The 140009-nt window shown below is 50.7% G+C and overlaps 4 protein-coding genes across 7 annotated transcripts in view; all 4 read left to right on the top strand.

Annotated features, from left to right (window-relative positions):
• The first annotated feature begins 45636 nt into the window (after positions 1-45636).
• ZNF541 (zinc finger protein 541) lies at positions 45637-81043 on the top strand. Its single transcript, XM_030796994.1, has 15 exons — positions 45637-45995; positions 52006-52246; positions 55517-57350; positions 60523-60581; positions 61137-61296; positions 61594-61767; positions 63018-63342; positions 69166-69229; positions 69821-69963; positions 70349-70452; positions 72424-72499; positions 73036-73124; positions 79739-79879; positions 80076-80251; positions 80353-81043. The coding sequence occupies exons 1-15, from the start codon at positions 45689-45691 to the stop codon at positions 80504-80506; spliced, it is 4047 nt and encodes a 1348-aa protein (XP_030652854.1). The 5' UTR covers positions 45637-45688; the 3' UTR covers positions 80507-81043.
• A 4710-nt stretch (positions 81044-85753) lies between these two features.
• Positions 85754-113439, top strand: NAPA (NSF attachment protein alpha). Its single transcript, XM_030796992.1, has 11 exons — positions 85754-86158; positions 97500-97579; positions 100223-100339; positions 105366-105412; positions 107468-107545; positions 107787-107842; positions 107916-108000; positions 108856-108960; positions 110145-110213; positions 111327-111377; positions 112707-113439. The coding sequence occupies exons 1-11, from the start codon at positions 86061-86063 to the stop codon at positions 112806-112808; spliced, it is 888 nt and encodes a 295-aa protein (XP_030652852.1). The 5' UTR covers positions 85754-86060; the 3' UTR covers positions 112809-113439.
• Positions 113440-116743: 3304 nt separating this feature from the next.
• On the top strand, positions 116744-126194 carry KPTN (kaptin, actin binding protein). Of its 3 annotated transcripts, XM_030796988.1 has the most exons (13): positions 116744-116791; positions 116985-117135; positions 117481-117563; positions 117686-117770; positions 117850-117904; positions 120323-120398; positions 120523-120596; positions 120949-121058; positions 121416-121493; positions 123555-123630; positions 124398-124533; positions 124624-124806; positions 125791-126194. In XM_030796988.1, exons 9-13 carry the CDS (start codon positions 121427-121429, stop codon positions 125917-125919), a joined length of 591 nt encoding a protein of 196 aa, XP_030652848.1. In that variant the 5' UTR covers positions 116744-116791; positions 116985-117135; positions 117481-117563; positions 117686-117770; positions 117850-117904; positions 120323-120398; positions 120523-120596; positions 120949-121058; positions 121416-121426; the 3' UTR covers positions 125920-126194. The 3 variants fall into 3 exon arrangements, with proteins under 3 accessions (XP_030652848.1, XP_030652846.1, XP_030652847.1); XM_030796986.1 differs by lacking the exon at positions 116744-116791 and having other exon boundaries at positions 116796-117135; XM_030796987.1 differs by lacking the exons at positions 116744-116791; positions 117481-117563; positions 117686-117770 and having other exon boundaries at positions 116820-117135.
• Positions 126195-129147: 2953 nt separating this feature from the next.
• SLC8A2 (solute carrier family 8 member A2) overlaps positions 129148-140009 on the top strand; it is a 32225-nt gene continuing 21363 nt past the window's right edge. Inside the window, exons 1-2 of one of the 2 annotated variants that reach the window (XM_030796981.1) lie at positions 129148-129569; positions 134944-135634. In XM_030796981.1, coding sequence (XP_030652841.1) covers positions 134960-135634 — 675 coding nt within the window. In that variant the 5' untranslated portion in view covers positions 129148-129569; positions 134944-134959. Of the gene's footprint in view, positions 129570-134527; positions 135635-140009 lie in introns of those variants that run through there. The other variant, XM_030796983.1, reaches the window with a different exon arrangement.

Below are 140009 nucleotides of genomic sequence, written 5' to 3'. Positions count from 1 at the left end.
TACAGGCAATCATAGTTCACTGCAGCCTCAACCCCTTGGCCTCAAGCAATCCTCCTACCTCCTGGCTAGCTGGGAATAAAGGCATACACCACCACACCTGACTAATTTTTGTATTTTTTGTAGAGACAGGGTTTCACCATGTTGCCCAGACTGGCCTCAAACTCCTGGGCTCCAATGATGCACCTGCCTGGGCCTCCCAACACTTCTTTTTTTTGAGATGGAGTCTTGGTCTGTTGCCAAGGCTGGAGTGCAGTGGCGTGATCTTCGCTCACTGCAACCTGCACCTCCCGGATTCAAGCAATTCTCTGCCTCAGCCTCCCGAGTAGCTGGGATTACAGGCGCCCGCCACCACGCCCAGCTAATTTTTTGTATTTTTAGTAGAGACGGGGTTTCGCCATCTTGGCCAGGCTGGTCTTGAACTCCTGACCTCATGATCCACCCGCCTCGGCCTCCCAAAGTGCTGGGATTACAGGCGTGAGCCACCGTGCCCAGCCAAGGCCTCCCAACACTTCTAAGCCCTTTACATACATTAGCTGATGGAATCTTCACAGCAACCTTGAAGTAGGAACTGTTGTCATCTTCATTTCACAGATGAAGAACTGAGGCACAGAGAAGTTAACTAACTGGCCTAAGTTCTTACATTTCTCTCCGGAAAAGAAAGACGAAGACCAAGAATGGCTGGCGGGGGAGGAAGTGTCCATAGTTGCTGAGAGAGAAAAGAAGGGAAATTAAGATAAACCACTGGACTGGTGAAGGTGGAAATGACGGTTCAGTGAGGTGGTGAGGGCTGAGGTCAGCTTGCAAAAGGTGGTGAGGAAATGGCCAAGAAACACAGGAAAGGATGCTCAAAGTCATCAGTATTAGGGAAATGGAAGTCAAAACCACAATGAGATACCACCTCACACCCACTAGAATCACCACGATCAAAAGAGGAAAAAATAGGCCGGGTGCGGTGGCTCACAGTTGTAATCCCAGCCCTTTGGGAGGCCAAGGTGAATGGATCGCCTGAGGTAAGGAGTTCGAGACCAGCCTGGCCAACATGGTGAAACCCCGTCTCTACTAAAAATAAAAAAATTAGTCGGGTGCGGTGGCAGGCGCCTGTAATCTCAGGGTGAGGCAGGAGAATTGCTGGAACCCAGGAGGCAGAGGTTGCAATGAGCCGAGATCACGCCATTGCACTCCAGCCCAGGCCGACAACAGGAAGACTCCATCTCAAATAAAATAAAATAAAATAAAATTTAAAAAAATGCTTAAGGGTTTTTTAAAAGCAGAGGTGTTGTGTATATATGATTTTAAAAAATTGGTTGGGCTTAGTAACTCATGCCTGTCATCCCAGCACTTTGGATGGCAGAGGCAGGCAGATCATGGGGTCAGGAGTTTGAGACCAGCCTGGCCAACATGGTGAAACCCCTTCTCTGCTAAAAATACAAAAATTAGCTGGGCCTAGTGGCACATGCCTGTAATCCTAGCTACTCGGGAAGCTGAGGCAGGAGAATTGCTTGAACCCGGGAGGTGGAGGTTGCAGTGAGCCGAGATGGAGCCACTGCACTCTAGCCTAGGCGACAGAGCAAGACTCTGTCTCGGGGGGAAAAAAAAAAGGCTGGGTGTGATGGCTCACGCCTGTAATCCCAGCACTTTGGGAGGCCGAGGTGGGTGGATCACCTGAGGTCAGGAGTTGGATACCACCCCGACCCACATGATGAAACCCCATCTCTACTAAAACTACAAAATTAGCCGATCGTGGTGGCACATCCCTGTAATCCCAGCTACTTGGGAGGCTGAGGCAGGAGAATTGCTTGAACCTGGGAGGCGAAGGTTGTGGTGAGCCAAGATCACACCATTGCACTCCAGCCTGGGTAACAAGAGTGAAACTTCATCTCAAAAACAAATAATAATAATTAAATAAATAAAAATAAAAAATAATACAGACCAGGCACGGTGGCTCACACCTATAATCCTAGCACTTTGGGAGGCTGAGACGGGTGGATCACTTGAGATCAGGAGTTCGAGATCAGCCTGGACAACATGGCAAAATCCCGTCTCTACTAAAAATACAAAAAAAAAAAAAAATTAGTTGGGCGTGGCCGGGCATGGTGGCTCACTCCTGTAATCCCAGCACTTTGGGAGGCTGAGGCAGGTGGATCACGAGGTCAGGAGATTGAGACCATACTTGCTAACACAGTGAAACCCTGTCTCTACTAAAAATATAAAACAAAATTAGCCGGGCGTGGTGGCGGGTGCCTGTAGTCCCAGCTACTTGGGAGGCTGAGGCAGGAGAGTGGTGTGAACCCGGGAGGTGGAGCTTGCAGTGAGCCGAGATCACACCACTGCACTCCAGTGTGGGCGACAGAGCAAGACTCCGTCTCAACAACAACAACAAAAAAAAAAAGAGAGAGAAAAAAATTAGCTGGGCGTGGTGGTGTGCGCCTGTAGTCTCAGCTATTGGGGAGGCTGAGGCAGGAGAATCGCTTGAACCTGGGAGGTGAAGGTTGCAATGAGCCGAGATGGCCCCACTGCATTCCAGCCCAGGCGACGGAGTAAGACTCCACCTTAAATAAATAAATTAAATTAAGTAAAATAAAAAATAATACATATGGCAGCAGCGTAGGCAAGAAGAGCCAAAAATGGTTGGTGAGGGGCTGGTGGAAGGCAAGAACCGAGAAGTCTAGGGAGATGGTGGTGGAGTGAGGTTAGGTCAATGCAATGAGTGTTTGTCAGTATGCTCTGTGGCGGTTACTGGGAGACCCTGGGGTCTACCTCGTGGAACTCTCGGGTCTGTGGAGGTTACAGACTTGTCCCTAAAGTGGATGGGGGAGTGATTCCTGGGGCTGTGGGAGCTCAGAGCAGGCACCTGACCCAGCCTGGGGTTTGGGAGGCTTCCTGGAGGAGGAGGAGGATAAAGAGGAATTGTTAGGAAAAGACAGTGCGGGGAATTCTGAGAATAGAGGAATACACAAACAGTTTGTCCGACGACACTCTCACAACACCCTCTGTCGCTAGATATGAGGGGGATCTTCTCCCCCCAGGGGACACTAGCCTGTCCTCTAATTCAATTCACTTCTGACACTATCTACCTGGAGACAGCATCAGATCCCACAGGTTGAAGGCTGAGTCCCACAAGATTGCCCCCCACTTCTTTTTTTTTTTTTGAGACAGAGTCTCGCTCTGTCTCAAAAGAGTAGCCCAGGCTGGAGTGCAATGGCACAATCTCGGCTCACTGCAACTTCTGCCTCCCGGGTTCAAGCGATTCTTCTGCCTCAGTCTCCCAAGTACCTGGGATTACAGGCGCCCACCACCACGACCAAGTCATTTTTGTATTTTTAGTAGAGATGGGGTTTCGCCATGTTGGCCAGGCTGGTCTGGAACTCTTGACCTCAGGTCATCTGCCCGCCTTGGCCTCCCAAAGTGCTGGGATTATAGGCCTGAGCCACCGGGCCCTTTTTTTTTTTTTTTTCTAAGATGGAGTCTCCCTGTGTCACCCAGGCTGGAGTGCAGTGGTGTGATTTCTGCTCACTGCAACCTCCACCTCCGGGGTCCAAGTGATTCTCATGCCTCAGCCTCCCTCCCAAGTAGCTGGGATTACAGGTGCCCACCACCACACCTGGCTAATTTTTTGTATTTTTAGTAGAGACAGAGTTTCACCATTTTGGCCAAGCTGGTCTTGAACTCTGAAGCTCAAATGACCCGTCCCCCTCGGCCTCCCAAAGTGCTGGGATGGGATTACAGGTGTGAGCTGCTGAGCCAGGCATGTTCCCCACTTCCAGTGCCGCTCTCAAGCTCCAGATTGTTAATTTTTTTTTTTTTTTTTTTTTTTGAGATGGAGTTTCGCTCTGTTACCCAGGCTGGAGTGCAGTGGCGCTATCTCGGCTCACTGCAAGCTCCACCTCTTGGGTTCACACCATTCTCCGGCCTCAGCCTCCCAATTAGCTGGGACTACAGGCGCCTGCCACCACACCCGGCTAATTTTTTGTATTTTTAGTAGAGACAGGGTTTCACCATGTTAGCCAGGATGGTCTCGATCTCATGACCTCGTGATCTGCCCGCCTCAGCCTCCCAAAGTGCTGGGATTACAGGCGTGAGCCACTGCGCCTGGCCTGTTTAATCTTTGCTTCTATTTTTTTTTTTTTTTTGAGACGGAATTTTGCTCTTGTTGCCCAAGCTGGAGTGCAATGGTCAGGTCTCAGCTCACCGCAACCTCCTCCTCCCAGATTCAAACGATTCTCCTGTCTCAGCCTCCCGAGTAGCTTGATTTACAGGCACCTGCCTCGACACCCAGCTAATGTTTGTATTTTTAATAGAGACGAGGGTTCACCACGTTAACCAGACTGGTCTCGAACTCCTGACCTCAGGTGATCTGCCCACCTAGGCCTCCTAAAGTGCTGGGATTACAGGTGGAGCCACTGCACCACGCATCTGTTAGGTTTTTATGGAAGCTTCATTATGTAGGTATGGCTGATTCAACACTTGCCTATTGGTGATCCACTCAACCTTCAGCAGCTCCCCTCTCCCCAGAGGTTGGTGGATAGGGCTGAAAGTCCCAACTCGCTAATCCTGCCTTGGTCTTTCTAGTGATCAGCCCCATCCTGAAGCTACCTAGGGGTGGCCAGCCAGCAGTCATCTCGTTAGCATACAAAGACACTTATCACTTTGGTAATTCCAACGATTTTAGGAGTTGTACACCAGAAAACAGGGAAGACCAAACGCATATTTCACAATAACACAGGAACAATGTTGGATTTCTGGGCCCAGAGTAGAGAGGGAAGCTGGGTTTTTTTGTTTTGTTTTGTTTTGTTTTGAGAGACAGTCTCACTCTGTTGCCCAGGCTGGAGTGCGATGGCACGAACTCAGCTCCCTACAGCCTCCACCTCCTGGGTTCAAGTGAGTCTCCTGCCTCAGCCTCCCAAGTAGCTGGGATTGCAGGCATCCACAACCTCGCCTGGCCAATTTTTGTCTTTTTTGTAGGGACAGAGTTTCGCCACGTTGGCCAGGATGGTCTTGAACTCCTGACCTCAAGTGATCCGCATGCCTCGGCCTCCCAAAGTGCTGGGATTACAGGCGTGAGCCACTGCACCCGGCCAAGCCTGGACTTTCTAAAGCACAGATCAACCTTGACACTTTCCAGATTAAAACTCTGCTATGGGCCGGGTGCTTTGGCTAATGCCTGTAATCCCAGCACTTCGGGACGCTGAGGCACGAGGATCACTTGATCCTGGGAGGTGGAGGCTGCAGTGAGCTGTGTTCAGGCCACTGCACTCCAGCCTGGGTGACAGAGCGAGACTGTCTCAAAATAAATAAATAAATAAATATGTAAAAAAATAAAAATAAAATAAAATAAAACCCTCCTGTGCCTCTCCAGTGCCCTTAGGGGGAAAGTCCATACCTAGCAGCTTGGCATTTCTTCGTTCAACACATAATTCCTGGTCACCTGAGCTGAGTCCACCCAGTGAGGGCGGTGCTGGGGACACAGCAGTGACCGAGATAGGCCCAGCCCTGCCCTCTTGGGGCTGACACCCCAGTCAGGGAGACAGACTTTAAACAAATCACTTTAATTACCTATAATAGGTAAAAGCCCCCGTGGCTGCTTTTGAAGTTCAGGCAGAGTTAACCCTGCCACCAGGACCTCCCAATTTCTATTACTCCTGAAGGGCTATTTCAGAATTTTGGCAGTGTGTTGCCTTTACCTTTAATTTGGTCTTTCAACCAACTTTTTTTTTTTCTTCCTTCAGTGGGCTCCCACGAGACTATCTTAGACTCATCCTAATCAACAATAGCCATGAAATCACTGGTATGATGGGCTGTTTACTTTTTTGCTAATGTGCATTAAAATAAATGCATGACCATTAAAACAAGCCACTTGCAAGTCATCTCAAATACTACTTTGGGAACCAGTGACCTAGACTCTGGGGGCTGAGGGAGTCCTTCCTGGAGGAAGTAAATTGTCTGCTAAGACTTATTTTTAATTTTAATTGTATTTATTTATTTATTTTTGAGACAGAGTCTCCCTCTGTTGCCCAGGCTGGAGTGCAGTGGCACGATCTCAGCTCACGGCAACCTCCACCTCCCGGGTTCAAGCGATTCTCCTGCCTCAGCCTCCCGAGTAGCTGGGATTACAGGCACCTGCCACAACGCCCAGCTAATTTTTGTATCGTTAGTAGAGACCATGTTGGCCAGGCTGGTCTCGAACTCCTGACCTCAAGTGAACTGACCACTTTGGCCTCCCAAAGTGCTGAGATTACAGACATGAGCCATCACACCCGGCCTAATTTTAATTTTAATTTTGAGACAGAGTCCCAGTCTGTCACCCAGGCTGGAGTGTAGTGGTATGATCATGGTTCACTGCAGCCTTGACTTCCTGGGCTTAGGTGATCCTCCCACTTCAGCCTCCCGAGTATCTGGGACTACAGACGCGTGCCATCATACCTGGCTAAGTTTTTTGTATGTTTTGTAGAGATGGGGTTTCACCATGTTGCCCAGGCTGGTCTTGAACTCCTGGGCTCAAGCAACCCTCCGGTCTTGGCCTCCTGAAGTGTTGGAATTACAGGTGTGAGCCTCTGCTCCTGGCCAGTCAGCTAAGACTTGTGAGATGAATAGAGTTGTCAGATGAGGGTGGAAGGCAAGAGCAGATGCAAAGGCCCAGCGCTGTGCGGTGGCTCATGCCTGTAATCCCAGCAATTTGGGAGGCCGAGGAGGGAGGATCACCTGAGGTCAGGAGTTTGAGACCAGCCTGGCCAACATGGTGAAGCCCCATCTCCACTAAAAACACAAAATATTAGCCGGGCATGGTAGTGGGTGCCTGTAGTCCCAGCTACTTGGGAGGCTGAGGCAGGAGAAGCACTTTAACCCAGGAGGTAGAAGTTTTGGTGACTGAGATCACACCACTGCACTTCAACCTGGGCAACAGAGCAAGACTCAGTGTCAAAAAAACAAAAAAAAGAAAAATTCTGATATAATTTGCTTACCATAAAACTCCTTATTTATTTATTTATTTTTTGGGGGACAGAGTTTCGCTCTTGTTGCCGAGGCTGGAGTGCAATGGCATGATCTTGGCTCCCCGCAACCTCTGCCTCCCAGGTTCTCGATTCTCCTGCCTCAGCCTCCCGAGTAACTGGGATTCCAGGCATGCACCACCATGCCCGGCTAATTTTGTATTTTTAGTAGAGATGGGGTTTCTCCATGTTGGTCAGGCTGGCCCACCTTGGCCTCCCAAAGTGCTGGGATTACAGACGTGAGCTACCACGCCCAGCCAATTTTTAATTTTTTTAAATAGAGACAGGATCTTGCTATGTTGCCCAGACTGGTCTTGAATTCCTGGGCTCCAGCCGTCTTCCAGCCTCAGCCTCCAAAGTAGCTGGGATTACAAGCACACACCACTGAACCTGGCTCAAAATTCACCATTTTAAAGTGTATAATTCAATGGTTTTTCATATATTCCCAGTGCTGTGCAACCATCATCACTATGTAGCTTCAGAACATCTCAGTATCCCAGCACGAAACCGTGGGCCCATTAGCAGTCGCTTCCTATCTCCTGTCCCCCAGCTCTGGGCAACTATCAATCTACTTTCTTTCTCCATAGATTTGTCTGTTCTGGATATTTCATAAAAATAGTCATACAGTGTGTAGTCCCTTATGACAGGCTTCCTTCAGTTAGCATAATGTTCTCAAGGTTCATCCATTCAAGTAGCAGTACTTTGGCCAGGCGCAGTGGCTCACGCCTGTAATCCCAGCACTTTGGGAGGCCGAGGAGGGCAGATCACCTGAGGTCAGGAGTTCGAGACCAGTCTGACCAACATGGAGAAACACCATCTCTACTACAAATACAAAATTAGCCTGGTGTGGTGGCGCATGCCTGTAATCCCAGCTACTTGGGAGGCTGAGGCAGGAGAATCGCTTGAACCCAGGAGGCGGAAGTTGCAGTGAGCCGAGATGGTGCCATTACACTCCAGCCAGGGCAACGAGGGAAATTCCATCTCAAAAAAAAAAGAAAAAAAAAGTTTCAGTACTTCATTCCTTTTTATGGCTGAATAACATTCCATTGTATGGATAGACCACATTTCATTTATCCATTCACTTGTTGATGGATGATTCTCTCTTTCGGCTGTTGAGAATAGTGTTGTTTTGGCTGTTGCGAATAGTGTTGCTATGGACATTTATGTACAAGTTATTGTTTGAACACCCATTTATTTATTTATTTATATTTATTTTGAGACAGAATCTTGCTCTGTCCCCCAGGCTGGAGTGCAGTGGTGCGATCTCGGCTCATTGCAACCTCCACCTCCTGGGTTCAAGCGATTCTCCTGCCTCAGCCTCACGAGTAGCTGGGATTACAGGCACCTGCCACCACACCTGGCTAATTTTTATTTTTTGTATTTTTAGTACAGACAGGGTTTCACCATGTTGGTCAGCTGGTCTCAAACTCTTGACCTCAACTGATTCGCCAGCCTCAGCCTCCCAAAGTGCTGGGCTTACAGGTGTGAGCCATCACACCCACCCATTACAGGTTTTTTTGTGTCAATATATGTTTTCATTTCTCTTGGATATCTACCTAGGAGTGGAATGAAGGTTTGCTTTGTTGTTGTTTTGTTTTATACCAGCAATAATTTCAAGCTTACAGAAAACTAGCAAGAAAGGTAAGTAGATCTTTCCTGGATTCGCAAGTCAGTAATATTTGGCCACTCTGCTGTATGTTTCTTTTCTGAACATTTGAGAGGCAGTGGAAGACGTCGTGTCCCTTGATCCCTAAATCCTTCAGCATGATGTTACTAAAAACAAAGACATGCTCTTTTAAAAATCCAGAACAAGAATCAAAAACAGGAAATGAAACATTGACACAATAATACAATTGTTTAATCCACAAATTGAAATCTGTTTGTCCCAATAAAGTCCTTTATAGCAATGTTTTCCCCAGCCCAGGATTCGACACAGGATCATGCATTGCGTCAAGTCACATGGCCGAAGGATCGTAGGAAGGAAAAAACTTAATCATCTTTGCCCTTTCCTGGAATCCCTTTGGCTGACATGAGAAGAATAGATCGGAGGGGGAATAAGAGGGCAAGCAGGGAGACCAGGGAGAAAGCTGGTGCTTACAATAGGAAAGAGAAACTTAGGAATCAGAAGGATTTCGGTTCAAGTCTTGGCCCAACTCTTCAGGAACTGTGGCCTTCGGCATGTGACTGAACTTCTTTAAGCCTCAATTACTGCGTCAGAAAAATGGGACTAACTCCTAGGATTGGTGTGAGACCAGGGATGTGCTGAGCACAAACCCTGCCCATCAGTCGGAATCAATTTCCCAACACCATCCCATCCGCCATTTATTCCAGTCAATTACGCAACCCAGGACAGTCCTGAGTTCTTCAGATATGGTTACTTTCTGGATCCTCCCATGAAACAACCTTACAAGTAGGTGTTATCCTCATCCCCACTTTGTTTATTTTTATTTCCATTTCTTTATTTCTTTATTTTGAGACAGAGTTTCCCTCTGTCACCCAGGCTGGAGTGCAGTGGCACGATCTCAGCTCACTGCAACCTCTGTCTCCTGGGTTCAAGCAATGCTCATGCCTTAGCCTCCCAAGTAGCTGGGACTACAGGCACCCACTACCACACTCTGCTAATGTTTGTATTTTTGGTAGAGGTGTGGTTTTTGCCATGCTGGTCTCGAACTCCTGGCCTTAAGAGATCTGCCTGCCTTGGCCTCCCAAAGTGCTGGGATTACAGCGGGAGCCATCATGCCTGGCCTACTTGTGGGTTTTTGTGCCCCACACCACACCATGTTAATGATTATAGCTCTAGTGTATGTTTTGTTACCTGAGAACAAACCTCTCCTTATTGCAAACAGTAAATACATTTATGGCGTGACAACTGTGTGCCAATCACTGTTCTTTTTGTTTTATTTATTTATTTATTTTCAGACACATTCTCACTCTGTCGCCCAGGCTGGAGTGCAGTGGTGTGATCTCAGCTCATGGCAACCTCTGCCTCCCAGGTTCAAATGATTCTCGTGCCTCAGACTCCCAAGTAGCTGGGATTACAGGTGCGCGCCACCACATCTGGCTAATTTTTGTATATTTTAGTAGAGACAGGGTTTCACCATGTTGGCCAGGCTGGTCTCAAACTCCTGACCTCAAGTGATCCAACCATCTCAGCCCCCCCAAAGTGCTGAGATTACAGGCATGAGCCACTGCACCTGGCATATTTATTTTTACTTTTATTTTACAGACACGGTCTCACTTTGTCACCCAGGCTGGAATGTGCAGTGGTTCAATCATAGCTCACTGCAGCCTCAACCTCCTGGGCTCAAGCAATCCTCCTGCATCAGCCTCCTGAGTAGCTGGGACTACAGGCACCTGCCACCATGCCTGGCTAATTTTTTGTATTTTTAGTAGAGATGGGGCTTCACCATGTTGGTCATGCTGGTCTCGAACTCCTGACCTCAGGTGATCCACCCCCGTCAGCCTCCCAAAGTGCTGGGATTATAGGCTGCTACACCCGGCCCCAGCTGGGTCTTTCAAAGCTCTTGGAATACAGGTGTGAGCCATCATGCCTGGCCTATTTTTTTTTTTTTTTTTTTTTTTTATGCAGTTTCTTGCTTTGTCACTCAGGCTAGAGTGCAGTGGCGCAATCATAGCTCACTGCAACCTCAAATTCCTGGGCTCAAGGGATCCTCCCGCCTCAGACTCCTGAGTAGCTAAGACTACAAGCACGCACCGCTATGCCCAGCTAATCATCCCCACTTTATGGAGGAGGAAACTGAGGCACAGAGAGGTAAAGTCACTCTCCTGAGGGCACTCAGCTACTACACAGCAGAACCAGGATTGAAACCCAGGGCCAACCCCCACCCCATAACCTCCACCTCCACCCCTTATGTGTCATTGTCATTGTCGGTCCAGGTGAGAAGTGATGGTGGCCTGCACCAGTGTGGAGGTGTGGGGATGGAAACAAGAGGACTGACCCACAAAAGGGTAGAATGGTGACTGACTGGGAAGAGGAGTGAGAAAGTAGAAGTCCAGGCTGGGTGTGGTGGCTCACGCCTGTAATCTTAGCACTTCAGGAGGCTGATGCAGGCGGATCACTTGAGGTCAGGAGTTGGAGACCACCCTGGCCAACATGGCAAAACCCAGTCTCTACTGAAAATACAAAAATTAGCCAGGTGTGGTGGCACACAGCTGTAATAGCTACCTGGGAGGCTGAGGCAGGAGAATCGCTAGAACCCAAGAGGCAGAGGTTGCAGTGAGCCAAGATCACACCATTGCACTCCAGCCTGGGTGACACGGTGAGACTCTATCTCCAAAAAAACCAAAAACAAAAAAAAAGAACAAGAATGTACCAGCTTCATGAAGAGGCCTCGGGCTTTGCCTATTTCTCTTCTATCTCTTGCTCCTGTGCCTTCGCCATGAGAACATGCCTGGGCCAGCTTGCTGGAGGAATGTGAGAGAAAGGTAGGGAAGAACTGAGTCATCCCAGCTGAAGGCATTCCAAACCAGCCAGTCTCTAGTCAATCCGCCAGAGGACCACAGATGCATGAGTGAGCCCAGCCAAGGTCATCTGAGCCTGGCCCGGGTCACCAGGATAATCTTGAGGACCCAAATACATGTGAGAAAAAAAATATATGGTTGTTATTTTATGCCACTATGTTTTTAGGTGATTTGTTACACAGCTAGAGCTAACTGATAAAAGGGAGATGCTAAGATCAGATATAGAAATATGGCCACCCCAACACCTCATAATTTAGTACTTATTGAATGACAAAGGAAATCCAAAATTATTTCTTTTTCCTTCTCCCCCTCTCCCTTAATTTTCTTTTTTTAATTTTTTTTTTAGAAACAGGGTCTCACTCTTGGCTGGGCACAGTGGCTCATGCCTGTAATCCCAGCACTTTGGGAGGCCAAGGCAGGTGGATTGCTTCAGTTCAGGAGTTCAAGACCAGCCTGGGCAACATGATGAAACCCTGTCTCTACCAAAAATACAAAAAAAAAAAAAAAAATTAGCCAGACATGGTGTCACGAGCCTGTAGTCCCAGCTACTCAGGAGGCCAAGGTGAGAGGATCGCCTGAGCCTGCAAGGCAGAGGTTGCAGTGAGCCGAGATCATGCCACTGCACTCCAGCCTGGGTGACAGAATGAGACCCTGTCTAAAAAAACAAAAACAAAAAAAGAAACAGGGTTTCACTCTGTCACTGAGGCTGGAGTGCAGTGGCATAATCGTGGCTCACTGCATCCTCGAACTCCTGGGCTCAACGGATCCTCCTGCCTCAGCCTCCCAAGTAGCTGGGAGTACAAGCACATGTCACCATGCCTTGCTAACTTTCAAAAAAATTTTAGTAGAGATAAGGTTTTGCTATGTTGCCCAGGCTGGTCAGTCGGCCGGTGGCTGTGGGCTACCAGGTGTAGCCTCCCAGGAGAGGTGGTTTTGCTGAAGGAAACTTGCCTTGGAGGGACAGCTGGGAGCCACTAGCAGCTGGGGGATAGGAGAGTGGGGCTGGGTGGGGATGTTGCCAACAGCGACTTCTTCCTAGGAGGAGAACAGACTTGTGTGGCATCAAGTCAGCTTAGAGGAGGCTGATTTAGGAAGGACAGGGCCAATGAAGACCCCTGCTACCGAGGGTCTCGTAAGAACCTGTCCCCTCCCATATGAGGCCCTTTCAGTCCCCCAACCCCTGGGTTCCATACCCTCCCTCAGTGTTACAGGAAAAACAGGTTCGTATGCCTGCTGTGCAGCAACAGACAAATTGCACAGGGACCGCAGGGTTTGCAGCAGAGAAAGGATCTAATGATTGTGGGGCACTGAGGGAGGAGAGGGAAGCAGACCCTCAATTTATCTTCCTGAGGAGTTTTGGGTTGGGATTTTTGAGGTGATCATGAAGGGCAAAGGACTGGAGAATTGGCCCTGTTGATTGGTCAGGGAAAGGGGTGAAATAATCCCAAACGTGGAAATCACATGCTTTGATGAGTCAGCGTCTCATGGGGTCGCTCAGATCAGCTGGCAGAGTCGTTTCATCAGCATTCAGGACCTGAAGGAATATCTCAAAAAGAAAACTTAACGTTTTATCATGTTTAAATTGTCATTTACAGAGCAGTTGAGGGGAAGTAGAATCTGGTAACAAGGTCTACATGATTTTAGGACAATAGGCACAAAACAATTATGGGGAAACAGGTCAGAGAGCCAGCTGGCCTCACGATTAATGCTGAGTGTGCGGAAGCTGGGCCTCTTTTCTTTTTCTTTCCTTTTCTTTTCTTTCTTTCTTTTTTTTTTTGAGACAGAGTCTCGCTCTGTTGCCCAGGCTGGAGTGCAGTGGCACAATCTTGGCTCACTGCGACCTCTGCCCCCTGGGTTCAAGCAATTCTCCTGCCTCAGCCTCCCGAGTAGCTGGGACTACATGCCACCACGCCAGACTAATTTTTGTACTTTTAGTAGAGATGGGGTTTTACTACATTGGCCAGGCTAATCTCGAACTCCTGACCTCAGGTGATCCTCCCGTCTGGGCCTCCCAAAGTGCTGGGATTACAGGCGTGAGCCACTGAGCCCAGCCAGCTGTGTTTATTTTCATTTCTCCCCATCCTGATTAACTTTATAAAATGTATAGGAGTGGTTTCATCAATGATTGAGATGATCTCCTCCACCATTGGACATGACAAATAGAGCAGTGGTGTGACAGAAGCCATGTAGACTGAGCTGAAGATGGAAGACGGTGTTTTATCTATGTATGTTTTTATTTTTTATTTTTTAATTTTAATTTTAATTTTTACTTTAAGACGGAGTCTTGCTCTCTCGCCCAGGCTGGAGTGCAGTGGCATGATCTTGGCTCACTGCAAGCTCCGCCTCCTGGGTTCAGGCCATTCTCCTGCCTCAGCCTTCTGAGTAGCTGGGACTACAAGTGCCCGCCACCATGCCCGGCTAATTTTTGTATTTTTAGTAGAGATGGGGGTTTCACCGTGTTAGCCAGGATGATCTCGATCTCCTGACCTCGTGATCCGCCCGCCTCGGCCTCCCAAAGTGCTGGGATTACAGGCGTGAGCCACCGCGCCCAGCCGTTTTTTTTGTTTTGTTTTGTTTTTTTGAGACGGAGTCTCACTCTGCCACCCAGGCTGAAGTGCAGTGGCACGATCTCGGCTCACTGCAACCTCTGCCTCCTGGGTTCAAGTAATTATCGTGCCTCAGCTTCCTGAGTACCTGTGATTACAGGTGTGTGCCACCACACCCGGCTAATTTTTGTATTTTGGGTAGAGATGGGATTTCACCATGTTGGCCAGGCTAGTCTCAGACTCCTGAGTCTTGAACTCCTGACCTAAAGTGATCCGCCCACCTCGGCCTCCGAAAATGCTGGGATTACAGGCATGAGCCACCATGCCCGGCCACATCTTTTTTTTTTTGAGACAAGAGTCTCACTCTGTCACCTAGGCTGAAATGTAGTGGTGCGATCTCAGCTCACTGCAACCTTGCAACCTCCACCTCCTGGGTTCAAGCGATTTTCGTGCCACAGCATCCTGAGTAGCTGGAATTACAGGCGCATCCCACCATACCCAGCTAATTTTTGTATTTTTAGTAGAGACGGGGTTTCACCATGCTGGCCAGGCTGGTCTTGAACTCCTGACTTCAGTTCATCCACCCACCTCAGCCTCCCAGAATGCTGGGATTACAGGTATGAGCCATCGTGTCTGGCTCTGTCTGGGTAAATGCTGGGTAATGCTCTGTCTGGGTAAATCCACTGCACCCAGCCTTATTTATGCATGTTTTTACATCCAAAGCAACTGTGGCCAAATAAGATTTTGTCAGAGACTGGCAGGTTTAAATTCACTTATTTTAAAAGTAATATTTGGGAGGCCAAGGTGGGTAGATTGCTTGAGCCCAGGAGTTTGAGATTAGCCTGGGCAACATGGCGAAACCCTGTCTCTACAAAAAACACAAACATTAGCTGGGAATAGTGGTGCATGCCTGTATTCCCAGCTACTCAGGAAGCCGAGTTGGGAGAATCACCAGAACCTGGGGAGGTCAAGGCTGCAGTGAGCTTTGATTGTGCCACTGCACTCCAGCCTGGGCCACAGAGTGAGACCCTGTCTCAAAAAAAATTAAAAAGTATTAATTATTAGCTGGGTGCAGTGGCTCACACGCTTTGGGAGGCTGAGCTGGGGGGATCGCTTGAGCTCAGGAGTTTCAGACCAGCCTGGGTAACAGAGTAAAATGCCATCTCTTAAAAAAAAAAAAAATTATTATTAATTATCTACTGCGTGCCAGGCACTGTTCTAGGCAACAAAACAGACAAAGCCCCTGCCAGCATGGAGCTTACATTCTAGCAGAGAGACTGACGATCAACAAACTACCAAGTATGACGTGATGTCAGGTAGAGATGAGCTTCCCGAAGAAAATAAAGCTGGAGAGAATAGTCAGTGGAAGGGAACCTCCCTCCCAGCAGGGGACAATTGAGCACAGACTGAGGAGGGGAGGGAAGAAGCCGGGTGAATCTTCTGGAAAGAGGGAACAGCATATAGGAACTTGCTCTATTGGTGTGCTTGGAGGAGAGCAAGCCTGAACAGAGAGTGGAGATGGGACCAGAGGGTGGACAGACCAGACTTACAGGATGTGGCGAGGGATGCTGGATTTTATTGTGTGATTTTGTTGTATTTTATTTATTTATTTATTTATTTATGAGACAGAGTCTCTCTCTGTCACCCAGGCTGGAGTGCAGTGGTGCGATCTCGGCTCACTGCAACCTCCACCTCCCCGGTTCAAGCAATTCTCCTGCTTCAGCTTCCCGAGTAGCTGGGATTACAGGCATGCACCAGCACGCCTGGCTAATTTTGTATTTTTAGGAGAGGCAGAGTTTCTCCATGTTGATCAGGCTGGTCTCAAACTCCCAACCTTAGGTGATCTGCCCACCTCGGCCTCCCAAGGTGCTGGGATTACAGGCGTGGGCCACGGTGCCCAGCCTATTGTGTGGATTTTAAAATTCTGTTTTGTTTTTTTAGAGCTGAGGTCTCATTCTGTTGCCCAGGCTGGAGTGCAGTGGTGAGCATAGCTCACTGCACCCTTGAGCTTCTGGGGGTAAAGTAATCATCCCATCTTGGCCTCCTGAGTAGCTGGGACTAAAGGCACACTCCACCACACCCAGCTAATTTTAAAAATTTTTTGTAGAGACTGGGGTCTCACTATGTTGCACAGGCAGGTCTTGAACTCCGAGCCTCAAGTGATCCTCTCACCTCAGCCTCCCAAAGTGTTGGGATTACAGGCGTGAGCCACCGTGCCTAGCCTTGTGACTGTTATTGTTGTTAATTTCTGTACTGCTCTGTAAATTTGACACATTTCATGATAAAACTAAAAGAGTCAACAAGAGATAAGGTAGTAGAGACAGCGAGTATAGACAATTCTTCCTAGAAATTTGGAAAGGAAAAACAGCTGGGAGGAGGTGGAGTGAAGAGAGGGATTTTTTTTTTTTTTTTGAGGTGGAGTTTTGCTCTTGTCACCTAGGCTGGAGTGCAATGTCACGATTTCAGCTCACTGCGACCTCCGCCTCCCGGGTTCAAGTGATTCTCCTGCCTCAGCCTCCCGAGTAGCTGGGATTACAGGCTTGTGCCACCACACTCAGCTAATTTTTGTATTATTAGTAGAGACGGGGTTTCACCATATTAGCCAGGCTGGTCTCGAACTCCTGACCTCAGGTGATCCCAATGGCGCACCACAACCTCCACCTCCTGGGTTGAAGCGATTCTCCTGTCTCAACCTCCCGAGTAACTGGGATTACAGGCGCGCACCATCATACCTGGCTAATTTTGTATTTTTAGTAGAGACAGGGTTTCTCCACGTTGGTCAGGCTTGTCTCAAACTCCCAGCCTTAGGTGATCCGCCAGCCTCAGCCTCCCAAAGTGTTGAGATTACAAGCGTGAGCCACCTCGCCCTCGCCCAGCTTTTTTTTTTTGGAGACAGTCTCACTCTGTCGCCCAGGCTAGAGTGCAATGGCACAATGTCGGCTCACTTCAACCTCCGCCTCCCAGGTTCGAGTGATTCTTGTGTCTCAGCCTCTGGAGTAGCTGGGACTAGAGGTGAGCGAGTGCCACCAGACCTGACTAATTTTTTTTTTTTTTTTTTTAACAGAAACGGGGTTTCACCATGTTGGCCAGGCTGGTCTCAAACTCCCCGCCTCAAGTGATCCACCTGCCTCGGCTTCCCAAAGTGCTGGGATTACAGGTGTGAGCCACTGCAGCCAGCCAAAGAGAGGAATTTTTACAACACTTTTAAATAAGCCCATTTTCAAATACATATAAAAATAAAAGAGTATGATTAACCCCACATGCCGGTCACTGGGCCTCACCAATTATCAACTCATGGCCAATGCTGTTTCATTTCTACCCTCTCTCATTGCCCCCACCCTCACCCCACTAGATAATTTTAAAACACATCCCAGACATCACATCATTTCATGTATATATTATTCATTTCATATCTCCGAAGATAAGGTTTGTTTATAGAAATATAACCACGATCCCGTGATCCATCTAAAAAATGCACCATAATTCTTTCCTGTCATCGAATAGGCAGTCAGAGTTCAGATTTCTCTACTTGTCTGATAATTTAAAAGCAAAACGAAACAAAACATTGATCTGTTCGACTCAGCATCCAAAGTCCTTGGGTTGCATGTGGTTGATTTGTCGCTACAGTCTCTCTTATGTCTCAGTTCCCTCAAGGGAGGAATTCTTTTTAAAAAATGAATGGGAGAGGCAGGGGCATTTGAGGATAGTGATGGGCATGGTTTGGCAGAAGGAGAGAGAGATGATGGATGATATAGGAGAGAGGAAGAGAAAGAGGAGAAGAGGAGGAGGAAATGAGGAGGAGGAGGGAGGAGAAAGAGGGGAGGGGAGGAGGAAGAGGGGGAGGGGAGGAGGAAGGGGGAGGGGAAGAGGAAGAGGAGGAAAGGAGGAGGGGAGGAGGAGGGGAAGGAGGAGAAGGAGGGGGAAGGAGGAGGAGGAGGGGGATGGAGGAGGAGGAGGGGGATGGAGGAGGAGGAGGAAGGAAGTGGAGGGGGAAGGAAGAGGAGGAGGGGGAAGGAGGAGGGGGGGAAGGAAGAGGAGGAGGACATGGGGAGGATGAAGAGGGGAGGAGGAGGAGAGGCAGAGGAAAAGGAGGAGGAGGAAGAGGAGGAGGAGAGGGGGAGGAGGAGGAGAGGAGGAGAAACTTCAGTGGAAGAGGAAAGAGGGAGAGAAGGAGGGAGGTGGAAGGGAAGAAGGAAGGAAGGGAGGGAGGGAGAGAAGGAATGAAGGAAGGAAGGGAGGGAGGGAGAGAAGGAATGAAGGAAGGAAGGAAGGGAGGAAGGAAGGGAGGAAGGAAGGAAGGAAGGAAGGGAGGAAGGAAGGGAGACCCCAATCCTTGAGAGAGGGAATCACAGGGACAGGTGACAAGGGGGTTCCCTTCTGATGGCTTCTATGTGCACAGGGAAGTGTGGGACCTAGTCATGGGCTGGAGGGCAGGAGGGAAATGTAAGCACACCAGAGACACATAGAGAGTGCCCTGCGCCTGTCTGAGGCCTGTGATTTCTCCGATTCAGGTAAAACCCGTTGGGCTGGATGGGTGGTTTCCTTCCTCTGGGCTCAGCTGGCACAGAGAAGAGGATGGCTGGAGTTTGGCCAGGTGAGTCCTTTAGAGAGGAGTGAGGAGTGTGAGAATGCTTGAAGGACGTGATTCAAAAGACAAATCACAGAAAGCAATGCTGAACAAAGTGAACAGATGGAGACAACAGGAAAAGGTGGCAGAGAAGAGGAACCTGCAGCCAGGGTGTACCCCTCTCCTTCTGAAGAGCATCTTTTCCCTTAGCTTCTCAGGGGCTTCCATTTTATTTTGTTTTGTTTTGTTTTGTTTATGAGAGATAAGGTCACATTTTGTAGACCAGGCTGGAGTCCAGTGGCACAATCATAGCTCACTGCAACCTCGGACTCCTGGGCTCATGTGATCCTCCCACCTCAGCCTCCTGAGTAGCTGGGACTACAGGCACATGCCACCACATCTGGCTAGTTTTTTCTTTTTTTAAGAGATAGGGTCTCGCTATGTTGCCCAGGATGGAGTGCAGTGGCTATGCACAGGCATGATCCCACCAGTGATTAACACAGGAGTTTCGACCTGCTCCATTTCCAACATGGGCCAGTTCACCCCTCATTAGGCAACCTGGTGGTCCCCCGCTCTCAGGAGGCCACCAAATTGATGCCAAACTTAGCGTGGACATTGCATTGGCATAGCATACTACAGCCCAGAACTCCTGGTCCCAAGTGATCCTCCTGCCTCAGCCTCCCGTGTATCTGGGACCACAGGTGTGTGCCACCATGCCTGGCTCCCTTACTTTAAAAAAAAAAAATTCTATCTGTGTCCCTAAACTGTTTATTGTTTAGCTTTGCCTGTCTTTTGAAATGATATTTATTTTTGAGACAGATTCTCACTCTGTCGCCCAGGCTGGAGTGCAGCGGTGGGATCATGGCTCACTGCAGCCTCGACCTCCCAGGCTCAAGAGATCCTCCCACCTCTGCCTTGAAAGAAGCTGGAACTACAGGCAGATCACGCCACCATGCCGTTTATTTTTAATTTTTCTTTCTATGTGGTCCAGGATGGTCTTGAACTCCTGGCCTCAAGTGATGCCCCCCGGCTCGGCCTCCCAAAGTGCTGGGATTACAGACATGATTCACCACACCCTGTTGAAATTTTATATGTAAATGGGAGCACATCTGTGTTGTTGTGTGTAATGGAAATTGACTCATTTTCACTGCTGTATAATACTCCATTGAATAAATATACCACAATTTATCCAGTCTCCTATAGGTGGACATTTTCATTTCCTTTTCTTCTTTTTTCACCGTAAACTTTTTATTTTGGAGTAATTTTAAATTTACTGGAAACTTGGAAAGAAGGTACAAAGAGTTCCCACATCCCCCTCACCCTTTCCCTGATGTTAGCATCTTACTTTATCACAGTACAGTCACGTGCCACATAACAACGTTTTGGCCAATAAGAACTACACATATGACAGAGGTCCTGTAAGATTATAATACTGTATTTTTACCGTACCTTTTCTTTTCTTTTTTTTTTTTTTTGAGATGGAGTCTCACTCTATCGCTTAGGCTGGAGTACAGTGGCAAGGTCTCGGCTCACTGCAGCCTCCGCCTCCTGGGTTCAAGTGATTCTCCTGCCTCAGCCTCCCAAGTAGCTGGGATTACAGGTACCTGCCACCATGCCTGGCTAATTTTTGTATTTTTAGTAGAGATGGGGTTTCACCATGTTGTCCAGGCTGGTGTCGAACTCCTGACCTCAGGTGATCCACCTGCCTCGGGCTCCAAAGTGCTGGGATTACAGGCATGAGCCACCACACCTGGTCTACTGTACCTTTCTATGTTTCGATGCACAAATACTTACCTTTGTGTTTCAGCTGCCTACACTATTCAGTACAGTTGCATGCTGCATGTTTGTAGCCTAGGAACAATAGGCTACACCATACAGCCTAGGTGTGTGGTAGGCTATACCATCTGGGTTTGTGTATCTTACAATGTTCACACAACAAGGAAAAAATCACCTGAAGATACATCTCTCAGACAGGTCTCTGTTGTTAAGTGACACAACTATGCATTTGTCAAAACTACAAAAACATTGGCCAGTCTCAGTGACTCATGCCTAAAATCCTCATACTTTGGAAGGCCGAGGCAGGCGGCTCACCTGAGGCCAGGAGTTAGAGACCAGCCTGGCTAACACAGTGAAACCCCGTCTCTACCAAAAAATACAAAATGTATAAGCCAGGCGTGGTGGTGCACTTCTGTAGTCCCAGCTACTCGGGAGGGTGAGGCAGAAGAATGGCTTGAACTTGGGAGGCGGAGATTGCAGTGTGCCCAGATGGCACCACTGCACTGCAGCCTGGGCAACAGAATGAGACCCTGTCTCAAAAACAAAAAAAAATAAAATAAAAAACAGGCTGGGTGCAATGGCTCATGTCTGTAATTTCAGCACTTTGGGAGGCTGAGGCGGGTGGATCACCTGAGGTCAGGATGAGTTCTAGACCACCCTGGCCAACATGGTGAAACTCCGTCTCTACTAAAAGTATAAAAATTAGTTGGGTGTGGTGACAGGCGCCTGTAATCCCAGCTGCTCTGGAGGCTGAGGCAGGAGAATCACTTGAATCTGGGAGGCGGTGGTTGCAGTGAGTCAAGATCATGCTACTGCACTCCAGCCTGGGAGACAGAGCCAGACTCCAACTCAAAAAAAAAAAAAAAAAAAAAGGCTGGGTGTGGTGGCTCATGCCTGTAATCCCAGCACTTTGGAAGGCTGAGGCAAGCGGATCACGAGGTCAGGAGATCGAGACCATCCTAACACGGTGAAACCCCGTCTACTAAAAATACAAAAATTAGCTGGGCGTGGTGTCGGTCGCCTGTAGTCCCAGCTACTTGGGGGGCTGAGGCAGGAGAATGGCGTGAACCTGGGAGGTGGAGCTTGCAATGAGCCGAGATCTCGCCACTGCACTCCAGTCTGGGTGACAGAGCGAGACTCTGTCTCAAAAAAAAAAAAAAAATCCAAAAAAGTGGATACATTACGATTAACTAAATTCCAATCTTTGTTGAGATTTTTTCTTTTTTTTTGAGACAGTCTTGCTCTGTTAACCAGATGGGAATGCAGTCCTGAGCTAAAGCAATCCTCCCGCCTCAGCCTGTGGAGTAGCTGGGACCACAGAAATGTGCAACTATGCTTGGGTAACTTTTAAAACTTTTTCGTAGAGACAGGATCTCACCAAGTTGCCCAGGGTGGTCTTGAACTCCTGAGCTCAAGTGATCCTCCTGCCTTGGGGTCCCAAAGTGCTGGGATTACAGATGCCTGGCCTTTGTTGGAGATTTCACTGGTTTTTTAAGTAATGTCTTTTTTTTTTTTTTAGATGGAGTCTCTCTCACTCTGTTTCCCAGGCTGGAGTGCAGTGGCGCCATCTCAGCTCACTGACGGCAACTTCCACCTCCCAAGTTCAAGCGATTCTCCTGCCTCAGCCTCCCAAGCCTTAGCTGGATTACAGGTGCCCACCACCATGCCCAGCTAATTTTTATATTTTTAGTAGAGATGGGGTTTCACCATGTTGACCAGGATGGTCTCAAATTCTCGACCTCAAGTTATCCACCTGCCTCAGCCTCCCACAGTGCTGTGGTTACAGTCGTGAGCCACCATGCCTGGCCTATTTATTTATTTATTTATTTCGTTCCAGGATTATTCAATCCAGAATCCAGGATCCAATCTGTTTCTTTCCTTTCTTTTCTTTTCTTTTTTTTTGCTGTTACAAACATTGCTGCTTATTCTTCTGTTACATCTCTTGGTGCACATGATCAAGAATTTCTCTAGAGTCAACCCCTGGGTTTGTCAGTGTGGTTCTACCAATTTTACCCGTTACTAGTCCTGTATGAGTTCCTCTTGCTTCAGCAAACAGAAAAAAAAAATTTTTTTTAATTCACCAAAGTGGTAGGTGTGCCGTGGTATCTTTGGTTTTAATTTGCATTCCCTTGTTGTTGTGGTTAGTCCTCATGTTTCCTCTTGTATGAAGTGCCTCTTCAAATCTTATATTCTTTTTTTTAATTAGGTTGTCACCTTAATTTGTAGGCCTTTAAAATAAATTCTAAATGCTTTTTTTTTTTTTTTTTTTTTTTTTGTGACAGAGTCTCGCTCTGTTGACCAGCCTGGAGTGCAATGGTAGGATCTTGGCTCACTGCAGACTCAACCTCCCAGGCTCAAGCAATTCTCGTGTCTCAACTTCCTGCGTAGCTGGGATTACAGGCACGTACGAGCACACCTGGCTAAGTTTTGTATTTTTAGTGGAGATGGGGTTTCACCATGTTGACCAGGCTGGTCTTGAACTCCTGACCTCAGGTGATCCACCTGCCTTGGCCTCCCAAAATGCTGGGATTACAAGAGTGCTTGGCTAATGCTAATTTTTTGTTTATGTGTTGCATTTATCTTCTTTGTCCATAAAGTGTTCAATGTCTATCAATGACAGAAGATGCTAATTTATTTCAGGAGCTTAAGTCCTGTTTTTTAACTAAATTCTCATCTATCCAGTGGCTAGGATCCTTATTTCCTCCATCAAGAAGAGAGATTACATGGCTGAAACAAAGCATTTTTTAAATGTGTGCTAAATAAACGAAAAAAAAAAAGAAAAAAAGAAAAAGAAAAGAAGGCCAGGCACAGTGGCTCTCACCTGTAATCCTAGCACTTTGGGAAGCCGAGGCGGGTGGATCACGAGGTCAGGAGATGGAGACCATCCTGGCTAACATGGTGAAACCCCGTCTCTACTAAAAATACAAAAAATTAGCTGGGCATAGTGGCACGAGCTTGTAATCCCAGGTACTCAGAAGGCTGAGGCAGGAGAATCACTTGAACCTAGGAGGCAAAGGTTGCATTGAGCCAAGATGGTGCCACTGCACTCTAGCCTGGGTTACAGAGTGAGACTCTGTCTCAAAAGAAAAAAAAAAGAAAAAGAAAATAAAAGAAACAAACAAAAAAACCCCACAAAACAACAAAAAAGTGTGCTAAATAAAGGAAGAATCCCTCTGAAATTGTTTCTAGGTGTTTAATTCCTGCCTTAGCATGACCTGTAAGTCCCTATACCATCTGCCCCTAGTTTCTTCACTCACGTGGTTCTAGCCACACTGGTCTCTCTTCTTCTGAATTTTTTTTTTTTTTTTGAGACAGAGTCTCACTCTGTTACCAAGGATGGAGCGCAATGGTGTGATCTCGGCTCACTGCAACCTCTGCCTCCCGGGTTCAAGAGATTCTCATGCCTCAGCCTCCCAAGTAGCTGGGACTACAGGTGTGCACCACGACGCCCAGATAATTTTTTGTATTTTTAGTAGAGATGGGGTTTCACCATGTTGGCCAGGCTGGTCTCGAACTCTTGGGCTCAAGTGATCCTCCCACCTGGGCCCCCCAAATTGCTGGGATTACAAGCGTAAGCCACCATGCCTGGCCTCTCTGCTGTCTTTCAAAAGGGTTCCACATCTTCCTGCCTCAGTGCCTTTGCACTTGCTGTTCCCTCTCTTCTTCCCCCAGATATTTTCATAGGCCGCTTCCTTATTTCCTTCAGATCTCTGCTCAATGCAATCTCACCAGAGAAGTCTTTACTGACCTGCATAAAACAATACCCTCTGACCCTATCCTCTTTCCTTTGTTTTTCTTCAAGGTATAACATGCTGCATTATAAATGTATTTGCAGCCAGGCACGGTGGCTCACTCCTGTAATCCCAGCACGTTGGGAGGCCAAGGCAGGAAGATTGCTTGAGCCCAGGAGTTCAAAACCAGCCTGGCCAACATGGCAAAACCCTGTCTCTACTAAAAATACAAAAAATTAGCCAGGTGTGGTGGTGCATGCCTGTAGTACCAGCTACTCAGGAGGCTGAGGTGGGATAATAGCTTGGGCCCAGGAAGTCAAGGATGCAGCGAGGCATGATTACAACAATGCACTTCAGCCTAGACAACATAGTGAGACCCTGTATCAAAAAAATACAACAAAAAAAGTAAATGCATTTGCTTGTCCCCCTGTAGAGGTATGCTGTCAGTACCAGAGCCACTTGCTACAAGGTTCCACGGGGCCCTGGTAAATGTGGCTGGTCTGAATTGAGATGTCCCATGAATGTAAAATACTGTATATGCGGGGTTTTAAAGACAGCCCCAAAAGTGTAAATTATCTCAGTTTTTATACTGATAACGTGTCGAAATATTTGGGATTAAAGATTACCAAATTAATTTCACCTGTGTTTCTTTCTCTTTTATTTGATTTTATTATTTACTTTTATTTATTTGATTTTTAGGTTTGGGTGTGTTGCCCAGGCTGGTCTTGACCTCCTGAACTCAAGCAATCCTCTAGCTTCAGCCTCTCAAAGTGTTGAGATTATGGGTGTGAACCACTACACCCATCCCAACCCATTTTTTTTTTTTTTAAGAGAGTGGGTCCTGCTATGTTGCCCAGGCTGGTGCAGTGGCTCTACACAGACAGGGCCATAGCTCACTGCAATCTCCAACTCTTGGGTTCAAGTGATCCTCCTGTCTCAGCCTCACAAGTAGCTGGGCTACAAGTGCCAGCCGCCACACCTGCCTTCTTTACATTTGGTTCCTTTTTTTAAACATGGCTACTAGAAAATGTAAAATTACATATGTGGCTGGTGCTTGAAGTTTGCATTTTATTACTACTGAACAGCACTGCTCTAAAACATAAGCTCCAGGAGGAGAGGAATGTCTGTTTGACCCAGACACTGTATCTGAGCACCTAGAACAGAGAGACCCAATAAAAACTTGCTAAATGAAGGGATCCTAAAGCAAGATGACAGGCCCTCTTCTTTCCTGTTTCCTCCCCCAATAATCAATTTTTTAAAAAAAGACTTTGAGGTGTAATTTACATAAAAGTCACTCACTTAAGTGTATACTTAATGATTTTTAGAAATTTACTGAGTTGTGCAACCATCACCATAACCCTTTTTTTTTCCCCACCAGAGTCTCGCTCTATCCCCCAGGCTGGGGTGCAATGGCCCGATCATATAGCTCACTGCAGCCTTGGACTCCCAGGCTCAAGCAATCCTCCTGCCTCAGCCTCCCAAGTAGCTGGGACTACAGGCGCATGCCACCATTAATTTTTTTTTTTTTCTTTTAGAGACAGGGTTTCAGTAGGTTGCCCAGGTTGGTCTCAAACTCCTAGGCTCAAGGGATCCTCCTACCTTGGCCTCCCAAACAGTTGGGATTACAGGCGTGAGCCACCACGCCTGGCCCATAGCTCAGTTTTAGAATATTTCCATCACCCAGATAAGATCCGCCATGCCTCTTTCCACCCTGGGCAACCACCAATCTGCTCTCATTCTCCACAAATCTTTAGCACTCCGTTTCCAAGGAATGAATTATCTGCCTCAGTTGTAGGACAGTTCAAACTCCTTGGCCAGGCCAGGCACGGTGGCTCAGGTCTGTAATCCCAGCACTTTGGGAGGCAGAAGCAGGCCGATCACCTGATCACCTGAGGTCAGGAATTCAAGACCAGCCTGGCCAACATGGTGAAACCCCGTCTCTACTGAAAATACAAAAAATTAGCCGGGCGTGGTGTCGCATGCCTGTAATCCCAGCTACTAGGGAGGCTGAGACAGGAGAATCGCTTTAACCCGGGAAGCAGAGATTGCAGTGAGCCGAGATCGCACCACTGAACTCCAGCCTGGGCGACAGAACAAGACCCTGTCTCAAAAAAATAAAGGATGCTCCTTGGCCAGTCGGCACCACGGCCCACTGCCCTTCCCAACACAGCTCAGCACGGAGCCGGGGACCCAGATGGCTCAGCCTTTCCCCAAAGAAGGGAGGAACAGGCCGGGAACGGTGGCTCTCACCTATAATCCCAATGCTTTGGGAGACTAAAGCGGGAGGATCGCTTGAGCTCAGAGGAACCAGGCTAGCCTGGGCAACATGGCAAGACCTTATCTTTAAAAAAGATGTGGGCCGGGCGCGGTGGCTCACGCCTGTAATGCTAGCACTTTGGGAGGCCGAGGCGGGCGGATCACAAGGTCAGGAGATCAAGACCACGGTGAAACAAAAATACAAAAAATAATTAGCCGGGTGTGGTGGCGGGCACCTGTAGTCCCAGCTACTCGGGAGGCTGAGGCCGGAGAATGGCGGGAACCCGGGAGGCGGAGCTTGCAGTGAGCGGAGACCGCGCCACCGCACTCCAGCCTGGGCGACAGAGCGAGACTCCGTCTCAAAATAAATAAATAAATAAATAAATAAATAAATAAATAAAATGTAAAAATTAGCAGGGTGCGGCGGCGCCCGCCTGTGGTCGCTGCTACTCAAGAGACTGAGGCAGGAGGATCGCCTGAGCCCAGGAAGGGGAGGGTGCGGCAGCCGTGATCACAGCCTGGGGGACAGGGAGAGACCCTGTCTCTGAAAAAAATTTTTAAAAAAGGGAGGAGCAGCTCGCCCCACATCTCCCCCACCCACTGAGGCAGAAGAGACCCCCAGAGACTCCCGCGCTCGCGACAGGGTCCCCGGAAACAGACGATACGGCTTCCCCAGCACCAGGACGCTGCTCAGAGAGGCCCCTCCGGGGACTGGGGGCAGCCATCTAGCGGCCGCCACCGCGTTCTAACACCGCCCACCAGGAACAGTGGCTGGAGTGGAGGCTCCCCGGACTCTCGGCTTCGGGGTGAGGGTCTTGGGGGACTGGCCCCTCCCCCCGCCGCTCCTCCCCGGCTCCCTCTTCTCACTCTCCGCCCTCAACCGCCCTCTTCCCAAAATGGCGACCAACCGCCTCCTTTCCCGCCCGCGGCAAGCCCCGCCCCTCGGAGAAGCAGTCGAGAGCGCGCGGCCAGGAGGCACGCGCCGGGAGCCCGGGCGGTGCGCGGCGGGCGCGAGGCCGCTCTGGGAAGCGTGAGGCGGCCCGCGGTCACGTACGCGCGCCCGCGCCGCGCGTGAGCGAAGAGATCCGGGGGTGGGCCGGGCTGCGCGTGCGCTCCGGGCGGCGCGGGGAAGGCGGGAGGCCGCTGGGAGCCCCGCGAGGCGCCAGGCGCGAGGCCCGGCGCGCGAGCCCCCGGGGGCGGGTAAAACCCGGTTGCTGCTGCCCCTGCCCATCTCTTTCCTCCTTATCCCCCATTACTATTATTTCCTCTTTTGTCAACCCCTCCCCCTTTTTACAATCTCATTCGTTTCTTGATTTCTTTTTTTTAGGGGGCGCCATCTGCCTTTCCAGGGGCGCAGCAGGCGCGGCGGGCGCCCCTCACCCCGCGTCACGCACGCATTTTCTGCAACCCAACAGCTCCGGGCCCCGCTGCACCCCACAGGCCCTTCCCCCTTGGAGAAGACCCTCCTCAGGAGCCCCTGGCCTGCTGCACCCCCTTTTCTTTCCCACTCCGTCCTCCCGGGCCTCAACTGCCCCCCTCGCAGCCCCCCAGCTCGCGTCGCGGGCCCTACCCGACCTCCCCACCTTCTGCATCTGGGCCTTGCATTCGCTAGCCCCGTCCAGGCCCCTTCTGCTCAAAATCCCCCTTCCTCCTCCATAGTCCCACTTTGGGGCACCCAGATTTGTCCCTTTTTAGGATCTTCCAGCAAAACTCCAAATCTCTCCTCCCTTCCTTGACATGCCTCTCCCCCTCCTTTAAGAAACTTCCTTTAGCGCAAAAAAAGAAAAAAAAAATTAACCCAGTTTTTTTTATCCATTCAGGATCACTTTCCAGCAAAATTTTTTTCTTCACACCTAGAGTGCCCCTTTTTGGAATATCTTTTCGCTTAGAACAAACCAACTAATTCCTTCCAGTTTCTCTCTCGTCTAATACTTATATTTCCAGTCTTCCTCACCTACCCCCAACTTTCCAGCAAATATCCTTATTTTATCACCAATTCTGCCCTAATTAAGTTTCTCCCGGTAAAATTCCCTAGGTCTCTTCCCGGGGGGAGGAAAATAAGGAAAGAAGGAACAATTATTTCTTCTTACCAAAAAAAACCTTTCCTCCTCACTCAGATCTCCCCTGTTGATACCGCTTTCTGCCTTCTTCCAAAAATTGTTGCTCTTCTCCATTTTCACATCTCTGTTCTTGTTACTTTGGGACCCAAGTCCTGACTGCTTCTTCCTTCCCACTACGTGCTTTCAGAGCAAAAGAAATTGGGAGTGTCCTGCATTTACCACTCAGCGTTCCAGGAGGACATATCCAATGGTCTGCCTGTCACCTGAACCCCCTCCCTGTGGGGCCTAAACTGGGTCCTCCTGTTCCCTGGAGATTCACTAACTTGCTCTTCTGGTGAGTTTCTTCCTTTGCACTGGGCCAAAGACACTTGCTTTTTTGGATAGATCTCGTTCTTTCTCAAGAGGGTTTCCAAGCAATCCCAAAGTCCGTACTAATGGTAATCATACAAGTTACTGCTTTGGAGAAGTCAAACAGGGAAAAGGGCTATTTATTGTGCATGTTGACCTGTTAGGAGGAGTGCAGACATAGATTGATGTGTGTTTCTTTATTGATGTTTATTGCAAAAAACGTTTTTCCTTCCCTAGCTCAGGGTGGCAACTCAGATACTTACAGGTAAGGCACAGGTAAAGGGAAGAAGTACGGATTGTCGTGAACCAAAGATTGTATGTCCCATCTAAGTGATGCCAGGCAGTGGAAATGCCAAGCCAGTGTTGCCAGAACTTTCGATTTCTTTGAGAAGAGGCCAGAAAACTATCCTTAGGTGAAACCTTCTGATTTTTAAATGCTAGCAACACATTTGATAATTTAAGAATTAAATAAGACAGTGTAGGCTGGGCGCAGTGGCTCATGCCTGTAATCCCAGCACTTTGGGAGGCTGAGGTGGCCGAGGAGTTTGAGACCAGCCTGGCCAATATAGTAAAACCTTGTCTCTACTAAAAATACAAAAAATTAGTTGGATGTGGTGGCAGGCGCCTGTAGTCCCAGCTACTGGGAAGGCTGAAGCATGAGAATCGCTTGAACCTGGGAGGCAGAGGTTGCGGTGAGCTGAGATTGCACCACTGCACTCCAACCTGGGCAACAGAGCGAGACTCCGTCTCAAAAAAAAAAAAAAAGACAGCGTAGGGAACTTATAAAATATGCCTGCCGGCCACCACTTTGGAATTTTCAGATTTGGGTTTCTTTCTTTTAGATACACGTCTGCTTGGGCACATGTGTACATGCAGGACTTTTTCTTATTGGAATAGTAGTTCTCAAACTTTTGCCTTTTTTTTTTTTTTTTTTGAGATGGAGTCTCTCTCTGTTTCCCAGGCTGGAGTGCAGTGGTGTGATCTCGGCTCACTGCAACCTCCGCCTCCCAGGTTCAAGCAATTCTCCTGCCTCAGCCTCCCAAGTAGCTGGGACTGCAGGCGCGCACCACCACGCGCAGCTAATTTAAAACTTTTGCTCTTAAGACTCCTTTGCACTTAAAAATTATTGAAGGCTGTAGAGAATTTTTGTTTATGTAAACTTTATCTACTGGCATTTGCTGTATTAGAAGTTTAAACTAATAAACTTTCAAAATGTTTATTAATTGATTTTAAAAGGGCAATAATAAACCCATTATATGTAAACAAAAAAAATGCGCTTTTTTTTTTTTTTTTTAAAGACAGAGTCTTGCTCTGTTGCCCAGACTGGAGTGCATTGGCACTATCTCAGCTCACTGCAAACTCTACCTCCCAGGTTCAAGTGATTCTCATGCCTCAGCCTCCTGAGTTCCTGAGATTACAGGTGCCCACCACCATGCCCGGCTAATTTTTGTATTTTTAGTAGAGATGGGTTTTCACCATGTTGGCAAGGTGGTCTCAAACTCCTGGCCTTCAGTGATCTGCCTGCCTCAGCCTCCCAAAGTGCTGGGATTACAGGCATGAGCCACCAGCCAAAATTGACTTTTTTTTTTTTTTTAGAGATGGAGTCTCGCTCTGTCACCCAGGCTGGAGTGCAGTGGAGCGATCTCGGCTCACTGCAAGCTCTACCTCCCGGGTTCACGCCATCCTCCTGCCTCAGCCTCCCAAGTAGCTGGGACAACAGGCGCCCGCCACCACTCCTGGCTAATTTTTTGTATTTTTAGTAGAGACGGGATTTCACCGTGTTAGCCAGGATGGTCTCAATCTCTTGACCTCGTGATCCGCCAACCTCAGCCTCCCGAAGTGCTGGGATTATAGGCGTGAGCCACCACGCCTGGCCCAAAATGGACTTTTTAAATTAAAAAACTTTCAGAAAAATTTAGATGAGTGGCATTGATTCATATTTTCACAGTCATCAGGATTCTCCTCCCTACCTCTGCATTCAGTCTCTTGAGATACCACATGTCTTGTAGCCTCTGGAAAGCTTCACTGAGAGTGAAAAAGGCAGATAATGTCTGAATGTTATTATGAAAATAGTTTTGATCTGGCAGACTCCCTAAAAGATTCTTGAGGACCCCAAAGGGTGCCCCCATTTACCTAGCCATGAAAGTTGCTATCTTAGGTTTTAGGGTTTGTTTGCATTTTCTGCTAGAATCAGCTTTTGGGGAGAAACTTTGATGTGTCTTTTCCTACTCTAGTTAACTCTGTGTATGGATTTTCCTTTGAAAGTATCCTTCTGATTTTTCTTTTTTTTTTTTTCTTTTTTTTTGAGATGGAGTCTAACCCAGGCTGGAGTGCAGTGGCACGATCTCGGCTCACTGCAACCTCCTCCTCCTGGATTTAAGGGATTCTCCTGCCTCAGCCTCCCAAGTGACTGGGATTACAGGCGCACCACCACACCCAGCTTATTTTTTGTATTTTTAATAGAGACAGCGTTTCACCATGTTGGCCAGGCTAGTCTTGAACTGAATCGCCCACCTTGGCCTCCCAAAGTGCTGGGATTAGAGGCGTGAGCCACCGTGCCCGGCCAGAGAAAATGACTTTACCTTCTGGTTAAAATTAGATATTGGTTATATGACTATAAGACTATAGGAGGGAGTCTTTGTGCTTTGTTTTGCTCTTTTCTTTTCTCCTTTCTTTTCTTGAGACAGGGTTTTGCTCTTTGCCCAGGCTGGAGTGCCGTGGTGTGATCCTGGCTCACTGGAGCCTCTACCAACATCAAGCAATCCTTCTGCTTCAGTCTCCCGAGTAGCTGGGACCACAGGTGTGCACCACCACACCTGGCTAATTTTTGACTTTTTTGTAGAGATGGGGGTCTCACTTTGTTGCCTGGGCTGGTCTTGAACTCCCGGACTCAAGCAATCTTCCTACCTAGGCTTCAGAAAGTGCTGGGATTACAGGCGAGAACCACCTTGCCCAGCTGGAAGTCTTTCTTGATTGTTCTACTTAAGAATGTAGGCACGGAGTGTGAAGCAGGAGTCCCAGTCTCAAGTGTGTGATAATAGCATAGTGGAGTGGGCAAGAGTAAGGGTTTTGAAATTAGACTACCCAGGGTTGAATCCTAGCTCTGGTTTTGGGCAAGTTACTCAACTTCTCTGGACTATTTACCTCATTGGTGAAATAGGGTTAGTAATACAGTATATGCCTCAAGTATTGTGGAAATTAAATACAATGATATATAAGTGATTACAAGAGTACCTGGCATGTCATAAAGCCTCAATAAATGTTCACTATTATTATTATTATTACAATGGTGAATATTATAAGGGCCAGGCAGGAAGATAAGTGAGGGCTGGGAAAACGAGACCGTAAGCCCTTTCTAGAGATGCCATTTGTCCCTCAGGTCTACCTTGTTGTTAACTGTGAAGGAATATCAAATCTAATCATTTTCAAGAGAAACCAGAAATCCATATAGGAAGGTGAAATCTCCCCATTAAAAAAAAAATGTTGGTGACTAATCCAATTTGTAAAAACACTGTGTAGGCCAAACAAAATGGGTCTATAGTTTACAATAATATTTGGAGTGGAGGCTGGGCACAGTGGCTCACACCTGTAATCCCAGCACTTTGGGAGGCCGAGGTGGGTGGATCACGAGGTCAGGAGTTTGAGACCAGCCTGGCCAACATAGTGAAACCCCATCTCTACTAAAAATACAAAAATTAGCCCAGTGTGGTGGTGTGCACCTGTAGTCCCAGCTACTCGGAAGGCCGAGGCAGGAAAATCACTTGAACCCAGGAGGCGGAGGTTGCAATGAGCCAAGGCCACGCCATCGCACTCCAGCCTGAGTGACAGAGAGAGACTCCGACTCAGGAAAAAAAAAATTAGAGTGGGAAAGTAAGGAAGGAAATTGCAGGCCGGGTGCAGTGGCTTGCGCCTGTAATACCAGCACTTTGGGAGGCTGAGGTGGGTGGATTGCTTGACGGCAGGAGTTCGAGGCCAGCCTGGCCAACGTGGCAAAACCCTGTCTCTGTTAAAAATACAAAAATCAGCCAGGTGTGGTGGCACATGCTTGTAAGCCCAGCTACTCAGGTGGCTGAGATGGGAGAATCGCTTGAATCCGGGAGGCGGAGGTTCAGTGAGCCGAGATCACGCCACTGCAATCCAGTCTGGGCGACAGAGTAAGACCCTGTCTCAAAAAATAAAATAAAATAAAATGAAGGAAATTGCATAGCTAGGGTGAAAGCTGCAAGTCTGTCTTCTCAACTCCCAGGCACCTGCTATTACTCAGACTTGATGACCCTCTCCCTGGTAACATGGATGCAGAGAGAGAAGGGAGAAGGTGGTGCTTGGGAGGTGAGGGGAGTGGTGGCAGAACAGTGGTTGGAGCTTTTCAAAGAGGAAAAGAGGTGGCACAGTGGGATTCTGTCACTCATGAATGAAAAGGATGCTGAGAGCCTTCTGTGATCAAAGTTCTATGCTAGGCAAGATACTATGAGAAGTTTAGACACCTAAGGCCGAGTCCCAGCCATCCTAGAGCTCAGAGTCTGGGGAAAATGGGAGAACTTTAAAGATAATTAACTTCCTAGATAATTTAGAATAAATGTTAAATGGATTGTTACACAAGTGCTTGTCAGGGTTCAGAGGAGGGAGAAATTAATCTCAGACTTTGTTATGTTGGAAGTGTTCTCTATAGTGGAGGTGACATTTAAGCCTTGAGTTTGGAGGGTTTCATTTGGAGGGTCATAAACTCAGATGCCTCCAGAGGCCTGGCAGGGCACAGAAATCAGTGAGCTGAGAGAGTGGGAGAGAATAGGGAGTGGTGGGGGCTTCTCACCTCCAACCAATTGTTGCCTTGCAGGAATGTGGACTCAGCATTGACAGATCTTCTGATTTTTTCTTTCACATTTTAAAATAGAAGTTGGAAAGCCTAACTTGAATGAGAAATCTCTAGATTTGCACCGTCTGATGTGGTAGCCATTCGCCGCTTGTACCTGTTTAAATTTAACTGGCCGGGCGTGGTGGCTCAGGCCTGTAATCCCAGCGCTTTGGGAAGCCGAGGAGGGCGGATCATTTGAGGTCAGGAGTTCGAGACCAGCTTAGCCAACATGGTGAAACCCCATCTCTACTAAAAATACAAAAATTAGCTGGGCATGATGGCAGGCGCCTGTAATCCCCAGCTACTCAGGAGGCTGAGGCAGGAGAATCACTTGAGCCCAGGAGGCAGAGGTTGCAGTAAGCTGAGATTGCACCACTACACTCCAGCCTGGGTGACACAGTGAGACTCCGTCTCTAAATAAATAAATAAATAAATTTAACTAAACATAAGTAAAATAGTTTAGTTCCTCAAGAGTGTTAGCTGCATTTCTGTGCTCAGCTGCTGTATGTGGCTAAAGACTGCATTATTGGGCAGTGCAGGCTTAGTAGCACAGAAAGTGCTTTTGGATAGTGATGCTCTAGTGCTCTATCCATCTGTTTTTCTATTATTTATTTTATTTATTTATTTATTTATTTATTTATTTATTTATTTTTGAGATGGAGTCTCGCTCTGTGGCCCAGGAGTGCAGTGGCCTGATCATGGCTCACTGCAAGCTCTGCCTCCCGGGTTCACGCCATTCTCCTGCCTCAGCCTCCTGAGTAGCTGGGACTACAGACGCCCGCCACCACGCCCGGCTAATTTTTTGTATTTTTAGTAGAGACGGGGTTTCACTGTGCTAGCCAGGATGGTCTCGATCTCCTGACCTTATGATCCGCCCGCCTCAGCCTCCCAAAGTGCTGGGATTATAGGCGTCAGCCACCACGCCTGGCCTTATTTTATTTATTTATTTATTTTTGAGATGGAGTCTGGCTTTGTCACCAGGCTGGAGTGCAGTGGCATGATCTTGGCTCACTGCAACCTCCGCCTCCCGGGTTCAAGCAATTCTTCTGCCTCAGCCTCCTGAGTAGCTGGGACTACAGGTGAGTGCCACTATGCTGAGCTAATTTTTGTAGTTTTGGTAGAGACGGGGTTTCACTATATTGGTCAGGCTGGTCTTGAACTCCTGACCTCAGGTGATCTACCTGCCTCAGCCGTCCAAAGTGGTGGGATTATAGGCGTGAGCCACCGTACCCAGCCCCACCTATTTTTTAACTGGATAACTAATTGAAACATATTTAAATATATTGCAGACTAAATAAAATATATTTTTAAATCAGATGGGCATTCAGATTGTTCCCTCCCCTCCAAACAACACCATAGTAAATATTATTTATCTATTGTGGACTTACTTCTACAGTCCAGAATCTTATGGTAGGTTACCTTCCCAAAAGATCATAGCATTTCATAGGACAATCCTTTGTTTCCCCTCACCCCCACCATGGAATGATGGCCCTATTATATTTTATTTTATTTTTTTTTTATATGAGTCTCACTCTGTCACCCAGGCTGGAGTGCAGTGGCACAATCTTGGCTCACTGCAACCTCCACCTCCCAGGTCCAAGAGATGCTTGGGCCTCAGCCTCCTGAGTAGCTGGGGTTACAGGCACCCACCACCATGCCCGGCTAATGTTTTTAGTAGAGACGGGGTTTCGCCATGTTGGCCAGTCTGGTCTCGAATTCCTGACCTCAAGTGATCCGCACACCTCAGCTTCCCAAAGTGCTGGGATTACAGACATGAGCCACTGCGCTGGGCTGATAGCATTTTTTTTAAAGAAAAAAAATTAAAATTGCTTCGGATCCCCAATGTTGACTTAAATTGTTTTAAAACTATTAAACAAGGCATCAGTGATGATAGAACAAGACATAAGTTCCTAAAATGTACAGCTCCTGTGCAGCTATAAAGCCAAAATCAATTTGCAAATTAAATACAAACAAAGCAACCAAACCGATGTAATTTGAATTACAAACATTAATTTAATGAGAGGGATACCATTTCCTGACACTTAACTGCTCCTTGAAACAATTACTTAGCCAACTGCCACCCTGGGCCCTTTTGGGTTTAGCAGGCCCCGTGAGGTCTCAATTCTCCCATCCCTTGTCTCAATTTGAACTGCAGCAAAACCTCCATTTGTACCATGATGCCAGCTGGCCTCTAGTAGAGCCCAAAGGCATTATTATGAGCTAAATCCTCCTCCATCCTCTTCTTGTTAGCCTGAAGCAATTAAAGTAGTCCTTTTTGGCATGAGTGTGATAGTAAACACACCTAAGCATTGAAACCACATGGTAGTACTCGGTTACAAGGGAGTCCTCTAATGATCCAGATGTACTGGGTTTTTCTTTTCTTTTTTCTTTTTTTAGTTTTTTATTTCCATAGATTTTGGGGGAACAGGTGGTACTCGGTTATATGAGTAAGTTCTTTAGTGGTGATTTGTAAGATTTTGGTACACCCATCACCCAAGCAGTATACACTGAACCCAATTTGTAGTCTTTTATCCCTCATCCCCTCCCACCCTTCCCCCCAAGTCCCCAAAGTCCATTGTATCATTCTTATGCCTTTAATCCTCATAGCTTAGCTCTCACTTGTAAAGTGAGAACATACAATGTTTGATTTTCCATTCCTGAGTTACTTCACTTAGAAGAATAGTAGTCTCCAGTTCAATCCAGGTTGCTGTGAATGCCATTATTTCGTTCCTTTTTATGGCTGAGTAGTATTCCATCATATATATATTTCTTTATCCACTCCTTGATTGATGGTGGGCATTTGGGCTGGTTCCATATTTTTGGAATTGCAAATTGTGCTGCTCTAAACATGCATGTGCAAGTATCTTTTTCGTACAATGACTTCTTTTCCTCTGGGTAGATACCCAGGAGTGAGATTGCTGGATCAAATGGTAGTTCCACTTTTAGTTCTTTAAGGAATGTCCACCCTGTTTTCTATAGTGGCTGTACTAGTTTACATTCCCACCAGCAGTAATGTAAACTAGTGGGAGAATCGCTTGAATCTCCCTGTTTCACCACATCCATGCCAACATCTGTTATTTTTTGATTTTTTGATTATGGCCATTCTTGCAGGAGTAAGGTGGTATCCCATTGTGGTTTTGATTTGCATTTCCCTTATCGTTAGTGATGTTGAGCATTTAAATGAAAACACAAAATGATAAAATTCTTGGAAAGAGTATTTGGGTCCTTGGGAATGTCTGCCGGGTTGCAGGAGACCATAAACTCTGCCTCGCAAGGGCTAGCAGGGAGTTTTGTACCTAGAAGGTGCTAAAACTCTTGTTGAATTGAATGTATTTGTTGACAGAATAAAAGGAAGCTCTGTATCAGCAGAGAGGGTTTTGCTTTACTGTCTGGAGAAGGATGTAAATATCAAAGCATGGCCTTTGGACTTTTGGCTTGCCTGTCTGAGGTTGTAACCTGACCAGTTTGTTCTGTGGACTATGGGAGTATATTGGAAAGCAGGTGATTTGGCCTTGGGGAGTCCAGAGACATTCTTCCCCCTGACCCAGCACCTTATGTGTTTTGTAGTTTAATTGGAGCAGTGCAGTATACAGTTTAGTTTATAGGGAATCAGTACTGTGTAATGGGCAAGACCATTAGCGCTAATATCAAAGTATCTGGGTTTAAGATCTGGCTGTTGGGTTTTGACTTTGGACAAATTAGTCTCTCTTTCCTTATTTGTAAAAGGGAAGTAATACTACAATCTAAGTTTTTGTGAGAAGTAAGTTAATGCATATAAAGCACTTGGTATGATACCCGATGTGGAGAAAGTGCTTAATAAATATGATTTTTAGGCTGGGCACGGTGGCTTATGCCTGTAATCCCAGCACTTTGGGAGGCCGAGGCGGGCGGATCACCTGAGGTCAGGAGTTCGAGACCAGCCTGACCAACATGGTGAAACCGTATCTCTACTAAAAGTACAAAAATTTGCCAGGCGTGGTGGTGAGTGCCTGTAATCCCAGGTACTCAGAGGCTGAGACAGGAGAATTGCTTGAACCCAAGAGGCAGAGGTTGCAGTGAGCCGAGATTGCACCATTGCACTCTAGCCTAGGGGACAGAGCAAGACTCCGTCTTAAAAAATATATATATGATTTTTTTTTTTTTTTTTTTGAGACGGAGTCTCACTCTTTCGCCCAGGCTGGAGTGCAGTGGCACAATCTCGGCTCACTATAAGCTCCGCCTCCCAGGTTCACGCCATTCTCCTGCCTCAGCCTCCCGAGTAGCTGGGACTACAGGCACCCGCCACCACGCCCAGCTAATTTTTTGTATTTTTAGTAGACACGGGGTTTCACCGTGTTAACCAGGATGGTCTCGATCTCCTGACCTCATGATCCACCCGCCTCGGCCTCCCAAAGTGCTGGGATTACAGGCGTGAGCCACCGCACCCGGCCTATATATGATTTTTATTCACTTGTTTTTATTATTGGGAGATGCAGGAGGAGATGGGTTTTTTCCCCTCATGGAGTAGTGAAAACAGTTTATAGCAGCACTGTAGCAGAAACTGTGGAATTGGTGGAATTTGAATTTGGCTTACAGATCCACACTCCTCTCCCTGATTTTTTGGAAACCCAAAATGCTCTGAGAATCCTGAGGCATCTCAAATATCATCTGGTGGCCAAACCTGACCCTACATGTTGCTTTTCACAGCCTTTATTTCACGTATGCTGAGTGGTCATAAGTAATGATGCAGAAATAATGATTTGGTTACCAGGTACTGCCCTGAACCCCGCTGGAAGTTACTTAAAATACGGGGTATGCATTGATTTACACTTCTAAAACCCCCTCAAATTCTGAAACTCAGTTGGGTCTCAGTTGTATATGGGATTACGTACCTGTATCCGACTTTAAATTTCTGCTGCCTCAGTGGGCTGCATACACGCAGACAGGCGGGTAGACATATAACATGCAATGCAGACATTGCAGGTGCAGAGGTTCTATTACATATCAACATGAAAAGTTCTTAGAAAGCAGAAACTGATGGCCTAGAAATCTAGTCCCAAACTCCCGTTATTCCAGTATGCACTAGATTTGTTATCAGTGAGTCATGAAGCATTTCTTTTTTTTTTTTTTTTTTTTTTTTTGAGACGGAGTCTTTCTCTGTCCCCCAGGCTGGAGTGCAGTGGCGCGATCTCGGCTCACTGCAAGCTCCGCCTCCCAGGTTCACGCCATTCTCCTGCCTCAGCCTCCCGAGCAGCTGGGACTACAGGCGCCCGCCAACATGCCCGGCTAATTTTTTGTATTTTTAGTAGAGACGGGGTTTTACCTTGTTAGCCACGATGGTCTCGATCTCCTGACCTCGTGATCCGCCCGCCTCGGCCTCCCAAAGTGCTGGGATTACAGGCTTGAGCCACCGTGCCCGGCCGAAGCATTTCTTTAACATCTAGGTGTGAGCAGAATTATTCACAATAGCCCAAAAATGGAAGTAACCCAAATGTTCATCAACAGGAGAGTGGATAAACAAAACGTGGTCTCTCCAGACAGGGGAAGATTATTCAGCCCTGGAAATAAATGGAGCAGTGACACGTGCTGCAATGTGGGTGAACCTTGAAAACGCTGTGCTTAGTGAAAGAAGCCAGACACAGAAGGCCACAGGTCATCTGATTCCATTTGTGTGAGACGGATGGCCCTCTGAAGGGGCTATGCTTTTTTGTTTGCGTGACTCATAATTTTTTGCAGAAAAACGCGACCTCTCATTTTTCTCAAGCTTCCATTATTCGAAAACTGGACATTTTATCTGTTTCTTTGTTTTTTTTTTTTTTTTTTTTTTTTTTGAGATGGAGTCTCAGTCTGTCACCCAGGCTGGAGTGCAGTGGCACAATCTCAACTCACTGCAGACTCCGTCTCCCGGGTTCAAGCGATTCTCCTGCCTCAGCCTCCTCAGTAGCTGGCATTACAGGCACACACCACCACGCCCAGCTAATTTTTGTATTTTTAGTAGAGATGGGGTTTCACCCTGTTGACCAGGCTGGTCTTGAACTCCTGACCTCAAGTGATCCGCCCTCCTGGACCTCCCAAAGTGCAGGGGTTACAGGCATGAGCCAGTGCTCCTGGCCTGTTTTTGTTTTTTTTGGAGACAGTCTTACTGTGTCGCCCAGGCTGTAGTGCAGTGGCACGATCTTGGCTCACTGCAGCCTCCACCTCCTGAGTTCAAGCAATTCTCCTGCCTCAGCCTCCCGTGTAGCTGGGATTGCAGGTGCCTGCCACCATAGCCAGCTAATTTTTGTATTTTTAGTAGGGATGGGGGTTCGCCCTGTTGGCCAGGCCAGTCTTGAACTCCTGACCTCAGGTGATCCACCTGCCTCGGCCTCTCAAACTGATGGGATTACAGGCGTGAGCCACTGCACCCAGCCTGTAAACTGGATATTTTGCATATTGCAGTCTGGTAACTCTGGGAATGGGATTCTTCCTTTCTTCCCTGTCCTCAGGCTTGGTTGTTGCTGCTTATTGTAGGTTGTAACTGTTTAGTGGCTTTTCTAAGCTTTTTTTGTAAAGACTGTGTTCTTTGTGGGGTGTGGTCAGTAGACTGTTCTGTTAGTTTAGTGGTCAGCTAGTGACTTAACAGAGATCTTCTTAAACTCCTGGAGCTAAAAAAAAAAAAAAAAAAAAACAGAAAACAAAAAACAAAAAGCTCCCAGTAGTTGTAGCGGGGCACTCCTTCCACACTCAGGCAGGCAGTTAACAACCCTACCTTCACCTTCACTCTCTGCCTGCACAGAGCGAAGGTCAGCCAGAGGTGAGAGCTTGGAAGCCTTCTCCGGTCCTTTCCAAACATGTGCCCACCCTGAGATGCCACCTTCTAAATTCCCAGGAATATGTGGAAGCTCTTTTTTTGTTCATTTAGGTTTTTTTTTTGTTTTGTTTTAATAGTTAATTAATTATTTTGAGACAGGGTATCACTCTGTTGCCCAGGCTGGAGTGCAGTGGCGCAATCATAGCTCATTGAAGCCTCCAACTCTTGGGCTCAAGCGATTCACCCTCCTCAGCCTCCCAAGTAGGTGAAACCACAAGCACGTGTCACCATGCCCGGCTAATTTAAAAAAATTTTTTTTCGTAGAGACAGGGTCTGACTTTGTTACCCAGGTTGGTGTCAAACTCCTGGGCCAAAGTGCTGGGATTACAGGCGTGAGCCACCACACCCAGCCAGAGCTCAGTCTCTGTGTTGTATAGTTCTGTGGGTTTTGACTATGGTGTAATGTCAGGTATGCACCATTAGATTATCATGCAAAATAGTTTCACTCCTCACCCCACAAACCACACAACTGCTGGTCTTTTTATTATCTGTATAGTTTTGCCTTTTCCAGAATGTGATATAGTTGGAGTCTCACAGTATGTAGTCTTGTCTTTCTTTTTTTTCAGTATGTAATCTTTTCATACTGGCTTCCTTCACTTAGCAATGTGCATTTAAGATTCCTCCATGTCATTGTGTGGCTTGATAGCTTATTGCTTTTTATTCCTGAAGAACATTCCATTGTCTGGATGTTCCACAGTTTGTTGATCCATTCACCTATTGAGGGATATCTTGATTGCTTCCAGTTTTGGGCAGTTATGAACAAAGCTGCTATAAACGTGTGTGCAGACTTTTGTGTGGACTGAAGTTTTCAGCTCAGTTGGATGGATGGCTAAGAGTGTAGTTGCTGGATTGCATGATAAGATTTTATACATATATATATATATTACAATCATCAAATAGATGCAGAAAAAAATTATATTTAGCTTTATAAGAAACTGCCAGTGTGGACTTTTTTTTTTTTTTGAGACAGAGTTTTGCCCTTGTCTCCTAGGCTGGAGTGCAGTGGCACAATCTTGGCTCATTGCAACCTCCACCTCCCAGGTTCAAGTGATTCTCCTACCTCAGCCTCCCAAGTAGCTGGGATTACAGGCACCTGCCACCATGCCCAGCTAATTTTTGTGTTTTTAGTAGAAACGGAGTTTCACCATGTTGGCCAGGCTGGTCTCAAACTGCTGATGTCAGGTGATTCACCTGCCTCGGCCTCCCAGAATGCTGCCATAACAGGCATGAGCCACCATGCCTGGCTCATTTTTCAAAGCCTTTATTTCTCCAAAGTGTCAAACTTCCCAGCTTTTCCTCCCTAGCTTTTAGCAAGTCAATTGTTTGCCCCAATCAATATCTTTTGCGCCAGGCTGCAGCGTCTAGTTCATTTGACTTTAATGTTTGCAACAAACGCCCTGTCCGTAGCCACTCTGCACCCCAGAGAGCTGCCAGGTAGGCACAAAAAAAGGCAAGATCTTTGCATTGGGCTTTCAGGGAGCCACTGACAGGTCAGACAGACAGACAACCACTGTTCTTTGAAAACCAGATCCTCTCTGTTCCCTCCAGCACCAGGGAACCCACACCAGAAACATGGGCTGCTACCTTCAAGACCACTGCTGAGCCAGGGAGTAGGGATGGGGCAGGGGTAAGTTAAATATGCCACAAAGTTCTCCCACTGGGTTTCAGTCACCATTTTATTTTCTTTTATTTTTGAGACAGAGTCTTGCTCTGTCACCCAGGCTGGAGTGCAGTGGCACAATCTCGGCTCACTACAACCTCCGCTTCCTGGGTTCGAGTGATCCTCCTGCCTTAGCCTCCCAAGTAGCTGGGACTACAGGCGTGCATTACCACACCCGGCTAACTTTTATATTTTCAGTAGAGATGGGGTTTTACTATGCTGGCCAGGCTGGTCTCAAACTCCTGGCCTCAGGTGATCTGCCCACTTTGGCCTCCTAAAGTGCTGCGATTATAGGCGTGAGCCACCGCGCCCAGCCTTTTTTTTTTTTTTTTTAACATCAAAGTCATCTTTTTCTTAGGGTTTGCTTGGTTGCTATAAAGCTTTGACTGCTTTCCAGAGTTTTGATAAAGTTGATTTTTTGTTTTTGGTGTTTCTATGGCAAGATGTACAGGGAGCTTTAAAATTACTAATTGAGTCTCTTTCTTTCTTTCTTTCTTTTTTCTTTTCTTTCTTTTTTTTTTTTTTTTTGAGATGGAGTTTCACTGTCACCCAGGCTGGAGTGCAGTGGCACTATCTCAGCTTACTTTAACCTCTGCTTCCCGGGTTCAAGTGATTCTTGTGCCTCAGCCTCCTGAGTAGATGAGATTACAGGTGCCCACCATCATGCCCAGCTAAGTTTTTGTATTTTTAGTAGAGATGGGGTTTCACCATGTTTGTCAGGCTGGTCCCAAACTCCTGACCTCCAGTGATTTGCCCACCTCGGCTTCCTAGAGTGCTGAGATTACAGGCGTGAGCCACTGTGCCTGGCCCAGTCTTTTTATTTCTCATAGGTCTATTCAGAAATTCTGTTTCTTGGCTAGGTGCAGTGGGTCACGCCTGTAATCCCAGCACTTTGGGAGGCCGAGGTGGGTGGATCACGAGGTCAGAAGTTCAAGACCAGCATGGCCAAGATGGTGAAACCCCGTCTGTACTAAAAATACAAAAAGCCGGGCGCGGGGGCGGGCGCCTGTAGTCCCAGCTACTCTGGAGGCTGAGGCAGGAGAATGGCGTGAACCTGGGAGGTGGAGCTTGCAGTGAGCGGAGATGGTGCCACTGCACTCTAGCCTGGGCGACAGCGAAACTCTGTCTCAGAAAAAAAAAAAATTAGCTGGGCGTGGTCGTGGGCACCTGTAATCCCAGCTACTCGGGAGGCTGAGGCAGAGAATTGCTTAAACCCGGGAGGCGGAGGATGCAGTGAGCTGAGATTGCGCCACTGTACTCCAGCCTGGGCGACAGAGCAAAACTCCATCTCAAAAAAAAAAAAAGAAATTCTGTTTCTTCTTGAGTCAGTTTTGGTAATTTGTGTCTTTCTAGCAGTTTGCCCATTTTAATCTGTTATCTAACTTAAATAAGTTAATGTATCTAAGTTATCTAATTTTTTAATTATCTGAGTACAGTTGTTTATAGTATTCTTTTATTTCTATTCATTCATTTATCTTTTTTTTTGAGATGGAGTCTTGCTCTGTTGCCCAGGCCGGAGTGCAGTGGCACAATCTCAGCTCACTGCAAGCTCTGCCTCCTGGGTTCACGCCATTCTCCTGCCTCAGCCTCCCGAGTAGCTGGGACTACAGGCACCCACCACCATGCCCAGCTAATTTTTTGTATTTTTAATAGAGACAGGGTTTCACCGTGTTAGCTGGGATGGTCTCGATCTCCTGACCTCATGCTCTGCCCACCTCAGCCTCCCAAAGTGCTGGGATTACAGGCGTGAGCCACCACGCCCGGCCTGTAGTATTCTTTTATAATCCTTTTTATTTTTTCTAAGGCCATTAGTGATATGTTTCCTCTTTAATTCCTAATTGCAGTACTATAAATCTTTTCTCTCTTTTCCCTACAGTATTTTAAAGTAAACTCTGCTCCCCCACTCCCCCTGCCCATTTTGGGGGGAATAAACTCTATTAGTTTAGATGTTATGTGGTTTATTTTTCTTCTCTTGGTGGTTATACTTAGATTCTTTTAGTGTGCAAGCTTAAAAGTATGAAGTTACCATCATCTCTTTTTTTTTTTCCCAATTGACTCAAAACTTTTAGTCATTTTTTGGACCAGGGTCTATAAGGTAGATTCTTAGGCCTTGTGTGTGAAAGTCTATAAGCTCCCAGGCTGAAGTGATCCTCCTGCCTCAGCCTTCTGAATAGCTGGGACTACAGATAGACGCCACCACGCCTGGCTAATATTTTAATTTTTTGTAGAAGCCAGCCTTGCTGTATTGCCCAGGCTGGTCTCAAACTCTTGGCCTCAAGCAATCCTCCCTCCTCTGCCTCCCAAAGTGTTGGGGTTACAGATGGGAGCCCTGGCGCCCAGCCTCCTCCCTCCCTCTCTCATGCCTGTATGTTGAGCTCTGTGCTGGCTGACTTTTCCTTAGTCCATTGATGATATTCTTATTCTTATCTTCGAGGTTTGTTTCTGTTGAGAAGTTTGCCATCAGGGTAATTGTCATTCTTTTGTAGACTTGTAGAATGCTCAGCTTTGTCATCTCTCACTGTGCTATTTTTTTCTAGTTCTTGGGGGTACTTTTCTAGGCTTGTGTGAAGCTTTTCTTTTCATTTATTTAGTTTTCCTGTGGATGGTTCAGCTCTTCCAGGGCTCCAGGCCTCCATTTCCTGGGAACTCAAGGCCCTGTTTCCCTCTCCCACGTGTCTGTTATCATCCCAGGTCCCAGCCGGCAGGGCAGCATTCGATAATACAGAATACGAGCCATATATAATCTAAATTTCCTAGAAGCCACATTAAAAAGATAAGCAGATGAAGTTAATTTTAATAACATGTTGCATTTAGCCCATTATATGGAAAATATTATCATTCCAGGCTGGGCGCAGTGGCTCACGCCTGTAATCCCAGCACTTTGGGAGGCCAAGGTAGGTGGATCACCTGAGGTCAGGAGTTCGAGACCAGCCTGGGCAACACAGTGAGACCCCGTATCTTTAAAATCATTATCCATTTTCGATTTCATATCTGTAAAAACTAAAAAGAAAAAATCAAGTACTTCATAGCCACATGGAGCTAGTGGCCACCATATTGGACAAATGGCTCTAGGCTCTGTGTCTGATTCTGATAAGCCTACGTGAGCTTACACCTCCAGCATTGGGTTTTCTTGTTGCTGCTGGCACTTGGGATTTTTCCTGTCTTTTGAGCTAGGCTGTGTGTTAAAAAATTATCTTTTGTCATACATGTATATGTTTATAGCTGGAGGAAGAGATCGATCAGTTCAGTCCACCATGTTGCTGGAAGTACTTTTATTTATTTGTTACAACAACCTTGTGAAGGAGGTACTCTTATGCCCAGTTTACAGATGAGGCACCTGGGGCTTGTGGAGCTGAAGTGACTTGCCCAAAGCCACATGGCTGTTATGAGGCAGAGAACAGACCCAGATCGAGGTCTGCTTGCATTGCAAGTCTGTGCTCTGCCCACAATGCTGTTTTGCCACCTAATAACTTTCATTCTTCTTGCTTCATTTTCAGGAATTAGTTGCCATCAAGGGCTCTCTCCTCCCTGTCTCCTTACATGGTTCTGCTTATCCGGAGAGTAGCTCTTGGCCAAGACCTGGCAGTGGAGAGCCATGGACCAGTACAGCCTTGGAGACGAGGGTGCCCTCCCATCGGAAATGCACCTCCCTTCATTTTCAGAGAGCCAAGGGCTCAACCGCAGCGACACCCTCAACCGGGATTTGGGTCCCAGCACGCGAGACTTTCTTTATGCTGGCCTGAGTGGTCTGGACCCGGACCCCAGCCTCTCAACGCCTGACATGTCCAGCGAGGTGCTGGAGGACAACTTAGACACCCTGTCCCTGTACTCCGGGAAGGACAGTGATTCTGTGAAGCTGCTGGAGGAGTATGCAGATTCGGAGTCTCAGGCATCCTTACAAGGTGAGGCTGTCACCTGGGTAGAAGGGCCCTGCAGGATGTTCGACAGTTTCTGTGGCCAGCTAGGGACTGATTCTGCATGGATTGGTTAAGAAAATTTTTCCCTCCTACAGGTGACTTAGGGAATAGTCACCTTTTTTCCTACTTGGGAATTGTTCCCCAATTCTTTTTTTTTTTTTTTTTTTTTTTTGAGATGGAGTCTTGCCCTGTTGCCCAGGCTGGAGTGCAGTGGCGCGATCTTGGCTCACTGCAAGCTCCGCCTCCTGTGTTCACACCATTCTCCTGCCTCAGCCTCCAGAGTAGCTGGGACTACAGGTGCCCGCCACCATGCCTGGCTAATTTTTTTGTATTTTTAGTAGAAACGGGGTTTCACCGCATTAGCCAGGATGGTGTCGATCTCCTGACCTTGTGATCCACCCACCTCGGCCTCCCAAAGTGCTGGGATTACAGGCGTGAGCCACTGCGCCCGGCCAATTCTTTTTTTTTTTTAGGCAGAGTACAGTGGTGCATTCTCGGCTCACTGCAACCTCTGGCTTCCGGGTTCAAGCAATTCTCCTGCCTCAGCCTCCTGAGTAGCTGGATTACAGGCGCCTGCCACCATGCCCGGCTAATTTTTGTATTTTTAGTAGAGATGGTGTTTCATCATATTGGCCAGGCTGGTCTTGAACTCCTGACCTCAAGTGATCCTCCCACCTCAGCCTCCCAAAGTAGTGGGATTACAGCGTGAGCCACCACGCTCGGTCCCCAATTCTTAGTAAAGGAAACAGAACACTCATTCTAGGGAATAATGTTCAGAAACTTAGGTGTTTGGGGATATCCTTATCTTTTGTGTGGTGTGTAGGCAGATGTTAGCATTTACTGAAGACTTTCCTTCCCATTACCACACCCTAGAGGCTGATTTCACAGAAGACTTTCCTTCCCATTACCACACCTTCGAGGCTGATGTCACATTTCCAGAATGAACTGGGGTCCGGTCCCTTCTGATCTTTGGTTGTCAGACCTTCTTAGACCCCAGTGTCTTTATTCATAAAGCAGATGGACAATAATATCCTCTCTGCCTCCCCCCAGAGTAAAACAAAAGAAGGAACTATTGTAAACACACTTCGTAGACCTTAAAGCACTGGAGAGATATTCGTGTTTGTTTGTTTGTTTGTTTGTTTGTTTTGGGACGGAGTCTCGCTCTGTCGCCCAGGCTGGAGTGCAGTGGCACAATCTCGGCTCACTGCAACCTCCGCCTCCCAGGTTCAAGTGATTCTCCTGCTTCAGCCTCCTTAGTAGCTGGGATTACAAGTGTGTGCCACCACAACCAGCTAACTTTTGTATTTTTAGTAGTGAAGGGGTTTCACTATGTTTCCCAGTCTGGTCTCGAACTCCTGAGCTCAAGCAATCTGCCCACCTTGGCCTCCCAAAGTGCTTGGGATTACAGGCGTGAACCACCACACCTGACCTCACTTGTAAATTTTTAAACATGTGGGTAAAGTCAGACATACATAGTCTTGCAGAGATAATATTAAGTATATAATTCCATTTAAGTTGTAAGAGTTGGTGTATTTGCTTTCATACTGAAGGTAGACCTTCATACTGAGGGTCACTGAAATAGCTATTCCATTGGACTGTTAGACCATGTTCTTGCTGTTTGGACTGTTAAAGTGTTTCTGTGAACAACTTTGTACATGTTGAGTTTTCTTTTGGATTAGTTCTTTGGATATTTTCCTCAAAGTCAGTTTACCCAGACGGAGCATTAAACAATTTTATAGCTCTGGCCGGACATGGTGGCTTATGCCTATAATCCTAGCACTTTGGGAGGCTGAGGTGAGCGGATTGCTTGAGTTAAGGAGTTCCACTCCAGCCTAGCCAACATGGTGAAACCCCATCTCTACTAAAAATATAATAATTTGGCCAGGCGTGGTGGCTCACGCCTATAATCCCAGCACTTTGGGAGGCCGAGGCAGGCAGATCACGAGGTCAGGAGTTCAAGACCATCCTGGCTAACAGTGAAAACTGTCTCTACTAAAAATACAAAAATTATCTGGGCGTGGTGGTACGTGCCTGTAATCCCAGCTACTTGGGAGGCTGAGGCAGGAAAATCGCTTGAACCAGGGAGTCGGAGGTTGCAGTGAGCCGAGATTGCACCACAGCACTCCAGCCTGGCAACAGAGCAAGACTCCGTCTCAAAAAAAAAAAAAAAAAAAGAATTAGCCTGGCATGGTGGTGGGCGCCTGTAATCCCAGCTACTTGGGAGGCTGAGGCAGGAGAACTGCTTGAATCTGGGAGGTGGAGGTTACAGTGAGCTGAGATCATGCCACTGCACTCCAGGCTGGGCACAGAGTGAGACTCCATCTCAACAAGTAAATAAATAAATAAATGTTAAAAAACTGTAGAGCCCTTATAACACTGAGAAGATCAAGTGACTTCCCAGGCTCGTTCCTCTGTTTGCCTGTTTTTCAGTGTCTTTGCCAATTTTTATTTTTATTTTTATTTTTGAGACTGAGTCTTTCTCTGTCATCAGGTTAGAGTGTAGTGGCGCAATCTTGGCTCACTGCAACCTCCACCTCCTGGGTTCAAGGGATTCTCCTGTCTCAGCCTCCTGAGTAGCTGGGATTACAGGTGCCCACCACCACGCCCAGCTAATTTTTGTATTTTTAGTAGAGACGGGGTTTCACCATCTTGGCCAGACTGGTCTCGAACTCCTGACCTCATGATCCACCCTCCTCAGCCTCCCAAAGTGCTGGGATTACAGGCATAAGCCACCGTGCCTGGTCTCCTTGCCAATTTTTAAAAATGTTTTGTTTTCTAGTTTTATAGTTGCTTTAATAGGCTTTTTTTTTTTTGAGATGGAGTCTTGCTGTATCGCCCAGGCTGGAGTGCAGTGGTGCGATCTCGGCTCACTGCAAGCTCCGCCTCCCGGGTTCACGCCATTCTCCTGCCTCAGCCTCCCGAGTAGCTGGGACCACAGGCGCCCGCCACTGCCCCCAGCTAATTTTTTGTATTTTTAGTAGAGACGGGGTGGTTTCACCATGTTAGCCAGGGTGGTCTCGATTTTAATAGGCATTTTTAAGTGATTGAGTAAGGCTAAGGACTTTCGCCTGAGGGAGCCTGGTTTTTCCTTGTTGAAACCGTTGGAGTTATTTGACTACTCATTATAGTAATTTCTCAGAGGACAAAGACAAAGGCCAAGCAAGTTCCATGACAAATGGCCACAGGCAGGATTGGGAGGAGAGTCTAGGCCTCAAGACTCCCAGCCCAGTTTCCCTTCTGCTGTGTCTGTCACACTGCATCTCATGAGCCACAGAGAATTTGCACGTTTGGAGCCTTTAGAGCAACCTCCTGCTCTTCCCATGTCCTGGCCCATTGAATTCTTGGATCCCATCTCCATAGTATCCCTGATAAATGATTATTTCCAAACTTGCCATCTTGGCTGGGGGCGGTAGCTCACGCACTTTGTAATCCCAGCACTTTGGGAGGCTGAGGTGGGAGGATTGCTTGAGGCCAGAAGTTTGAGACCAGCCTGGCCAACATGGCAAAACCCCGTCTCTACTAAAAATACAAGAATTAGCCTGGCATGGTGGCAGGCGCCTCTAATCCCAGCTACTCAGGAGGCTGAGGCAGGAGAATCACTTGAACCCAGGAGGCAGAGGTTGCAGTGAGCCAAGATGGCGCCATTGCACTCCAGCTTGGGCGACAGAGTGAGACTCCATCTCAACAAACAAACTTGCCATCTGATAAGGCAGTTTAAGCCAGGCGCTATGTATGGTTCACGCCTGTAATCCCAGCACTTTGGGAGGCCAAGTCAGGAGGATTGCTTGAGTCCAGGAGATTGAGACTAACCTGGGCAACATAGTGAGACCCTGTCTCTACAACAAATAACAATTTAAAAATCAGCTGGGAGTGGTGGTGGCCTGTGTAGTCCCAGCTACTCAATAGGCTGAGGTGGGAGGATCACTTGGAGCCCAGGACTTAGAGACTGCAATGAGCTGTGATCACACCACCGTACTCTAGCCTGGGTGACAGAATAAGACCCTGTCTCAAGAAATAAAAATAAAAATTAGCTGGGCATGGTGGTGTGCACCTGTAGTCTCACCTGCTTGGGAGGCTGAGTCAGAAGGACTGCTCATGCCCAGGAGTTCAAGGCTGTGGTGAGCTATGATTGCGTCTGTGAATAACCCCTGCACTCTAGCCTGGACAACATAGTGAGACCCCATCTCTATTAAGAAAATAATAATAAATAAGAAATTAAAAAGGCAGGCTGGGTGCGGTGGCTCACACCTGTAATCCCAGCACTTTGGGAGGCTGAGGTGGGTGGATCACCTGAGGCCAGAAGTTCGAGACCAGCCTGGCCAACATGGTGAAACCCCATCTCTACTAAAAATACAAAAGTTAGTCGGGCATGGTGGCAGGTACCTGTAGTCCTAGCTACTGCGGAGGCTGAGGCTTGAACCTGGGAGGCGGAGGTTGCAGTGAGCCGAGATTGGGCCACTGCACTCTAGCCTGGGCAACAGAGTAAGACTCAGTCTCAAAAAAAAAAAAAAAAAAGGCATTCTAATCCACCTTTCAGGTCAATCTAAAAAGTAGAAAAATCTTTTATTATTCCTTCATCTAACGTACAGTTATTGAGTGCCTATGAGTGCCAGAATGGGAACTCTAGCACCTGAGAACACAGCAGTGAGCGAGGCCAAGTCCTTGCATCCATGGCCCTATGTTTCCAGTGGTGTGAGGTGAGCTTCCTTTTAATTTTCATTCATCAAGCCTAGCTCTGTCCCTTGGAGCAAGACAGAAACAGTCTGCTGTCTCCTGTATACACTGGCCCTTCAGATATTTGAAGACGTCTGACCTCTCCAAACTGAATATTCCCAGTTCCTTTAACTATTTCTTGGGTGATGTGATTCATAACTATATATTTTATCATTTTATCCAAGGGATACATAAAATATAAACAATTTACCTATACAAAAAGAGGAAAATAAAACCAGCTCATAATCCTACTAGTCCATCTGATTCTTTCTTTTTCTTTCTTTCGTTTTCTTCTCTTTTTCTTTCCTTTCTTTCCTTTCCTTCTTTCCTTCTCTCCATCTCTCTTTCTCTCTTTCTCTCTCTTTCTTTCCTTCCTTCCTTCTTTCTTTCTCTCTTTCTTTCTCTCTCTCTCTCTTTCTCTCTCCTTCCTTCCTTCCTCCTTCCTTCCTTTCTGTCTTTCTGTCTTTCTTTCTGTCTTTCTTTTCTTTCTTTCTTTCTTTTTCTTTTCCTTTTTCTTTGACAGAGTCCCACTGTGTCACCCAGGCTAGAGTGCAGTGGTGCTATCTCAGCTTACTGCAGCTTCCGCCTCCTGGGTTCAAGCAGTTCTCATGCCTCAGCCTCCCAAATAGCTGGGATTACAGACACACACCACCATGCCCAGCTAATTTTTGTATTTTTGGTAAAGATGGGGTTTCACCATGTTGGCCAGGCTTGTCCTGAACTCCTGACCTCAAACGATCCGCCTGCTTCAGCCTCCTAAAGTGCTGGGATTACAGGTGTGAGCTACCACACCCAACTCAGATATTAGGTTGTTTATAACATTTCACCAGGAAAAGCAGTATGACAGTTTACTCCCTTGCAGCTAGATCTTTGTACAAAGCTACATTTATTTCCTTATGTGAAAACCCCAAAAACAGAATTGGCTGGGTGTGTGCAAGGATTTCCACTTTTCCAAGATTTTGGATAATATATTTCTAATTGCCTTTCCAAGAGTACCAGGTGATGTTGTGGTCATAAAGCCCAGCCCATTGCGGTCATGCTGCTCTGGAAGGGCTTCAGCCTGCAGTCATCCCTCCACGCGTGGCACCAAGTCCGGTTGCCATCCTGCAGGGCTTCTGTTCCCCTCACCTGCTCCTGAACCTTGTTTACTTTGTGTGGAGCAAGAGTTCTTGCGCGACACTTACAAGGCCACCATGGTTCTAAGAGGTGTGGAGTGCCTTAGTCACGCTTTTTGCTTGGTTGCCTTGGCTGTGTATAACCTGTGCTTTCTCCCTCTCTTTAGACCTGGGGCTAGGTGTGCTTAAGGCTAAAGAGGCTGACGAAGGAGGAAGGGCCACCTCGGGGAGTGCCAGGAAAGGAAAGCGGCAGCACAATTCCCCTCAAAACCCACTTCTGGACTGCAGCCTGTGTGGGAAGGTGTTCAGCAGCGCCAGTTCTCTGAGCAAGCACTACCTGACACACAGCCAGGAAAGGAAGCACGTCTGCAAAATCTGCAGCAAGGCCTTTAAGCGCCAGGACCACCTGTATGTAGAAGTCTGGTCAGAAAAACGTCTGTTCAGGGGCTGGGGGTGGGGACATGTTCCTGGGTCTTCTTCCTATCCTCCCAGATCAACCTGTCTCGTCCTCTGTTGGGTTTTCCAGATGTGTATTACCTCTGCTCAGCCGCAGCCACAGCCACTCCATGCTTTTTTTTTTTTGTCTGTCATCCAGGCTGGAGTGTAGTGGCATGATCTCGGCTCACTGCAACCTCTGCCTCCCGGGTTCAAGTGATTCTCCTGCCTAGCCTCCTGAGTAGCTGGGATTACAGGCACCCACCACCACGCCCGGCTAATTTTTGTATTATTTTTAGTAGAGACAGAGTTTTGCCATATTGGCCAGGCTGGTCTTGAACTCCTGACCTCAAGTGATCCTCCTGCCTCAGCCTCCCAAAGTTCTGGGATTACAGGCGTGAGCCACCGTGCCCAGCCCGCTCCGTTCTTCTCACACCATCAGAGCGCAAGGAAGAGAGTGGGCGCTGTCCCAGCCCCTAAATTCACGCCTGTGAGGAAGCCACTGCTTCTGTTTGCAGACGGGCTCCTTGTGGGTTAAAAACGCCTAACAGCTGGCTCCTGAGTCAATTGTGTCATGGGAGGAATTGGGCTAACTTTATAGAGCTATGTCCTGAGTCTCTGGTATGTGTCTGAGGAAAACGGATCTGTGTTCTCTGTGTGTTGGGATAGCATGGGACAGGAAAGATGAGACGCCTGCTTCTAGACCATGGCAATGGAGCATTAACCCTTGTTTTTCTTTTTTTTTTTTTTGAGACAGAGTCTTGTTCTGTCACCCAGGCTGGAGTGCAGTGGCGCGATCTTGGCTTACTACAACCTTCGCCTCCCAGGTTCAAGCGATTCTCCTGCCTCAGCCTCCCGACCAGCTGGGACTACAGGCGCATGCCACCCTGCCCAGCTAATTTTTGTATTTTTAGTAGAGACGGGGTTTCACCATATTGGCCAGGCTGGTCTCAAACTCCTGACCTCAAGTGATCCACCTGCCTCAGCCTCCCAAAGTGCTGGGATTACAAGCGTGAGCCACCACGCCCGGCCCCAGCTTTGTTTTTCTTTTCTTTTTTTTTGTTTTGTTTGGTTTTTCTTTTTTAAAAAACTCATTCTGTTCCTTTTAACTTTTGACTTAAAAAGTGTCAGGAGCAACATTTCCTTTTTTTTTTTTTTTTTTGGACAGTCTTGCTCTGTCACTCAGGCTGGAGTGCAGAGGTTTGATCTCAGCTCACTGCAGCCTCTTCCTCCTGGGTTTAAGTGATTTTCCTGCCCCATCCTCTTGAGTAGCTGGGACTACAGGCGTGCACTACCATGCCTGGCTAATTTTTGTATTTTTAGTAGAGACGGGGTTTCTCCATATTGGCCAGGAGTAGACGCCTGGCCTCAAGTGATCTGCGCGACTCGGCCTCCCCAAAGTGCTGGGATTACAGGTGTGAGCCACTGCTTAATGTCTTGGAAATGATAAGCTTGTCTTGCCTGTGGGGGAAGGAAAGACAGGTATTTTTCAAACCAGGAGACCTGCAAGTGGGAGATGAAAGTACTTTGCATTCTTACTGGGCTCCTCCCTTTCACAAGGGGCTTTGACTAATCCATCTTTCATCTTATCCTCTCACCCACACCTACCCCAGGAAAAGGAGCCAATTTGCTCATGTCACAAGTTGGTAACAGCTGGGGTAGAACTTAGGTCTCCTGATTCCCTCTCTGTTGCTTCCCTCAGACAGAGGCCGAGGGTGAGCCTTTGGGGAAAGACTTTATGATTTAGTCCACATCGACTAGGACTGTCCAGAGCAGGGCTGTTGGGGGCCCAGAGGGTGATGTACTCCTCTGCTTATGTTTATAATGTGTTAATGCGGAGGTAGGTGTGATGCAATACATATTTACATGCATTTCTGTTTGCAGAAACTATAGGCACATTTGGCTGTTTGGCTCTATAATGTTTCTATGGATTGGGCTTCTGTAAATTGGCTTCTTTGCTGTGGGGGGTTCCAGGTAGCATCTTCTTTGAGGTCTCCTACGGTAAGGCACAGATTTCCTTTGTTAAAGGAAGGATCGTCCCCAAGTTAGCATCTCCTCCAGTCTATTCTGCAGAATTCTGGTTCTCAGGAATGCTAATAGGGGCTTTTTGGAAACAAAACCAAAAACAGTTCTCTGGGCAAATAAGTTTGAGAGACACTGAAAGTTAAACAGGTCTCTCTCTGTATGGCTTTTACATTTGCTACTGTGCGCCGGGTACAGTGGCTCACGCCTGTAATCTCAGCACTTTGGGAGGCCAAGGCGGGCAGATCACTTGAGGGTCAGGAGTTCGAGACCAGCTTGGCCAACAAGGCAAAATCCCATCTCTATTAAAAATACAAAAATTAGCTGGGCGTGGTGGCACGCACCTGTAGTCCCAGCTACTTGGATGCTGAGGCACAGGAATCGCTTGAACCTGGAGGGCAAAGCTGCAGTGAGCCTAGATCGTGCCATTGCATTCCAGCCTGGGTGACAGAGCAAGACTCCATCTCAAAAACAAAAAATTAATTAATTAAATTTGCTACTGTGCATTGTGAACCTCCAAGGAGTGAATGGTGTTTTTTCAAAACTTATTTATCAGCTGCGCCAAAGTCCTTGAGGAGCAACTCGGGAGGTCTGTGTGTTCCTTGGGAACCCATTCTGGGGAAGTCTGATCTGGCCTCAGTGGATTTTTTTATTTTTATTTTTTAAAATTTTATTTATTTGTTTGTTTATTTATTGAGATAGAGTCTCACTCTATCACCCAGGCTGGAGTGCAGTGGTGCGATCTCAGCTCACTGCAACCTTCATCTCCTGGGTACAAGTGATTCTCTTGCCTCAGCCTCCCCAGTAGCTGGGATTACAGGCATGTGCCACCACACCCAGCTAAATTTTTTGTATTTTTAGTAGAGACGGGTTTTACCGTGTTGGCCAGGCTGGTCTCAAACTCCTGACCTCAAGTGATCCACCCACCTCGGCCTCCCAAAGTGCTGGGATAACAGGCATGAGCCACTGTGCCCCGCTGGTTTGTTTTTTTTTTTACTTTTCTGTAAGGGGTTTGCTTAAAGGTGAGGGGAGAGGAACTCCCCTGCCAGATGGCTTTGACCGAAGCCGGGTTTGCTGGGTGGTCTTTCCTCGTGGGGGCTGAGTACAATTTCCGAATTGTGGTGCAACTGTACCACAGACTTTTGGGGGCCGCTAGGGTCCTACAGCAGAAAGCCTGGTCCCAGGTGCCCCGGTGACGCCCCTGCTTGTGTCTGGCTCCAGGACCGGGCACATGCTCACCCACCAGAAGACAAAGCCCTTCGTGTGCATCGAGCAGGGCTGCAGCAAGAGCTACTGCGACTACCGCTCTCTGCGCCGGCACTACGAGGTCCAGCACGGCCTGTGCATCCTGAAGGAAGCCCCCCCGGAGGAAGAGGCCTGCGGGGACTCCCCCCACGCCCACGAGTCGGCCGGCCAGCCGCCCCCCAGCAGCCTGCGGTCCCTGGTGCCCCCAGGGGCCAGGTCCCCCGGCTCCCTCCTGCCCCACCGGGACCTCCTGCGCCGCATCGTGAGTAGCATCGTCCACCAGAAGACCCCTTCTCCTGGCCCAGCCCCGGCGGGGGCTTTAGACAGCGAAGGGAGGAACACTGCCTGTCCCTGCCCCGCCTCATCGGGGTCCTTGTCCTGCACCCCAGCCGGCCCCCCCGCGGAGCTTCCCGAGGAGCCTCGCCTCCCACACAAAGAGCCGGCCACTGATGTGTTCACAGCCCCTAATTCCAGGGCCGCGGAGAACGGCGCCCCCGACCCGTCAGAGCCGGAGCCAGATACCGCGCTGCTCCAGGCCCGGTCCACCGCGGAGTGCTGGCCCGAAGGCGGCTCCGTGCCTGCCTGCCTGCCTCTCTTCCGAGGCCAGACGGTCCCTGCCAGTTCCCAGCCATCAAGTCACAGCTTCCAGTGGCTCCGGAACCTGCCGGGCTGCCCCAAAAGCAAAGGCAACAACGTGTTTGTTGTCCACAAGCCCTCGGCTGTGCCCTCGCGGGAGGGCTCCGAGTCTGGCCCGGGACCCAGCAGCGCAAGCCCCTCGGAGGAGTCCCCGCCCGGCCCCGGCGGCGGCCTGGAGGACGCGCTGCCCTTCCCTCCCGCGCTCCTCAGGGTCCCCGGGGAGGCCCCGAGCGACCCCAGGTCGGCCAGCGGAGAAGATGACCCCTGCGCCCCCAAGAAGGTCAAGCGCGACTGCGACTCCTTCTTGTGCCAGAACCCCGGGGAGCCCGGCCTCCAGGAGGCCCAGAAGCCAGGGGGGCTCCCTGCGGATGCCTCGCCGCTCTTCCGCCAGCTCTTCCTCAAGTCGCAGGAGCCTCTTGTGAGCCACGAGCAGATGCAGGTGTTCCAGATGATCACCAAGTCCCAGCGGATCTTCTCCCACGCCCAGGTGGCAGCAGCCTCCTCCCAGCTCCCTGCGCCCGAGGGCAAGTCAGCCGCCCTGAGGCCGCTGCAGGGGCCGTGGCCGCAGCAGCCCCCGCCACTGGCTCCTGCTGTGGACTGTCTCCACGCTGGCCCTGGAAACCCCGAGGCAGAGGGCTCCCCAGCCCGCAGGAGAAAAACCACACCCGGGGTTCCCAGAGAGGCCTCCCCCGGCACCACGAGACGAGACGCAAAGGGGGGACTGAAAGAGGCCGCGGTTCCAACACCCCTTGCAGCGCCATCTCTGGACCCTTCCAGGAATCCAGACATCTCTTCTCTAGCCAAGCAGTTGCGATCCTCTAAAGGAACCTTGGACCTGGGGGACATCTTCCCCTCCACAGGCCAACGACAGACCCAGTTAGTTGGGGAGGAGCCACCGGGAGCTTCGCTGCCCGGGAAGCAGGCCCCAGCCGAGAATGGCGCGGCTTCAAGGACCACGAAAGGTGAAAAGGCCCCAGCCTGCTCCCGGGGTGGAGGCTACCGGCTCTTGGGCAACCCCAGGGCCCCGCGATTCTCCGGCTTCCGGAAAGAGAAGGTGAAGATGGATATGTGCTGTGCGGCTTCTCCGAGCCAGGTAGCCATGGCCTCCTTCTCATCGGCCGGGCCCCCGGCAGATCTCTCCAAGTCCAAGCTGACAATATTCAGCAGAATCCAGGTACCAGCTCTCTCTCACGTGGCCTGACCAGAGTGGAGTGAGTTTCCTTTGCATTTGTTAGTTGTCCAGGCATTTTATTTCATTTCAGAAAGTCCCTAGATGCAATTTTACAGAGGAAGGAATTAAGGTTCCGCAAGATTGTGGTTTTCCCCACTAAAAAAAAAAAAACAGAATGAGGCCAGGTGAGGTGGCTTATGCCTGTAATCCCAGCCCTTTGGGATGGGAGGCCGAAGTGGGGAGACTGCTTGAGCTCAGGAGTTCGAGATCGGCCTAGGCAACATGGCGAAACCCAGTCTCTACCAAAATTTTAAAAAATTAGCTGGGCGTGGTGGCACATGCCTGTGGTCCCAGGTATTTGAGAGGCTGAGGTGGGAGAATTGCGTGAACCTGGGAGGTGGAGGTTTCAGTGAGCTGAGATGGCGTCTCTGCACTCCAGCCTGGGCAACAGAGCAAGACCCTGTCTAAAAAAAAAAAAAAAAGATCAACATGAGGATATCCCAGAGTTGTTCAAAACACTGTTATCTCATGAAGCCTTTTTTGCTTGTTTTTTTTTTTTCTCGTTTCCCTTTGGATTTGCCTTTTTAGAATCTTCAGAGGATATGAAGGTAGATGCCCTCTTTCCTTTAAGATTCCTGCTTGAAATGGCCATGTGTTTTCTGATTGTGAGTCATGGTTTCCACGAGCACAAGTGGGCACCTGCATCGTGCCCCACACTTAAGCACATTGATAATTATTCACTGGTTCCTCCAGACATTGTGCTTGGAGGGCCTGGTCCGAAGAGCTCATCCAGGTCTCCCGACTCCAGGTCCAACCTGGGCAACGTGGCGAAAACCTGTCTCTACCAAAATTTAAACAAATTAGTTGGGCATGGTGGTGCACGCCTGTGGTCTCAGCTACTCAGGAGGATGAGTAGCTTCCCATCATACCACAGCTACCTCATTTTTGTTTTATTAACAGCTTTATTATTCAGGTGCCATATAATGCACCATTTTATTTTTTATATATATTTTTAGAGATGGGGGGGTCTCGCTGTGTTGCCCAGCCTGGTCTTGAACCCCTGGGCTCAAGCAATCCTCTCATCTCGGCCTCCTAAAGTGTTGGGATTACAGGCATAAGCCACCATGCCCAGCCAAATCCACTACTTTATTTTATTTTTTAAATTTATTTTATTTATTTATTTATGATGGAGTCTCACTCTGTCACCCAGGCTAGAATGCAGTGGCGCTATCTCAGCTCACTGCAACCTCCGCCTCCTGGGTTCAAGCAGTTCTCTGCCTCAGCCTCCAAGTAGCTGGGATTACAGGCATGCGCCACCACGTCTGGCTAATTTTTGTATTTTTAGTAGAGACGAGGTTTCACCATCTTGGCCAGGCTGGTCTTGAACTCCTGACCTTGTGGTCCACCCGCCTCGGCCTCCCAAAGTGCTGAGATTACAAGTGTGAGCCACTGTGCCTGGCCAAATTTATTTTTGAGACAGAGTCTCACTCTGTTGCCCAGGCTGGAGTATAGTGGTGCAATCTTGGCTTACTGCAGCCTTTGCCTTCCAAGTTCAAGCAATTCTCCTGCCTGGGCCTTCCAAGTAGCTGGGATTACAGGCACACATCACCATGCCCAGCTAATTTTTGTATTTTTAGTACAGCCAGGGTGTCACTATGTTGGCCAGGCTGGTCTTTCCTGACCTCAGGTGATCTGCTTGCCTCGGCCTCCCAAAGTGCTGGGATTACAGGCATGAGTCCTGGTACCCGGCCTGAATACACCATTTTAAAGTGTAGCATTGGGTAATTTGTGGTCTAGTCACAAGATCATGCAGCCATCCCCACTCTTTACCAGAACAGTTTCATCTCCCCAAAAAGAACCCCACATTTCTTAGTTGTCACCCACAATCTCGCCCTCCCCCCAGGGCCTGGCAGCCACGAGTCTCCTTTCTGTCTCTGTGGATGTGTCTGTTCTGGACATTGCATATGAGTGGAATCGTGCACTCTGTGGCTTTCGTGTCTGACTTCCTTCACTCAGCATGACGTTTTCCAGGCTCATCTGTGGGGTGGCAAACGGCAGAGCTGCATTCCTTTCCATGACTGAGTGATCCTCTGTTGGATGGATAAGGCCGTGTTTTATCTGTCTGTTCATCAGTGGATGGACATTTGGGTTGTTTCCACTTTTTGGCTATTTTGAATATAGCGCTGCTGTGAATATTCACCCATGTACAAATTTTTATGGGGATTTATGTTCTAGGAGTCGAATCGCCGGTTGTACAGCAGCTCTCTGTTTTAGGTCTGAGGAACTACTAGGCTGTTTTGCTTGTTTCCTCTTCCCACCCACAGTGTATAAGGGCTGCACATTCTCCATGTCCTCACTAACACTTGTTATTGTCTGTGGTTTGTTTAAATTATAACTACCCTGGCGAGTGTGAAGCAGTATCTCATTGTGGTTTGTTTTGATTTGTATTTCCCCGTGGCTGCTGATGTTGAACACCTTTCTGTGTGCTTATTGGCCATCTGTGTATCTTTCTAGAAGAAATGTCTGTTCAGGTCCATTGCTTATTTTTTAAAATCAAATTACTATTTTTTGAGTTCTCTATATATTCTGGATGCAAGACCTTTATCTGACACATGACTTGCAAATATTCTCTCATTTTGTGGTCTGTCTTTTCACCTTATTTATGATACCATTTGCAGAACAAAAGTTTTTAATTTTTTTTTTTTTTTTGAGACAGGGTCTCACTCTGTCACTCAGGCTGGAGTGAAGTTGTGCGATCATGGCTCACTGCAACCTTGAACTCCTGGGCTCAAGTGATTCTCCCACCGCAGCCTCCTGAGTCGCTGGGACCTCAGGCCCACGCCAGTATGCCAGGCCAATTTTTGTATTTTTTGTAGAGATGGGGTTTCGCCATGTTGCCCAGGCTGGTCTCAAACTCCTGGGCTGAAGCAATCCTCCCACCTCGGCCTCCCAAAGTCCTGGGGTCACAGACATGAGCCACCATGCCTGGCTAAAAGTTTTACATTTTGATGAAGTCTAATTTGCCTGTTTTGCTTTGATGTCTTATCCAAGAAACCACTGTCTAATCCAAGGTCATGAAGATTTACTCCGATGTTTTCTTCTGAAAGTCTGTAGTTTGAGCTCTTCTTGCCTCTTCATTTCGGATGTGTTGGTTCAGATGCATTTTCATCTTCAGGGTGGAAACATCTACAGGCTCCCCCATCCGGTGAAGGAAGAGAACGTGGCAGGAGGACGGTAAGTTAAGAAGCCACCGATCCTGCATGCACCCCGACAGGAGTCCTCTGGCCTTCCTGTGCCGGCCCTGGACAAGTGAGTGGGGAGGATGCTTTCAGTCCTAATGGGATTAGGGTACAGCCTCCATTTTTTAGGATTTATCAAGGGTAGTCAGGCTGGGCGTGGTGGCTCACGCCTGTAATCCCAGCACTTCAGGAGGCTGAGGCAGGGGGATCATTTGAGGTCAGGAATTCGAGACCAGCCTGGCCAGCATGGTGAAACTCTGTCTCTACTAGAAATATAAAAATTAGCCACGTATAGTGGCACACACCTGTAATCTTAGGTACTTGGGAGGCTGAGGCACGAAAATCACTTGAACCCAGGAGGCGGAGGTTACAGTGAGCCGAGATGGTGCCACTGCACTCCAGCCTGGGCAACAGAGTGAGACTCCATCTCCAAAAAAAAAAAAAAAAAAAAAAAGTCAGTGGATTGGAGTTATAGACCAAAAAAAAAAAAAATCAGTGATGAAGGACAGGGTCCTAATCTCCCACTTTTCTTTCCTGCCATGTCCCACAGTAACCAGCAAAACGGCAGTCCCACAGACTGGACGGAGCCCAGGAGCACTTTTGTCTGCAAGAACTGCAACCAGATGTTTTATACGGAGAAAGGGCTGAGCAGCCACATGTGTTTTCACAGCGACCAGTGGCCGTCACCTCGAGGGAAGCAGGAACCACAGGTGAAGGGGGACGACCAGTGGCTTGGTGGTTACTGGGTTTCTGGCAGGCCTGTGGGGAGTAAACGAGAGTGGTGTCACTTATCTCAGGATGGGGACGTCACTCTGGGTTGGGGGCTGGAGTCAGGCTGTGTGGCTGTCCAGGGGCAGGCCATTGCCATGGGCTGCAGCAGCTCTCCAGCTTACTCTGTGCCACAGACTCACTGCTGTTTTCTATGACAGCTTTTTTTGCTGAAGCAGCTCTTCCTTTCCCTACCTACCTTATCTCTTAAAGAGCCATCTCTTCTCTTCTGTGTTTAGGTGTTTGGCACAGAGTTTTGCAAGCCGCTAAGACAGGTGCTGAAGCCAGAAGGGGACAGGCATAGTCCCCCAGGAGCCAAGAAGCCCTTGGACCCCACAGCTGCAGCCCCTTTGGTGGTCCCCCAGTCGATCCCCGTGGTTCCAGTGACCCGACACATAGGGAGCATGGCCATGGTGGGTGCTTGTCGGTCTGCCTGCTTCCTGCCACTGCCCCCAGCTGCTGGGGGAAGCCGTAGGAAAAACCCAAACCAGATACCACAGAAAATCTTTGACTCCAGGCTGGGCGTAGTGGCTCACACCTGTAATCCCAGCACTTTGGGAGGCTGAGGCGGGTGGATTGCCTGAGCTCAGGTATTCAAGACCAGCTTGGGCAACGTGGTGAAACCCCGTCTCTACTAAAAATACAAAAAAATTATCTGGGCATGGTGGCAGGCACTTGTAAACCCAGCTACTCGGGAGGCTGAGGCCTGAGAATCACTTGAACCCGGGAAGCAGAGGTTGCAGTGAGCACACTGCACTCTAGCCTGGGTAACAGAGTAAGAATCTGTCTCAAAAAAAAAAAAAAATCTTGATCCAGAAGAACCTGGTTTGCATGTTAATTCAGTCATTCAGCATTCACTGAGCCCCTCTGCCAGGCCCTCTGCTGGGTGGTGCTGGGGACACAGAGGTGACCACAATAGCCTGGGCCCTGCCTCCCAGGGCTCCCAGTCCAGTGGAGGAGACAGGCCTGTCCCCAGACAGTGACAACCCAGAGTGGGCAGAGCTGGGAGCAGAGGGAGCCCAGAGAGTTCCCAGGCGGCTCCTGACCCAGCCTGAGGAGGTAAGGGAGGGCTTCCTGGAGGAGGAGGTATGGGAGCTGAGACCTGGAGGATGAGGAGGAGTAGGGCTGGCAGAGCAGAGGGGAGATTTTGTGGAGGCGAGAGAGAGCATGGTGAGTTACGAGTGATCAGTCTCGTAGGGCTTGTCTCTGCAGCCTGTAGTGGAGGACTCCCTACTGGAGAAGCTCCTGCTGGACTCGGGGACAGAGTCCATGGACCTGAAGGTCCCCTGAGTCAGTGGCTGGGTCATTTGGGTGCTTGTCATTTGGGTTGAGCAGCATTTCTTTCTTGTCACCATCACACTGTATCTCTGGGGATTTCTCTGTTTTTAAGGGCCAGTCCTCTTAATGATTGAGGCTGTTCTCACACAGAGTCAGGGGCTTTGCTGGGGCAGTGGGTGCAGGAGAAGGCTGCAGCCGGATCATCGCCAGGCTCAGTACCTCCGGTCTGGCCCAGGTGTGGCCGGCCTCCTTCGCCGGGCATGCATTTCCTAGTTTCCTGTCTCTGGCCAGTCTCCTTTTCCTGTTCTCTTTCCATCCTGGAGATGGAGTGGAGTGGTGCAGTAGGCGGCTTCAGGTGACCACCTGTGGTTCTAAACTTCTTCAGGGACAAGAGAAAGACGGGGAGGAGCGAGACAGCAAGGAGAGCAGCCAGCAGAGAAAGCGGAAGAAGCGGCCCCCACCCAAGGGGCTGTTCATCCCTCCTCCATCCTCCACGGCTGGGGAGCCCGGCCCTGCAGGATGCCACCAGAGCCGCCTGCAGTCGCCCATGTTCCTGGTGGACTGCCTCCTGAAGGGCTTATTCCAGTGCTCCCCCTACACACCGCCCCCAATGCTCAGCCCCATCCGGGAGGGCTCTGGGGTGTACTTCAACACCCTTTGTTCCACGTCCACTCAGGCCAGCCCTGACCAGCTCATCAGCTCCATGCTCGGTGAGTGAGGCTGGGGCGCTCACTCTGTGATCCCAGGGTGGATTGCCTGCGGACCACAGCCACTCTCCCTTGTAGCATTGGGTTCAGTGATTGTCTCCTGCCTGGGTGTACCTAGTCTGAGGGTTCCTTTGCCATTCAGATGCGCCCCAGGACTGATCTAAGTGCCTTCTAGGGCATAGAATTTTACAGCCCGAAAGAAAACGTAGAGGCCATTTAGCCTGACCATGCTTCTGCTTGCCCTTCTGTGTCATTTTCTTTTTCTTTTTTGAGGCAGGGTCTTGCTCTGTCACCCAGGCTGGAGTGCAGTGGCTTGATCACAGCTCACTGCAGCCTCGATCTCCTGGTCTCAAGCGATCCTCCAGCCTCAGACTCCCAAATAGTTGGGACTACAGGTGCGCATCACCACACCTGGCTAATTTTTTATTTTTCATAGAGATCGAGTCATGCTATGTTGTCCAGGCTGGTCTTGAGCTCCCGGACTCGTGATTTTGCTGCCTTGACCTCCCAAAGTACTGGCATTAAATGTGTGAGCCACCCTGTCCAGCCTGTGCCATTTCCTTTTTTTTTTTTTTTGAGACAGTATCACTCTTGTCACCCAGGCTGGAGTGCAGTGGCGTGATCTTGGCTGACTGCAACCTCCAACTCCCAAGTTCAAGCAATTCTCCTGCCTCAGCTTCCCAAGTAGCTGGGACTACAGGCGTGCACCATCATGCCTGGCTAATTTTTGTATTTTTAGTAGAGATGGGATTTCACCATGTTGGCCAGGCTGGTCTCGAGCTCCTGACTTCCAGTGATCCACCCTCCTCAGCCTCCCAAAGTGCTGGGATTACGGGTATGAGCCACCGCGCCTGGCCTGGCCTATGTAATTTTCCTAACAGATTTATTGAGCTGTACTTCACATACCATGCAAATCACCCATTTAGAGTATGCAGTGTTTTTTAGGATATTCACAAGGCCGTGCACCCATCACAGTCTTTTTTTTTTTTTTTTTTTTGAGACGGAGTCTCGCTCTGTCACCCAGGCTGGAGTGCAGTGGCGCAATCTCGGCTCACTGCAAGCTCCGCCTCCCGGGTTTACGCCATTCTCCTGCCTCAGCCTCCCGAGTAGCTGGGACTACAGGCGCCTGCCACCACGCCCGGCTAATTTTTTGTATTTTTGGTAGAGACGGGGTTTCACTGTGTTAGCCAGGATGGTCTCAATCTCCTGACCTCGTGATCCGCCAGCCTCTGCCTCCCAAAGTGCTGGGATTACAGGCGTGAGCCACCGCGCCCGGCCAACACACAGTCTTAATTTTAGAGCACGCTTAGCATCCCCAGAAGAAGCCGGAGCTCATTCGCAGTGACTCCGCCCGTAACCCCACAGTCCCTTCTTCCCCCAGCCTGGGCACCCACTCGTCTGCCTTCTTCTCTCTTTGGATTTGCCTATTCAGGACATTTCATGTAAGTAGAATCATACAATATGCAGCCTTTTGTGTCTAGTTTATTTCACTTGGCATGTTTTCAGAGTCTCTTCATATTGTAGTGCATATCAGTGCTCAATTCCTTTTTATGGCTGAACATTTTTCCCTTGTACAGATGGGCCCCATTTTGTTTATTCATCAGTTGATGGACATTTGGGTTGTTTCCACTTTGGGCTATTATGAATAATGCTGCCATAAACATTCATATAGAAATTTTTTGGGTTTTTTTGGGAGACAAGGTCTCACTCTGTCACCCAGGCTGGAGTGCAGTTGTATGATCACAGCTCACTGCAGCTTCAACCTCCTGGGCTCAACTGATCCTTCTGCTTCGGCCTCCAGAGTAGCTGGGCCTACAGGCATGCACCCCCATGCCTGGCTAATTTTTTGTAATTGTTTTTATGTAGGGAGGGGGGTCTTGCCATGTTGCCCAGACTGGTCTCAAACTCTGAGGTGGGCCAGGCATGGTGGCTCATGCCTGTAATCCTAGCAATTTGGGAGGCTGGGGCGGGTGGATCACCTAAGGTCAGGAGTTCGAGACCAGGCTGGCCAACATGGCAAAACCTCATGTCTACTAAAAATATAAAAATTAGCCGAGCATGGTGGTGGGTGCCTATAATCCCGGCTACTCAGGAGGCTGAGGCAGGAGAATCGCTTGAACTGAGGGTGCAGTGTTGGGAACAGGCCCCCCAAAATCTGGCCATAAACTGGCCCCAAAACTGGCCATAAACAAAATCCCTGCAGCACTGTGACATGTTCATGATGGCCATGACGCCCACGCTGGAAGATTGTAGGTTTACTGGAATGAGGGCAAGGAACACCTGGCCCACCCAGGGTGGAAAACTGCTTAATGGCATTCTTAAACCACAAACAATAGCATGAGCTATCTGTGCCTTAAGGACATGCACCTGCTGCAGGTAACTAGCCAGACCTATCCCTATATTTTGGCCCATCCGTTTGTTTCCCGTAAGGAATACTTTTAATTGATCTAAAATCTATAGAAACAATGCTTATCACTGACTTGCTGTCAATAAATATGTGGGTAAATCTCTGTTCAGGGCTCTTAGCTCTGAAGGCTGTGAGACCCCTGATTTCCCACTCCACACCTCTATATTTCTGTGTGTGTCTTTAATTCCTCTAGCGCCGCTGGGTTAGGGTCTCCCTGACCGAGCTGGTCTCAGCAGTGGAGGTTGCAGTGAGCCGAGACTGTGCCATTTCACTTCAGCCTGGGCGAAAGAGCTAAACTTGGTCTCAAAAAAAAAAAAAAAAACTCTGGTGTGAAACAATCCTCCTGCATTGGCCTTCCAAAGTGCTGGGATTATAGGCCTGAGCCACCACATCCAGCCTTATGTACAGGTTTTTGTGTGGATTTATGTTCTCAGCTCTCTTGGGTAGATACCTAGGAGTGTAGTGCTGGGTCATATGGTAACTCCATATTTAACTGTTTACAAACTGCTGGATTGTTTTCCAAAATGGCTGGGCCACTTTAAATTTCCAGTAGCAGTATATGAGCATTGTCATTTCTCCTCGTTCTTGTCAACACTTGTTATTGTCTATCTTTTTAAGTATAACCATCCTAGTAGCTGTAAAGTGGTCCTTTTGCAGGACAAACGTTTCTGATTTTCATGAAGCCCAATTTCCTTTTGTTACTTGTTCTTGTGGTGTTATATGTGAAGATTTGCCTGACCCAAGTCATGAAGAGTCACTCCTGTTTCCCTGTAAGAGTTTTGTAATTTTGGGCCGGGCACGGTGGCTCGCGCCTGTAACCCCAGCACTTTGGGAGGCTGAGGTGGGTGGATCACAAGGTCAGGAGCTCAAGACCAGCCTGGCCAACATAGTGAAACCCCGTCTCTACTAAAAATACAAAAGAATTAGCTGGGTGTGGTGGCGGGCACTGTAATCCCAGCTACTCAGGAGGCTGAGACAGAATCTCTTGAACCTGAGAGGTGGAGGTTGCAGTGAGCCAGGATGGCACCACTGCACTCCAGCCTGGGCAACAGAAAAAAAAAAAAAAAGAGTTTTGTAATTTTGGCTCTTAGGTTTAGGTCTGTAATCAATTTGAAGATAACTTTTATATATTACACGAGGTAAAGGTCCAAATTCATTTTTTTGCATGTGTATATCCAGTTCTTCCAGCAGCATTTTTTGAAGACTTCCCATTGGATTGACTCAGCACAATTCAGTGTTAGAAATTAATTGACCATAAACGTGTGGGTGTATTTCTGGATGTTCAATTCTATTGATGTGTATACTTATCCTATGCCAGTATCACACTGTTTTGATTACTGTAGCTTTTAACTTTTGATTACTGTAGCTTTTAAGTTTTGTTTTTTTGTTTCTGGGGGGTGGTTTGGAGGGGTTTTTTTTGAGAGAGAGTCTTGCTGTGTCGCCCAGGCTGGAGTGCAGTGGCATGATCTCGGCTCGCTGCAGCCTCTAACTCCCAAGTTAGCCTCCCACTTCAGCTTCCCAAGTAGCTGGGATTACAGGGGTGCACCACTACACCAGGCTAATTTTTGTATTTTTAGCAGAGACGGGGTTTTGTTATGTTAACCAGGCTGCTCTTGAACTCCTGACTTCAGGCCCGCCTTGGCCTCCCAAAGTGCTGGGATTACAGGCGTGAGCCACCACACAAGGCCTCTTTCTTTTTTTTTTTTTTTTTTTTTTTTTTTGAGACGGAGTCTCACTCTGTCGCCCAGGCTGGAGTGCAGTGGCGCGATCTCAGCTCACTGCAAGCTCCGCCTCCCGGGTTCACGCCATTCTCCTGCCTCAGCCTCTCCGAGTAGCTGGGACTACAGGCGCCCGCCACCACGCCCGGCTAATTTTTTTGTATTTTTAATAGAGACGGGGTTTCACCGTGGTCTCGATCTCCTGACCTCGTGATCCGCCCGCCTCGGCCTCCCAAAGTGCTGGGATTACAAACGTGAGCCACCGCGCCCGGCCAGGCCTCTTTCTTTAGATATTTCTTTCTGTCTCTTTCTCCTTTCCATCTGGTACTCCTGTTACATGTAGTTGCTGTACTTAATGGTATCCCACATTTCTCTGAGGCTCTCTTTATTCTTTTTCTCTTCGTTCTTCGGATTCCATAGTCTCTATTGATCTGTCTGTCTTCATGTTTACAGATTATTTTCTTCCTGTCAACTCAAACCTATCGAGCCCTATTTTGGTTATTTTATTTTTTTTCCTCAACAGCTTCACTTGCCAGTATTTTACTTTCTAACCCCAGAATTCCCATTTGGTTCTCTCTTTTTAATAATTTCTACCTCTTAATGATATTCTGTCTATGATGAGAAATTGTCATTATATCTTCCTTTAATTCTTTAAGCATGGGAGCTGACAGGAGAGGCAGCCCCTGTCTGGGCTGCACCTACCTGGAATAGAACCCTTGGAGCTGGGAGCTGGCTGGGTAAGGGAGCAGGTCACAGCTCAGATGCAACAGCCTCTTGTTCTTACCAATATTCAGTTGATTATTTTTTATTTTTTATTTTTTTGAGATGGAATCTCACTCTGTTGCCCAGGCTGGAGCACAGTGGCGCAATCTCAGCTCACTGCAATCTCCGCCTCCCGGATTCAAGTAATTCCTGCCTCAGCCTCCCAAGTAGCTGGGATTACAGGCACATGCCACCACGCCCAGCCAATTTTCGTATTTTTAGTAGAGATGGGGTTTTGCCGTGTTGGCCAGGCTGGTCTTGAACTCCTGACCTCAAGTGATCCGCCTGTCTCAGTGTCCCAAAGTGCTGGGATTACAGGCGTGAGCCACCGCACCCGGCCTAGTTGATTTTTTTTAATGAATATTTCTCCAAGTGCTGAATGACCTTAGAACAATTTCCAGAGACTTTAGTGTGCTGTTTTTATACATACATATACTTGTCATGAGTTAAATTGTTTGCTGAGTTCCTTCCTCTACCTTTTCTGAAGCGCTGCCCTCTCCCATGGGATTTTTTTTTTTTTTTTTTTTTTTTTTTTTTTTTTGAGATGGAGTCTCGCTCTGTCGCCCAGGCTGGAGTGCAGTGGTGCAATCTCGGCTCACCGCAAGCTCCACCTCCCGGGTTCACGCCATTCTCCTGTCTCAGCCTCCCGAGTAGCTGGGACTACAGGCACCCACCACCACGCCCAGCTACTTTTTTTGTATTTTAAGTAGGGACAGGGTTTCACTGTGTGTTAGCCAGGATGGTCTTGATCTCCTGACCTTGTGATCCTCCCACCTCGGCCTCCCAAAGTGCTGGGATTACAGGCATGAACCACTGCACCCAGCCAACCCATGATATCTTAAAGACCTTGCTTTCAGCTGCGTCCACACAGGCAGGCAGAGGACCCTGTCGGTTACCTGCTGTCTGTCTTCTTGAGCCTTTTCACTCTGTGCTTTCTAGATCAAGTGGATGGGTCTTTTGGCATTTGTGTGGTGAAGGATGACACCAAGATCAGCATTGAGCCGTAAGTTGGGTCCTTTCCAGTGAAGCTGCTTTTACCCCACCTTGAGTTCTAGTGTCACTTTTTCCAAGGTTTCCTTCTTCCCATGGGGGGTTCGGGTTTACTCACATAGGCTCCCTAGGCGTGAAGTGGTAGATTTTTCCAAATATATGTAGGAAGATCCCCCAATATTATTCCTTCTAGAAATATATATGTGGCACATGGGGACAGAATGCCCTGGACCTTGGGGTTCCAGGTAGAATTGGTGATGGCACAGAGCGGGACTCAAGCATGCCTGAGGGATGTGGCTGGATGGCTATGGTGTGGACATAGACACATGCCGGGTGTCAGCTTGTACCTCCCCTGCCTTGACCCTGAGAGAGAAATGTGGCAATGAAGGAAAACAGGAAGGGAGGAAGTGTCCCTGCAGAAGTTTCTGAAATGCCTGTGTGCGTCCGTCGGGGACAGCATGTACCTGATGCACCTGAGACAGCAGAGGGTTTCCATGGAGCAGGCTGTGGCCCAAGAGCAGGGCACACAGAGCGTCTCCATTTCACTTCCCATCTCAGTCATGTTTGTACGTCTCCCTTATCTGTGTGTGTGGCCTCATTTCAGACATATCAATATAGGAAGCCGGTTTCAGGCAGAGATCCCGGAACTCCAGGAGAGATCCCTGGCTGGAATTGACGAGCATGTAGCTTCTCTGGTCTGGAAGCCATGGGGAGATATGATGATCAACCCAGAGACACAGGATAGAGGTGGCTGAGGCTTTGGGGCTGAATTCCTAAGGGCCCTTCTTCCCCCTCCATTTCCAGGGTGTTTTTACTCCTGGGTCTTGAACTCCTGACCACTGGATCCAAGAAGCAGTGTCCCCTGGGCATGGGAGGGAGCTGGCTCTTGGCCAGCGTTGCTTCTTCCCTGCTGCATTCTCCCTCCCCTACCTCTTTTGTCACATGGTGGCTGGTCAGGCCATCAAGAGCGGGTGCTGGGGACAGGGTTCTGCTCTTCCTCCTTGTCCCTCCCTGAGATGCAGAAGAGAGAAGGGAAAGGCACCCCCTCTCTGCTGTCTCTCGGGAAAGGTTCCTCCCTAGCACCTGATGACTCCTGTGTGCCTCCTCTTCCTCATGTCCTTCTTGGAAACAGTGACCGAGCTCTGCAACGTGGCGTGCTCCAGCGTGATGCCAGGAGGGGGCACCAACCTGGAGCTCGCTCTGCACTGCCTGCACGAGGCTCAGGGCAACATTCAGGTGAGGCACAGGAAGGGGACCCTCCCTGCTTTCCTGGGGCCCAGGGTTCTAGGTGCATGTGACATGCCATCTGCCTGGGGGTTCACAGCGGATGGAAGCTGGAAGAAGGCCGCCCATCCTCCTCCACAGCAGCTTTGGGATTGCAGTGGTCCTTGTGCATGGACTGTAGGGGAATGCTAAGACGTGGGCCCAATTCGTAGCTACTTGTCTGGGGCAACAACCAAGTGCAGGGGTTCCTCTGAGATCTCAGGGGGCACTGGAGAAGGGAAGCCCCGAAGACCCAGCTCAGGCCCTGCATTCATCTACTTAATTCCTTGAGTTTTAGCTTTCAATTGAAAACTCATATATACAAACCTCTGATGCAACATAAATGCCTCTACCTACTCCAAGGACCCCCCCCCCCACAATTCTGGGTGTTAGAAAGTAAATTAAAAGTCTAACTGTGAGGAGCAGGAGAGGAAGAGCCATATTGCCTGTGTTAAGGATCTAAGAGTCATGCCGTGGTCTTGCTTTTCACCAACCTGAGAGGCAGTGTCTGGCATATAGCAGGTCCTCAGCAGAGTGGCAGTACATATTTATTGGGTACCTGCTGGTTGCCTGTACTGTAGGCACTGGGGCCAGGGCCATCTGAGGGGCTCCACGCTTGGTTTAATGCTCTGCTGTCTCTGTCTTGAAATTCTTGGCCAGGCGCGGTGGCTTACGCCTGTAATCCCAGCACTTTGGGAGGCCGAGATGGGTGGATCACCTGAGCTCAGGAGTTCAAGACCAGCCTGGACAACTGGTAAAACCCCATCTCTACTAAAAATACAAAAATTAGCCAGGCATGGTGGTGGGCTCCTGTAATCCCAGCTACTTGGGAAGCTGAGGCAGGAGAATTGCTTGAACCTGGGAGCTGGAGGTTGCAGTGAGCCAAGATCGCACCACTGCACTCCAGCCTGGGCAACAGAGTGAGACTCCATCTCAAAAAAGAAAAAAAAAAAAGAAATTCTTAATACTTTTTAAACAAGGAGTCCTGCATCTTCATTTTGCAGTGGGCCTCACAAATTATGCAAACTCTGCAATGATGGCTTACACTAGTGATCGAGATAAAATCCCTGCCCTCAGGGGGCTTACATTTTAGGAAAGTCAAATTGTTAGCTAGGCCTGGCGCATGGCTCAAGCCTGTAATCCCAGCACTTTGGGAGGCCAAGGCGGGCGGATCACCTGAGGTCGTGAGTTTGAGACCAGCCTGGCTAACATGGTAAAATCCCGTCTCTAGTAAAAATACAGAAAAAAAAAATTAGCAGAGAGTGGTGGCAGATACCTGTAGTCCCAGCTACTTGGGAGGCTGAGGCAGGAGAATCGCTTGAACTGGGGAGGTAGAGGCTGCAGTGAGCCAAGATCATGCCACTGCACTCCAGCCTGGGTGACAGAGCAAGACTCTGTCTCAAAAAAAAAAAAAAAGAAAAGAAAAGAAAATTGTTATTTAGCTGAGTACAGGGGTACCCACCTGTATTCCTGGCTACTTGGGAGGCAGAGGCTGAAGGAGCCCAGGAATTGGAGGTCAGCCTGGACAACGTAGTGAGACCTCATCTTTAAAAATAAAATAAAATGTTTTCAATTGTTAGCTATTGACTAGTGCTATGAAGAAAATAAAAATGGGGTCCTACGCAAGGGTCATACTCCTCAAAATGCCAGTCTCTGAGGGAATAAGGAACTTGTGCCAGAATAAATCCACACACAGTCTCCTTCGTCAAGATAGGCTTGCTGTGAAAAAATAACTTCAGCTGCATTCGGTGGTGTGCCTGGTGACACAGTTGATGCACGCACAGACAGTTCACAGGCTGGCGGCCCATCCAGGGCAACTTTGAATAGCCCTGGGACAGGCAGTGACTTTAGGTACAGCTGCAAGTGTTTTTCAGATGAATGGGAGGATGCCGGTGGCCTTTCCCCCACCTGGTCCTGGGCAGCCTGTCGCTCCTCTTGTTCCAGGTCGCCCTGGAGACTCTCCTGCTCCGAGGGCCCCACAAGCCACGGACACACCTGCTTGCTGACTATCACTACACAGGTGACGGGGAAAGGCTGCTGGGCTGGTTTGGCCCAGCTGAGACCCCTGTGAATCGGCCAGCTCTGTTGCAAGCTCTGCCCCTGCCTCCTGGAGTTCTCCTCGGGGCCTTTGCCTACCTTTCAGGAGAGCCTGTCCTTGTCAGGATGACTCAGTGGGCGCCACGTTCTGCTAGTGGGATCCTGCTTCACCCTTTACCAGTGGTTTCCTTACGGACTCTGCCCAGCTGGAAGGGGAATGATCACGGCCAGGGGGAGGGGAGATGGGCTTAGGTTCAGTGGTTGAACCCATCAGCTCTGGAAACAGGATGCCAGAGCCCCCACCTGCCTTTAGCAAACAACTGAAGCCTCAGTTGCCACATCTGTTAAGTGGGGCTAGTAGTGGTCCCTCCCTTCTGGAGACTTTTTGAGTTTTTTATGAGATTGGCACATAATTGATACTCAGTAATGGCAGCTATAAAAGGGAAGGTGGTCTGCATTTCAGCCATGGCTGTGGTCCCAGGACAAATGGCCTTCCCCGTCGGCTGTGTTCTTTGATAGGTTCAGACGTCTGGACCCCTATAGAGAGGAGGCTTTTTAAGAAGGCGTTCTATGCCCACAAGAAGGACTTCTACTTGATACACAAGACGGTAAAGTGAATGTGGGCTGGTGTCCAAGGCCCTGTCTCACACAGCTGAGACAAGCTAGAGCTGCAGGGCTGGTCGGGGGTTGGAGGGCCCCACCCTCACCTTCCTGTGGCAGCACTCTTACTGTAGACAGTTTACAGTGTCAAAAAGCCATCCTCATGAACAGCTCCAGATGGTACAGACCTGCATCACCTGCACAGAACAGTCCTCCATGCCCCTCCCCGCAGTCCTACTTCTGCTTGGCAACCTCTGTTACCTATTCCACCAAGCAACAGGCATTTCCGTCTGTACAAATTTTATATATATAGGTATGCATGTACTTTAAAAAAGATAAGGGCCAGCCATGGTGGTTTACACCTGTAATCCCAACACTTTGGGAGGCCAAGGCGGGAGGATCACTTGAGGTCAGGAGTTCAAGACCAGCCTGGCCAACATGGTGAAACCCCGTCTCTACTAAAAATACAAAAATTTGCCAGGCATGGTGGTGAGTGCCTGTAATCCCAACTAGTTAGGAGGCTGAGGCATGAGAATCATTTGAACCTGGGAGGCAGAGGTTGCAGTGAGTGGGGATTGTGCCACTGCCATCCAGCCTGGGCAACAGAGTAGGACTCTGTCTCAAAAAAAAAAAAAAAAAAAAAAAAATAGGGCCTAGCATGGTGGTTTATGCCTGTAATCCCAGCACTTTGGGAGGCTGAGGCATGTGGATCACCTGAGGTTGGGAGTTCGAGACCAGCCTGACCAACATGGAGAACCCCTGTCTCTACTAAAAATACAAAATTAGCTGGGTGTGGTGGCACATGCCTGTAATCCCAGCTACTCGGGAAGCTGAGGCAGGAGAATTGCTTGAACCTGGGAGGTGGAGGTTGCGGTGAGCCGAGATCTTGCCATTGCACTCCAGCCTGGGCAACAAGAGTGAAACTCCGTCTCAAAAAAAGAAAAAAAGGATGAGGTCAGGCGCAGTGGCTCATGCCTGTAATCCTAACACTTTGGGAGGCCAAGGTGGGAGGATTGCTTGAGGCTAAGAGTTCAAGACCAGCCTGGGCAATATAGTGAGACCTTGTCTCTACAAAAAAGTTAAAAACTAGCCTAGCATGGTGCCGCGTGCCTGTGGTCCCAGCTACTCGGGAGGCTGAGGTGGGAGGATTGTTTGAGCCTGGGAGGTGAAGGCTGCAATGAGCCAAGATTGCGCCACCGCAGTCCAGCCTGAGCGACAAAATGAGACTCTCCCCCTGCCGAAGAAAGCCAAAGGATGAGATCTCACTGCATATAGTGTCCTGCTGCTTATTTTCTGTTCTAAAAAAAAAAAAAAATTGGATGTACACAAAATTGCACATAATTGAAGTATAATAAGATTTGCTAAGTTTTGACATATTGATACTATACCTGGGAAACCATCACCACAGTCAAGATAATGAGCATGTCCCTCAGCCCTGAATCTCCTCCTGCCGCATAGTAATCACTCCCTGTTGCACCCCCTGTCCTCAGTCAGCACTGATCTATCAGAGCACTGTAAATTCGTTTTCATTTCCTAGAGTTTGCTATAAATGGAGTAGTCACACAGTATGGACTCTACTTGGTCCAGCTTCTCACACTCAGCGTCATGATTTTGAGTTCATCCATGTTCCATGTATTGATAGGTCTCCCCTTTTCACTGCTGAATAGTATTCCACTGGGCAGATGTACCACGGTTTAAGTAACCATTTGTCTGTTGGTGGACATTTGAGTGGTTTCCAGTTTGGGGTGACTATAAATAAATTCGTTATGAACATTCAGGTACCAGTCTTGGTATGGACATGTACTTTGTTTTCTAGAGGAGTAAATACCAGGAATGGAATGACTTAGTAGGTGTATGCTTAACTTTTTAAGAAACCACCAAACAATTTTCCAAAGTAGTTGTATCATTTCACATTCCTACCGGCAGGAAATGAGATTTCTAGTTGCTCCACAAACTCGCTAGCCCTGGGTAGGGCCAGTCCTTTTAATTCCAGCCATTCTCATGACAGTGTGGTGGCATCGCATTGTGTTTCCTTCACGACTGACGATGCTAAGCATCTTTTCATGGGCCTGTTTGCTGTCTGTATGCCTTCTTTGGTGAGGTGTCTGTTCATATCTCTTGCATATGTTTTTATTGGGATGTCTGTGTTTTCTTTTTTTTTTTTTTTTTTTTTGAGATGGAATCTCACTCTGTTGCCCAGGCTGGAATGCAGTGGCGCAATCCATGCTCACTGCAACCTCTGCCTCCCAGGTTCAAGCGATGCTCCTGCCTCAGCTTCCTGAGTAGCTGGGATTACAGGCGCCTGCTACCACGCCTGGCTAATTTTTGTATTTTTAGTAGGGACGGGGTTTTGCTATGTTGACCAGGCTGGTCTCGAACTCCCAACCTCAGGTGATCTGCCCACCTCGGCCTCCCAAAGTGCTGGGATTACAGGCATGAGCCACCGCGCCCAGCCGGCTGTGTTTTTATTATTGAGTTGTAGCAGTTCTTTATCGATTCAGGACACATGTCATTTATCCAGATGCATGCTTTGCGAATGTTTTCTCCTAATCTGTAGCTTTTTAATCTCTTAACAATGTCTTTTAAAGAAAAATTTTGTCATTTTGATGAAGTCATTTATTAATTTTTCTTTTATGGACTGTGCTTTTGGTGTTGTATCTAAGAATTCTTTGCCAACCCAACCACAAAGATTTTCCCTTTGTTTTCTCTAGAAGTTTTTTTTTTTTTGTGAGATGGAGTCTCGCTCTGTCGACCAGACTGGAGTGCAGTGGCGAGATCTTGGCTCACTGCAAGCTCCGCCTTCCAGGTTCATGCCATTCTCCTGCCTCAGCCTCCCGAGTAGCTGGGACTACAGGCACCCGCCACCACCATGCCTGCCTAATTTTTTGTATTTTTAGTAGAGACGGGGTTTTACCGTGTTAGCCAGGATGGTCTGTATCTCCTGACCTGGTGATCTGCCTGCCTCGGCCTCCCAAAGTGCTGGGATTACAGGCGTGAGCCACCTCGCCCGGCCTTCTCTAGCAGTTTTATAGTTTTAGGTTTTACAATTAGGTTTACAATTCAGTTTGTGTTAATTTTTGTATATGGTGTAAAGTATGAGTTAAAGTTCGTTTTTTACATGTGGATATTCATTTGTACCTTTTGTTGAAAAGACAAAAAAATGTAATACCATACTGTTTTTACTACTGTAGCTTTCTAAGTCTTGAAATCATGTATTACCATATGAACTTTCTAAGTAGCTTATCCATTTTTACCAAAAAAAAAAAAAAAATCTGCTAGGATTTTGATTGGTACTGCATTGGCTCTATAGGCCAATTGAGGAGAGTTGACTTTTTTTTTTTTGGAGACAGAGTTTCACTCTTGTTGCCCAGGCTGGAGTGCACTGGCGCAATCTTCACTCACTGCAACCTACACCTCCCGAGTTCAAGCGATTCTCGTACCTCAGCCTCCTGAGTAGCTGGGATTACAGGTGCGCACAACCACACCTGGCTAATTTTTGTATTTTTAGTAAAGACAGGGTTTCACCATGTTGGCCAGGCTGATCTTGAACTCCTGACCTCAGGTGATCCACCTGCCTCAGCCTCCCAAAGTGCTGGGATTACAGGCGTGAACCACCGCACCCGGCCAAGCAGAGTTGACATTCTAACAACATTCATTTTCTGACCCATGAACAGGGGCTGTGTTCTATGCGTCATCTTTAATTTCTCTTAGCAGTGTTTTGAAGGTTTTATTGGTCTTATTTCTTTTAAGATCTAGGATCTCACTCTGTCGCCCAAGCTGGAGTACAGGAGTGTGATCATAGTTCACTGCACCCTTTGACCTCCTGGGCTCAAGTGATCCTCCAGCTTTGATGAGTAGGTGGGACTACAGGTGTGTGCCATCACACCTAGCTCTGGTATAACTCTTTTTTTTTTTTTTGAGACGGAGTCTTGCTATGTCACCCAGTCTGGAGTGCAGTGGTACGATCTCAGCTCACTGTAACCTCCACCTCCTGGGTTCAAGCAATTCTGCTGCCTCAGCCTCCTGAGTTGCTGGAATTACAGGCGCATGCCACCATGCCCAGCTAAATTTTTTGTATTTTTAGTAGAGATGGGGTTTCCCCATGTTGGCCAGGGTGGTCTCAAACTCCTGACCTCAGGTGATCCTCCTGCCTCGGCCTCCCCAAGTGCTGGGATTACAAGTGAGCTACCACACCTGGCCTCTGGCGTAACTCTTTGAACATATATTAAACAGTTATGGTAACCTTTCATGTCCTTCCCTGCTCATTCTAACACCTATGTCTGTGATGGGTTGACTTTGATAGATTGGGTTTTGTCCTCCTGATGTGCCATGTTATCCTGCTTCTTTGCATGCATGGTGATTTTCACCAGATCACAGGCATTGTGAATGTTAGCTGTTGGATGCTGGATATTTTTGCAGCCTTATAAATATTCTTGAGTTTTGTTCTGGGACACAGTTACTTTTAGATTCAGTTTTAGATTTTTTAGATGGGACCAGCATAGCTCTTCTCTAAGGCTGATTATTTCTCCTTACTGAGGCAAGACTGTGTCACTACCCTACCCAGTGCCCCCTGCATCATGAAGTTTCCCACTCTGGCTGTGGGAACCGGCACTCTTCCTGGCCCTGTAGGAGCAGCAGGCACTTTCCCCTCTCATCCTTTTGGATGGCTCTTTACCCAGCTTTGGCTGGTCTCTTCCTATGCATGTGCTGGGCAGTCTTTGGCTGAGTCCTTGGGGGAAATTTGCTCCCCATCTCTGGAATGTTCTGTGTGTAGCTCTCTCCTCTCCCATCCTCTGTCCTGTGGGCTCTACCGCCGTGGTCTCCGGGGGCACTGTGCTCCACCTCAGCTCCCTAAGTCCTGCTGGGTTCTGCCTAAACTGCCCCTGCCTGGGTGGTGGCCTGGAAACACAAGTTGATAAGCCGGAGTGGTGGCAGCTTGCTTCCTGTCAGGGTTCACTGCCTTTTGTTGAATGACGCCTGGTGTCTTGCCAAACATTGTTTATATTTTGACTCTGTTTTCATTGTTTTGGACGAGAGGGTAAATCTGGTTCTGTTGCTCCATCTTGTTCAGAAGCAGAAGTCCAACTTTTTTTTAAACTTATTGATGTCTCTTAGGCAGAGTTTGTGCTGTTTTGACTCCTCATTTGTGAATACTCACAAAGCTGAAAAACATTTGGGTGGAATTATGTCTTTTCTGGAGTTAGCTCAATAGCCAATTTAATTTCCCGAGAAATTTTCTTCCTAGAGCAATTAAACTTTTCTTTTTTTTCCTTTTTTTTTTTTTTTTTAAGAGGCGCTTGCCGGGCGCGGTGGCTCAAGCCTGTAATCCCAGCACTTTGGGAGGCTGAGGCAGGCAGATCACGAGGTCAGGAGTTCGAGACCAGCCTGGCCAATAAGGTGAAACCCCATCTCTACTAAAAACACAAAAAATAGCTGGGCGTGGTGGTGCGCACCTATAGTCCCAGCTACTCAGGAGGCTGAGGCAGAAGAATTGCTTGAACCTGGGAGGTGGAGGTTGCAGTGAAAAAAAAAAAAAAAGATACTTGCTCTGGAGTGCCGTGACACTATCATAGCTCGCTGCTGGCCGGGTGTGGTGGTTCAGGCCTGTAATCCCAGCACTTTGGGAGGTCGAGGCAGGCAGATCACCTGAGGTCAGGAGTTCGAGACCAGCCTCGCCAACATGGTGAAACCCCGTCTCTACAAAAATACAAAAATTAGGTGGGCATGATGGAGGGTAACTATAATCCCAGCTACTCAGGAGGCTGAGGCAGGAGAATCACTTGGACCCAGGAGGCGGAGGTTGCAGTGAGCCAAGATGGTGCCATTGCACTCCAGCCTGGGCGACACAGCGAGATTCTGTCTCAAAAAAAAAAAAAAGCTCACTGCAGCCTTGAACACCTGGGCTCAAGCGATCGTCTCGCTTCAGCATCTTAAGTAGCTGGGACCACAGGCATGCACCACCATGACTGGCTAATTTTTAAAAAGTTCTGTAGAGATGGGGTCTTGCTATGTTGCCCAGGCTGGTCTCGAACTCCTGACCTCAAGTCGTCCTCCTGCCTCAGCCTCTCAAAGTGCTGGGATTACAGGCATGAGCCACCAAGCCCAACTTCCCTTTTGTTTTTAACAGAAGTTGTTTTTAGTGGGATCCTTTCTTAGTGGAGGAATGGGAAAATAATCCCCTAGGTTCACACTGTGCACTCAAAACCTCCCCTTCTTCTAGAGTGGGTCACTTCCTGCCAAGACTTTAGAGGCTCTGCCTAGCTGTTGTAATGTCTGTGTGGTATTCTGCCTGCAGAGGGCATTCCGATTTATTAGCATGATGTCACAGTTAGCGTACCTGGTGGGACCTTTGTGCGCATCTTCCTTAGGAAATAATTCCTGGGCTGGAATGGCTGCTCAGAGTGTGCAGGCTTAGGTATTGGTAGCTACTGGGTGGCTCCACTTTGAACGCCCTCGTCCCCAGGAAGGATTTTGTGATCCTGTGCCTTTGTGGTGAGTGGTAACGCCAAGCCAAAGGAAGAGGTGCTTCTGAAGGGCTTTCCAAAGGAGGTGGCTGGCCCAATGGCAAGGTCACACTCCCAGGGCCCATGTGGCACGGCCACAGCCTGTTTTCTTTCACTAGATCCAGACAAAGACGGTAGCTCAGTGCGTTGAGTATTATTACATCTGGAAAAAAATGATCAAGTTTGACTGTGGCCGAGCCCCAGGGCTAGAAAAGAGAGTCGGGAGAGAGCCAGAGGAGGTGGAAAGGACAGAGGAAAAGGTAGAGGAACCGGGGCCGTGTCAGGAGCTTGTTCTCCTCCCAGTGCCTGCTGCCCGTTGAGTTGGAGGGTGGGGTCAGAGGGCGGGGGTGCTCCTGATGGAAGGGTTTCCCTGCAGGAGACACGTATGCCCCCAGCTCTGTGTCTCTTACAGCAGGACAGGTCAGCACCCTTATGTCACTTTTGCTCCCTCTGCAGGTCCCATACAGCCCTCGGGAGAGACCCAGCCACCATCCAACTCCCAAGTTAAAGACCAAGAGTTACAGGAGGGAGTCCATCCTCAGCTGCAGCCCAAATGCTGGCCCCAAGCGGACCCCCGAACTGTCTGGAAGCGCAGAGAGCCAGGGCATTTTTCCATGCAGAGAGTGTGAAAGGTACCCAGCTTTCTCCTGGAAACGCTCCCAGGGCTCCCAGCCTCAGCCCCTGTGATCCCTTCCTCCCTGCTCTGACCCCATGTCCTCTGGCAACTCCTCAGGGTGTTTGACAAGATCAAGAGTCGAAATGCCCACATGAAGCGGCACCGCCTTCAGGACCACGTGGAGCCCATCATCAGGGTGAAGTGGCCGGTGAAGCCCTTCCAGCTGAAGGAAGAGGAGCTGGGAGCTGACATCGGCCCCCTGCAGTGGTGACTCCCGTGGCAGCAAGTCCGAATGGGGCCTCCAGTGCTGCCCCTCCTCCCTTCGGCCTCTCCAGGGTGTTTGGGCACCCCTCTGCCTCCCCCCACCCTCCCTGTCCCCCGTTGGCCAACCTGCCTGCAAACATGGCGGGCATTTGGCCACAGATAGGCAGGAGGAGCTCAGTTGTCGGACAGCTATGCAGTCCTGTCCGGTGGCGCTGGAGGCTCCACTCTCCTTAGGTTCATAGTCTATCCCCTTCTTTCCCTTCCAGTTCTAGAGCAGGGAGGCTTGGGGAGGGGAAAAGTTAGCTCTGGGTAGCTCTTAAATCTTAGCCTCAGTTGTGGGGTTTGGTTTCATGTGTTAGATAAGGCCAAGACGTAGAGAATCAGTGGGAAAAAACCTTGAGATCTCTAACATGCTGGGCCCCTCCCCGGGGCGGGGACTCTACCTTCCAAATTCAGTCCCTAGTCTTGCGATGAATTCTGCATTGTTCGGTGTTTTTTGTACGTGTCAACTCGTAAATCTGATTAAATTGAGTTCTTGAGACGCTGTCTTTGACTTCCCTGCCTATTGATCCAATAAAGGCTTAGGAACCCCACCAAGTGCTAAGGCCAGGAGGTGAGTCAGCTGTGGCCTGCCCTGGGGGCTGGGGGCCTTGGGGAGAAGACGGGCATGTTGATTTGGACATTCGTTCAGCAAACATCTACGAAGCACCTGCTGTAGAATGCACTGGACGTTGCCAATCCGCACAACAGGGATAGTGAAGCAAGAGAGGCCCTTTTCCTCACGGACCTTCCCTTGTAGGAACAGGAAGGTAGCAGTAATAATAAGCAAACAAGGTGATTTTAGGTCATGATACTGGAAATGCTTTTGGCTGTAACAGAAGAGTTGGTGTTGATTTAAACAATCATGGAGTTTGGCTGTCCCAGTGGGGGCTCAGCCTTGAAATCAGGGACCCCTGGCAGGGGCAGGGTCAGAACCAGGGCTCCAGCAGAGGCGAGAATAATCTCGAACCAAAATCCAGACCGGCAGGGGTTGGGGGGGGCAGGGAAGAGAAAACAGCCCCCCTCCCTGCCTCCCTTTTTAAGAGTGAGGAAAACTTTAACAGCTCCCAGCAGATGCCCGTATGTCTCATTGAGCCTGTGTTCGCTTCTAAACTGATCCCTGTTAGTGAGAAGAGAAATGACCACAGTTAACCTAGACCACTCAAGATGCAGCTCCATGGCCAGGTGCAGTGGCTCTCGCCAGTAATCCCAGCACTTTGGGAGGCCAAGGTGGGCGGATCATGAGGTCAAGAGATCAAGACCATCGTGGCCAACGTGGTGAAACCCCATTTCTCCTAAAAATACAAAAATTAGCTGGGTGTGGTGCCACGTGACTGTAATCCCAGCGACTTGGGAGGCTGAGGTAGGAAAATCGTTTGAACCTGGGAGGCAGAGATTGCAGTGAACTGAGTTTGCGTCACTGCATTTCGGCCTGGTAGAGCAAGACTCCGTTAGAAAGAAAGAAAGAAAAGAAAGGTAGGCTCCACAGTGGCTCACACCTGTAATCCCAGCATTTTGGGAGGTCAAGGTAAGTGGATCACTTGAAGTCAGGAGTTTGAGACCAGCCTGGCCAACATGGTGAAACTCCATCTCTGCTAAAAATACAAAAAAAATTAGCCAGGCATGATGGTGAACACCTGTAGTCCCAGTTAGGAGGCTGAGGCAGGAGAATCACTTGAACCTGGGAGGTGGAGGTTGCAGTGGGCCAAGATCGCGCCACTGCACTCCAGCCTGGGCGACAGAGTTGTTGTCAGTGGCTCACACATCAGTGGGAGGTGGTCAAGGAAAGGACAGATCAAGGCCAGCAGGGCAGGTTTGAGCCTGAGCAGCTGTGGTTGATGCCATTAGCTCAGATGGGGAATTGACTGCAGAGGATTGATTGCATCAGGGTGTGATCGTGTCTATGATAGGGTGAGCTGTGTTCTGAGGAGCTGGGAAAGCAGACAGCAGTGTCGGAAGCTTTCACAGAGGGCCCACCTATCAGCTAAGGCTTAAAGATCGGCTGGGAATGGGGCAGAGATGGACACTGAGTTTGAAGCAGTTGGAACACTGCAGTTAAGGGAAAGGGTTCAGGCGTCAGATGAACCTCAATTCCATCCTGGCTCCTCTTACCTCCTTGTAAACTAGGGCGAATCACTTTCCCTGTGGGAGCCTCAGTTTTCTCAATCTGTAAAATGGAATGAAAATTGCCCCTCCTCAACCCCTGCAACCTATCAGTTAAATAAAATGTAAATTATGGCCAGGCGTGGTGGCTTATGCCTGTAATCCCACCACTTTGGAAATCCAAGGTGGGCGGATCACTTGAGGTCAGGAGCTCGAGACCAGCATGGCCAATATGGTGAAACCCCATCTCTACTAAAAATATAAAATACAAAAATTAGCCAGGTGTGGTGGTGCATGACTGTAATCCCAGCTACTTGGGTGGCTAAGGCACAAGAATTGCTTGAATCCGGAGGCGGAGGTTGCAGTGAGCAGAGATCGCGCCACTGCACTCCAGCCTGGGCAACAGAGCGAGACTCCATGTCAAAATAAATAAATAAATAGAAATAAAATGTAAATTAAGCACTTGGGAGGGTGCACCATAAGAACTGAATGGCTACTAGTTAACAAGCTCTCATGTGATTGCTAATATTGTTTGGATCCCATCCTAAATAAATCCAATGAACTCTGGAAATGGAAAAAAATTCCCTGGTTGAAAAGGCTGAGGGGTATATTATCTGTTGCTGCATGACAAATTACCCTGAAATGGAACAGCTTAAACAGAAGCTTTTACATAGTGTTGTTTTGACAGACACGGAACCAAAACTGCTTGTGGTAATCCAGGCTCACCCCCATCTGCTCTGTGGTCAGGACACAGTGGCAGCCACAAGTAGGTGGTGCAGGCAAGTCTATTCATGTACGAAGAGAGTTGGGGGAAGGCTTCTTATGCCTTGCTCGGCTCAGCCAACCCCCTAGATAATAGCAGTTTCTCAAACTGTGGTCCCGGGATTATCTGCATCCTAATTTTACTTTTTTTTTTTTTTGAGATGAGACAGGGTCTCACTCTGTCATCCAGGTTGGAGTGCAGTGGCACGATCATAGCTCACTGCAGCCTCAAACTCCTGGGGTCAAACAATCCTCCCACCTCAGCCTCCCAAGGAGTAATTTAAAAAATTTTAATTTTGTAGAGATAGGGTCTTGCTTTTTGCCTAGGTTGGTCCTTAACTCCTAGGCTCAAGCGGTCCTCCCGCCTCTGTCTCCCAGAGTGTTGGGATTACGGGCATGAGCCACCAGGTCTGGCTGCATCCTAATTATATAGGGTTCTGTTTTTTAAAAATGCAGATTCCTGTGACCCACAACAGACTCAGAATTGGAACCATTGTTGGTATGGCCTTGGAACCTGTTTTATTTAAAGAAGATTTTTAGGATAGTTTTAGATTTGTAGAAAAATTGCAATGACAGCAAAAAAGTTCCCACATACCCCAGTTTCCCCTGTGATTAACATCTTATATTAGAATGGTACATTTATTACCATGAATGAACCAATATGGCACAATATTATTAACTAAACTTCATAAGTTAGATTTCCTTAGTGTTTTTGTTTGTTTTGAGATGGAGTCTCACTCTGTCGCCCAGGCTGTAGCACAGTGGCACAATCTTGGTTCACCACAACCTCCACCTCCTGGGTTCAAGCAATTCTTCTGCTTCAGCCTCCCGAGTAGCTGGGACTATAGGCGCCCACCACCAGGCCCAGCTAATGTTTGTATTTTTAGTAGAGACAGGGTTTCGCCATGTTAGCCAGGCTGGTCTGGAACTCCTGACCTCAGGTGATCCACCCGCCTCAGCCTCTCAAAGTGGTGGGATTACAGGCGTGAGCCACCGCACCTGGCCGATTTCCTTGGTTTTTTTAACTTAATGCTCTTCTGTTCTAGGATCCCACCCAAGGTAAGACATTACATTTAGCAATCATGTCTCCTTGGCTGTGACGGTTTCTCAGGCTTTCCTTGTTTTGATGACTTGACAGTGTTATCTGTTTGAGACGGAGTCTCCCTCTTGTTGCCCAGGCTGGAGTGCAGTGAGGCGATCTCCGCTCACTGCAACCTCCACCTCCCGGGTACAAGTGATCCTCCTGCCTCAGCCTCCCAAGTAGCTGTGATTACAGGCATGCACCACCACACCGGGCTAAGTTTTCTGTATTTTCAGTAGAGATGGGGTTTCCCCATGTTGGACAGGCTGGTCTCGAACTCCTGGCCTCAAGTGATCCTCCTGCCTTGGCCTCCCAAAGTACCGGGACTACAGGTGTGACACACTGCACCCACCAACAGTTTTGAGGAGTACTGGGCAAGTATTTTGGAGGACATGGCTCAACTGGAATTTGTCTAGTGTTTTTTTCATGATTAGATTGAAAGATCCCAGAAGTAAAGAGCCATTTTAATCACATGAGTTATCAATGTTGAGGTTAACCTCAATCACCTGGATGTCAATGCCCGGTTTCTCCACTGTAAATTTAGTCTTTTTCTCCCCTTTCTTGTACCCTCTTCTTTGAAAGGAAGTCACTATGCATAGTTCATACTTACAGAATGGGGAGGTATCCTTCACCTTCTTGAGAGCAGAGTATCTACACAGATTATTTGGAATTCTTCTGCACAAACTATTTGTCTATTTCCCAAGTAATACAGACAAGGGGACTGAGAGAACCAAAACGGGGGATCAAATTCCTGCTGTGTGATCCTCGAGTAATGGGGATCCCAAAGTGCTGGGATTACAGGCGTAGGCCACCGAGCCCGGCCCTCTTCAGCTATTTTTTATGAAACCAGAGTTAGAGAACCTCTTAAGTTTTTGTTTCCAGTCTCTCAACTACTTCAGCGGTCTCCCCAAAGCAGTTCCAGTACTGGCCGGCAGAGGGAGCAAGAAAAAGCAGAACGGTTTCCTTTTCCCACAAACGCCTTTCCAAGTGAAGAAGCAGGCGAGACCAGCCGCGGGGGCGGGACTAAGCTCTGCGCAGAACTGTCAAACCCGGGCGTGGGCCCCGAGCTGTCACGTGAGTGTCCGCGGTCAGCTGACTGTGCCGGAGTTCCGCAGGGAGGGCGAGGGAGGACCCCCCCCCGCCCCGAGCGCGAGCCGAGGGCTCCTGCTGATTGGTGGAGGAGGATCCAGCGGCAACACCGTGGGGCGGGGCCTCGGCGGTGGGTACGGCCATTGCCTTCCGCAGGGTCACGTGGGAGGTGAGGTACAGGGGAGAGTGGAGCGCCGTTCGCCGGTATGTGCGCATGCGTTGAGGTCTCGGGAAGCCGATGGGGGGGTCACGAGTCACGGGCGGCGTGCGGCTGCTGGTGGGGGCGTGGCCGGCGGAGCGGGCGCCGCGTTACGAGGCCGCTGGTTGGCCAGCGCTAGTCACGTGGTTCCGGGCCGCAGGCGACGCGCGCCGGTGCGACGTCAACGCAGCCGGGAGAGTTTTACCCATCTGTGTTCCGCGGCCCGGCCGCGGCTGAGTCCTCCCAGGGCCAGGGTTGGGCGCTTTGCTGAGTCCCTTTGTGGCCGCCATGGACAATTCTGGGAAGGAAGCGGAGGCGATGGCGCTGTTGGCCGAGGCGGAGCGCAAAGTGAAGAACTCGCAGTCCTTCTTCTCTGGCCTCTTTGGGTAAGAACCGGGCTGAGGGATCGGCCGGGACCCTAGGCTGAGAGGACGAAGGAGTCACGCTCGGAGGTGGCGGGTTAGGGCACGCAGAGCTCGGGCCGAGGGGACGGAGAGGAACCTGCAATGAGGTGATATGGCCTGAGGCGGCAGAGGGGACACAGGCTGAGGGCCAAGAGCCTGGGCCGGGGCAACACGGTTTGAGGAGAGACGGTCTGACATGGCGGAAGGGATTTGGGCTGAGGACACACGGACCGAGGCGACACTATCTTGAGGCGAGGAAGGGGTCCCAGGCCGAAGACAGGCCAGCGGGCGGGGGAGAACCTGGACCGAGGGAGTACGTCCTGAAGCCTTGGAGGGGACCGGCCTGGGGGGACGGAGGGAGTCCGGGAGAGAAGCCAGGTCCGGAGGCTTTTCGGAGCTCTAGGGGAATCTGTTTGAAGGCTCTCAGGCGGCAGTGATGGGGTCTGGGGCTGAGGACGCCTGCGGGAGGGACTGACCTTTTCAGAAAAACCCCTGGGGCAGTGGATTTGCGTGGGCCCTGGGCGGTGAGGGTGAAGGCTGAAGGGGGCTGACACCAGGCGGAGGGGCTCAGGGCTAGATGATCCTAGGAGCGGTGAGCCGCTTCTGAAGTGTGGGGGGTGCATGGGGTGAGTACGGCCCTGGTTAGCAGTGACTAGTTTAAGGACAGCTGAGCGGAGGAACCCGGGATGATGGAATCAAGACTGGGGAGGTCTCAGCACTTTGGGAGGCCGAGGTGGGCAGATCATCTGAGGCCGGGAGTTCCAGATCAGCCTGGACAACATTGTGAAACCCCGTCTCTACTAAAAATACAAAAATTAGCTGGGTCTGGTGGCGGGTGTCTGTAATCCCACCTACCCGGGAGGCTGGGGCAGGAGAATCACTTGAACCCAGGAGGCGGAGGTTGCAGTGAGCCGAGATCGAGCCACTGCACTACAGCCTGGGGGACAAAGTGAGACTCTGTCTCAAAAAAAAAAAAAAAAAGAAAGAAAGAAACCTGAGGAGGCCTGGGTTGAGGCTGGAGACTCCTGGGTGGGGGAATGCCTGGTGGTGGCTTGGCCAAGGAGATGGAGGGATAACAGGGAGAGACAAGGGGACTGAGAGAACCAAAACGGGGGATCAGATTCCTGCTGTGTGATCCTCGAGTAATGGGGATGACAGGGACATGCTGAGAAGAGGGATGGGAAAAGGCTTGGGAGACAGAACTAACGCATATAACATGGCATAAAACTCACGTTAGCTCCTAAAAGCTGACACGACCATCCTGTGATCATAGAAGTGTCAAGAGCCCAGGTTTGAAATGTGGCTCTGCCACTTACTTCATGACTTTGGGTAAATTGTTTAGTCTCCCTGTTAAAGGAGATCACAAATCAAACCTACCTCCCATTTGCTATGAGTTAGAATTGAGCCTGGCGTGGAGTTACATCTCTGAGAGTGTTAGCTGTTGTTAATGTGACTAACCAGAAGGAAACAGGTTTGGAGCGTGCAGAGAGCTGATGGGGTTCAAGGTGGGCGCCCGAGCAGAGAGGTCTGGGAGGGGTCAGGAGAGGGACAGACTGAGAAACATGAATGTTCTAAGAGGAGCTGAAAGGGAACAGAAAAGGGATCCACGAAGACTTAGTAGGGTTGAGAGGAGCATGAGGCTCTGGGCAGAGGAAAGAGAAGGGAGTTTGGCAGGGGGCGGTGGTGTGGAGGGGGTGGGATCTGTGCTGATGGGAGGACCCGAAAGGGTCAAGGGGAGGCTGTGGAAACTGAGAGGAGGACTGGGAAAGGACTAGTGGGCTTGTAGAGAGAAAGGTGTGTGGTGGCCACTCAGAAGCAGAGCCTGGGGACGATGGTGGGACCGGGAACATCTGCAGAAGGCTGGAGAAGGGTTTGGGAGGAGGGCCTGGGGATGGGAAGAGACTGTGGTAGGAGCCTGGCAGAGGCTGGTAAGACACGAAGGAGAGGGATCTTTCCAAGAGAGGAAGGAACAGGAAAAGGGCTTTGGGCCACGCCCCTTGTTTGAGGTTGGATAATGTTTAGCAAAAGAACTTGAAGAACATGATGGCGAATTGCCTGGTGTGGAGAAACATCCGGGGCTGATGGACTGTATTGATTAGGTGAAAAATGTTTTATTTTAGAGGCTGCGAGGAGAGAGAGGGCGTGTGTGTGTTTCTTTTTCTTCACAAGGGGAGAAGTTCAAGTGCTGTGTTTGGGGGTGGGGCCACGAGCTGGGTTTTTGGTGATAGTTTTCCTGGGTGGCTCTGGGTGTCCCTTTTGGCCCAGGGATTAGTGGGCTGTTGGACTGTGTGCTTGGGAGGGAGCAGCTAAGTCAGCCCCAAGGCACTTGCTACCTGGTTGGGAAGGCAGGATGAACAGCAAACACCAGTAAAGTGGAATTACCTACTGTAAGGAGGGGCTCGATTATGTCATTCCTGTGACTGAGCTCAGAGGAAGCAGCGTGAACCAGGGGGAGGCTCTTGGTGAGGAGTGAGCTGGGCCCCAAGGAACCCCAGGACTTGCTGAGGAGTGGGGCCGGGGAGGGTGCTCTAGGCAGCAGGGATGGTGCAACAGAGACCTACCGTGAGGGGAGGTTCTGCCTGGAAAGACAGGGAACTGAGATCCAGAGGGATCAGAAATGGCTTCCTGGGGGAGAGGCCCCAACCCTGGGGGGATGAACATGAGTTTTGGGGTGCTCTCTGGCAGGGAGCAGCACTCCAGGCAGGGATTATGATGGAGCATGCCTTAGGAAGATGGAACACAGGGAGTTCCATGTTAGGCCATAAAGGTGGAAGCGGCAGGTGAGGCCAGACAAGGAAGGCCTGGTGAGCAAGGGCTGGGCCTGGAGGAGGCACTGGAGAGCTCCAAGGAGGCTAAGGGAGGCCCATCCTGGCAAGCTCCTGTTTGCCTTCTAGAAAGGACTGCAGCAGCTGGTGTGGGGGAGAGTGACAGCAGGAGGCTGTTGCAGTGCCGGTAATACTAGCAGATGCTGGTTATTAAGTGCTCGCTCTGACTCGGACCCAGGCCTGGGCCAGGCTCAACCTGTTGATGGATGATATGGATTTAGTCCTCACAAAATCCCCGTGGAGGTAGAGAAACTTGGGGGCTTAGAGAAGTTGACTTATTTGCCCAGCCCCACAGTAAGTGGGAGAGGTGGCATTCAAACCAGTTCTGTGTAATTCCAGAGCCTTCTCATTTAGCCGCTTTGCTGTGCTACCACGGTAGTTTCTCCTCAAGGTTCATGACCATCTCTGGGCACTACATTTAGGAAGGATGTTGGCAAACTAGGTGTGTTGGAGAGCCGCCACCCTCTTAACTGTCCTCCCATGGCTGTTTTCTCTAAAGATTTGAAAAAAAGAGCTGGTGTGTTCATCTCAGTTCCTTCCAGCTCCCAGAGGAGTTGACCTGGTGCTGTGGGAGTGTGAGTGAGGTGAGGGCAGAGGGCAGGGAGGATGGGAGGCTGGCCTGACCGGAGCTTGCGTGCCTGGGAGCTGGGAGCACAGCCAGAGGCCAGCTTGGGAGGACCTGCTTGATGGGTGGGAATCACTCAGGCACCTCCTCCTCTCTGATCTGGGTTTGCTTGTGTTCAACATTCCATAACCCACCTTTATTCAAGGTCCTTGGTAGCTGCCGGGACTGGAGAAGGGAGTGTTGGGGCTCAGCTTGTCCTTGGTGCCTCTCCCTTCCCCTTTGGGAACCCCAGCAATGACAGTGTCCTACATTGAGGGGCCTCTGCCCCTGTCAAAGGGCAAGTCAGAGAGCCCTCACCTGGGACGCAAGGCAGTGGGCGTCTGTGCTGTTGCCTGCCTTGGTGCTCAGACGCCGCCCTTGCTCTTCATTATTTCTGGGCTGCCAGACGCTAGGGGGCTTTGATGCACCAGCAGCCACTGAAGGCGACAGCACCAGCCAGTTAGGAGAAGCTCAAAGCCATTCCTATTCCTCCCCTTGGTGATGGGGGCGCAGCTCAAACTTCTGCTCTGGAAGCAAAAAGACGGAGACTTCTGACTACAGCACAGTGAGCCAGCAGCAGAAGGGGACAGCTGAGTCCAGGCACACTAGTTCCTCCTCCCTGCTGCGTGTCTCCTGGGGAATCCAGAGTGCCTGCTGTGCCCTTTGGGGCTCGTGCAGGTTCTGAATGGCAGCTCTGTTCCCTGGGTCTTTTCCTCATCCCTGATGTCTCCCAGCCACCTCCCCTGCCCCCAAAACAGCCAAAATAAAAACTTCCTTCCTCTTGGATACAAACGTGTAGAGGGAGTTTCTTCATCTGTGAAATGAAAATCATGGTAACTGTTTCCTCGGGTGGTTTTAAGGATAAATGAGACGATGCGTGGGAAGTGGTGGGAGCACGGTGCCTGGCTCTGCTAATGTTTATTAAGGGCTCACTGTCATCTTTATTAGTAAGTATTGTCATTGGAAGTTGAGCTAGAAGTGCTGGAGAAATAGGTGGCAGAGGGTGTTCTGTATACAAACAGTGCATTCCTAAGATCAGATCTTGACGATCAGTTCCTGTTTGAACTACCTGTAGGCAGTAACTGCGGGACCCTGGGAGGGCCAGCTTGTCTGTACAGGGCCTGCCCGGGGTCTTGGCTGAGACTGGTGTGGGCATGAGCTTCCAGATTTCTCTCCAGACCGCCTTCCTCTGCAGAGCGTGCAGAAACCCCGGCGCCATTTCCAGTGGGCACCCTGGTGAATCACAGTGCCCTGCGAGCTGCCAAGATCCACAACTGAAAACTTGGCATCTCTTGCCCAGTCTCAGAGTGGAGTCTTTCCTGAGGGCACACAAGGTTTCTGGGGAATCCGAGAGTTCCTGGCTTTCCTGATGGATAGGACTTTGCTGCCTGGCCATACAAACATTTCCGTCTCCTTTTTGGGATGGGGCTACTGAGAGACAAGGGTCTTTGAGAACACCTTTGAAGAAAAAGGGAGCACATTCGCCCTTGGTCTGTGGTGAAATGTAATCCCGTTGGGGTGCAGGAGGGCATCCGTATAAGAAAATAAGAAACAGGGCACCTGCCAGGCTGTGTGCCGTGTGGCAGGTGAGGTCCTGGCTCTGAGCTTATCATCTCGAGGGGCCGTAGGCCTGTATGTATTTTGAGCATTGTGCGGTAAGGGGTGGGGCGGTGGGAGGCAAGGACTCTGGAAGCCGAAGGAGGAGCAGCACTTAGCTAATCTGGGGTGGAGATGAAGCCCATGCTGCGATTCTGAAGAAGGGAAGCGTGCCTGGAATCGGTCCTCTGCGGGGCCTGATGAGAGGGATGCTCTCGATTACTGAGCGCCCGTGGTGTGGCCAGCTCTCTGCTGGGCACGCCGTGGGGTGCTGCCTGCAAGATTGCTCATGCTTCAGCAGCCCTGCAAGGTGTGGAGTCTTATCCCTAGTTACACATGAGGAAACGCAGGCTGGCACGCGATGAGCTGGCGCTGAGGCCAGGCCTGTCTGACTACTGTCAGCATTTATTTTATTTATTTTATTTTATTTTATTTTATATTTTATTTTATTTTATTTTATTGTTATTTTATGTTATTTTATTATTTTATTATTTATTTTTACCACCACAAGCAACTCTCTAGAATTCCCATTCCTGGGTGGCAGGCACCCCTTTGAGCGTATTTCTCTTCCTTTGTATAACAGCAACCATTTGAGCACCTTTTCCATTCTGCACTCTGTGCCAAGTATTGAGTATGTGTCATTTCTAATCCTCACAAAGACCCCTCCCAGGCCAGATTCATTGTCTCCATTTTATTTCATTTTTCATTTTTGAGAGACAGGGTCTTGTTCTGTTGCCCAGGCTGGAGGGCAGTGTTGTGATCGTAGCTCATTGCAGTCTCAACCTCCTGGGCTCAAGTGATCCTCTCACCTCAGCTTCCCAAGTAGCTGGGGCTGTAGGCATATGCCACCATGCCTGGCTAATTTTTAGTAGAGTTGGGGTCTCACTGTGTTGCCCAGGCTGGTCTCAAACTCTTGAGATCAAGCAACCCTCCTGCTTCGGCCTCCCAAAGCCCTGGGATTGTAGGTGTGAGCCACTGTGGCCAGCCATGCTGCCATTTTATAGATAAAGGATGGAATCTCAGCACTTTGGGAGGCAGAGGCAGGAGGATTGCTTGAGCCCAGGAGTTCGAGACCAGCGTAGGCAACACAGGGAGACCCCATCTCTTATTTAAAAAAAAAAAAAAAGCCTCGGGGATAACTAGCCCCAGGTCGAACACTTAGCAAAGTACCTGAAACGGACTTCAGCCCAGGTCTCGCCACCCTAAAGTCATTCTCTTTCTACCCCTTGTCTTTGCCCAAACAGGCATGTCACAAGAGGGTCTTGTGGTGATTTCAGAGCTGGGCAGTTAGCTTGTGAAACTTTATTCTTTCACCGTTGTTAACCGGGGCCTGTGGAGAGATGGGAAAGCAGAGATGGGCTCGGGCCCCGCCCTGCAGGAACTCATACTCTGCTTGGTCAGGCAAGGCCCACTGCAGAGTGGCGGGAGGCAGCTGGTGGTTTCGCGCTTCCAGGTGATACTGGTGGCGGTGCCTTCAGGATGCTGAGCCTCTGGCAGCTCCCAGCTCCAGTGCAGTCAGTGGACTAGCAGGGCTGGTGGCCCCCGGCTCCCTGTGCCAGGGTGGACCCTGCACCACAGGCAGCGTTAACTTTTTCTGACGTTCCTTCTGCCTGTTGGCTTGTTACTGGCAGGCTCGGTAGGGGGCTGGCTTAATTCATCCTCCTTTGCCTAGAGGATGCTCCACGCAGCTCCAGCAGAGAGCAGCCTCTGCTCGTGAGATGAGGGAAGCCTCGGCAGTACAGGCTCCCTGGCTTCTTTAATCTAGAAGAGGAGTGGGGGCAGGCAGGGACCTTGTCCTCCCTCCTCATTTTCCCGAGGACCTTTGGGCATGGGGAAGGAAGCCTTCCTGATCACTGAGTGAGAGGCAAGGGCAGGACTGGATCCCCAGGGCCCCAGTCCTCTTTCCCAGCCCTGCTGCTTCCTGGCAGGGTAAGCTTGGACAAGCCCTCCGCCCTCTCTGAGCCCCAGCTTCCTCACCTGTAAAGCAAGGGCAGCACCCAAAGGGCTCTCGTGAGGAGCTGTGGGCTCCTTCCAGGGGAGTGCCCGGGAGGCAGGGAGCGCCACACGCCAGCTGTGATTAAGGCACATAGTCTTGAGAGCCGTGCAGGAGGTGGGCTCACAGGGAAGACACAGGCATGTGATGGGCCCTAGGACACCTTCCCCACTGAGGGTGCTGATTAGAGACGTGGGGCAGTGGGCCTTAAGTCTGAGGAGGAAACCGTAGGCCTGTGGCTGTGGCTTCCACAGAGGCAAGAGAGTAGAGTGAGTCCAGGACCCAAAATGGGGGCCTGACTTTGTCCACCCTGCCTCGTGAGGTCCTTCGGGAGCTGCAGGTGGTGGGTCAGGACATGGTGTATTTCTGGCAACCAGGAAGTGCCTGGTGGATGGAGGAAGGAAGGAGGGGGCTAAGACTCTGCCCTGCACAGGTCCCATTGGGCATCTGTGCATTCCTGGCAGTGCCCAGCCTTCCATATGGCAGTCGCTGAGGTTGGTGGCTGTGTTTGGGAGACCTGAGACTCCTTCCTCCGCCTTGGAGGGGGAGAGAGCAAAGCTGAGCGGGTAATTATAGACAGCCCTGCATCAGGCAGCCCAAACCAGTTCCCTCTATTCCCGGAGTGGCTCAGAGCCGTGGGATGGAAGGAGTGAAGCAGAGGCAGCTTGGGGGAGGTCAGTGGGGGAGGGACAGTCAGCTGTCACATGCACCGCCGCCCAGGCCCTCAGGAGAGGAGGCCCAGCTGGCTGTTCCTTTCGTGTACTGTTATTATCTCCTGGCACATAATAAATGCTCGGATACCTGTTCCCCAGGTGAATAAATGTGTATGTGAATGGCTTCTTCAGGATCTTCCACTGGAACCTAGGCACGTCACTTTCCCCCTTTGGGGACTTCACTCCCATTTCTAAAAGAAGAGGATGGGACTCTGGAGATCTCCTGTCATCCCTGGCCATGGTAATGGGCAAGATCACAGGGCGCAGGGGAAGGAGGAGGCAGGCCTGGGGCCTGAGCAGGTATTAATCCCTCTGGCCTTTCCACCCCACAGTTAGAATCATTGACCCCGTGCAGTGTTGGCTGTGCTTAGCCTGGGATCATAGAGTTTCAGCCCGGGCAGCTGGTAGGCTTTGTGTCCGTCCTGTGTCTGCTCTGTCCCGCTGAGCTGAAATAAACCCGGCTGGAGCTGACTCCGCTTATTGTTGATTGCCCGCTGTGGGCCGCTCAATGACGTGGGTCATTTCTGCTCATCCAGGGTCTGTGCTTTTTCAGAGAGTGCATGGAGCTGGATAGGACTTAGTCACACTCAAAAAGAAGGGAAGGCTGAGCTGGGGGACCTGTGGGGTGGGCAGACCTGTGATTAAGGTCTGAAAATGTCCCTTTAAGAGAACATTCCAGAGAAGGTCCTTCTGAGGGTTTTTTGCAGCCAGGCCCCAAAGGGCCCTTCAGGATTCTCAGCCAGAAGGTTTTGAAAGTTTCTTACCTCTCCAAGGCCAGGAATGGGTTCTAAAGAAGTCATTCCAGGCTGGGCACGGTGGCTCATGCCTGTAATTCCAGCACTTTGGGAGTCCGAGGCGAGTGGATCACTTGAGGTCAGGAGTTTGAGACCAGCCTGGCCAACATGGTGAAACCTGTCTCTACTAATAATACAAAAATTAGTAGGGTGTGATGGTGCACATCTGTAATCCCAGCTACTCAGGAGGCTGAGGCAGGGAATTGCTTGAACCCGGGAGTTGGAGGTTGCAGTGAGCTGAGATCGTGCCACTGTACGCCAGCCTGGGCAACAAGAGCGAAACTCCATCTCAAAAAAAAAAAAAAGGAAGAAGAAGTCACTCCAAACAAGGCCCAAGGTGTGTTGGGCTGGCTGAGGTGAGTTGGGTGAGGGAAGACAGAGTGCAGCACGGTGAGTGCGGGAAGAACACATTGCCCAGGGCCACTTCCCGGGGACAGCAGAGAGTGGGGGACAGCATCAGCACAGCCCCAGAAGGCAGAGGGTAGGCTTTTCATCTGGCAAGATGACAGGATAGAAATAAATAGATTATTTACCTGGTGTGATGTGGATTCAGGAGGCCAGGATCCCTGGCCTAACCAGCCCGCCCACCGTGGGGGCATTTATTTGCCTGCTGACATTGCCAGGCCTGGCCGCTGATCTGATCGCTGGTGGCTGCTTTCCAGGTAGTCAGTCTCAGTCAGTTTTTCCTTCTCAAACTTACCTATCAGCTGAATTACCTGGGCCTCCCAAACCCCAATTGTTAAAAATCTCAATTGCAGGCCCCATCTAGACCCTACTGAGCGAATCCCAGAGAGTGTGGCTATGGGACTGTGGTTTGATAAAATGAGCACTTCATGTGGCTCAAAGGGATGGGCAGGTTGGACACACTGAATACTCAGTGCAGAGGGAAGGAGTGCTCACATCCCAGCTCCCAAAATTACCTTTGAGCCCCTCCACAGCTGGGGTTGGTGTGGACAGGTTTCCAGGTATAACGTTGGGCCAGTTGACACAGGGTGTGGGATGGGATGGTGAGGACGATTTGAATGGGAAAATACCCACTCCTCTCTTTTGTCTTCCTTAAAAATAAACTAAACACTAGTTATGCCGGTGAAGAGAGACCCTGAAATCCATTTGGTGGGACTCCGGAGTGTGTGGATTTTATTCTACTGATTATGTGGATGTTGGGAGTTTGAGCAGTTACACAGACTACAGACCTGGCGGGCTAAGCCTGGTTGTATTGTTAAGGGCAGAAGAATGCAGTGGGACTTACGGGTTTGAGGTACTAATGAGGTCCCCCAAGTCAAGAAGAGGCTCATTATGTACATGTGGAGGTCAAGAAGCCAGAGTGAAGCTGCCCAAACAGGGTGCCCTTTATGTTTTTAAATTCCTGTCTATCTCCCAGTGTATCCCTACTGTTGGACAATAAGTTTTTGGGGGGTTTTGCTGTTTTAAATAATGCTATGCTGAACATCCTTGTAACTTTCTGATTAGTTTTTTTAGGATAAATTGCTAGAAATGTAATTCATTGCTGGACCACAGGGCCAAATATAAATCCTAATACTTAAAAATGTGTGTGTGGGTGTGTGTGTATAGATATATACACACATATATACATATACACATATATATACATATATGCATACATATATACACATGTGTATATATATGTATACATATGTGTGTGTGTATATGTATATATATTTTTTCTTGAAAAGATGTACAAACAGTTAAAAATTCAGACAATACAAACATGGAATGCCCAGTGAATGTCTGCCTCCCACACCTGGCCCTCCTTCTGCAGGCTCCACCTTAGAGAAAAATGCTGTTACTAGGTTTTTGTGTATTCGCCCAGAAATATCCTATGTTTATATAAACATGTATGTTTCTATTCTTTTCACTCTCTTTCTCTTTTTTTTTTTTTTTTTTGAGACAAGGTCTGGCTCTGTCGTCGTCCAGGCTGGAGTGCAGTGGTGTGATCTTGGCTCACTGCAACCTCCGCCTCTCGGGCTCAAGTGATCCTCCCACATCAGCCTCTCTAGTAGCTGGGACTACAGGCATGCGCCATCACACTCTGCTAATTTTTTGTATTTTTTGTAGAGTTGGGGTTTTGCCGTGTTGCCCAGGCTGGTCTTGAACTCTTGAGCTCAAGCAATCCGCCCATCTTGGCCTCCCAAAGTGTTGGGATTACAGGAGCCATGAACCACCACACCCAGCCCACCCTCTTTTTTTTAAACACAAATGGGAACATTTTATATCTACACTTTAAAATAGTGCTTCCCATTTCTTTGTATGGCTGTGTGATATATATGCCCGGTCCCGAACTGGTAATGACACACTCTAGGGCTGCAAGGTCTTTATTGAGCAAGCAGAGAGTGCAAGGCACAGGATTAAGGCTCCCTCTGCAAAAGCAACACGATGTCTTAAACTGGGCTAGTCCCGCAGAATGCTTTGCAGTCTCCCAGGGAAAGGGGATTTGTAGCGCGCCTGGGACCCAGTGGGCCCCTAGTATCCCAGGCAGGAAGTAGAAGAGGCTGTCAGACCCTGGGGTTGTGGTGGGGTCAGGAACTCTTTGCCCCACTACCCCAGCAAGCACCCAGTATCTACCCCAGTACTCCCGGAGGGAGCCGTTTTGCCCGAATTGAGTGTGCCATTGTATGCAGGGGTGGGGGACACAGACTCAGGAGGCCTGGGGGAAGCTGGCTTCACAGGTGAAGGGTGAGGGGTTAGGGGCATGTCTGTACCGGCACTGGAGCAGAATGCTTGCTTTCTCCTGGATAGCCAACTAGATTGTCTCCTTTTTTTCTTTCCTTTTTCCCCAGAGGCTCATCCAAAATAGAGGAAGCATGCGAAATCTACGCCAGAGCAGCAAACATGTTCAAAATGGCCAAAAACTGGAGTGGTATGTCATCTCCGCTAGAGCTCCTCCAAGGTGCTCTCCTCCTCCCTCAGCTTCCACTCACACAGGCCTGCCCAAGAGGTTGGCCTTGAGGGCCCCTTCTCTTTTTATGCATCGGAAAGCCACTGGCCCGCTCTCTAATTGTTTTGTGCTTGCTGGGTTACTTTATACTCTGGGTCATGGGGCCTTGGTGAAAGGACAGAGAGGATGGGAATAAATAGATTATTAGACCTAGATAAACCTATGTGGATTGATGAGCTCTTAGAGTCCTCCTTAAATTCAGAACTTCAGGTTTCCTGGTAACTTCCTTAGTGCTTCCATCAGTGTCTAAATTCTAGGCTGGGGGAGGATGTTCAGGTGATTCCAATAACAACATGAATCATGGCTACTGTTTGTTGAGTACTAAGTGCTCATCATTTAATTGCATTAGCACAGCAGCCCTGTCAGTCTATAAATATCCCTATTTTACAGATTTGGAAACTGAGGCTTGGCTTAGTCTCTTGCCCAGGGTGCCAGAACTAGTAAGTGACAGAACCAAGATTCAGAAACCAAGGCTCTGACTGCAGAGCCTGAGTGTTTAACCTGCCCCAGTGAGGCAGGATAGCTTCACAGAGGAGAGGGGTGGGGAGGAGCCCCTTGGGCTCAGGGAGGCTGGAGATCTCTTTGGAGCTCCCTGCAGGCCCAAGAAGTCCAACAACCCAGTGTGTTGAGGCCTTTTGAGGCTCATTTCATAATACATCTTTCATGTCACCAAGATTGAATTAAGGAAATACGGCAAGAGACCCAGTGTTTGAACGCAGGGAGGAACTTCTGACCATGGAGGAGAGGGAACCTGGTGGTGGGACCATGGAGGCAGGGTGCAGAGGTGCACAATAAAATTGATTATCATCATTTTTGAGAATGTTGTTGGTTTCCCAAAAATTCAAAGTTATTCCTGAGTTTTCACAAAATACGTTGTGAATAAAGCCAAATATTTTTTGTATTTTTATGCTCCCAAACTTAGAAAATTCCTCTAGAGAAAAAAAGCTTATTTTTTAATTACATAGGTGTTGCTTTTCCCCTAAAATTTGTTACCTCTGCCCCCCAACTCTTCAAAGAAAAGCCCTAGGCCATTTCCCCCCGGTAATATCCCCTTTTCTTGAAAAAATTTTTTTTTTTTTTTTTTTTTTTTTTTTTTTTTGAGACAGTCTTGCTCTGTTGCCAGGCTGGAGTGCAGTGGCGCAATCGTGGCTCACTGCAACCTCCGCCTCCCTAGTTCAAGTGATTCTCCTGCCTCAGCCTCCCGACTAGCTGGGATTACAGGCACGTGCCACTACGCCCAGCTAATTTTTGTATTTTTAGTAGAGACAGAGTTTTACCATGTTGTCCAGGATGGTCTCCATCTCCTGATCTTGTGATCCGCCCACCTCGGCCTCTCAAAAGTGCTGGGATTACAGGCATGAGCCACCGCGCCTGGCCGTAATTTTATACTCAAATTTGGAACTCTTGAAAATAATAATGAAATCATATAGTGAAAACCTGGAAGGCTTTGTCTCTTCTGCTGCTCAAAACTTAAGAGGATGGGGCCAGGCCTCCTGGTCCTCTTCCAGCTCAGAAACTCTGACTCAGATTCAGCTGGAGGAGAATGAAGGGGAGAAGCCTCAGAGCTGAGCTGGAGGTGGTCAGCTGCACGAGGAGGAGAGACGCTGCTGCCTCCCAAACGTCAGTTAGGAGATGTGTGGGCAGAATGGCTTGGGACCCACAGAAGCTGACCATGTGCAGATGAGCACAGGGTAGACGAGGCTTCAGGCGTGGTCTCTTCTGCCCTCCGCCCGTGGGCACTGGCCTGCATGTACTCATTCTTGGTGTCCATATCCTGTTTCCCTCTCTGGACATGCAGCTCCTGGAGGGAGCCAGCTCTGTGTTGTCCGACCCCTACTCCATGAGCCTCACAATTCATGCAAGTGCCTTGTCCACGGGGATCTGCAGTGAAGGGAACAGAATGTGAACAGAGGCAGAGGAGTTGGGAGAATCAGGAAGAGCTTTGGGGAGCTGTGGAAAAAGAAACAGGACTTGGAAAGCGGAGTAGATGGGAAGGTGTTATGTGGTTTAATCTCAGTTGCCCCTTGCTTCCCAAAATACCCCTCCGAAGCCACCCCATGATTCAGCCTGTACTTTGCCTTCTAGTGGTGGTTCTGGGCCCTGTGCTTCGAGACTCCCCTGGGGAGGACTGCCCAGGCCGGGAGTGCAGGAGGCCACCTCACTCTGTTTTATATCCTTTCCAGCTCAGATCTGTCTGCCTTCTCCTTGGATCTTTAGAAGTGGTGGCCCTGGAAATGCCAGCATAGCTGGGATTACGGACATGGCATTTTACCTGGGCTTACCCTGGCTCTCTTTCCATATACCTGGGGCTCAGGGCCTTCCCCCGAGGCAGCTTCCTGCCGCCCTCAGAGACTGTCAGGTGGGCCACCAGGGAGCCTCAGCGCAGGAGCCAGCAGACTTGAGGTCTAGGCCTCAGTCTGGGCTCACTCAGGCCACCCTCGTCCTATCTTGGGGACTCTTTCCGCATTCTCGAGAGCCCGACCCACCTCCCAGGGCAGTGTCTCTGTGGCTTCGTAAAGTGTGGAGCCCCACTGAGGCCGGGACTGCCCTTCTCTTCTGTTCCAGCTGCTGGAAATGCGTTCTGCCAGGCTGCACAGCTGCACCTGCAGCTCCAGAGCAAGCACGACGCAGCCACCTGTTTTGTGGACGCCGGCAACGCGTTCAAGAAAGCCGACCCCCAAGGTGAGGGCCTCTGCAGGCCACACGGGCTGGCTGCCCGGAGCACCATCCTAGCACCCTGCATCGATTCCTCAGGTTTCCTGGCGGCTCTGGTTTTTCCAGTGGCCGACATGTGATAGGCTGGCAGGGACGCACCTGAGGCAGAGTGAGCGTTGACTTTAGAACTGGCTCCCTTCCTTCCAGTTGGCATTCGCGCCCTGCTCAAGTCTCCACCCCCTTATCTACCGTGTCGGTGCAGCTGATCACCCCTTCCCAGTCCCGGAGCATTTGGGAGTGGGAGTTCCATTGCAGACCCACCGCCTGCCGGGGAGAGAGGAAAATCTGTTCTGTTGTCAGAATTAACATGCAGAAGGGAGCAGTGTGGGGGGCGGGGAGGATTCTGAGACTAGCCAGGTAGGAGTTGCTGCCGAAAAAGGAGCGGAAATTAGCCCAACCTGGCTTCCCTACATCCTGGGGAGGAATTAGAGAGAACAGAGCCTGAGATATAGTTGCCAGAGAACAAATTACTTAAAATGAGAGCATGCTAGGGACAGAAGCCCAGTTTGGGGCTGACTCATGGTGAGAAAACAGTTTTTGTCCCCCTGGGCGCCTCCTGAAGAGGAAGTCCAGCATAGTGTTTGCATGTGGCGGGAATTTTAATTTATTTTTTAGAATGTTGGTGCCAGGTACAGGTTGCTAATTAGAAAGCACAGGCAGTTTTTAAAAATGACCATCTATTGTCACTGTCATCTCAGGGGAATGGAAAATAAATGAATCTTTAAAAAATAAAAAGCAGCTATGTAATCTTGGAATAAAGGCCCGTCTTTCCCAAGAGAAGACAGGTTTGCAGCAGTGCAGGGAGCTTCCTCCATGGATCAGCGAGCACTGGGTTCACACGCCATGTTTGGGAACTGCTGGCATACCCCTTTGTCGTGATCTGACATGTTCCCAGACGAGGATGAATTTGTGTTGACCAGTAGCTCTTCTCTGTCCTTAGACTGACCAGTTGCTCCTCACCAGCTGGGCATCTCACGCGTTGGCCTCAGTGGTCACATGGTGGGGCTCAGGCCTGGCAAGAGGCCGAGGAGCAGCCTTGTAACTGGGTGGGCCGTGGGGCTTGCCTGGCTGATAGCACTGGGCCACAGCAGGCTGCGTGGTTGATGCAGTGATGACCCAGGGAGACCCTGGGTTGGTTTTAAGCTTGACTCACCACAGGGAGTCTCCATGCCTTCCATTAAGCTGCCCTGCCAAGCCTTTCCTTCTGCTCCCTGGGAAACTGGTTGGCCAAGATATGCTGTCTTAGCATCTGTGACGTTCAGCTGCTGCCCCATCTGGAGTAACTGGAAGGACACTCTGGGGCAGCACTGAGCGCCAGGCTGCAGAACAGTGAGTGCCATTTGCTCTTTCAGCAGACCCCTCACTTCCTGCACACAGGCCCTGCCTGGCAGTGGGATATGGTGGGGTCCCTTCCCTGCGTTTGATCTGAGCTTTTCTAGCTCTCCAGCGAGACTCTGCAGGGTGTGGGCCTGGAGTCTGGATGTGGCCCTTCCCTGGCCTTAGGAAGCTCAGAAGGTGGCTGAGGACTCCGACCGGTAGGAAAGTATAAAGATGATGCCACATCCAGGGCACAGAGGCCGACTTGCACAGAGCTGAGGCTGGGGGACTTGAATTTGGCTATGGGAGATCTTTCAGGGAAGAAAGGGGGCAGTTCTGAAAGGAGAGCCTCACCTGGGTAGAGCTGAGAGCAGGTGCCATGTCCAGAGCCCTGGGGACGTGGTGCTGAGCAGGGAGGGGTGTTAGTGCAGCTTCCAGAGCTACAGCCTAAAGATGCGCACCCCAGCCATGACTCCCAGTGGGGAAAGGGGCACATTGGCATCAAGGGCAGCGGCTGCTTTGTGTCTGAGGCTAGACAGCCCTCACACAAGGCCAGGTGCAGTGGCTCATGCCTGTAATTTCAGTGCTTTGGGAGGCTGAGGCAGGAGGATTGCTCGAGCCCAGGAGTTCAAAACCAGTCTGGACAACATAGTGAGATCCTGTCTCAAAAAAAAAAAAAGCCTCACAGAGAATGTCATGTAGCAACTGTGTGTGGCTTAGCAGCGCAGGCAGTGGGTGGTCTGGGAGGACCCTGCCTCCCCTGTGATCCTGGGCAAGTCAGTCTTTTGGGCGTCTGTTTCCTCATCTGTTAAAGCAGAGACTGCTGTGAGATGATGCAGTCATGCCCAGTGCGGCACCTGGTGTGTAATAAACTTCCAGTCAGAACACCCTTGGCTTTCATCAGTCCAGGGGCCCCTGCCTGCCCTGGGCTCCCCATAGCCTCTGCCCTTGGCCGGGTGCGTTGTGAGACAGCGCTGGAGGCCAGATTTGGAACCTTGCCTGGTTTCCCCAAGCAGGTGGCCGGCGCCCTGGGGCCGTCCTCATCACTGGTCTCCTCAGCAGCCTAGCAGGCCTGTCTTGGGTCAGCACTTCTAGGGCTTCCTCCAGGACTCCCTCCAGAAGGACCTGCCCCCAAGTGGCAGCTGGAGTGTGCCTGAGGCCCGGCTGGGCTCCCGAATTCCTCTCCCTCTGCAGAGGGTGGCCTGCTGCCACCTTGGTGGCTCTGGGTGGGGAAGGGTGATGCTCATATGTGTTATTGGTTCCTCAGTTACCCAACCACGGCTGCTGCTCAGGGCAGAGTCGAGCCAGCGAGGCCTCTTCCCGGGCCTGCCTGATAGCTGGGGCTGGGGACAGTGTGTGTACCTGGGGCAGGAAAGCGGCCCGGCCCCTGCTTGTCCCCCACTTCCTCCCCAGCTGCCATTTACTGGATTTCTACTGTGTACCAGATGCTTGGCATCTTTTAACCCATTTGATTTCTTTGTGCATTCTGTGACTTGCCCCCATTTTACTAAGGAGGAGATGACCAGTAACCAGGAAGGGCTTCAGAGAGGCAGAAGTCAAGCTGGGCATCGCTGGTAGGAGTGACTGCGGGGATGGGCGGTGGCCTGGGCCATAGCTCCCCAACTTGGGCTGTATTGCTCTGAGCCCCTTTCCAGCCCTCTGTGGGTGGGTGCAGGAGGGGCCAGGCCACAGAGCTGGGTGTTGCTCCGCCTGTCCGAGTGCACAAGGCCTGGTGACCTGAGATAAGAGTAGCAGTCATGAGTGTGTCAGAAGCTCGTCCAGGAGCCAGCTGGCCCAGGTATCTGCTGGTGGCCCGCCGCTTTCCAGGCATGGAGGGGACTTAACCCCATGCGTCCATGTTGCTGCCTGGGGGTAAGCTGTCTCCCTGCTGCTACTGCAAGGACTGTGCCATGCTGACGACGGGTGCTCCAGAGCCAGTGCCAGCAGGCCCAGGTGGCAGCTGCAGATCTCACTGCTCACTGCAGAGCAGCAGCCTTTGCCGCCTCAGCCCACAGGGTGCCAGGTTGGTGTCCTGGGTGTTCTGGCCAGGAGAGTGAACTAGTGAGCAGCCCAGGGCCTCCATGTGGAGACTGCAGCCAGGTGGGGCGGCAAGGCGGGCCTCTCACCTCACTCCAGCTGCTGCTCTCCTCCTCTGCAGCGCGGCCCGGCTTAGCTGTTGCTTCTGGGCCCACCGACTACAGGATGTGTGTGTCTTCAACCTGCCGGATTTAGGTTGTGTTCTCTCCCCTTCCTCCTCACCTGCCCCCTTTTTGCCATCGTTTCCTCTTTCTGCTGCCATAGTCTCCGTCTGTCAGCCCTGGAACCTGGACTGAGTGCTGTACCTTCTCTCAGTCCCTTTTGGATCCCCAGAGGTCTTTCTGAATTGGACAAAACCTACAGACCCCACTCCCCAGAGGAGTGCTTATGTACCCCACTGTTTACATGTCAGAAGGAGGGGTTGGACTCCCTGAAAGCCCAGCCACAGACCTGAGACAAAGAGCCTCTGTTCAGATGCCTCCCCACAGAGGGAGTTTGGAGTCCCATCCAGACCGTGAGTCCCTTGAGAGGAGCCCAGCCCCGGCGCTTCTTGGTAGCACCCTCATCTCAGGCAAACATGGCCTGGGTGACCATGGAGACCCCCACAGTGACCAGGAACTTTCAGATGCCCAGGCTGAAGCTCAGAGCCCACGCCCTGTGGCCTGTCCAAGCTCCCTGCCTTTCCCTCTCCCCAACCCAGGCCTCCCTCCCCACAACACCCCTGTCCTCCTGAGATGCACTAAAATGGTGTTCTTAAAAAATACCCCCTGGGAGCTCATTTCTATCTGCTAGAAAATGCCTCCCACTCATGCTTTTCTCTCTCCTCCAAATAACTTGTCAAAAAAAAAAGCCTTTCCCAAATTTAAAATCTTGCAAGAGATAGTACAACAAAGGTAGCCCAGTTCTTCCTCAGTGCCATCCTGGTGTGTTCAGGTTTTTTGGCAAAACCTTTGAGGAGCTGGTGGGTGGCAGGACCAGGTTAAAGGGACTGAGAGCAGAGGGCTCCCGACTGCTGAGATACGAGGAAGAGGGGGCAGTGGAGAGCACACTGAGGGCTCAGTGTTCATGACATCCAGCCTCCTCGTGCCAGAGGTCCAGGTCCTCCTGGTGCAGGAACAAAAGCTGTTCAGGGTCCTGCAGAGATGGTGGCAGAGCCCAGGTAGAACCTGGTACCCCTGTTGCCTCCAAGACCACCTCAGATGCTGGCTTGGCCGCCTCCCATGCCCCCTTCCCCTTTGCCAGCAGCTCAGTCCTTCAAGAACAGGGCCTTGGCAGGTCTGTCTTAAAACACCCATGGGAGTCTAGCCATCAGCCTGGCCTAGCACTGCTGTGCCCTGTCGCTGGGGTTGTGGGAAGCTGGTAGCATCCTGGCAGCCCGAGGGGAGAAGGGCTCCCCCTGAAGCATGTGCCCAGCAAGTCACAGTCTGCACAGGCAGCCCTCTCACCAGAGTTCCTGGAGCTCAGGGATTCCGTCCCCTTCTTCCCAGCCCCTTGAGAGTGTGTGGCAGCGCTCGCAGCTCTGAGTGCCTATTGATCTCTCTGCTGGCAGCCAGGTGCGCCTGCGTCTGCCTCCTCTCCTCGGCTTCTGCTGAAACGACTTCACTTTCTCATGTCTCCTCCCACCTCCCTTTCTCTCCAGAGGCCATTAACTGTTTGATGCGAGCAATCGAGATCTACACAGACATGGTAAGGACCGCTTGCTTGTCCTGACAAGCCCCCCCGGGTCCCACTGCATTGCCCCAGCCTTGCTTCCCCTCTTTCAGCACCCCCAGCACTGTTCTTATTCTGCGGCCAAACCAGTTGGGGAGCGGGAAGTGGGAGCTGGGGGGATTAGGTCACCTGAGCTGGCCTGGGCTGGTTGGGTCTTCACCCAGCTCCTCACCAGCCTGACGGCCCCCTCACTCCACAGGCAGTCATGGTTTTCCTTCATAGAACTTAGGTTATTGAGCTGGGCAGTGTGGCTCATGCCCGTAATCCTGGCATGTTGGGAGGCTGAGGTGGGAGGATCTTTTGGGCACAGGAGTTCAAGACCAGCCTGGGCAACATAGCAAGACCTCCTCTCTACAAAAAATTAGCCTGGTGTAGTGGCATGCACCTGGGGTCCTAATTCTTGGGAGGTTGAGGCAGGAAAATCGCTTGAGTCCAGGAAGTTGAAGCTGCAGTGAGCTGCGATCACACCGCTGCACTCCAGCGTAGGCGACAAAACAAGACCCTGTCTCGAAACGAAAAAAGAAATTGGGTTACTAGAGAGTGTGCGTCCGGCACTTTCCCTTGCCCAGCCTTCCCACAAGTGTCGCATTTGATAAGCATCTTGCAGCAGGCCATAGGGGTAGGCAGAGTCCACAGGAGGCTCAGCACCTGCCTGCCCCAGGGGGCGTTGCCAACGACAGATGCAGACCAGATGGGCAGCTGCCAACCGGAGCCAGAGTGAAGGGTCCCACCCAGGCCGGGGCTCCTGTCAGTGCTTTCTCTCTCTCTCTCTTTTTTTTTTTTTTTTTTGAGACAGAGTCTCTCTCTCATCCAGGCTGGAGTTCAGTGGCGTGATCTCCACTCACTGCAACCTCTGCCTCCCAGGTTCAAGTGATTCTCGTGCCCTAGCCTCTCGAGTAGCTGGGATTACAGGCGTGTGCTATCATGCCTGGCTAATTTTTGTATTTTCAGTAGAGATGTGGTTTCACCATGTTGGCCATGCTGGTCTCGGACTCCTGACCTCAAGGGATCCACCCGCCTTGGCCTCCCAAAGTGCTGGAATTACAGGCATGAGCCACCGCGCCTGGCCAGCTCCTTTTTGCCTCTCCGCTTGCCCTGTCTGTCTCAGCCCTCCAACCCCAGGCAGGGACACAAGCCCTACCCCTTGCGTTCAGGGCAGTGCTGCAGGGATGACTGTGATTAGAACAATAATAGCAGCTGCCATTTATTAGGCCAGACACTGCAGGGTGGTTTAATCCACAGCCCTGTGAGGTTGGCATTATTGTCATCCCCGTTCCTTAGTGGAGGAGAGGGGCTCAGACAAGTGACATGACTTGCCCAGGGACATGTGGCTATAAGCAGGAGTCACTGAGACCCAAAACAAGGTCTGGCTGAGCCCAGGGCCTTGCCCTTTCCTACTGCCCTCAGCAAGGGGGTGGCGTTGGACCAGCCCTTGGTGCAGAGCAGTTAGGCAAGCGCCTGGACATTGGGTGGAGGCGGATGGAAGGTTCGAGGTCCCTTGGAACCTGAGGCCTCCCTGGGGAGCTCTGGGTGTGCATGGGGGAGGCTGACAGATAGGTGTTGGCCTGGGGGCAGAGCTGGTACTCTTGGGCAGGGGTCTCAAGCCCTCCCTCCCATCCTGGTTTCTCCAGAGCCTTTTGCCAAGTGGCTCTGGACTGGTCCTTCCGCCTCTCTGGCTGCTATCAGAGGCTTCCTAAGGGCCAGGGCCTTGGCCAAGTGCTCGTGCTCACATCCTCTCTGGTGTCACACCATCTGTGCCCTCGTGGACGGGATGGAATTAGGCTGAGGCCCTGGAGTGGCTTGTCCAAGGTCACCCGCTCAGCCCAGCACGCATAGCTGGGCCTCTAGTGCTGGGGCCCTCCCTTCTCACCCCTGTGTTCCCACACCTCTCGGTCTTCTTCACACCTCAGGTCTTCTTCATACCTCCTCACAGGCGTGGCTGAGGGGCGGGAACTTGAAGGGTCATGGGTCAGCAGGCGGGCACACAGGAGGTCATGAGTCACAGGCAGCCCCTTCCTGTGTCCCCTCCAGGGCCGATTCACGATTGCGGCCAAGCACCACATCTCCATTGCTGAGATCTATGAGACGGAATTGGTGGACATCGAGAAGGTGAGTGGCAGCAGGGCCCTGCCTGGGCTGGCTGCCAGGACCAGCGCTGCTCTCTCTTCTTCCCACCAGGGGAGTCCTCTGGTGTCTGAGTGCCGAGAAGGGGGCATGGGGCACTGGCAGAACTTGGAGAACGGGGTCTGGCTGTGTCCCAGGCAGGCAGGGCGGAGGGTGTGGAAGCTTCACAGAGGCCTCCTCTCCCTTCCCTGCCCTCCCCTGGAACCCATCCCCCGTGTCTCCCCAGGCCATCGCCCACTACGAGCAGTCCGCAGACTACTACAAAGGCGAGGAGTCCAACAGGTAGCCCCCTTCCTGCCTGCCCCAGCCCCGCAGGCACCGCCACCACTTCCCCTCACTACTCCTCCCCACACAGCTCAGCCAACAAGTGTCTGCTGAAGGTGGCTGGCTACGCCGCGCTGCTGGAGCAGTATCAGAAGGCCATTGACATCTACGAACAGGTGGGGACAGATGGGGATGGCGGCTCCCACCCTGCCCCCTCTCAGGGCCTGTGCCTCCTCCTAAGCCCTGGCACCTTGTTCTGGAACCACCCCTCCCCCGGCTCGCCCTCTGCCTCTCCCCCCACATCCCTTGCCATGTCATCCCCCCACCCCGTCTTCAGCCTGGCTGAACGTTCTCCACCTACGACTCCATGCCTTTCCAGCACTGTCTCTCTCCCTGGCTGTGCCCCTCCCACACCCCTCGCAGAGCTTCCTGGAGGGGCCCAGAGTGAGGCTGGCTAAAGAACCCAGAGGGAGGGAACAGGAAGAACTGCCAAGAGGCCCAGGGTGGCCGTGGGCACCCCACCCCATGGCACGATGGTCCTCATCCACAGTGGGAGGGAGGGAGTGTCACATGGGGTCCCCCCAGCGTGTGTGGAGCCCTGGGTGATGGCCGAGAAAAAGGCAGCTGGCCCCTGGGGAGAGATGGGCGGGCGCCACCTCTCATGTTCGCGCCGCCTCTCATGTTCCCACCGCCTGCCGCCCCTCTGCCCGCCGCCGTGCCAGCCTCCCATTGGTCCTGACAGCCAGGCCGCCTCCTTCCCACTGTCTCAGGCTCTCAGAAGGCCCACAAACACCTGGCTACAGCCTCCACCCCCACCCAGCCACCATCATACCCTGATCTTGGTCGCTCACGCACTGGCCACTGACCTCCCCAAGCTGGTCCCTGGCTCCCTGCCCTTGGGGTCCTGGGTTAACAGGGCCTCACCCCGGGACACGGACCCATCTCCCAGCTGGCCCCCCAGTGCCTGGCAGTGGCTCTGGCCCTCTGGCTGCTTGCCCTGAGCTCACAGTGCCACTTCTCCATGGCTACAGGTGGGGACCAATGCCATGGACAGCCCTCTCCTCAAGTACAGCGCCAAAGACTACTTCTTCAAGGCGGCCCTCTGCCACTTCTGCATCGACATGCTCAACGCCAAGGTAGCACACCCCATGCCCGCAGGACCACTGTGCCAGGCCACCATGTGCCTATCTCCAGGCCAGGTCCTGTTGCCCCCCAAGAGGGACGTGCTCCTCTCTCACGTCTGGCCTCTGCCAGTCAGCCTTTGGATGAGAAGTGTGGTTCTCACAGCTGTGTTTCTGTGCCGGCGTCACCTGCCCACCCGGGCCTGGAGGCTTTTGCGGGTCTAGCTCCTGCCTCACTTAGTGCTCTTTCCTTCATGGGTGCACTTCTTGAATCCTCACTGCACCCCATTAAAGTCAGCACCATTGTCACCGCATCTTGTGGGTGAAGATGGTGAGGCTGGGACGAGAGTCCCTTGTTTGAGGCCACGTGACTAGGGACCTGCAGCCCCAGTGTTCCAGATCTTTGTGACTCCTGCTGTCATAACTTCAGCTGTACCTCACACATGCCCACCTATTTTCGGGACACTTGGCAAAAGAGGCGCCAAAGAGGGCAGTGAGAAGGGGCGTGGCCAGTGGGAAGGAGCTGGAGGGTTGGCGCTAGATTTTGCTTGGCCGGAGTTTTCCTACCATTGCCTGGCAGAAGCATGGAGTCCAGGATTTCCTGGTGTCCCTGGCTCACGGCCTGGGGTGATGGCCCCACACACCCCACACACACACACACCCACACACACCCCACACACATACCCCACAGAGCCCTGCTCTGCTGTGGGCACTGGTGGTGGGCAAAAGCTTGGGCTTTGTCAGACCAGGTTCCCATTCCCACCCCATGTCTCACCCTGCCCTGGGCAGGTCACTGCTCCTCTCTGGATCTGTTTCTTCACTTCGAAAAGGGGGCTCACCGTTATATGACCCTCTCAGGGTCCTCAAGCAGCACCAGCCCCAGGCCTGGCATGGAGGATGTGCTCATTTGTCCCCTGCCCCAGCTGAGCCAGGTGGGAGGAGGCAGTGGGTGCCTATCTGGGGAACCTTCCCCCTCCACCCACCTCTCCCTGCAGCCATCTCTGCAGCCAGGCTGGTGGTGAGCTCAGCTACAGGAAGGTACTGACAGACACAGAGCCAGGTGACACCTGAGGCTGGGGGAGGGGTGCACAGAGCTGACTCAATATCACCCGACATCCCCAAGTCCCCTCGGCTGCTAGGCCAGTAGCTCTGAGGGCCCTCTCGTTACTAATTCATCTTCCCCCTTCCCTGCTGCCCAGCTGGCTGTCCAGAAGTATGAGGAGCTGTTTCCAGCTTTCTCTGATTCCCGAGAATGCAAGTTGATGAAAGTAAGTGCTGGGTGCTCCGGCCTCCCCCTTCCTGAACCCCAGACGGGGGTGGCTGGGGCTCCAGGTGGGACAATCACCAAGACTTGTCCAGTAGTTCTCAGAGGGTGTCTTTGTTTTGTTTTGTTTTGTTTTCTTTGGCCATTTGAGTCTCCATTTTCCAGATGAAGAAAGTACAACTCGGGGAGTGCTGGAGCTCGGGATGGCTAGGTGGACACACACACACACACACACACACACACACACACCACACACGACACCCCACACACACACCAAACACATCACAGACACCACACACACCAAACCACACACACCAAACATACACTACACACATCACACCACACACCACACACACCACACCACACACACCATACCACACACACACTATACACACTACACGCTACACAAACACCACACACATCACACACACTACACACACAGCACACATCACACACCACATATCACACACATACTACACCACATGACACCACTCACACACACAAAACACATCGCACACTACACACACCACACGACACACACCCCTCAGACAAAACACACGCTGCACACACATGACACACACCCCTCACGCACAAAACACCATGCACACACCACACACGACACACCACGCACACACACCAAACACATTGTACACACTACACCACGCCACACACACCAAACACCACACACACCACACACCACACATACACCAAACACACCCCACACACACCAAACACACCACACGCACCACACACGCAACTCACACACACCAACCACACATGCCCACACACAGCACACCCCCCTAACACACACACCACACACACACGCCCCCACCACACACACACACCCTACACACACACCCCACACACACACACATTCTGTGTGATGTTCTATGTTGGTAAGGTTGCCCTGAGAGCAAGCGTTTCTGATGAGTAGGGCAGCAGGATTGCAACACGCCCCTACCCATCCCCAGTTTAACCCACACGGATTGACCCTCTGAGAGACCTCAGGAAGCCCCAGCCCCAGGCCTGGCATACAGATAGTGTGTGCTTTCATCTAATCCAGGCCAGACCTCAGGTCAGCGTGGGCCCCTGACCCCTCTCTGCCATTTGCTTGCAGAAGTTGCTAGAGGCCCACGAGGAGCAGAATGTGGACAGCTACACCGAGTCGGTGAGTGGCCAGCATGGGGGGCCAGGCCCCTTCACGAGGATGGGTCTCCTGGGAAAGCTGCCCTTCTCAGACACACTGTTCCTTGACATTCACCCATTTTTATCTGGCCCCCAGCCCACTGTGAATTTCTTTCTCCAGTCACCCCAGAAACCTTACAAGTAGCGCCAGGAGGCGCAGGGAGTGTTCTCCCCATTTTATAGATGGTGGCACTGAGGTTGGGGAGGTCAGGAGGCTCGGCCTTGGCCCCTCAGGGGCAGAGCTGGTGTTCAGAGCCACATCTGTCTGCCTCTGAAGACCAGGGTTCCTTGAGTCCCCCAGGTGAGTGTGTGAGACTCAACAGTGGGCGCCTTGGGCACCCAGGAGGCGCAGACGGGGAGGGAAGGGGTGAGAAGGAGAGTGGAGCTGAGGACATGGGAGAGGTGCCAGCTTGTCTCTGCCTGGTGGAGCCGCCCACGCGGCTCTCTCTCCCTTCCCTTTCTCTGTTCCCAGCGTTCCTGGGCTCATTGGCATCCGGCTCAGGTCCTGATTCGCTCCTCTAATGGCATATGTCAAGCATTTCTCCCTAGGTGCCCCTCGGGAATGGAAGCCCCTAACTGAGGACAGTGAGCAAATGCCATCCGGTTCCTCCTGCCCCAGATAGTGGGTGGCAACTCAGCCAGGAGCTCAAGGAGGGGATGCCCAGCAGGCCGTGGCTTCTCTCCCCTGTGGCACTCAGGAGTGGCCTTTTCCTATCTCCAGGCCTCAGTTTCCCACCCATTCAATGAGGATGCTGGACTTTTTTTTACTTTTTTTTTTTTTTTGAGATGGAGTCTTGCGCTGTCACCCAGGCTGGAGTGCAGTGGCGCGATCTCGGCTCACTGCAATCTCCGCCTCCCGGGTTCATGCCATTCTCCTGCCTCAGCATCCCAAGTAGCTGGGACTACAGGCGCCTGCCACCACGCCCCGCTAATTTTTTGTATTTTTGGTAGAGACAGGGTTTCACTGCGTTAGCCAGGATGGTCTCAATCTCCTGACCTTGTGATCCACCCGCCTCAGCCTCCCAAAGTGCTGAGATTACAGGCGTGAGCCACCGCGCCCAGCCATGGACCGTTTTTTTTTTAAAAGCTACAATATCTTTCTCCCCCAAGGGAAATGTTGTGCCCAGCATAGTCAAGACAGACAAGAGGGAGCTCCCATGGCTGAGTTGGAGCCTCAAGCCCTCCCTCTGCTCCTTCTCAGAGACCAGGGGTGACAGGGACATATCTTGAAAACCTTGGGACAAGTGCCCTTGGGCTTCAGGGTTGGGAACAGGGAGGAGCATGGCCAACCTATCACCTGGTGTGCCCTCAGGTGAAGGAATACGACTCCATCTCCCGGCTGGACCAGTGGCTCACCACCATGCTGCTGCGCATCAAGAAGACCATCCAGGGCGACGAGGAGGACCTGCGTTAAGCCCCACCCAGCCCCCCAGCACCCATCTTCCTGTCCCATCTGCTCAGAGAGAGGTGGGGCCGAGACTTGCTGGAGAGCTTCCCTCCTTTCCCACCTGGGGAGTCCCGTGGGCCACAGTGGGCAGGCGGCACTGGGGGTCAGCATGCAGGGGCACCAGAGGCCCAGGCTGCTGGCCGGACAGTCACCCTCTGTTCTCGCTACATCCCTTGCCCCTTGTCCATTTATTTAAGCCCCCATAGGTGCCCTTCACCCCCAAAACCATCTGTACAGAATCTTTGATACAGACCTATTGCTAGGGGTGCTGCCGGGGGTTTGGGGTCAGCATCTGGTCCCCCATCTCCTGACCAGCTGAGTCATGAGGCCGGTTTCTGTCTCTCCCACTTGTGTCCCCCAGCCAAGCTCTAAAGCACATGTAGCCGCTGAGACTTGCTGTCTCTGCTAGGGGAAGGCTCCTCTTCCCCCAGCGTCCTGCAGCCCCGACCTCTCAGGTTAGACCCTGGGCCCTGGAGCTTAGGGGGTTCTCCCCGACCCCAGCCCGACACCTGCTCCTTCCCTAATGCTTTGAGGTTTTTCTTGGTTGGAAGCTGCAGCTGGCCCAAGAAAGAAAATAAAAAACAACACTTTTGCATGAGTCTCTCTTCCTCCTTACCTCTGCTACCCACTCTGCCCCTGGGCCAGTCACCCGTCCCCCTCACACTCCTGGTCCCCCAGACTCTGGGTGAGCTCTTGGGAGGTCAGGGGCATGCATCCTTGAAACACGCGTGGGCTGGGTCAGTTTCTAGGTGGGGGAGACCCAGGGATGGTGGGCCTGGGGAGGAGCTCTGGCTTGGGAGTCCCAGAGCGCCCATCTTGATCTTTCTCTGGGTTCTTGGGGTCCGGGGACCTTGGTTTCCTCAACTGGGATCCATGGTGGTGATGCCACCCCTCAGAGCCAGTGGGAGGGTCGAATGTGACAGTCCTCATGACTGCTTTGGATGAGAATGGGTGGAAGCCTGCCGAATCTCCCATGTCCACATTTCTGGCAGGAAGGCTGAACGCCCCGGTGACAGTTGTTCCATCTGTCACAGGACGGGGGAGGAAGCAGCTTTGGTGGGCAGAGTCTGAGAGGTCCGAGTGGGTCTGGGGAGTGGGGGAGGAGATAACAGGAGCCTTTGCCCGGGAAAGGTGGGCAGGAACCAGCTGCCTCCACCACACTCCACGATGTGCATGTTGGGAGCCCTGTCTGGTACACATGTGCTTTACCCTGCCCTGCGCGGGGCCCCTCGCTATGGAGGAGACAGCTGGAAGAGGCTCAGTGCCCAGACATGATGGGAAAATGTCAGGAAGTGAGCAGGGGCAGTAATTGCACAGAGGAGGGGCTGCCTAGGAAACCATGGTGGGCTCCTGGGAGAGGGGCTCCAGCCCAGAAAGCCTAAAGAAGTGCAGGCGAGGTTCAAATTCCTTGACACCTGCCCTGCTCCTCTGTCCCCTGCAGCTCCTCCCACAGCTCCAGTCCATTGATAATGGCAGCAAAGACTTCTGAGACCTGAAATTGATTAGCATGTCTGCCCCCATCGTGGGCACTGGCTGAAGGATAGTGTGAGAATCTGTTTCTGCCATCCATGACCTAAATCGGTGATGCTCAGCCCTGGCTATGCTTTAAAGTCATTAAAAGTGTCCAGGCTTGGGGCTGGGTGCTGTGGCTCATGCCTGTAATTGTAGCACTTTGGGAGGCCGAGGCAGGCAGATCACTTGAGGTCAGGAGTTCAAGAGCAGCCTAGCCAACAAGGCAAAATCCTGTCTCTGCTAAAAATACAAAAATTAGGCATAATGGCGCAAAAATAAAAGTATCCAGGCTGGGGCCGCACTCTGATAAATTGTGTTGACTGAGGTTCCCTACCCTTTGGGGGTTTTGGGGTTTTTTATTTGTTTGTTTTATGAGACGGAGTCTCCAGCCTATTGCCCAGGCCGAGTGCAGTGGTGTGATCTTGGCTCACTGCAACCTCTGCCTCCCTGGTTCAAGCGATTCTCCTGCCTCAGTCTCCCAAGTAGCTGGGATTACAAGCGTGAGCCACCACGCCCAGCTAATTTTTGTATTTTTAGTAGAGACAGGGTTTCACCATGTTGGCCAGGCTGGTCTCAAACTCCTGACCTCAGTTGATCCACCCACCTCAGCTTCCAAAGTTCTGGAATTACAGGCATGAGCCACCAGGCCTGGCCTGTTTTGGTTTATTTTGTTAAAGCTTCATAGGCGGTTCAAGTGTGCAGCTAGGATTGGAAACCTCTAAACAGGATGATTCCTTCCTAACCTGTAACTTACATTTTTTTATTCATCCGCTCAACATGTGGCTTATAGGTTACTAGGGAGGGAAGACGCCTGAAGGAAACGCACTGCTGAAGTGGCACTAGACCCACGTGCCACTCCCTCAGCAAGTATTCACTAAGCACCTGCTGCATGCCAGGCCTTGGGAATACAGCAGCACTGACGGCATTCCCAGACTGCCCTCTGGGAACTTCTACTCTCCACATCCAGAAATCTGGAATCATCACAAATTCCTTGCCACCTCCGTTATCCAGTCTGCCTTTGAGAACTTTCCATCATGTAAGAGCTGTCTCTTACATGTTCAGCACATAGTTTGTGATTTTTGACACACATTTTCTGAATGCCTGCTTTGTGTCAGGCCTTGTGGTCCAGGTACAGGCGATAAGGCCATGATCAAGGGACATCAGCTGCTGCCTTCATGGAGCTTGCAGTCTGCGTGTGCTCGAGGTGTCCAGGAGAGCTGGCCAACCCATGTCTTCTGGAAATGATACACATATGTGCACAGAGTACCCAAACCTCCATGGCCTTCTAGAGACAAAGAAGCACAGACAGGAACCCCTGAAGGCCCCGGAGTTGGAAACACCTGGTTTACATCCTGTCCCCACCACTTACTAGCATATCAGTCAGTGGACTTACTACTCTTTCTGAGCCTCCATTTCTTTCTCTGTAAACTCGGATAATAAACCTCTTGCAGAGGTTTCTTTCTTGCAAAGATTAGTGAGACAGATTTGCAAAGGACGTCCAGGCACACAGTAAAAGCTCAATGAATCCTGAGTAAGTGAACCGGCAGGGAGGGTAACAGTAGGCCCTTGCAGAACAGTTGTGAGGAATCAGATTATCAGAGCCAGCATGACTGTCACCAAGTAAGTGTTTGGTAAAGGAGTTGGTTATTATAGCTGGATCATTTTTCCTTGGGGGCAAGAAGAATGTATTATTTTAAAGATGATACTGTTAAGATTATGAACTATGGGCCAGGCAAGGGGGATCACACCTATAATCCTAGCACTTTGGGAGGCAGAGGTGGGCAGATCACCTGAGGTCAGGAGTTCGAGACCAGCCTGGGCAACATGGCGAAACTCCATCTCTACTAAAAATAGAAAAACTAGCCAGGTGTGGTGGTGCCTGTAATCCCAGCTGCTCGGGAGGCTGAGGCAGGAGAATCGCTTGAACCCAGGAGGCAGAGGTTGCAGTGAGCCGAGATTGCACCACTGCACTCCAGGGTGATAGAGCAAGACTCCGTCTCAAAAAAAAAAATGGTGAACTGTGGAGTTACCTTGTTTGGTTTCCAGTACTGACCGCTCGTTACTAGCTGTATGATCTTAGGCAAGTTACTTTACCCCTCTGTGCCTCAATTCCTTCATCTCTAAAATGGATTTAAGTACCTACCTCCACCCCCTTGCGAATTTTTAATAAATTATTAGATGGAATGCACTTATGTAGTTCCTGGCACATAAGGGTAATATTAAGTTTTATGATGATGATGATTTGACCTTCCACACAGCATACAGGGACAGGCCGTGGCCAACACCTCCCATCTCTAGTCACAGACTCCTTATGGCAGCCCCTTGGTCCAGAAATGGAAAGGAGAAGAGTGCGCAAGCGCAGTGGGGCAAAGTCGCCTGGGAGGCCCGAGCAGGCGATCTGGCCGCCATCTTGGGAGAGGGCAACGCCGGCAGCTTCCGTACGTCATCAACCTGCGCAACGGCCGGGCACCCGGCGGTTCAGGTCGCTTAGAGAGTCGCAGGTTGGGTAGTGCGGGTCGCGGCGGGGGCTGCGGAGAGGGTGCTTAACTGAGGGGCGTGATGGGGGAGGCGGCCGTGGCCGCGGGGCCTTGTCCGTTGCGCGAGGATAGCTTCACGCGCTTCTCGTCGCAGAGCAATGTGTACGGGCTGGCAGGCGGCGCCGGCGAGCGCGGGGAGCTGCTGGCCGCCACCCTTAAAGGCAAGGTGCTCGGCTTCCGCTACCAAGACCTCCGACAGAAAATCCGGCCAGTGGCCAAGGAGCTGCAGTTCAACTACATTCCCGGTGGGTGGCGCTATGGTGCTGGGGGGGCCTGGAACGTGGTGTTGAGAAGGCTTCTGAGGCTCTGTCTGAGCCGGGTCACCGTGCTGGAAGAATGGGATCGGGTGGTTTTAAGGGGGTCACTGGGATCAGGGGGCAGGCATAGTTGGGGCCTGGATGAGCCTAGGGTTTCAGGATTCTTCAGACTTACAGGTCAGGATCCCTAGTACCCAGGGAACAGAGGTCAGGTGATGGTGGTCAGAACTCAAACCAGAGGGCATGATCATTGCGGTAGCCAGAGCTCACCATGTTTGGGAGACTGGATTCATGAGTCTGCCTGACACTGAACTTAGAACTCTCCCCTCCCAGTGGACGCAGAGATTGTCTCCATCGACACTTTCAACAAGTCACCCCCCAAGCGGGGTCTGGTTGTGGGGATCACGTTCATCAAGGTACCTAGAGCCCCCTCCACCTCCCTTCGCCCTCCTCCTTACACACATGGTGAGTTCCACTGAGCCGCCCCGGATCCCTCCTGCCACCCCTGCCCTCCCCTGAACCCCGTGTCCTCCCCCAGGATTCAGGGGACAAGGGCAGCCCCTTCCTGAATATTTACTGCGACTACGAGCCCGGCTCTGAGTACAACCTTGACTCCATTGCCCGTGAGTGAGGCGTGGACGGGAGGAGGGAGAGGGTCCCCAGCAGGTCCCCCATGCTAACCTGCCTGTGCCCTCCCTACAGAGAGCTGCCTGAACCTGGAGCTCCAGTTCACTCCGTTCCAGCTGTGCCATGCAGAGTGAGTGTCCCCTGCGCATCGATGCCCACCCCACTGTAAATGTAGAAACCCTGGCTTCTCGAACCCCTTCTTTACTTACAGACCCCTGTAGTCTGTTTCCCCTTCTGGAAAATAAAGAGGTTGTACTAGATTAGGGATTGAAAACTAAAATGCCAGCCGGGCACGGTGGCTTACACCTGTAATCCCAGCACTTTGAGAGGCTGAGGCGGACAGATCACCTGAGGTCAGGAGTTCGAGACCAGCCTGGCCAACATGGTGAAACCCCGTCTCTACTAAAAATACAAAAATTAGCTGGGCATGGTGGTGTGTGCCTGTAATCCCAGCTACTCAGGAGGCTGAGGCAGGAGAATCACTTGAACCCGGGAGGCGGAGGTTGCAGTGAGCCAAGATTGCACCACAGCACTCCAGCCTGGGTGACAAGAGCAAAACTGTCTCAAAAATAAATAAATTAAATTAAATTAAACTAAAATGCCTTTGGGGACCAGAGAGGTCACATGAGAATGGAAAGCACAAGTGTAATATAACAGGGTGCAGATGTGCACACACGCATATGCAGCTGAGGTTGGAAAGCTGTAGCTAACTGGAGACCACGAACTTGTCCATAGACAATCAGATTCTACGTTTGTTTTTTAAAGCATTGTGCTTTTTTTTTTTTTTTTTTTGAGATAGACTCTCACTCTGTTGCCAGGCTGGAGTGCAGTGGCTCGATCTCTGCAACCTCTACCTCCCTGGTTCAAGTGATTCTCCTGCCTCAGCCTCCTGAGTAGCTAGGATTATAGGCTCACGCCACCATGCCCGGCTAATTTTTGTATTTTTAGTATAGATAGAAACCTATCTATACTATGTTGGCCAGGCTAGTCTCGAACTCCTGACCTCAGGTGATCCGCCCGCCTTGGCCTCCCAAAGTGCTGGGATTACAGGTGTGAGCCACCACGCCCGGCCCAAGCATCATGCTTTTAAGGTGGCCATGGACCAGATGGCCAAGGGGCCACCACACTGCCATTCCTGAACTAGATAATCTGAGAGAGTTGATGGAGCACCTGTGAATTCTGGGAATTCTGCACATCTAGAATTCCCAGATTCTAATGTTCTAGAGTCTGACGTTCCAAGATCAGAGATGCTAAGTTTTCTAGAGTCGTAGGCTCTAAGATTCCAACATTTGAATATTCTACAGTATGATAGAAGCCAGAATCTTCTGAGGTTCTGTAATGATAAAGTCCTGACATTCTCATCTTTCAAGGGGATAGAACATAGACCATCTAGAATACCAAGGTGCTAGAACCCCAAAGTGTGTGTGTTCCATTCTAGAGTTCCAGATTCCATTCCAGAACACAGATGGTCTAGAACAGGGATTGGCAAACTTTTTTTGGTAGAGGTCCAGATAGTAAATATTAGGTTTTGAGGGCTAGTCTGTCACAACTACTCACTTTGCCATTGTAGCCAGAAAGCAGCCATTGACACTGTAAATGAATGGATGTGGCTGTGTTCCAATAAAACTTTATTTACAAAAACAGTTGGTGGGTTGGATTTGGTCTGCAGGTCATAGTTGGCCAATCTCTGGTCTAACAGGTGAGAGTCCCCAAAACTGAAGATTCTAATTGCACTAATGTTCTCCTTGCTAGGATTTGGATATTCTATCATTTCATGAATCTGAAATCTGTGATGGCAAATTCTAGAAGTTCTTGTATTTCTTTTTTTTTTTTTTTAGACGGAGTCTCGCTCTCTGTCGCCCAGGCTGGAGTGCAGTGGCACAATCTCTGCTCACTGCAAACTCCGCCTCCCGGGTTCACGCCATTCTCCTGCCTCAGCCTCTCCGAGTAGCTGGGACTACAGGCGCCTGCCACCACGCCCGGCTAATTTTTTGTATTTTTAGTACAGACGGGGTTTCACTGTGGTCTCTATCTCCTGACCTCGTGATCCGCCCGCCTCAGCCTCCCAAAGTGCTGGGATTACAAGCGTGAGCCACTGCGCCTGGCCTGAAGTTCTTGTATTTCTAAGGAGACAGAAAACAGCACTTCTAGAACACCGGGGTTTCAGATTGAAGAGGTCCTAGCTTTCTAAGGTTCTGCAGTTCATTCTAGAGTTCCACATTCCATTCCTGAATCCACAGAGCGAAGGTAGGAGTAGATGCGGGCTCTAAGAGCGGGAGGTTCTAGCAAGCCATGTTCCCGCAATTCTGAGATTGGGAGGTACATTCCTTGATTTTGAGATTCTATGAGGGCTCGTTTCTGCAGTTAATGTATTTCAAGGAGATACAGTACTCAGGAGCTTGAGCCCTGAGATTCTAACCCTGGATCTAGTGTCTGGATCCCAGAATGTTAAGGTTCTCAACAGGCAGGGGTTTTTGCAAGAGGAGAGTTCTGGTTCTCAGACCATGTAGATTCCACTACCTTGGATTCTAGATTTCTCTGCTTTCAGGGTCCAGGTCGGGGATCAACTTGAGACCGTGTTTCTCTTGAGTGGGAACGACCCGGCCATTCATCTCTACAAGGAGGTGAGGTGGGGAGGCGTGCTAGGCAGAGCCCTGTGGGGTTCACTGTGGGCTGGCGCTGGGTGGGTATATGTGTGAAGCTGACGGCTGACTTAAGCGGGGGTGGGGTGGGTCTTGGTTTCCCCAGAACGAGGGGCTGCATCAGTTTGAGGAACAGCCCGTGGAAAACCTCTTCCCAGAGCTGACGAACCTGACTAGTAGGTAGGAGAGGCCCCGAAAGAGGCCACTGGGGACTGGGGCACTGACTTCAGAGAAATCGGGCAGTGAGACCTTAGAGAAATTGATCACCGGGGAGGAGCTCAGAAAAATCAGTCCATGGCATGACTTCAGAGAAATTGATCAGCAGGGGTGACCCCAGAGCAAACAAGAGGTGGACTCAGCCCTCGGGTGGTGAGAATTGACCCCAGAGGAATTGGGCGGTGGGGATTATCCAGGAGGAATCATGCAGCAGGGTCCCAGGGCTACAGGGAGGGGCGGCTGCCCCTGGGGAGGCAGAGGGGCGGGGCTGGGCCCAACAATGGCCCTCCGTCCTGTCCATCCACCCGCCCGCCAGCGTCCTCTGGCTGGACGTCCACAACCTCCCCGGCACGTCCCGGCGCCTCTCAGCTCTGGGCTGTCAGAGTGGTTATGTCCGTGTCACCCACGTGGACCAGCGGAGTCGAGGTGAGGGCGGCGGTGAGGCAGGGTAAGGGGTGGGGTTGAGGGCTAGAGGGCGGGGCCAGGGTGGGGCTGAAGGCTGGAGCTGGGTGGGGTAGGGGAGGAGGGTAAGGGGGTTGAGGGATGAGGGTGGGGCTTGCCAGGTGGGGCTAGGGTGGGGCCGAGGGCTGGAGCTGGGTGAGGTAGGGGAAGGGGGGGAAGGGATGAGGGTGGGGCTTGGGGGCGGGGCTAGGGTGGGGTTGAGGGCTGCAGAGGGGCGGGGCTAGGGTGGGGCTGAACGGTGGGGGCGGAAAGGCGGCTGTTTCAGGGTTGGGGGCGGGACCGGGATGGGGTTGGGGCTCTGAATCCTCGCTCTCCACACAGAGGTTCTGCAGATGTGGTCGGTCCTGCAGGACGGCCCCATCTCCCGAGTGATCGTGTTCAGCCTCTCGGCCGCCAAGGGTGAGCGCTGGGTTTGAGGGGATGGGGAGAGAGCGGGTGGGAGGGAAGAGGCAACTCTGCGTCCTTGGGTCCTCCTACCCAGATTTGCACCCCTCTCCCAAAGTGTGCAGCCCCCAGTCCCTCTCTCCTGGATCCCCCACTCCAGGTCTTGAGCTACAGTGCACCTCTTCCCTCCCCTCCCCTCCCCTCTTGTGAATTTAACTTCCAGGACTGGCACATGGGGCCTAACCCATATCTTTTCTGTTAGGGTCCATAGTTCTCCTCACTTTGGTGTAACCTTAGCCCCGTACCCTGGGGCTGAGCGTCCACCTCTCCCTCTGTACCCTAACTTGCACGTCTCACATCGGTACTTCCTCACCCCGCTCTGTGGCCCCTTCACTGTGTCTCTTGTTGCAGTCTAGCTCCCGGCTATGCTCCTGGACACACCGCTGTCCAACCACTCAGAGTCTAGCCTTTTCCCTCCATATGTTGATCATTCCTGCTCCTTTACTGAGGTCTGTCCCTGACTGGCATCTTGCTTTTTTAAAAAAAGTTTTGACTAGGCACAGTAATCCCAGCACTTTGGGAGGCTGAAGTGACAGATCACCTGAGGTCGGGAGTTCAAGACCAGCCTGACCAACATGGTGAAACCCCGTCTCTACTAAAAATACAAAAATTAGCGGAGCGTGGTGGCAGGCACCTGTAATCCCAGCTACTCGGAAGGCTGAGGCAGGAGTGTGGAAGTGGCATTGAGCTGAGATCTCACCACTGCCCTCCAGCCTGGGCGGCAGAGACAGACTCCATCTCAAAAAAGAAAAAAAAAATTATTTCAATCACTTTGGGGACACAAGTAGTTTTGGTTGCATGGATGAATTCTATAGTGATGGATTCTGAGATTTTAGCACACCCATCACCCAAGTAGTGTCCATTGTACCTAATGTGTAGCTTTTATCCCACACCCGCTCCCACCTTCCTGCTTCTGAATCTCGAAACCCCATTATACACTCTGTATGCCTTTGCATACTCATAGCTTAGTCCCTCTTCTGTGAGAACATACATTTTTTGGTTTTCACTCCTATGTTACTGCACTTAGAATAATGGTCTCCAGTTCCATCTAAGTTGCTGCAAAAGACATTTCATTCCTTTTTATGACTTGAGTAGTACTCCATGGTGTATATATACCACATTTTCTTTCTCCACTCATTAGTCAATGGCCACTTAGGTTAGTTCCACATCTTTGCAGTTGTGAACTGGGCTGCTGTAAACATACATGCACAAATGTCTTTTTTTTTTTTTTTTCCAGACAGAGTCTCAGTCAGGCTGGAGTGCAGTGGCACAGTCTCGGCTCACTATCACCTCCACCTCCCAGGTTCAAGCAATTCTCCTGCCTCAGCCTCCTGAGTAGCTGGGATTACAAGTGTATGCCATCACGCCAGGCTAATTTTTGTGTTTTTAGTAGACAGGGTTTCACCATGTTGGCCAGGCTAGTCTCGAACTCCTGACCTCAGGCAATCCACCTGCCTCAGCCTCCCAAAGTGCTCGGATTATATGAGCCACCACACCCGGAACCTCAGACTTTTTAAACCATCATCTAACACCTATTTCTCCTTCTGGTGTCTGACTTATAATTGTCTCATGGGCCAATCTCTAACCCTCCCTCTGTAACACAACCTCAAGACTTTTTCCTGAGATCTAACCTGCATGTCTCTCATTAAAGGGGTCTGGGGTATGACGAGGAGCCTGGAACCTTTCCCCACAAAACCATTCCCCTCTTCATTCATGTTTCTTTTTTCTTTCTTTTTCTGAGACAGAGTCTCACTCTGTCACCCAGGCTGGAGTGCAGTGGTGCAATCTTGGCTCACTCCAACCTCCACCTCCCAGGTTCAAGTGAGTCTCCTGCCTCAGCCTCCTGAGTAGCTGGCATTACAGGCGCCCACCACCATGCCCGGCTAATTTTTGTATTTTTAGTAGAGGCGGGGTTTTATCATGTTGACCAGGCTGGTCTCGAACTCCTGACCTCAGCTGATCCACCCGCCTTGGCCTCCCAAAGTGCTGGGATTACCATTCATGTTTCTTCTCCAGAGACCAAGGACAGGCCACCACAAGATGAGTACAGCGTGCTCGTGGCCAGCATGTTGGAGCCAGCAGTGGTATATCGGTGAGGGGGCCTGAGACACATGGGTGTGGTCTAACCTTGTTTCTTTACACTGTGGTCTAACCTTGTCATTCTCCACAGTAAGTTCCTCTGGGTGGATTACCCAGAGCTGGACAAGTAAAGATACTTGTGACCCAGGGGCGGGGGCTGTGAATATTGAACTCTAGACTTGTAGGGAATATGTTGAGGCTGGGGGTTGGGAGCAGAGGTGCCCTTGCCCCCTGGAGTGGATGTCCTAGGTGTGCTGGCAAATGGTTAATCACTGGCTATGCACGAGGAATGCCCAGGTATGTAGCATTTACCAGAGTTTCCAAAGTGTAAATACTCCCACCACGGTGGCTTTCAAACCATGAACATGATTACATGGGAACATTTCCCAGTCAGCTCTCGGAAGCAACTATAGCCAGCTCTGGCACCCCTCTAGGGGTGGTGAAGGTGTCCAGGCCAGGGCCAAGCCCTCTTCGGGCTCCATGAAGGCAGCGTGGGTGTCTAGATTGAGGACACGTGTGTCTGAATCCCCAGATGGGACGCTGTGGCTTTCCATTTGGGAGTGAGATAGTCCCCGAGGTGAAGGGCTTGAGTGCACAGGTTGACCCCTTGCTGGGTCTATGAATATGGCCAAATCTGAGATGATGATGTCTAGGCTTCCGGAGGACCAGTTTATCTAGGCCTGAGAAGGGAAGCAGTACCGGTACCCAGCTTAGTGTCCGCCAAGGGTGCTGGGCACTGCAAACTGACCCCAGTCTATCTGCTGCATTTTGGACCCTCAGGGACCTGCTGAACCGGGGTCTTGAAGACCAGCTTCTCCTGCCCGGCAGTGACCAGTTTGACAGTGTCCTCTGCGGCCTGGTCACCGATGTGGATTTGGATGGGCGGCCAGAAGTCCTGGTGGCCACCTATGGACAGGTGGGACCTGACAGTTGGAGTCACTACCCACCGGCCTCCCTCCACTGTCCCCCCCATCAACCTGTGTGACCTGATTCTTCACCCCTGCAGGAACTGCTGTGTTATAAGTACCAGGGCCCAGAGTCGGGGCTTCCTGAGGCCCAGCATGGGTTCCGCCTGCTGTGGCAGCGGAGCTTCTCCAGTCCCCTGCTGGCCATGGCTCACGTGGACCTGACCGGGGATGGGCTGCAGGAGCTTGCCGTGGTCTCCCTGAAGGGCGTGCACATCCTGCAGGTAACCCCAGCTCTTGGGGTGGGAGGGGAGTCGACCTCAGCAGTTTCAGGCAGGGGGTGCAAGCCCCCTCCTGGGGGAGGGAGGAACTCATTTCGGGGAGGCAGTTCCTGCCAGCCAGGACAACTCCCAGGAGAAAGGGGCAGCTGTGAGCACTCACAGCAGCTGGGGTGGGGGCACTGGCCTGGTGAAGGAGATTTATTTATTTATTTATTATTTTATTTTTTGAGACAGAGTCTTGCTTTGTCACCCAGGTTGTAGTGCAGTGACTTGATCTCAGCTCACTGCAACCTCCACCTCCCAGATTCAAACACAATTCTCATGCCTCAGCCTCTCAAGCAGCTGGGATTACAGATGCACGCCACCACGCCCAGCTAATTTTTGTATTTTTAGTAGAGATGGGGTTTCACCATGTTGCCCAGGTTGGTCTCGAACTTCTGGCTTCAAGCCATCCGCCCACCTCAGCCTCCCAAAGTGCTAGGATTACAGGTGTGAGCTACCACACCCCAGCCTTTTTTTGTTTTGTTTTTTTCGTTTGTTTGTTTGTTTTTGAGACAGAGTCTTGCCCTGTTTCCCAGGCTGGAGTGCAGTTTCCCAGGCTGGTGTGCAGTGGTGTGATCTCAGTTCACTGCAACCTCCACCTTCCGGGTTCAACTGATTGTCCTGCCTCAGCCTCCCGAGTAGCTGGGATGACAGGCACCTGCCACCAAGCCTGGCTAAATTTTATATTCCTTCTAATCTCACTTCCTTACATTTGGGTCTAGGCTTTGTCCCTCCCACTAGAAATTCGTTTAAGGCCACTCCCCTTCACCCCGTCACAGAGGCCCATTCCCATCCCACACACTGTGGTCTGCCCTCTGCCCTCCCACCTGGGCCGAGCTCCTGGACTTTGGAGTTGCTTCACTCCAGACGGTCCCACTGTGGTCTAACCTGTGCCCCTGCAGCTCTTCCTCAGCTCCATCCCCCTCATTCTCTTGTTCCCCACAGCACAGCCTGATTCAGGCCTCGGAGCTGGTCTTGACCCGGCTTCGACATCAAGTGGAGCAGAGGAGACGTCGACTACAGGGGTTGGAGGACGGGGCAGGTGCAGGGCCTGCTGAGAACGCAGCCTCTTAAGCACCCATGCACCCACTCTTCCCAGACCTGGGGCGACTCATGGCATGCTCACCTCCAGCCGCTGGTGGGGCGTGTCCTGAAGGACAGGATGCTCTTCCCAGACCTCCCCAGGGTGGTGAAGCTGTGCCCTGGGACCCCAGCTAACCCACTGCTCTCTCTGGGCCTCAATGTCCCTATTTGAAAGCGGGGATGATCCCATTCCACCCTGTCCACTCTGGATGAGAACTGGCCGCCTGATGGTTATTTATAAGTCCAGAAGAACAGCATTTCCCAGTTGTCTCGATTCTTTTTTTCGGCAAGCATTTGGTGAGCACCTGCTGTATGCCTGGCTCTGTGTTGGATGCTGGATTCACCCAGAGGAATTGAGGGAGAGGGATTTGGGGGAGAGGGAATGCAAGGCTAGACCCAGATACAGGATGGAGTTTAGATCCCAGGGTAGAACCCAAGAGAAAGAAATGAGGTGACACCTTAGCAGAAAGGCTAAAGTTAAACCACTGTGGAACAGACTACGTAAACTAGAAGGGAAAGAGCTGAGGTTAGACCCTAGTGGAGAGGGCTGACATGAGACCCCAGTGGAAAGATCTAGATCTAAGGGTAGATCCCAGTGGAACGGCAAGGAGCTTGAGCGTTTAGAGGAAAACTTGTGGGTAGAAGGGGCTGCTGTGGGAAAGCAGTGGTCCATTTGTAGCAGAGGGTCTGAGGCTAGACTCCCTATGAATAATGCTGAGGTTGGACCCCAACAAAAAATTGCTATGGCCAGACCCTGTGCAAGGGGCCAGGGTTAAACCCCAGCAGAAAGTTAGCTTAGTTCCCAGTGGAGAGCACTGAGGCAAGACCTAGGGAGAAGACCCAGGCCAGACCATGCTGGAAAAGGCTAAGCTTAGACCTAATCTAAAAAGCCTAGGGGGTTGGGGGCCCAGGGAGTGGGAGACAAGCCTGATTCTCCCAGCCTGTGGTGGTAGGAGTTGCCTTGCCTGTGGTCTTTTGTCTGTGTGTGAGAGAGAGTCTCATTCTGAGGCACTGGCTGGAGTGCAGCGGCGCGATCTCGGCTCACTGCAACCTCCGCCTCCCGGTTCAAGCGATTCTGCTGCCTCAGCCTCCTGAGTAGCTGGGATTACAAGCGTACGCCACCATGCCCGGCTAATTTTTTTGTATTTTTAGTAGGGACAGGGTTTCACCATGTTGGCCAGGCTGGTCTCAAACTCCTGACCTCAGGTGATCTGCCCTCCTCGGCCTCCCAAAGTGCTGGAATGACAGGCGTGAGTCACTGAGCCCGGCCTCCTGTGCTCCATTCTGTATTACCAGGAGAAGGAATCAGAGGCCTGTGTCTCTAGGACCAGTGGAGGGCGGGAACGATGGAAGTCTTGTCCTCCCTCCACTGCAGACCAGGAATAGAATCTGGGTCAGCAGGGTTGGGGGATGATCATTCCCTGGGCCGTATCCAGGCTGGGGGCAGGGGTTGGGCAGAACACCTGCTTCCTGGGGATTCAGGGGAGAGGCAGACACCGTAGTCATTTTGGCCATCTGTCTACCTCCCGCTATGGAGGTCCACTCAGAAGTCTGACCACCAGCACTGACAGGGAAGACCCAGCCACCAGTTCTCTACCGAGCGTTTATGGGCGTTAGGAGCTCAGCAACTCCTGGCCACCCCTGTCTTTACCCTCTTTCCCAGAAGCCAGGCCCAGGCATGGGAAGTTGCAGGGAGCCGGATCCTCTCCCTCCCCTGGCAGCAGGCCTCATGGTGTCCAGCCAGGACTGGCAGTGGGCAGGACTGGTGGCACGAGCAAGGCCCCCTCCCTCCCACTGTCCACCTGTAGAGAAGGAGCACTCCACACCAACTCACACGCCATCACCCCCTGTCGGGGGGAGCGGGATTGGGGGTGGGTGTAGTGCTGGTGTGCCTTGCAGAGGTGTGTGCTTGCGTGGGGGTATGTGTGTGGGCCCATCGCAAGGCGCGTGAGTTTGTGTCTTCAGGAGTCCAGGCCACCTGCCTGGCCCTTTGCAGTTCATTTCTTTTTTTTTTCTTTTTTTTTTTGGAGATGGAGTCTCACTCTGTCGCCTAGGCTAGAGTGCAGTGGCATGATCTCAGCTCACTGCAGCCTCCACCTCCCAGGTTCAAGCAATTCTCCTGCCTCAGCCTCCCAAGTAGCTGGGATTACAGGTGTGTGCCACCTCGCCCAGCTAATTTTTGTATATTTAGAAGAGACAGTTTCACCATGTTGGCCAGGCTGGTCTCCAACTCCTGACGTCAAGTGATCTGCCCACCTCAGCCTCCTAAAGTGCTGGGATTAAAGGCGTGAGCCACTGCACCCAGCCTGCAGCTCTTCTTGACTTCACGGTCCTCAGCCTGGGGAATTGTGCGGTGCAGCAGTTAAGGGTGTAGAATCTGGAGCCATATTTACCACCTTGTGCCTTGGTTTCCCTGTCTGTAAGTGAAGCTCATAATAGCATTTACCTCACAAGGTTGGTGTAAGGGTTGATTGTGTCAACATATGTCCTAAATTTATTAAAAACATTAGAACATGCCAGGTGCGGGGGCTCTCACCTGTAATCCCAGCGCTTTGGGAGGCCGAGGCAGAAGGATTACTTGAGCCCACGAGTTGGAGACTAGCCTAGGTAACATAGTGAGACCCCGTCTCTTAAAAAAAAGTGGAGAGAAAAAAGCCTAGCGTGGTGGTGGTGGGCACCTGTAGTCCCAGCTACTTGGGAGGCCAAGGCAGAAGGATTGCTTGAGCCCAGGAGTTGGAGACCAGCCTGAGTAACATAGTGAGATCCCATCTCTTTAAACAAAAATGGAGGGAAAAAGCCTGGCGTGGTGGTAGCGGGGACCTGTAGTCCCAGCTACTCAGGAGGCTGAGGCAGGAGGATTGCTTGAGCCCAGGAGGTTGAGGCTGCAGTGAGCCAAGATCGTGCCACTGCACTCCAGCCTGGGTGACAGAGTGAGACCCTGTCTCAAGTAATAATAATGTGCTGCCGATGCCAGGCACGTGGTCAGGGCTGCCTGTATGCATGGCCAGCTGTTGTTATTCTTATTAATGGGTGTCTTTGTGGTTGTTTCTGGCCTCCTTTGTGAGGCTGTGCAGGCACAGTATGTGAATTTGGATCTGACTCCAGCTAAACATTCTTGCCCTCCCCCTAGTTCTGTGAGTCTGTAACTATTTGTAGCTGTTGGCCCTTGTATGGCTGGGAGAGTGTGTGTGTGTGTGTGTGTGTGTGTGTGTGTGTGTGTGTGTGTGTGTTGGGCGGCGGGGGCTGCTTCTGAAACGCACAGGAGCGCCCTCCGCTGCTGTCCCCTGCCTCTGGTGCTGAACCTGGAGGCTGGGGAGGAGGCTCGGGCTCCCTGCTCCTCCCGCCCTGCTCCCCCAGGCCCCTCCCCGGGCCTCCCCCGCCTCCCGCGCCGCCTCCCCTCTGCCCGCCTCCGCCTCCTCCCCCTCTCTCCGGCTCCTCCCCCTCCCTCGCCGACTCCCCCTCCCCCGTGTCCCTCCCCTCTCCTCTTCTCCTCCCTCTATCCCCTCTCCCTCCCCTCCTCCCTGGCTCTCCCTCTCAGTCTCCGGCTTTCCTCTCTCTCAATCTCTCTCTCTCTTTCGGGCGGAGTCGCCCACCACTGCCAGCCCAGCGCTGGGGGGACCTGCTCCAGGCTGTAGCCTCAGGTAAGAGACCCCATTGGTGGGGAAGTGGGGGCGTGGGAAAAGGACGGGGTTACCCCAGGCGCGGAGTGGGGGCGGTTCGGGAAGCCTGGAGCTGGCTTCCCTGGGCTGGTTTCTGGAGGTGGGGGGCTGCCTGGCCCAGCACGCGTACCTTCTGTGGGGTGGGAGTGCCACCAGCCGCCCCAACACCTTCAGTCCCTCCTGGTTCTCGGCGGCTGGGGAGGGGGACCGCCTGGGTACTGGGGGGCGAGGACACCCCGCCCCCACCCCGTCTGGGGCACCCCCCCCTCGCGCTCTCTACCTCTGCCCCCGCCTTCCTGTGTCTGGGTCTCATCTTTCTGTCTCTCCACATATCTCAAGGGTCTCTGTCTAGCAGAGTCTGGCCGCCTGTGGGAGTCCCTGTCTCTCAGTCTCTCACTCTTGTCTCCCTCTCTCTGTGTCTCTGTGCCGGCGTCTGTTCGGAGTCTCCCCGGGGCTCTGTCTCTAAGTCCTGGGTTTCTCTCTCCTTTCCTCTTGCGCCATCTCTGTTTCTCTGTGTCTCTGTGTCTCTGCCTCTCTCCCTTGTCTCAGCTTTTGTGTGTCTCTCTGTCTCTCTGCTTTCTCTGTGTCTCTGTCTCTTCCCATGTCCGCGTGTCTCTCTCTCTCTCTCTATCTGTCTCTCTCCCCATCTCCCCCTCGTCTCCATCTCTGTCTCTGGATATCTCAGTCTCTGTTTCTCTCTCTCTTTCCTCTTCTCTGGCTCTCCCTGGGAGCCAGTGCACCCTCCTCCCACACACCTTTGTCTCCACCCCTGGCAGGGGAGACCTGGAGGAAGAAGACCCCCCACCCGCAGAGTGGGCTCCCCCAGGCCTGGAGTCCTCTAAACCCTCTAAACTCCTCTCCCCACTTCAGCAGAGCTCCCCTGCTCTCTCCAGTCCTCCCAGCCGGCACCCACCCCAGCTCTCCCCTGAGAACCCAGCCCACCTCCCCCTGCCTTGTTTCTGGCATTCTGAGGCCGGTCCTTTTTGCAGTTTAACTGGTAGCCTTTGTAGTAGAGATGAGACCAGACCTCCCTTCAATCTAACCTCCCCAGTCTTCCTCGTGTAACTGGACCAGTCCTTCCTACCGTCTAACTTCCATACCTCTTGCTGTTTGTCCAGCTCTTGATTCATTCATTCTTGTTGATAATTACTGAGCGCCTTTCCTGCTCCGGGCAAGCACTAGGTACTGGGTTAGACCAAGCCAGTCCTTCCTGCAGTCTCACTTCCATCCCTTTCCTGGTGTGCCAGCCTCACACTGTCTCAGTGGGGGGTGGGTCTCAAAAGCTTCTCCGCCACCTCTTGGGGGGTGCTGAGAGGGCCCTGGCCAACACACTGTCTGCCTTCCTTAAGAGAAGGGGGCCCTGGAGAAGGTGGGCAAGAGAGTGAGTGATGGCAAAAAGGTATGAGGCTGTGCCTGTAGCCCTGGTCTGTGTGTGTGCGTGTGTGTGTGTGTGTGTGTGTGTGTGTGTGTGTATGTCTTCCTGGCTGCAGGTGAGGTCCCAGCCCTGTGTGACAGTGCCCACGGGGGGGGCTTCAGACGGCTTTAAAGAGCACTAGGTTAAGAGCCCTGTTCCTCCTCTGGACTTCAGTTTACCTATTATCAGTGTATCACAGCCTCGAGCACCCAAGCTCTGTGGTGTGATCCCCACACTGGACCATTTTGAGGTGGCGAGAGCACCTGCGCTCACGCTGGGGCAGTAAACGTGCATGTTTAGAAGTCTGAGTCCCCAGCTAGGTCCTGCAAGGGCCAGCCCCCCAACACAGGCACAGTCAGAAAATCACCCTCCCCCGCCGCCCCACTGAGGGAGGGGTCTTACCTGGCATGCCAGACTGCACCCACCCCCAGGCATGCAGTCCGGTTCTTCTGACCAAGGACCTAAGAGGCACGTGAGGCAGAACAGGGGTGCTCACCGCCAACCCAGCTGGCTGCAGGCCCACGAAGGGAGGGAGAGATGGCCCTGGGAGACAGTACCTGCCATCCGCCCTCCCCGCTCCCACCCTGGGCTCCACCTGATCCTTTTGCCCCTGGATTCTAAAAGCAGATTGGGTTTCAGGGCTGCTGGTGGATGGAGAAGCAGAGGCAGGAGCCGGGAGCAGAGGGAGCCCATGGTCCCCGGCGTCAGGGCTCAGACCTCTTGGTCATTCATTTCACAAATATTTATCTAGTGCTTTCTCTCCCTGACTGCTCCTGCCGCAAGGCCCCAGCGAGAAACCAGGTTTTGCAGGAAAAGGGGATTGCACTAGGCTGTGCTTGACCCAGCCCCTGGGCTAGGAGGGTGAGAACCCCCATCACCTAGCTGTGGTCTCCCTTGAGGACTGCAGTAGGAGGGACAGGTGGTTAAACCTGAGGGAGGACTTCCCAGGCCAAGGCTTCCTCCCGGAGAGAGCAGGGTTTGGTTTGATGCTTTAGAAGAATTCCTGACTCCTGGCTGGCCCCTGTTTCTCCTGAAAGCCGGGGAGGCGGAGGGAGAAGGGAGCATGAGCCTTTGCTTTGGATCCTGGTGGGTTTGTAATTATGCCTAAGTTGTTGCTAATTAGGGGGCTGCTAATTAGACGTATCATTAGGGGCCTTGCTGAGGGGGCTAATTGTGCGGTGGCCCTTTAAGAATCACCCCTCTTCCCCACCCCTGCCTGCACACAGACACACACACACACACACACACAGGCACACAGGCATGCTCCTCGCTTGCTCTCTCCTTCTTGGGAAGTTCTGCCAACACGCTGCCTCCCTCCCCCAGAGGAGCCAGCTCCCAGCCCATGGGTATGTGGGTGTGAGTTGGGGACGGGCTGTGGGTTAGACTCTCAGAAGAACTTTTCAAGTAAATGGAAGCCCCTGGAAGAAATGAGGCTGGTGGCAGAGGGGTCTGGGAGGGTGGAGGCTCCCAGGACACCTCTCCTCCTCTCCTTCTCTTTTGATAAGCCACTGGGTTACCATGGCAACATGAGGGTGGGGCAGTGGAGCTCAGAGTCAGGGCCACTCTTGGAGAGGCGACCTGGGAGCTAGAGTTGGTGCTGGATGATGTGGGCAAGTTCCGTAACCTCTCTGCGCCTTGGTCCTCTCACCTGTGGAATGGAGGGGCGCTCCCCGAAGGGGGAGGGTGTCATTTTGGATGGGGTGTTCGGGGAAGCTGACATCAGAGTGGAAACCCAAAAGGGAGGAGGGAGCAAGGCTAGCGGATATGAGGGGAAGAGTGGGCGGGGCACGGTGGCATGCGCCTGTGATCCCAGCACTTTGGGAGGCCAAGGGAAGTGGAGCACCTGAACCCAGGAGTTCAAGAACAGCCTGGGCAACATAGAGACTCCTGGCTCTACAATAAATTAGCTGGGCATGGTGGTGCACGCTACTTGGGAGGCTGAGGAGGGAGGATCACTTGAGCCCTGGAGGTCGAGGCTGCAGTGAGCTGTGATGGTGCCACTACACTTCAGCCTGGGTGGCAGAGTGAGACCCCGTCTCAACAATAAATACATAAATAGAGAAGTGTGTTCGAGGAAGGGGGAACAGCAGGTGCCAGGGCTCCAAGGCAGAAGCTTGTTTGGTAAGGCTGAGGAGCAGAGGGGAAGAGAGGGTGGCTGAGGCAGACTGGGTGAGGGGGAGAGGGTGGGAAAAGAGGCCAGAAAGGGAGTCGGGGCCATATTGTGCAGGATCTCACGGGCCCTGGAGAGGACGTTGGTGCTGGGAGTGAGATGGGAGCCATGGGGGGTTCTGAACAACAGAGGGATGATGCAAGCTGATTTGTGGGCTTTTTTTGGTTTTGGTTTTGTTTTGTTTTTGAGACAGAGTCTGGTTTTGTCGCCCAGACTGGAGTGCAATGACATGATCTCGGCTCACTGCAACCTCTGCCTCCCTGGCTCAAGCGATTCTCATGCCTCAGCCTCCCGAGTAGCTGAGATTATAGACACATGCCACCACACCTGGCTAATTTTTTTTTTTTTTTTGTATTTTTAGAAGAGACAGGGTTTCACCATGTTGGCCAGGCTGGTCTCAAACTCCTGAACTCAAGTGATCCACCTGCCTCAGCCTCAAAGTGCTGGGATTACAGGCGTGAGCCACCGTGTCCAGCGATTTGTGTTTTAAAAGGAAACCCAGATAAGACACGGTAACAGCCACTCAAACTCAGCACCAGAGGCAGGGAGAGAAATAATGAAACAGTAGAACCGCCACACCCACAAATGGGACAGAAAGCCCAGCACAGGGCCTTAGATGTCACAGCCCCTTAGGAACTGCCCCACTTACAGAGCCTGGGGAAAACCCCAGGTCAGACGCAGGCAAGCTGGAGATACTGATGCCTGCTATCACCTTGGGGAGGGACATGAATGAGACCCTCCAGCAACCCCTCCCCAGCCCCACTTGAAACAGACAAACATGGCCCAACACCTGCCACAGCCCAAATCCTGAGCAAGAGCTTTCAAAGGGCCGAGTTGGAGACCATTTGAATCTCCTAACAAACTCAGAGCCTCCTGTCCCTGCCTCTCAGTGAATTTTGCAGTTTGTGTGCTTTTGTGCTTGGCTTCATTCAGCCATTGTGACATCTGTGAGATTCATCCATGTGCTGGGTGCAGTAGCAAATAGTTCACTCCCTTTTCAGTGCTCTATAATATTCCACTGTGCAAATCCTCCAAACTTATTTCTCCATTTTACTGCTGATAGGCCTCTGGGTTGTTTGAAGATTGGCGCTATTATAAATAAAGCTACTATGAACATTCTTATTTTATTTTATTTGAGATGAATTCTCACTCTGTCACCCAGGCTGGAGTACAGTAGCGCCATCTCAGCTCACTACAACCTCTACCTCCCAGGTTCAAGTGATTGTCCTGCCTCAGCCTCCTGAGTAGGTGGGGTTACAGGCTTCTGCCACCCTGTCCAGCTAATTTTTGTGTTTTTAGAGAGACGAGGTTTCACCATGTTGGTCAGGCTGGTCTCGAACTCCTGATCCACCCATCTTGGCCTCCCAAAGTGCAGGGATTACAGGCATAGCCACTGCACCCGGCCTGCTATGAACATTCTTGTAGGTCCTTTTAGTGGACATAAGGACCTATTTCTCAGGCACATACTGAGGAGCAAAACTGCTGAATTGCACGACGCGTGGTGTTCAGCTGTAGTTTCCCGAAGTGCATAGACCAATTTGCATTCCCACCAGCAGCGCATGGGGGTTCCTCTGTCCTTCTCTTTCAGTCTCTCTCTCTCTCTCTGTGGGTCTCTGTCTGTCACTCTCTGTGTCTCTGTCGCCCTCGTCCCCATCCTGCCTGCATTGGTCCTCAGCTTCTCCCCCAACCCTCCTTCCCCAATGAGCTTTGACCTTTGTGTGACAGAAAGAGGTTTGCTTCCCTCACCCAGACCTCCTCCTCCTCCCCCATAGGACCCCACCACCCCCCATGGCTCCCCTGGCCTTGGTGGGGGTCGCACTCCTCCTGGCGGCTCCCCCATGCTCCGGGGCAGCCACCCCAACCCCCTCCCTGCCGCCTCCCCCGGCCAATGACAGCGACACCAGCACAGGGGGCTGCCAGGGGTCCTACCGCTGCCAGCCGGGGGTGCTGCTGCCCGTGTGGGAGCCCGACGACCCGTCGCTGGGGGACAAGGCAGCGCGGGCAGTGGTCTACTTTGTGGCCATGGTCTACATGTTTCTGGGAGTGTCCATCATCGCTGACCGATTCATGGCGGCCATCGAGGTCATCACGTCAAAAGAGAAGGAGATCACCATCACCAAGGCCAACGGCGAGACCAGCGTGGGCACCGTTCGCATCTGGAACGAGACGGTGTCCAACCTCACGCTCATGGCCCTGGGCTCCTCCGCACCTGAGATCCTGCTGTCAGTCATCGAAGTCTGCGGCCACAACTTCCAGGCGGGTGAGCTGGGCCCAGGCACCATCGTGGGCAGCGCTGCCTTCAACATGTTTGTGGTCATCGCCGTGTGCATCTATGTCATCCCAGCCGGCGAGAGCCGTAAGATCAAGCACCTGAGAGTCTTCTTCGTCACTGCCTCTTGGAGCATCTTCGCCTATGTCTGGCTTTATCTCATCCTTGCTGTTTTTTCCCCGGGTGTGGTCCAGGTGAGCAAAGACCCATAGATGCTTTCTTGGTGCATGTGTGTCTGCAAAATCCAGAGAGGTGCTCTTGGCTTGGAATGTTGATTGCTGTATTTGTAGAAATGCACGCCCACATCTGAGAGGGCTGCCAAGTACGGTTGTGCAGGTCACAGACTACACAAGGGGATTGAGCCAAACAGGGCAAGTTCTGCTGGAGGGGCTGGAGTCCTGCTGATGCTACCCAGCCATATCTCTGGAGGGTGCAGCGAACATTTATTTGTCCAGAGGGACGCACTGTTTTGCACTTAATAACAGTACGCTCATTTGGAAGGGGCACCTTTTAGCTCCCAAAAGGGTGTTGTATGTACTAACAGAGTCCCTGTGATCTGTGTAATGAATGCTAGGTATGTTCACATGTTTTCTTACACTCCCTACCTTTTGTATAATTGATTCCCGCTTTTGCGATAAGACATCCTTCATTCGCATAATTCATAATACCCTTGCATATAATCCAGTCTTGTGTTTTCTGACATTGCTAATTGGCTTGAGTAGCTTGGTGCAATTTGCATAATTTATCCATGGGCTCGCATAGATACATACCTACATCTGCATAATTTAGCCATTTGCCAGATATGTAATCATGGTTCGCATAATTCATTCATTATTCATCATCAATTTCTGATGTTGGGATAATTTATGCCAATTTAGTGTAACGTATACTCCCATCCAACCCAACATCGATATAAGCCCTGTGACCGCTTTGCATAATTTATTCCAACAGTGAGACAAAATTTAGACCCACAGCTGCATAATTGATACCTATATTCTCATAATCATTAGCCTTTCGCTCACCGCATGTCTTAACCCGCATGCTATGTAGTCTTCCTTAACACCGTTTGCCTAATGTATTTCCCACAACCCCATGACTGCCTCCTACATTTGCATAATTTATTTATGGGCCTGGCCTAATTCAGTCACACACATGCATAATTTATTTGCAGGTGTCCAGGATTCATTCACACATGTGTGTAATCTATTTTTGCCTATCTGTCAGGTTTCTGCCAGTTACAGTTTCTTCCCAGGAAGGATCTGAAGCTAGAGATAGAAAAATGCCTTGTAGGTTTTCTGTGAAGGAGGATATATAACGGAGGGATCAGAAGCCACAGTGAGGAAAGGGGAGGACAGTGGCACCAGAAGACAGGGCTCCTGAAAGAGGGAGAGAGAAAGAGGAGAGAGTTTCCCATCTGCCATGGTGAAAAATGTGCAGTGATATATCATACAGTTTAAGGTGCTGTTAAAATGAATGGTGTCCTGACTTAGGCTTTCAAAAAGGCCTTTGAGGCTAGGTGTGGTGGCTCATGCCTGTAATCCTAGCACTTTGGGAGGTCGAGGCAGGAAGATCACTTGAGGTCAGGAGTTCGAGACCAGCCTGGCCAACATGGTGAAACCCCATCTCTACTAAAAATATAAAAATTAGCCTGGCATGGTGGTGCCTGCCTGTAATCCCAGCCACTTGGGAGGCTGAGGCGGGGGAATCGCTTGAACCTGGGAGGTGGAGGTTGCAGTGAGCCGAGATGGCCCCACTGCACTCCAGCCTGGGTGACAGAGTGAGACTCTTTATCTAAAAAAAGAAAGAAAAGAAAGAAAGGAAGAAAGGAGCATATAACAGATATTTCGTTACATCCCCTTTATTTCTGCTGATATGAAATTCTTAGGTAATCAAAGAGAGATCTTGTGGCCTCAGAGTTTGATCCATGCACCTGAAGCCAGAGATTTGGGTTCAAATCCCACCTCTGCCGTTCCCTCACTGTGTGACCTAGAGCAGATTCATTATCTTCTCCAGGCCTCAGTTTCCCCACCTGCAAAATGGGGATCATGAGAGTGCTGACTTCATAGGGCTGCCATGAGGATTAACTGAATTGTTCGGTGTGGAAAGACTTAAAATAGTCTGCCTGGAACAGAGTAAATGTTAGCTATTCATTAACAAACTCCCCTATGCATTTGGCTTCCCAAAAAGTCAGTATAATGTCCAAACTGTGTTATAAAGATTTATATTTCTTTCTTTTTTTTTTTTTTGAGGTGGAGTCTTTCTCTGTCACTCTGAGGCAGCGATTCTCCTGCCTCAGCCTCCTGAGTAGCTAAGATTACAGGTGTGTGCCACCACGTCAGCTAATTTTTGTATTTTTAGTAGAGACAGGGTTTTGCCATGTTGGCCAGGCTGGTCTCGAACTCCCAACCTCAAGTGATCTGCCCGCCTCAGCCTCCCAAAGTGCTGGGATTACAGGCGTGAGCCACTGTGCCCTGCCTAAAGAAAAGGTTTCTGGACCAGGCGCTGTGGCTCACGCCTGTAATCCCAGCACTTTGGAAGGCCGAGGCGGGTGGATCACAAGATCAGGAGATAGGGACCATCCTGGCTAACACGGTGAAACCCCGTCTCTACTAAAAATACAAACAAATTAGCCGGGCGTGGTGGCGGGTGCCTGTAGTCCCAGCTACTCAGGAGGCTGAGGCAGGAGAATGGCGTGAACTTGGGAGGTGGAGCTTGCAGTGAGCTGAGATCATGCCACTGCACTCCAGCCTGGGCGACAGAGCAAGACTCCGTCTCAAAAAAAAAAAAAAAAAAAAAAAAGGAAAGGTTTCTAACAGAACAGTCTGCATTTCCACCTGGAAATGCTTCATCACAACTACTCTCATGACAAGGGAGCCAGATGCAGGCATCTATTTTTTTTTTTTTTTTTTTTTTTGAGACAGAGTCTCGCTCTGTCGCCCAGGCTGGAGTGCGGTGGCGCAATCTCGGCTCACTGTAAGCTCCGCCTCCCGGGTTCACGCCATTCTCCTGCCTCAGCCTCTCCGAGTAGCTGGGACTACAGGCGCCCGCCACCACGCCCGGCTAATTTTTTGTATTTTTAGTAGAGACGGGGTTTCACCGTGGTCTCCATCTCCTGACCTCGTGATTCGCCCGCCTCGGCCTCCCAAAGTGCTGGGATTACAAACGTGAGCCACCGCGCCCGGCCTCAGGCATCTATTTATAATGAATAAGTTGGGCTTCAGAGAAAGGAAAAGACCAGAAACCATTGCATGCAAGAAGTCTAGGCAGAGGAGCAGGTAGCCACGAGATTTAAAACAAGTGTATTTGGAGTATGTTAAACCATATAGGAAAATACTTCATATAAGATATACGTAAGGTCAGGCACAGTGGCTCACGCCTGTAATCCTAGCACTTTGGGAGGTCGAAGTGGATGGATCACCTGAGGTCATGAGTTCGAAACCAGCCTGACCAACATAGTGAAACTCTGTCTCTACTAAACATACAAAAAATAGCTGGGCATGGGAGCAGGCACCTGTAATCCCAGCTACTTGGGAGGCTGAGGCAGGAGAATCGCTTGAACCTGGGAGGTGAAGGTTGCAGTGAGCTGAGATTGGGCCGCTGCACTCTAGCCTGGGTGACAGAGTGAGACTCCCTCAGAAAAAAAAAAAAAAAGAAATTTAAAAAAGGTATACATAGGCCGGGCGCAATGGCTCACGCCTGTAATCCCAGCACTTTGGGAGGCTGAGGTGGGCGGATCACCCGAGGTCAGGAGTTCAAGACCAGCCTGACCAACATGGAGAAACCCTATCTCTATTAAAAATACAAAATTAGCCGGGCGTGGTGGTGCATGCCTGTAATCCCAGGTACTCGGGAGGGTGAGGCAGGAGAATCACTTGAACCCGGGAGGCAGAGGTTGTGGTGAGCCGAGATTGCGCCATTGCACTCCAGCCTGGGCAATGAGAGCGAAACTCTGTCTCAAAAAAAAAAAAAAAAAGAAAGAAAGAAAAAGAAAAAGAAAGAAATATATAAAACAGAGTTATAAATTCTAACTATCATAAACAGTGTTTTCACGGATAAGAACATTAGTGGCAGGTTCTGAAATGAGCCGGCATATGGGACATTTCTGTATTGTGTGGGACTGTCCCGTGAGTTGCTGGATGTCATCAGGCCAGGAAAGGCCAAGACCATGTCCCCCTCCCTAGTGATGATGGAAGCCCACAAATACCCCTAGATTTCCAATACTGTGTCTCAGGGGTGTGCCTGCTCCACCGAGACCAGAAAATGTCACAGTGCCGTCCCAGGCTGGACACATTCTTAGTGGGTGCTCTAGAAAGACATTGTGAATCGGCTAGAATCACTTTTCATTGACCTGCAGGGAGGAAGGAAAATCTTAGGGGTTTGGGATTGTCTTCTGATGAATACAGACTCCCTCGCAATATACATAGTGGTAGGTCCAATTAATACAAGGGAGAGAGTTCATTTCACAGCTTGCGCCTAACATTCGGCTCCTTTTCCCAAATCTGCCTGTTGGCTTCGTGCAGTTTTACTATTTGCAAGTCTTGTCTGTTCTCTGAGCCATCAGTAAACACA

This window comes from Nomascus leucogenys, chromosome 17, assembly GCF_006542625.1.
Source record: "Nomascus leucogenys isolate Asia chromosome 17, Asia_NLE_v1, whole genome shotgun sequence".
Lineage (NCBI taxonomy): Eukaryota > Metazoa > Chordata > Mammalia > Primates > Hylobatidae > Nomascus > Nomascus leucogenys.
The sequence above is the reverse complement of the archived record's forward strand: the minus strand, read 5'-3'. Positions and strand labels throughout refer to the sequence as shown.

Bases quoted from the DNA above. Each gene is read 5' to 3' on its own strand.
- ZNF541 (XM_030796994.1), top strand. From the start codon at position 45,689: ATGGACCAGTACAGCCTTGGAGACGAGGGTGCCCTCCCATCGGAAATG. The intron at 52,247-55,516 runs GTATGTAGAAGT...GTCTGGCTCCAG, and splicing joins TTTAAGCGCCAGGACCACCT to GACCGGGCACATGCTCACCC. The intron at 79,880-80,075 runs GTAGAGGAACCG...CTCCCTCTGCAG, and splicing joins TGGAAAGGACAGAGGAAAAG to GTCCCATACAGCCCTCGGGA.
- NAPA (XM_030796992.1), top strand. From the start codon at position 86,061: ATGGACAATTCTGGGAAGGAAGCGGAGGCGATGGCGCTGTTGGCCGAG. The intron at 86,159-97,499 runs GTAAGAACCGGG...CTTTTTCCCCAG, and splicing joins TTCTTCTCTGGCCTCTTTGG to AGGCTCATCCAAAATAGAGG. The intron at 97,580-100,222 runs GTATGTCATCTC...CTTCTGTTCCAG, and splicing joins AATGGCCAAAAACTGGAGTG to CTGCTGGAAATGCGTTCTGC.
- KPTN (XM_030796986.1), top strand. From the start codon at position 116,913: ATGGGGGAGGCGGCCGTGGCCGCGGGGCCTTGTCCGTTGCGCGAGGAT. The intron at 117,136-117,480 runs GTGGGTGGCGCT...CTCCCCTCCCAG, and splicing joins GCAGTTCAACTACATTCCCG to TGGACGCAGAGATTGTCTCC. The intron at 117,905-120,322 runs GTGAGTGTCCCC...CTCTGCTTTCAG, and splicing joins TTCCAGCTGTGCCATGCAGA to GGTCCAGGTCGGGGATCAAC.